Below are 142500 nucleotides of genomic sequence, written 5' to 3'. Positions count from 1 at the left end.
GGTACGGACACACTTGGTACGGGGGACGCTGCGGGTACGGACACACTGGGTACGGGGGACGCTGCGGGTACGGACACACTGGGTACGGGGGACGCTGCGGGTACGGACACACTGGGTACGGGGGACGCTGCGGGTACGGACACACTGGGTACGGGGGACGCTGCGGGTACGGACACACTGGGTACGGGGGACGCTGCGGGTACGGACACACTGGGTACGGGGGACGCTGCGGGTACGGACACTGGGTACGGGGGACGCTGCGGGTACGGACACACTGGGTACGGGGGACGCTGCGGGTACGGGCATACTGGGTACGGGGGGCGCTGCGGGTACGGGGGCGCTGCGGGTACGGGGACGCTGCGGGTACGGGGGGCGCTGGGTACGGGGGCACGGTGTGGGTGCAGCGTATCAATGCAGTATTGGTATCTGGTTCACTAATGTCCTTTAGGGATGGAAATCTGCCATCCTTACCCGGTCTGACCTATATGTGACTCCAGACCCACAGCAATGTGGTTGACTCTTAACTGTTCTCTGAAATGGCCGAGCAAGACACTCTGTTCTATCAAAACCGCTACGAAAGAACCTCACATTGCAGCCATTCAAGGGCAATTAGGGATGGGCAATAAATGCCAGCCTTGCCTGTGTGTGTTTCTCTGTGTCTTGCCATGTCCAGGATTGCGCTTTGGCACAGTTCCCTGACTGCAGCCCCTTTTTATTAATCTTTCCCTTTCCCCTCTCCTGTCCTCAAGGTGCTGACTCTTCACTGACACCTTCTTCTTAGGCAGTCCCTCGGAACCGAGGATGACTTGCTTCCACATTAAGAATGTGTTTTCAGGTGACTGATGAGTCCAATGCGGGACCTACAGTCTCTGTCACAGGTGGGGCAGACGGTGGTTGAAGGGGCGGGTGGGTGGGGTGCTTGGGTTGACGTGCGCTCCTTGCGCTGCCTGCGCTTGGCTTCCGCTTACTCCCGGTGAAGAGACTCGAGGTGTTCGGCACCTTCCCGGATGCTTCTCCTCCACTTTGTGCAGTCTTGGGCCAGGGATTCCCAGGTGTCGGTGGGGATGTTGCACTTTTTCCAAGGAGGCTTTGAGGGTGTCCTTGAAGCGTTTCCTCTGCCCAGCTGGAGCTCTCTTGCCGTGTCGGAGCTCCGAGTAGAGCGCTTGTTTTGGGAGTCTCGTGTCGGGCATGCGGATGATGTCGTCTGTCCATCGGAGCTGATCGAGCGTGGTCAAAGCTTCGATGCTGGGGATGTTGGCCTGAGCAAGAACACTGACGTTGGTGCGCCTATCCTGCCAAGGGATTTGCAGGATCTTGCGGAGGCAGCGTTGGTGGTACCTCTCCAGTGCTTTGAGGTGCCTGCTGTACATGGTCCATGTCTCTGAGGCATACAGGAGGGCGGGTATCACTGCTGCTCTGTAGACTGTTGCTGTGTGCAATGTGTATGTAAGACTACAACAACAACTTGCATTTATACAGCGCCTTTAACGTAGTAAAACATCCCAAGGCGATTCACAGGAGTGTAAATGGGGTGGGGTGCTTGGGTTGACGTGCGTGGTCAAAGCTTCAATGCTGGGGATGTCCACTGACTTGGACCTTTGCTGGATAGCCAGTGTAGGCGGGCTGTTCATCATATAGGGGCCATTGCAGCTGAGTTCGACCCTGACTGCCACACATTCAGGGGACACCAGCTAGTTATAAGGACCTGGCTGATTTTTAAAATTATTCCTTTTCACCTCCCCCCCCCCCCCCCCCCCCCCCCCCTCAGGAGTGCTGTGGCCAGTTGGAACTTTCTGCTACCTTAGATCAGCTAAGTCAGTACGAACCTGAGATCCAAACTACTCTGCTCCTGATCTGTATGACTTAGTGCTACAACAGGCAGTCAGATTAAAGTTGGGCCATTGTGCGCAACATGCAAGTCCAGGCTCTGCTACCATGGGTGAGCAAAAGGAACATCACAGCAGCTGCAGTTCCACAGAAGGAATGGAGGGGAAAGTGAACTCATGTTGGTGTCCTGAGTGACATTTTAGCTACCTTTCAGACAGACTAGATGCATGGCAACCATACCTGTATGGTGTACATATAAGTATCCGGTACAGTACACGAGGGGAGCGAGTATTTTCAAACCAGTAATTGCTCACTTTAACAAAGGTGGTTTTTGTTGCTCCCCAGTCTTTGCGTTGCAGTTTGTTGGTGAAAGTTATTCGGGTCGGGGGCTTCCCGCGGGTGCAAGCCTGCGACCTGCACTTACCTAGCACGCCGGCCGTTGAGCTGCGGGCCCATGTGGGATTCCGATCCTCGGCCTCCTCCAGCTGCCGGCGCGCAGTGCTTGTGTATCCCAGGGGCGCAGTTAGTTCGATGTGTCCCCTGGGATCATGTGGGCCATGGGGAGCCAATGGCAGCAGGGAATGCTTCATTCGTAAATTTGACAGGAAGATCTGTCAAACTTATAAATACTATAAGCCCCAAAACATCACTAAATCTTCAAATAAATTTTTAAAAACCATCACATTTTTAAAATAAACTATAAATTACATGAAATAACTATTTTAAACAATTTAAATTTTTGAAAAGATTAATTACATTTTCTATTGGGGCTAAAAATAAACTTACCTTTCTTTAAAGTATTTATAAAAATAATGAACCTGTGGAAAAAATGTTTTAATTTTAATTAATTCACCACTTACCTTGTAAAATGCAGGCCTTACGCCTGCTTTTTAAAAGTGTAACTCCTGGAGACTTACCCTCCCGGGAAAACCTGTATTAAAAAAAACCTTAAGTTCGATGCGCACGCGCTGCCTCTCCTGCGCGCGCGTTCGACCACTGAACCTCTTCTTTCAGTGAACGGAAGTGCCGGTTTCCCGCGCATGCGCAGTGCATGCACGAAACCGGCACTTCCATTGGGCTTACAAGTGAGTACCCAGCGCGTACTCATCCGTGGAGACCCGAAGTTCTGGGCCATTAGCTCCTTAACACTAACTTGCGTCTTGTCTGTGTTGTGCATCTGCTAATGTCAGAGTTACTGTGCAAGGCAGTTAAGCATTATTCATGTTGAGTATTGCTTACAGTATTGAATAATATATAAGCCGAATTGATTTTTATTTTTATCACTCACTGTCTCCAATCTCAGATGGGACTCGTTCCAAGAAGCTCAACTTCCTCTTTCATGCTTCACCTTCCCGACCAACTCTCGCCCAGCTGTTCGAAACTATAAAAGTCCCAAGTCTGTTCCATCAACCAGGGGGATGTTGTCTCACACCAGCTTCTGGAGACTGCAACAAAAATAAAACCTGTCTGGGTGGTTCTTTCATGTTCGAGCTTCTGACATTCCTTGCAGTTCTCTTATCTTCATTTTATTCATGGTACTATGGCCGTATTTTTCCTCCCTTTAGTTCCTCCTAAGCTGCAAATGCGCTGCTCTGTGCAATCTGCCTTCTGCCCGCATCATCAGTGTTCAAATAACGACACAAAACTAGGTGGGATTGTGAGTTGTGAGGAGGGTGCGAAGAGGCTTCAAGGCGATTTAGACAAGTTGAGTGAGTGGGCAAATACACGGCAGATGCAGTATAACGTGGATAAATGTGAAGTTATCCACTTCGGTAAGAAAAACAGAAAGGTGGAGTATTATTTAAATGGTGATAGATTGGGAAATGTTGATGTACAGAGGGACCTGGGTGTCCTTGTACACCAGTCACTGAAAACAAACATGCAGGTACAGCAGGCAGTTAGGAAGGCAAATGGTACATTGACCTTCATTGCAAGAGGATTTGAGTACAGGAGCAAGGATGTCTTACTACAGTTATAGAGGGCCTTGGTGAGACCACACCTGGAGTACTGTGTGCAGTTTTGGTCTTACCTAAGAAAGGATATACTTGCCATAGAGGGAGTGCAGCGAAGGTTCACCTGACTGGTTCCTGGGACGGCAGGACTGTCGTATGAGGAGAGATTGGGTCGACTAGGCCTGTATTCACTAGAGTTTAGAAGAATGAGAGGGGATCTGATTGAAACGTATAAAATTCTGACAGGGCTAGACAGACTGGATGCAGGGAGGATGTTTCCCCTGGCTGGGGGGGGTTCTAGAACGAGGGGTCACAGTCTCAGGATACGGGGTAGGACATTTAGGACTGAGATGAGGAGAAATGTCTTCACTCAGAGGGTGGTGAACCTGTGGAATTCTCTACCACAGAAGGCTGTGGAGGCCAAGTCACTGAATATATTTAAGAAGGAGATAGATTTCTAGACACAAGACATCAAGGGGTATGGGGAGAGAGCGGGAATATGGTATTGAGATAGAGGATCAGCCATGATCATATTGAATGGCGGAGCAGGCTCGAAGGGCCGAATGGCCGACTCCTGCTCCTGTATTTTTTTCTATGACCACTTGTCTAACTTGTTGTTTGCCAGGACCTCAGAATGGTGCAGCTCCCTGTCTCCTTCAATCTTCCCTTCCTTTCCACAAAGCACAGGCTTTTAAAACAACAACGACAACTTGTATTTACACAGCGCCTTTAATGTAGTAAAACGTCCCAAGGCTCTTCACCAGGAGTGTTATAAGACAAAAAATTTGACACCCAGCCATGTCCGGAGAAATTAGGGCAGGTGACCAAAAGCTTGGTCGAAGAGGTCGGTTTTAAGGAGTGTCTTAAAGGAGGAGAGAGAGGCGGAGAGGTTTAGGGAGGGAATTCCAGAGCTCGGGGCCCAGGGGCTGAAGGCACAGCCGCCAATGGTGGAGCGATTTACAATCGGGGGATGCTCAAGAGGCCAGAATTAGAGGAGAACTCCAGCGTGATTTATCTTTTCCCCGCTTGGAGGGCTCTTGGACCATGGGCCTTAATTGAAACTTAACCGTCAGCTGCTTGTTAAAATGTAGGCTGAGGTTAACTTTAAGTTTGAAAGCCAAGCCCAGTGCCTCTTCCAACCTGTTCATGTTTTGAGGAACACCGGAAACACTGTAAATCAGTAAGCTTCCCCATTTGTACAGGTTGAGGTATTCGTGTTGCCGTGTTGGGTTCCCCTGCAGTCACAGTTGTTGGGTGAAATCATCTAGAAATAATAAAGTTGGTATCAGTAAAAGCGACCATGAAGCTATCGGATCATTTTCAACTGGTTCACTCATGTCCTTAAGGGAAAGAAACCTGCCGTCTTTACCAGATCTGGCCTATATGTGACTACAGTCCCACCCCAGTGTGGTTGACTCTTAATTTGTTTGTTATTCATTCCTGGGACGTGGGTGTCGCTGGCAAGGCCAGCATTTATTGCCCATTCCTAATTGCCCTCGAGAAGGTGGTGGTGAGCCGCCTTCTTGAACCGCCGCAGTCCGTGTGGTGAAGATGCTCCCACAGTGCCTTCGGTCGCCTGAGGAAGAGAGTGTTTGAAGACCAGGACCTCAAACCCGGCACTAAGCTCATGGTCTACAGGGCAGCAGTGATACCGCCCTGCTGTATGCCTCAGAGACATGGACCATGTACAGCAGGCACCTCAAAGCACTGGAGAGGTACCACCAACGCTGCCTCCGCAAGATCCTGCAAATCCATTGGCAGGATAGGCGCACCGACATCAGTGTTCTTGCTCAGGCCAGCATCGAAGCTTTGACCACGCTCAATCAGCTCCGATGGACGGGTCACATCGTCCGCATGCCCGATACGAGACTCCCAAAACAAGCGCTCTACTCGGAGCTCCGGCACGGCAAGAGAACCCCAGGTGGGCAGAGGAAACGCTTCAAGGACACCCTCAAAGCCTCCTTGAAAATGTGTAACATCCCCACTGACACCTGGGAATCCCTGGCCCAAGACCGCACAAAGTGGAGGAGAAGCATCCGGGAAGGCGCCGAACACCTCGAGTCTCTTTGCCGGGAGCAAGGGGAAGCCAAGCGCAAGGAGCACACGTCAACCCAAGCACCCCACCCACCCGCCCCTTCAACCACCGTCTGCCCCACCAGTGACAGAGACTAGGTCCCGCATTGGGCTCATCAGTCACCTGCGAACTCATTTTTAGTGTGGAAGCAAGTCATCCTCGGTTCCGAGGGACTGCCTAAGAAGAGAAGACAGTGCTGTTAGGGAGGGAGTTTCAGGATTTTGACCCAGCGACGATGAAGGATCGGCCAATATATGTCCAAGTCAGGATGGTGTGTGACTTGGAGGGGAACTTGGAGGTGGTGGTGTTCCCATGTGCCCGCTGCCCTTGTCCTTCTAGGTGGAAGAGGTCGTGGGTTCGGGAGGTGCTGCCGAAGAAGCCTTGGCGAGTTGCTGCAGTGCATCTTGTAGATGGTCCACACTGCAGCCACGGTACGCCGGTGGTGGAGGGAGGGAGTGAATGTTTATGGTGGTGGACGGTGTGACGATCAAGCGGGTTGCTTTGTCCTGGATGGTGTCGAGCTTCTTGAGTGTTGTTGGAGCTGCATTCATCCAGGCAACTGCCCTCTGAAGTGGCCTAGCAAGCCTCTGTTGTATCAAATGGGCAATAAACATCGCCCTTGCCAGCGACGCCCACAACCCAAGAATTAATTTGATGAATCAGTTCTTTGTAGGATAAGCACACGTTCTGTCTAGCTCTAGTCTGCTCTCCGCATATCTAGTGCAGGACTGAAGAAATGCTTTATCTTTCCCATTAGTGAGTTAAGAATTTTTAAATGTAAATGTCTGTTTTTAACTTGAACCAAAGGGAATTAGTCTTCAAAAGGACTGTTTTAGAAACATAGAAACATAGAAGATAGGAGCAGGAGTAGGCCATTCGGCCCCTCGAGCCTGCTCCGCCATTCAATGAGATCATGGCTGATCATCCAAATTCAGTACCCTGTCCCTGCTTTCTCCCCATATCCCTTGATCCCCTTAGCCTTAAGAAATATATCCAACTCCTTCTTGAATATATTTAATGAATTGACCTCTATTGCCTTCTGTGGTAGAGAATTCCACAGGTTCACCACTCTCTGGGTGAAGAAATTCCTCCTCATTTCTGTCCTAAATGGCTTACCCCTTATCCTTAGACTGTGACCCCTGGTTCTGGACACCCCGACCATCGCGAACAGCCTTCCTGCATCTAGTCTGTCTAGTCCTGTTAGAATTTTATAAGTTTCAATGAGATCCCCTCTCATTCTTCTAAACTCCAGCGAGTATAAGCCCAATCGACTCAATCTCTCCTCATACGTCATTCCTGCCATCCCAGGTATCAGTCTGGTGAATCTTCACTGCACTCCTTCCATGGCAAGAACATCCTTCCTCAGATAAGGCAACCAAAACTATGGTGTAGGTGAAGATTAGACCTTGGTCCTCTCACCTGGGTTTCTCGCCGAGCTGGGCACCCCTGATAGAGAAGTCTAAAAGAGGAGAGGAAGTAAATCGAGAAGCAGTAATCAAGTGCTGTTGAGGCTGAGTTTTGTGATCGTCTACATGCAGGTGGAAAAGTGAAGGAGGTAAGGCGCATCGAGGTTGGGGGAAAGAATGAGTTGAAGGCGGAGACTATATTGATTGCAGATGAGGGAGCAGGGAGATGAAAGGTAATGCAGAGTACTCTCTGTCGACTGTTGCGCGACACTGAGGTGTCTTATTGTCGGCCTGCGGGCAATTTATTTTAAAGTGGGGAGTCCATTATTTTGTCAGTGAAACACTGGGCAGATCGCATGGTAGGCGAGAGGATGTGACGATATTCCGAGGACGGGCATTATATACTGCAATGCACAATACTGTACTCTGCTGTTGTGCAGCTCTGTGTAATTGTGTGTTCCATGAACTGCACAAGGTATAATTGTTATATCTTGAGGCCAGTTAGAAGCTAATTGCTCCGAGGTTGCCAAGTCAATTCGAGGTCAGACTGACTTTCTATATCTTTTCTCGGGTGTGTGATTCCTGAAGCCAATTAAATTAATTTTATTACTGAGGATGTTTCTCTGTACATTTCTTTGTCTTTTTTTAAAATTAGGGTCACAGAAACCTGTGTAACAGTCTAGCACCTGCAGCGTGACGGGCGCAGCCCTCAGAACTTGATATGTGGTGGTGGAGATTCAGCAACCTAAGCGAGGGCGGGGTGGGGTGAGTTTTCAGAATGGTACTTGGTGCTGTCGGTGTGTAAAGTACACCTTTTGGATCAGGGATTGGCACGAGCTTCAGTTCTTGAGGGACTGAGAGGTGAGCACCAGTGACGTGAGTTTTAAAAATTCATCCCTGAGAAATGGACTGGCAGCCAGGTAGTAACAGTGACGTGGAGATTTGTGCTGGGTTTATTTTATATTATTTCTGGTAGCTTTTTTCTAAAGTTGGGTTTATTGAACCTCCGATGACTTTGTGTTTTGACTGCCGCAGTGGGATCTGGAGATTCGAATACTTCCATTCTTGCACAGTGAACAGTAACAGCCCTGTTACAGAGAGGAATACTCTTTTGTTAAGGGAGCCACAGTGTAGTGAATGGCTTAAATGCTTAGCATTTTTTCCTCCCTCTAAATTTCTTCCGTTTCGCAAGGCCTTGCTGGACACTCGGATGTCTGACGTTGGATTTTATTTCTGAGCGATAGTCCTCAGCAATTCAATTTACAGGAAACTTTCGATTTACCGGCACCTAAATAACCGGAAATCTCGGTTAACCGGCAAAATTCAGGAGTAGGTTCAGGTAAGTTTTACTTCATATTGTACTTGCCTTCCTCGATCTGTTGCTGTGCAAGGGTGTGGCTGCAGCTGTTGCTAAGCTACAGAGACGTTTGGAACTTGTGGCCATTGTTCTGCACTTGTTGCTAAGCAACAGGGTTTGTTGCTTTATACGGAGCTCTCAGCTCTCCGTATCTTTTACTATAGCTTTCGGTTATCCGGAATTTTTGATGAACCAGCACCACGTCGGTCCCGTCGGTGCCGGATTAAAAAAAAGTTTCCTATAGATTAAATTCCTGAGTGTGACACAGATGGGGACTAGGCTTATGCTTCCACAGTTGCCGACTGTGGTAAAATGGCCATTTTTCGTGTGCGAGCTTGGGCGGTGGGGGGGTGCTTAGCAGGGCGGACATTGCAGCTCAGCCTGATCCAGATAGCCACACACACGCGCTTCCTAATGGGAGTTACTGGATAGCAGTCAGGCGCATGGATTCTGACAGAATTTTCTCCCCGCCCACCGCCTTGGCATAGCATACTGAAAGTAATGGTGCCCTTCTAACATTTTTCTTTTTAAATGTAGTTTATTGTGGAATTCATAGGAAGAGGAGGAGGCTATTCAGCCCCTCGAGCCTGTTCCGCCATTCAATTAGATCTCTCTCTCTCTCAGGCAGTCCCTTGGAACCGAGGATGACTTGCTTCCACACTAAAAATGAGTTCTCAGGTGACTGATGAGTCCAATGCGGGACCTACAGTCTCTGTCACAGGTGGGGCAGACGGTGGTTGAAGGGGCGGGTGGGTGGGGTGCTTGGGTTGACGTGCGCTCCTTCCGCTGCTTGCGCTTGGCTTCTGCTTGCTCCCGGCGAAGAGACTCGAGGTGTTCGGCGCCTTCCCGGATGCTTCTCCTCCACTTTGTGCGGTGTTGGGCCAGGGATTCCCAGGTGTCGGTGGGGATGTTGCACTTTTTCAAGGAGGCTTTGAGGGTGTCCTTGAAGCGTTTCCTCTGCCCACCTGGGGCTCTCTTGCCGTGCCGGAGCTCCAAGTAGAGCGCTTGTTTTGGGAGTCTCGTATCGGGCATGCGGACAATGTGACCCGTCCATCGGAGCTGATGGAGCGCGATCAAAGCTTCGATGCTGGGGATGTTGGCCTGAGCGAGAACACTGATGTTGGTGCGCCTATCCTGCCAATGGATTTGCAGGATCTTGCGGAGGCAGCGTTGGTGGTACCTCTCCAGTGCTTTGAGGTGCCCTGCTGTACAATTAGATTACGGCTGATCTGTATCTCAACCCCATCTACCAGCCATAAGACATGTCGGGATCAAGCTGGTTGTCTGCATGTCATTGATTCTTCTCCTAACCAGGTCACACTGCTACAATGCCGAGACGATCCGGCTGCCCTCCGGAGTTCATGTGAGCGATCTCCCCCACTTCATCTAGCTCTTGGGGGTTAGCCGTGGTTCAGTGGGTAGCCTCTCACCTCCTGAGGTCAGAAGCACATGGGGTTCCGGTCCCCACTCCAGAGACGTGAGCACAAAATATTGGCTGACACTCCAGTGCAATACTGAGGAAGCATTGCACTGTCAGAGGTGCCGTCTATCAGATAAGACGTTAAACCGCGGCTCTGTCTACTCTCTCAGGTGGACGTAAACGATCCCATGGACACTGTTTCAAAGAGCAGGACAGATGTCCCCAGTGTCCTGGCCAAAATTTACCTCTGAACCAACATCACCAAAACAGCTTTTTTTTATTCGCTTATGAGATCTGGGCGTCGCTGGCGAGGCCCAGCAGTTATTGCCCATCCCTAGTTACCCTTGAGAAGGTGGTGGTGAGCCGCCTTCTTGAACCGCTGCAGTCCGTGTGGTGACGGTGCTCCCACAGTGCTGTTAGGGAGGGAGTTCCAGGATTTTGACCCAGCGACAATGAAGAAACGGCCGATATATTTGTAAGTCAGGATGGTGTGTGACTTGGAGGGGAACTTGGAGGTGGTGGTGTTCCCATGCGCCTGCTGCCCTTGTCCTTCTAGGTGGAAGAGGTCGCGGGTTTGGGAGGTGCTGTCGAAGAAGCCTTGGCGAGTTGCTGCAGTGCATCTTGTAGATGGTCCACACTGCAACCACGGTGCGCCGGTGGTGGAGGGAGTGAATGTTTAAGGTGGTGGATGGGGTGCCGATCAAGTGGGCTGCTTTGTCCTGGATGGTGTCGAGCTTCTTGAGTGTTGTTGGGAGCTGCACTCATCCAGGCAAGTGGAGAGTATTCCATCACACTCCTGACTTGTGCCTTGTAGATGATGGAAAGGTCATTATCTCTTATCTGGTCGTTATCTCATTGCTGTTTGTGGGAGCTTGCTGTGTGCAAATTGGCTGCCACCTTTTCGACCTGACAACAGTGACTGCATTTCAGAAAGTACTTCATTGGCTGTAAAGCGCTTTGGGACGTCCTGCGGTTGTGAATGTCTTTCTTTCTTGTACTGTTGCCTCCTGATGTGTGGGTCTCGCGCAGGCGGTGGCGACAGCAAAATAAACTCGCTGAGTTGGTAAGGCTGGTGGCCATGGAGGCCCTTCGATCCACCTACCAGCCAGCTTCGGTGCCCCTGGCTCGGTTGGTGTTGCGGGCCGGCACCAGAGACACTGGTATCGGGGGTGGGAGGCTCTAGCACAGAGCGTGCAACAATGTAAAAACAGCTTCTGAACGGTTTTGCTGTGTCCCTCCTGTGTGGGGGAAAGGGGGTGGGGGTGGAATCTCCTTCCTCTGTTCCCAGTTCCTGCATTGTTTTTCACCAAAATGGGTTTTTAATTGGGGATTAGTGAGTGGGCAGAAATCAGTACAAGAAAATCTCATCAGTTCAGATAACATTGTCCGCATCGAAAGCAAATCAGGAGCCGCTCGTTATCTGAAGCTTGCACGTGAGATCATGTCTTTGTGATCACTCCTGCTCACTTCTTTACTGTCTGACTTTTTTTTCGTGCTCATCAGTGAGGGACTGGAATATTTTGCATTTCAGGCACCCAGTGTCAACATCAAACACTCGCAGGGCAGGTACAGAGTGAAGCCCTCTACACTGCCCCATCAAACACTCCCAGGGCAGGTACAGCACGGGTTAGATACAGAGTAAAGCTCCCTCTACACTGCCCCATCAAACACTCCCAGGGCAGGTACAGCACGGGTTAGATACAGAGTAAAGCTCCCTCTACACTGTCCCATCAAACACTCCCAGGGCAGGTACAGCACGGGTTAGATACAGAGTAAAGCTCCCTCTACACTGCCCCATCAAACACTCGCAGGGCAGGTACAGAGTGAAGCCCTCTACACTGCCGCATCAAACACTCGCAGGGCAGGTACAGAGTGAAGCCCTCTACACTGCCCCATCAAACACTCGCAGGGCAGGTACAGAGTGAAGCCCTCTACACTGCCCCATCAAACACTCGCAGGGCAGGTACAGAGTGAAGCCCTCTACACTGCCCCATCAAACACTCGCAGGGCAGGTACAGAGTGAAGCCCTCTACACTGCCCCATCAAACACTCGCAGGGCAGGTACAGAGTGAAGCCCTCTACACTGCCCCATCAAACACTCGCAGGGCAGGTACAGCACGGGTTAGATACAGAGTAAAGCTCCCTCTACACTGCCCCATCAAACACTCCCAGGGCAGGTACAGCACGGGTTAGATACAGAGTAAAGATCCCTCCACACTGTCTCATCAAACACTCCCAGGGCAGGTACAGCACGGGTTAGATACAGAGTAAAGCTCCCGCTACACTGTCCCATCAAACACTCCCAGGGCAGGTACAGCACGGGTTAGATACAGAGTAAAGCTCCCTCTACACTGTCCCATCAAACAATCCCAGGGCAGGTACAGCATGGGTTAGATACAGAGTAAAGCTCCCTCTACACTGTCCCATCAAACACTCCCAGGGCAGGTACAGCACGGGTTAGATACAGAGTAAAGCTCCCTCTACACTGTCCCCATCAAACACTCCCAGGGCAGGTACAGCACGGGTTAGATACAGAGTAAAGCTCCCTCTACACTGTCCCGTCAAGCACTCCCAGGGCAGGTACAGCACGGGTTAGATACAGAGTAAAGCTCCCTCTACACTGTCCCATCAAACACTCCCAGGGCAGGTACAGCACGGGTTAGATACAGACTAAAGCTCCCTCTACACTGTCCCATCAAACACTCCCAGGGCAGGTACAGCACGGGTTAGATACAGAGTAAAGCTCCCTCTACACTGTCCCATCAAACACTCCCAGGGCAGGTACAGCACGGGTTAGATACAGAGTAAAGCTCCCTCTACACTGTCCCATCAAACACTCCCAGGGCAGGTACAGCACGGGTTAGATACAGAGTAAAGCTCTCTCTACACTGTCCCCATCAAACACTCCCAGGGCAGGTACAGCACGGGTTAGATACAGAGTAAAGCTCCCTCTACACTGTCCCCATCAAACACTCCCAGGGCAGGGACAGCACGGGTTAGATACAGAGTAAAGCTCCCTCTACACTGCCCCATCAAACACTCCCAGGGCAGGTACAGCACGGGTTAGATACAGAGTAAAGCTCCCTCTACACTGTCCCATCAAACACTCCCAGGGCAGGTACAGCACGGGTTAGATACAGAGTAAAGCTCTCTCTACACTGTCCCATCAAACACTCCCAGGGCAGGTACAGCACGGGTTAGATACAGGGTAAAGCTCCCTCTACACTGTCCCATCAAACACTCCCAGGGCAGGTACAGCACGGGTTAGATACAGAGTAAAGCTCCCTCTACACTGTCCCATCAAACACTCCCAGGGCAGGTACAGCACGGGTTAGATACAGGGTAAAGCTCCCTCTACACTGTCCCATCAAACACTCCCAGGGCAGGTACAGCACGGGTTAGATAGAGTAAAGCTCCCTCTACACTGTCCCATCAAACACTCCCAGGGCAGGTACAGCATGGGTTCGATGGCCAATTAACTTCCCTCCATTTTGCACCAGTAATGTGAACCATACCTTTTTTTTGCAGATTCATTTGGAACTCGTGTGTTACAGCTATTGTATGGAATTCCTCTGTCTTCTGTTTTAATGACTTCATTAGGAGGGCGAGTTAAAATAATGGACAAAGGAATTTCATCCGAACATGTTAATGTATCTGTTACTAATATAACCGTGAGATTGCAATGCCGTTACACTTGTGTAACCACTGTATGATGACAGCATCTGCATTGGAGGACTGGGAAATGATGCTCGCAGTCCCGTGTTCAGCTGCTCGCTGATGCATTTCTACATGCATGTAATGAATTAGGTCAGAAGCCAAGTCGTGTTGCCACAAGAATTTCAGTAAAGTGCAATGGTGGATGTATGAAATTCGTACACTTGAACTGGAACCTTTCCCTTGTTCTCGCCCAACCAGCCATGCGGTTCTGGATTCTGTCCTTTCCACACTTGAATCGAGTCTGTGGAGAGTATTTCTGGAGTTGTGTCACTGGTGTTGGGAGCAGTCCAGTCTTGACTTAAGTGTATTGCACAAGATTTAAGATGTACCATTTGTGAATGTGCTTTTCCCCTGCAGTATATTGGTGCCGATATGTGAGAGCACCTGTTGTTGTCTTGTACTTGGTGGGTCTACGACGAGGTGTAAAACTCTCTCCTTTATTTAGCAGGTAGAAGAGGAGAGTGCTGTCCGTCATTGCCGATGACTGTGTGGCTGCGTGCTGGATTAAACTGAGCTCGGGAGGTGGCTTTGAGGGGCGTCAGGAAAACCTCACCCGAGACCTGCGTACGAGAGGAAGAGGAGGATTCCGGTCCTGGGTTAATGACTGTTTTCCAGCACTGGGATGGGACCAGGTTACACACCGTTAACATTGGCGCAGCCCACCAAAGGAACCACATCGCTTTCCTTTTCCTTTTACTGGGGTTGGGGGGGGTGGGAGGGGTAGAAAGCGGAGACCGATCTAGACTGCGAAGAAGAACAATTACCCGATTTTTTCCGAGCCAGTTTTAATTCCGCTTTTTTTATTTTAACCGAACGGCCCGTTCGCGACACGAGTTTGGCGTCCGCTCAACCGAAGAAGGAAAGCTTGAACTGGGAGACGGACATTTTGCACCTTCCCGATCTGCACATTGGACCTTCTTTTGTTCACAAGCTCAAGACTTCTGTCACCGCTGGGCCTCCTATCACACACTTTGCCCCCGCCCCCCCCCCCCCCCCCCCCCACCCCAGTCAGAAGTGAAGAGGAGCACAGAAACCAGAGGGATTCAACTTTTTAAGAAAAAATACATCTCTACTTCTGAGGGCGTTTGAGTGCCTTTCAGGCCTACATCAGCCATTTTGGGAGATTCCTGTGTGGACATCAGCACTGAAGTAATTGGGGCCTAATCAGACTGAAGGAAGGATGTTCCCGATGGTGGGGGAGTCCAGAACCAGGGGTCACAGTCTAAGGATAAGGGGTAAGCCATTTAGGACAGAGATGAGGAGGAATTTCTTCACCCAGAGTGTGGTGAACCTGTGGAATTCTCTACCACACAAGGCAGTGGAGGCCAATTCATTAAATATATTCAAGAAGGAGTTAAATATATTGCTTAAGGCTCAAGGGATATGGGGAGAAGGCAGGGACAGGGTACTGAATTTGGATGATCAGCCATGATCTCATTGAATGGCGGAGCAGGCTCGAGGGGCCGAATGGCCTACTCCTGCTCCTATCTTCTATGTTTCTTTGAAGTACATAGAACATAGAAAAATAGGAGCAGGAGTCGGCCATTCAGCCCTTCGAGCCTGCTCCGTCATTCAATATGATCATGGCTGATCCTCTATCTCAACACCATATTCCCGCTCTCTCCCCATACCCCTTGATGCCTTTTGTGTCTAGAAATATATCTATCTCCTTCTTAAATATATTCAGTGACTTGGCCTCCACAGCCTTCTGTGGTAGAGAATTCCACAGGTTCACCACCCTCTGAGTGAAGACATTTCTCCTCATCTCAGTCCTAAATGTCCTACCCCGTATCCCGAGACTGTGACCCCTCATTCCAGGCCGCTCCAGCCAGAGGAAACATCCTCCCTGCATCCAGTCTTGTCTAGCCCTGTCAGAATTTTACACATTTCAATTCGATAAATTTCACATTGCTGTTTGTGGGAGCTTGCTGTGCGCAAATTGGCTGCTGCGTTTCCTACATTGCAAAGGTTTAACCCTTCCGTTTCCCAAATGTTTTTATCCACTGTTCAGGGTTTGATGCTTATTTAGAATTCTAAAGATTCGCCATTTCCCTTTTATTTGCCTGAAAATCAAATCTAATAACAGCCACTCGTGGAGGTGATGTGGAAGCATCCAGGCGTGTGCTTTCGTGTTGGTGACTTTTGTTGTTAAGCATTTGTTGATTTAGGTTTCAGCAGTCTCGATCCCGTTCCCAGTCAGCATTGGCCCGCAGCACAAAACACTCGCCAAATCCATTGCGTCAGCAGTGGGCCCCCGCTGAGGCCACCGGACAGCTGATGTGTGGGCAGTCGGAAAATATCGCAAGAGGATTGCTGTTCCCAGTCGCGTTTTAGCCTCTAGGTCAAGCCAAGCTGTGCCTGGCGTGGTTGGGAGTGTTTGGCACTAAAACCAGGCGCCCAAGGTGGGGAAACTGTTGATTGTCCAGCACTGGACCCCTGTTAAAGGGAGTATTTGTCAACCAAACAGAGAACTTGGAAGGGGGGGGGGGGGTGGCGGTGGGGGTGGAATTATTCATGACTCTGGCAAAACTGCAGGTGAAAGCTGGCATTCTTGCGGTACCAGGCTTTGCGCTGATGGTACCTTCTCGAGGCTCAGTCTCGTGCTTAACATCCATGCTGGCCAAATAGCTTTGCTTTTGCAGGAGTTACAATTGCTCAAACTAAGAACGGAGTGTCTTCAAATGTCACTTCTGAAGTTGTTCTAAATGACCCATGAAAGCATTAAGGAGCGGGGGAGGGCGTGGGGAGGGGACCTCGGATGTGTGCATTTCCGCCCCCTTCCTCTCCCGGAGGCGCCTGGTCATGCCGGGTCACAGTCCCGCGGGTGTCGGTTAGCGGCCGGTACCTTTCCAAAGTGAATATTCTTCACATCCAGCCCTTAATGATGAGTGGAGAGCATTACAACCTGCGTTTTCTACAAGGCGTCGCTGCACAGTGATTGGGGCCATAAACCCGAGCTGATTTTTCTTTTCCCCTTGCTCTCTCAATTTAGCCTGTACCTGTTGCTTAACCAGAACTTAGGCTTCTGAATTCCCCCTCCTCCCAACCTCAGCAGTTGACAGATTTGAAGGTCCCCCAATAACTTTGTGTGTAACACTCCCTTCCATTGGAGATGTCTGGCTGTTATCTACTAGCTGACTGATTGATTTAATAAATAAATAGAGTTAAAGGTTAAACTTAATTAAATCTCCTTCCTTCCAATAGGTTATTCTGATCCAGGTCGGTGCCTGGTGCAGTCATGGCACTAGACCCGAGGATGGAAGGAGTTCAAGCTATGGATGCTGGGCTGAGTACAATGAGCCCAGAGCCCCTGCAGCCCGCTGTTCCGCCCTCTGTGACCCTGGGACTGACCGTCGTCTACACTGCACTTTACGGACTCCTCTTCCTGCTCATCTACATCCAGCTCTGGCTGGTGCTGCATTACAGGCACAAGAAGCTCAGCTACCAGACAGTCTTTCTCTTCTTGTGTCTGCTGTGGGCCGCCCTGAGGACTACACTCTTCTCGTTTTACTTCCGAGACACACTCAAAGCCAACACCCTGGGTCCCTTTGCTTTCTGGCTACTCTACTGCCTCCCGGTCTGCCTGCAGTTCTTCACCCTCAGCCTCATGAACATGTACTTTGCTCAGGTGAGTGCGATAAGGTCTTGAGACTTGCCATTGATTTTTTTTTAAATTCTTCTGACCAGGGCAGATAACTGGTTATAGTACTTGTAACACAGTCTCCCTCAGGCTGTGAACATTAGAATCATAGAAATTTACAGCACAGGAGGAGGCCATTCGGCCCATCGTGTCCGTGCCGGCCGACAAAGAGCTGTCCGGACTAATCCCACTTTCCAGCTCTTGGTCCGTAGCCCTGTAGGTTACGGCACTTCAAGTGCCTATCCAAGTACTTTTTAAATGTGATGAGGGTTTCTGCCTCTCCCACCCTTTCAGGCAGTGAGTTCCAGACCCCCACAACCCTCTGGGTGAAGACATTTCTCATCAACTCTCCTCTAAACCTCTGACCAATTACTTTAAATCTATGCCCCCTGGTTATTGACCCTCTTTGCTAAGGGAAATAGGCCCTTCCTATCCACTCTATCTAGGCCCCTCATAATTTTATACACCTCAATTAGGTCTCCCCTCGGCCTCTTCTGTTCCAAAGAATACAATCCCAGCCTATCCAATCTTTCCTCATAGTTAAAATTCCCCAGCCTAGGCAACATCCTCGTAAATCTCCTCTGCACCCCCTCTAGTGCAATCACATCCTTCCTGTAATGTGGTGACCAGAACTGTACGCAGTACTCTCGCTGAGGCCTAACTTAGTGTTTTATACAGTTCCAAGCATAACCTCCCTGCTTTCATAGTCTATGCCTCGGCTAATAAAGGCAAGTATCCCGTATGTCTTCTTAACCACCTTATCTACCTGTCCTGCTACCTTCAGGGATCTGTGGACATGCACTCCAAGGCCCCTCTGATCTTCTGCACTGCTCAGTGTCCTACCATTTATAGTGTATTCCCTTGTCTTAGCCCTCCCCAAATGCATTACCTCACACTTCTGGATTGGATTGCATTTGCCACTGTTCCGCCCACCTGACCAGTCCATTGATATCTTCCTGCAGTCTGCAGCTTTCTTCTTCACTATCAACCACACGGCCAATTTTTGTATCATCTGCAAACTTCTTAATCATACTTCCTACATTCAAGCCCAAATCATTGATATATATATACCACAAAAAGCAAAGGACCCAGTACTGAGCCCTGCGAAACCCCACTGGAAACAGCCTTCCAGTCACAAAAACACCCTCCGACCATTACCCTTTGTTTCCTGCCTCTGAGCCAATTTTGGATCCAATATTGGCAGATGCATTTTTAAGGCTAATGGTGTGTTTTTTTTTGTTTGAGCAGGGGTGCAAGGCTGGAATCTTGATTTTACTGAGTCTCAAATCATCACTTGTTACCTTGGCTCAGTTGGTAGCACTCTTGCCTCGAGTCCGAAGGTTGTCCCACTCCCTAATCGCCTCACCCTAGTGCTGAGGCAGTGCCGCACGATCGAAGGTGCCCATCTTTCAGATAGATGTTAAATCAAGGCTCTGTTGGAGTGGATGTTAAAGATCCCGTGAGACATTTTGAAGAACAGCAGGGCAGCATTTCAAAACAAAAATCTTACCATTCATTCCATTTATTTCTTGTGGCGTCTTGCTGCGTGCAAATTAGTTTGCTCAGAATAGTGATGGCACTTCAGAAATCATTTGTGCGAAGCACTTTGATGTTTCTCAGAGATGTGATCTGGGCACGACATAAATGTAAGGATTTCCTTTTAAAAATATTTGCATATTAAAGCAAAGCGTCAGTGGACGACCAGGGACATTTAGCCTCCGTGTTCAGATGATCCACAAACTGCTCGAGTTTGGCTCTTGTGGTTTATCCCCTCTTAATCCTCAGCCGTATCACTGCTTCATAATCCACTCCCTTTTCCTTAATCTACAGAAAGAAAGACTTGCATTTATGTGACGCTTTTCACGACATCAGGACGTCCCAAAGTGCTTTACAGTCAGTGAAGGACTTCTTGAAGTGTAGGAAACGTGGCAGCCAATTTGCGCACAGCAAGCTCCCACAAACAGCGATGAGATATGTGACCGGATAATCCGTTCTATTGATGTTGGTTTAGGGATAAATATTGGCCAGGACCCCAGGGAGAACTCCCCTGCTCTGCATTTGCCTATATTATTGCATGTCTTCTAATCCCCACCCCTCCCCTCCCATTAATGAAACAGTCTTTGCATACGGCTCCAATCCTTAATCTCTCTCATGCTCAGTGATGAGGTATCCTGGTTCACTCTCTCTCTCCTCTTCCATACCCTAAGTGAGCTAAGCTAATGAAGAGCTCTGGCTTAGTATTTTGTTTTCCCTTGGTATTGAAGTAAGATGACTCACTGGCTCCTTGCCCTTTTTTTTTCCTGCTCTCTGCATGTTACGAGGGTTTTGTCACGTGACTGGTTGGGGGTTGATGGCAGAGTGTCAGGACAAAGGGTGTTCAGCATGCAGCACTGAGATGAGCTGCAGCTGACTGGAGGAAAATTTGCTTACTGCTTGTTTTGGGTAAATAGCTCGTTCCGATTCAGATCAGCAGGTCCTCTGGCTTTATTCCCAGTCTGTGCAGTCAGGCTTCCTGCTTCTGATCCCTGTGCACTGACTGCTGCACAGTGCACCCATACGTGGGCATTGGGGCCGGGTCTCTGTTGTGACGCCCTCTGTAGTTGAATAGCTGCTGACGTTCAATGTCTTGGTGTCAGTCAGTGGCTCAGTGGGTAGCACTCTCTCTCGCCTCTGAGCCTGAAGGTTGTGGGTTCAAGTCCCACTCCAGAGACTTGAGCATAAAAATCCAGGCTGACACTCCCAGTGCAGTACTGAGGGAGCGCCGCACTGTCGGAGGGGCAGTACCGAGGGAGCGCCGCACTGTCGGAGGGGCGGTACTGAGGGAGCGCCGCACTGTCGGAGGGGCAGTACTGAGGGAGCGCCGCACTGTCGGAGGGGCAGTAACTGAGGGAGCGCCGCACTGTTGGAGGGGCAGTACTGAGGGAGCGCCGCACTGTCGGAGGGGCAGTACTGAGGGAGTGCCGCACTGTCGGAGGGGCGGTACTGAGGGAGCGCCGCACTGTCGGAGGGGCAGTACCGAGGGAGCGCCGCTTTGTCGGAGGGGCGGTACTGAGGGAGCGCCGCACTGTCGGAGGGGCAGTACTGAGGGAGCGCCGCACTGTCGGCGGGGCAGTAACTGAGGGAGTGCGACACTGTCGGAGGGGCAGTACTGAGGGAGCGCCGCACTGTCGGAGGGGCAGTACTGAGGGAGCGCCGCACTGTCGGAGGGGCAGTACTGAGGGAGCGCCGCACTGTCGGAGGGGCAGTACTGAGGGAGCGCCGCACTGTCGGAGGGGCAGTACTGAGGGAGCGTCGCACTGTCGGAGGGGCGGTACTGAGGGAGCGCCGCACTGTCGGAGGGGCAGTACTGAGGGAGCGTCGCACTGTCGGAGGGGCGGTACTGAGGGAGCGCCGCACTGTCGGAGGTGCCGTCTTTCGGCTGAGACATTAAACCAAGGCCCCGTCTGCGCGCTCAGGTGGATGTAAAAGATCCCATGGCACCATTTCGAAGAAGAGCAGGGAGAGTTATCCCCAGTGTCCTGGCCAATATTTATCCCTCAATCAACATCACTAAAACAGATGATCTGGTCATTATCACATTGCTGTTTGTGGGAGCTTGCTGTGCACAAATTGACTGCCGCGTTTCCCACATTACAACAGTGACTCCATGTCGAAAGTGCTTCAATGGCTGTAAAGCGCTTTGGGACGTCCAGCGGTCATGAAAAGCACCGTATTAAGAAGAGCCTTTGGGCGTAGTACTTGGAGGGTAACCAGCACATGTGGAACTGTATCCCAGAAAGGAATGGCCACCTTCAGGAGAAGAGCGAGGTGGAAAAAGACCAGCTGTTTATAAATGCTAATAAAATGCAGAGCCAAGCTATACAGCTGCTGTCTGGCAGGTTTAGCGCCGCGCCCACCCTTGTAGTGTTTGCTGCTAAAGTTGTTAATGAAGCGAACGTTGGTGGAGATGAATCAGAGATTGCGTCGTCTTCTTTCTTGTGTTGGTATGTCAGTGTTTGGAAGCTCCTCTGATTGTTACCAAGTGTTGGGTTGTTGCAGTGTTTAGAGGTGTGAGCTGCGATTGGTGTGAATCACACGTCTCGTAAATACTTCACAACAGTGTCTGCAGAGAATGGGCGGCGGGGGGGTAAACAAATTCTTTCATTGAAAGTGGTTTATTTTTCTTTTCCACTTGTTCTTTCCCCTGGGGTTTTTTTTTTGCCCCTGGGGTACAGTTCCACAGACGCTGGCTGTCCTCGGATACCTTACCCCAGTTGAGGGTGTTCTTCCTATGACCCTGGACACTGACTGTCGACAGGCCACCCAGGAGCTCGATGATCTGGCCTGCAAGTGTGCGCGGGTTCCTGGATAGCGATCGGGAGCGGGATGCCTGTTCCCCCTTCTTGCTTTCACTCCCTAACCCAGAAGTGCTGAGACCAGTGTAGTGGCCCCACCGTCCTGTCCGCTGAATCCAGCTCACTTGGCGTAAAATTCTCATCCTTGTTTTCAAATCCCCTCCATGGCCTCGCCCCTTCCTATCTCTGTAACCTCCTCCAGCCCCACAACCCCCCAAGATATCTGCGCTCCTCTAATTCTGCCCTCTTGAGCATCCCTGATTATATTCGCTCAACCTTTGGCGGCCGTGCCTTCTGTTGTCTGGGCCCTAAGCTCTGGAATTCCCTGCCTAAACCTGTCCGCCTCTCTCCCTCTCTTTCCTCCTTTAAGACGCTCCTTAAAACCTACCTCTTTGACCAAGCTTTTGGTCACCTGCCCTAATTTATCCTTATGTGGATCGGTGTCAAATTTGTTGTCTTAAAATACTCCTGTGCAGCACCTTGGGACGTTTTACTACATTAAAGGTGCTGCAGTTATACAGGGTATTGGTGAGGCCACACCTGGAATACTGCGTGCAGTTTTGGTTTCCATATTTAAGAAAAGATATACTTGCTCTCGAGGCGGTTCAGAGAAGGTTCACTCAGTTGATTCCAGAGATGAGGGGGTTGACGTATGAGGAAAGGTTGAGTAGGTTGGGACTCCACTCATTGGAGTTCAGAAGAATGAGAGGCGATCTTATCGAAACATATAAGATTGTGAGGGGGCTTGATCGGGTGGATGCGGGGAGGATGTTTCCACTGATGGGTGAGACTAGAACTAGGGGGCATAATCTTAGAATAAGGGGCTGCCCTTTCAAAACTGAGATGAGGAGAAACTTCTTCACTCAGAGGGTAGTAAATCTATGGAATTTGCTGCCCCAGAGAGCTGTGGAAGCTGCAACATTAAATAAATTTAAAATGGAGATAGACATTGTCCTAGCAGATAAGGGAATTAGGGGTTACGGGGAGAGGGCAGGGAAGTGGACGTGAGTCTAGATTCGGATCAGCCATGATCCTATTGAATGGCGGAGCAGGCCCGAGGGGCCGTATGGCCTACTCCTGCTTCTTATGTTCTTATGTATAAATACTTGTTGTTGTTGTAAAATGGGGAATGCAGTCTTCCTGATTTTTTTACCTATGGCATAAACTTTTATTTTTAAAAAGCATTAAAAAGTTCTTGATAATACCAGAGCAGCGCTATGCTGTTGTCACGACACCCATGTAGCGTCTATAATATAGCTCGTGCTGAATTTCTCCGAGCCTCTCGCGCTGCACTGTGTGATACGCGTGAGCTCCACCTGTTTATATTGTTGTGCTGAAGACTACAGCACTGAAGTCACCAGGTAACACAACCAAATAGGGACAATTTTTGCTCGTTTGCAGTGGTTTGAAGTCACAGCTTTCATTCCTGGCCAGGAATGGTCCATGTCAGCAAGCACTGCGAAAAACACGGGGAAGTAAATCTAATTCCGTGCTCCCTATGTAATCGGGATCTGTCTTTCCCTGCTTTTTGTTTTAATTGGGAGGGTAGGCATTCTCAAAAGCAGTGCCTTTCCAGAGTCTTGCTTTCTAGTGTGGGAGAAGGTTGCCCCCCCCCCCCCCCCGGGTTGCTCATGTTTGAGGCGTAAACACTGCGTTGCGTGCGTGGACGCTGCCATATTAACACGCCACGAATAACCGAACGCCTTTTATATTCCAGGTGGTTTTCAAGACGAAAGCAAAGTATTTCCCCGAGATGGCCAAAAAGTTGTAAGTGACACTCCTCCTGTAATAACCTCTAGAATGAAGAGCACGCGGGCGATTTCAGAATTTGAGAATTTATAAAGAACCCTGTTGGTGCTGGGGAATGGCACCATTCCCATTTCAGCACCTCCTGGCTCAGGTTCAGCCGGGTTCCCATTTGAATCTGTGCCAATAGAGTGGAACTGGGGCGTGAGCCCAACACCACCAGAGCAGATACCACGACAAGAGGACGACGCCATTAATGCAAAACAGTCCAACTATAAGTGCGTGTGTAATGTATTAGATAACAATTTGGTTCTCGTCGTCGACGAGGCACCCAGTGTCCTGCAGAACCTACCAGTTGCAGTTGGTTAGATGCAGAGTAAAGCAACTCCTACCTTTATGATCTCCTGAGCGCGATTGACCATTTTGTGCTGAATCTGGGGCACTTTTTGTGTTGTGGCCCTTGTATAAGATTCTGAGGGAGATTGACAGGGTAGATGCTGGGAGATTGTTTCCCCCTGGCTGGAGAATCTAGAACTAGGGGGCCACAGTCTCCGGATAAGGGGTCGGCCATTTAAGACTGAGATGAGGAGGAATTTCTTCACTCGGAGGGTGGTGAATCTTTGGAATTCTCTGCCCCAGAGGGCTGTGGATGCTGAGTCGTTGAGTATATTCAAGGCTGAGAGATCTTTGGACTCTAGGGGAATCAAGGAACATGGGGATTGGGCGGGAAAGTGGAGTTGAGGTCGATGATCAGCCATGATCTTATTGAATGGCGGAGCAGGCTCGAGGGGCCGAATGGCCGACTCCTGCTCCTAATTCTTATGTCCTTGTGTACTGAAGTTACTGAGTTAATGTTTTGTAATTCTGAAGAAGGGGACGAGGCTTTGACACATTGAACACATTGGCATGCACCCCGTCTTGTCCGTGGCAAAACCTCTTGTGTTAAAAGGTCACCTGGTGCCCAGATAATTTGCTGGGGGAATGGATTCTTTTCTGTTTCAGGTACCCAGTGACTGCAGCGAGCAGTCCCAGGGGAAATAAGGGGAAAAACTGCAAATGAGTCGGTGCTTAGACCAGAGGGGCAGATGCAGAGTGCCCAGCAGAAAGAGGAGATTCTAATCCTGAAGCTTGGTCGAGCTTTGTTGGAACAGTGTTGGTGATCAAAGACCGAGGTCAAAGTGGGAATCGGAGGGTGTTTAAGGTGGAGAAACACAGGGCGATTGGGGTCACCTTGGATGGTCGTGACATAGTTAGCTAATCTGCGTTTTGGCCTCCCCAGGGTAGAGGAGACGGCACCATTCGCAGTAAATACAGTGCACCAGATTGGAACAAGAACAGGTTGATATCTCTCTGTCACGGAAGGAGTGTATTGGGGCGTTGGATAATGGTCCGAAGGAGGTAAATGGGCTGGTGTTGCCTCTCCTGTGGACTGCTGGAAGAAGAGTGAACTCGGGTATTGTGAAGAGGCCGGTCGCTCCAGAAAGAGCATCAGGGAGTGGGAAATGTGCTTGGTGTTGGATCCTGTTGTAGGTGGAAGATGATCTGACGACTATGGAAGCTGCTGTGGTCGGAAGACGAGGGCGAGGGGGGGTGTCAAGAGCAGGAGCCCGTGAAATGGGGTGGGCTCGGTCACGATTCCTGGCGACCATTGTAGATGGGACCACTCATTCCATGTAGGACCCTTGGGGAGAGTTTCAAACCATCATTCTGGGTTACATTCGAACGTGAGGAGCCAGAGTCTGACCCGCTGCACCATTCCGGCCCCCAGAAATATATTTCCGGCTCTGATGAAATCTCTGAGCTTCACTGGTTCTGTTCGGGTTGACTGGCTCAAATGACACCACTTCTTCAGAGCTGTGGTTTTTTTGCCTTGCCTTTCCCCTGCAGGCTTTAGTTTGACTTTCTCTTTCCACCCCCCCCCGCCCAGCTCAGTTCGAATCTGATTTTTGCAGCTGCAGTTTTATAGAAGGTGGCTTGTTTACCGTGAAACGGCGAGTCAGCTCCAACAGCTTACAGGAAGACTGGAGGAAGTGTGTCACCACAGAGCAGTTGTTTCCACCACCTCAGCCAAGCCAGTATTATGTAGCAGAACTTGGCGCTTCCAAACTTGGGCTGTTGAAGACACTGAGAGGCTTTGTGCCTCTTTGTATGACCAATCTGTGTGCCAGTTGCCTGGATGGACTTCACATTGTTTGCAATGTTCGCACTCTGAGTATCAGTCTTGTCTAAGAATCTCCTCCCCATCCTCTCTGGCTTAATGGAGGGATATAAGGCTATACAGATAAGGAAGGCGGCAGAACTGATCCTCGTATCTCTTCTGACTTTACGGTACAGTTTTCCTCCGAGCCCTAGGTTATGGGGGGGTGGGAGGGATATCGGCCAGGGTTCCTGCTCCGAATCAATATCCAGTGGAGTCAGGATGTCAGTTGAGATAATCCGGCCTGGCTGTGATGCCTCCACAGTCGCACAGCTTGATATATTCATTGTCTAGGGCGACATGAAGAATGGCCACTTGGGTGAGTGGAAGATGTCCAGCATATCTTCAGATAGGCCTGGGAGGGGGGGGGGGGTGGGGTTGGTTGGTGAGAAAACTGAGGCAAAAGAAGAATCTGATCTCCACTTGTATTCTCCTTCTGTCACAACAGTGAGTTCCTGCACTGATAGCTGCTGTCTTCGGGTGCTACCTGTCGTCGCTATCTGCTGAGGGCCACAACCACTTTACAGAAAATATAATCGGTTGCATGATTAGACACAGAGTAAAACAACTGCTACCTTTTTGGTCTCTTGAGGGAGATTGACCATTTTGTGCTGAATTAGGGCATATTTTGTGTTGGGGGCCTGAAGTTACTGAGTTAATGTGTTGTACAGGAAACTCTCGATTTACCGGCGTCTAAAATAACCGGAAATCTCTGTTAACCGACAAAATTCAGGAGCAGATTCGGGCAAGTTTTACTTCATATTAGTGGCCGTTCCTGGATCTGTGGCCGTGTAACCAGGCTTCCTGCATCTGTTGCTATGCAACAGGGACGCCTGGATCTGTGGCCGGGGTTCCTGCACCTGTTGCCATGCAACAGGGACGCCTGGATCTGAGGCCGTGTGCGGGGCTCTCGTGTACCTTTTACTATACCTCTCTGTAATCCGGACTTCTTGATAAACCGGCGCCACGCCGGTCCCGGATAAAAAGAGTTTCCTGTAATTCTGAAGGCGATGAGGCAATGATGCAGCACTGTTTACATTAAGCACTAAAAGCCCTGGGGCGGGGAGGTAAGGGTTTGGGGGGAATATGATCTTTGTGACCAGTTACGGTGTTGGGAACACTGGGTTTGTATAGTAATGTCATTGAGACTGGCCCAGAAGATGTCTGAGTTTGTGTGTCAGTGTTGCATCCAGGTTGATGGTTTTTGGCTTTTTAAAGCAGAACACGTGCCACAGTACATAGTGTGTGTGTGTGCGCACGCCAATCTCGACCTCTTAAAACGTTCTCTTCAGGGACCAGCGTGACATTTCCATTTCCCGCACAAGCTGTCGGAGTAAGATTGCCAATGCCGTACTGAATTGTGGCAATTCAACTCTGGCGTGTCTCGCCAAGATCCGGATTGAGATTTGGCTGGCACTCGTTTCACCTGGGACCTGTCGAGTGGGCAGAGAGAGAGAGAGAGAGGAGATTTTCATCCCATTGATCAGGCTGCATTTAAGCACAGGTATCGGAGGTGCAAGGATAAAACTGGACCTACTCCGTCTCCCAGCAGCCAAGCTTTTTTGTTTGAGCCAATACAAAGCTGGCATTTAATCTCCTTTACTGAATGCGCAAATCAGGGGCAGTAATATTGCAGGAAACCCCACGAGTTTTCCACCCCTTCCCCGTACCACCTTACCAGCGCTGATTTAAAAATAATTAATAAGCAGAGTGGCTTTTTAATCACTCCTGAAAATGCACCTTTTTTTTCCTACCCCCCCCCCCCCCCCCTTCTACTTTCTGTACTTCCTCAAATATTTTGACCCTTGTGTCTTTACAGCTTCTTGCTTGCTCCATCTGCCATCCTGTAAACATTCCTCCTTCGCCGTTCCCAGTTGGCGGCATTCCTGCAGCGAAGGCGATTTCTGCCGGAATTGTCGAGCGGGGAAATTATATTATCTGGCGACGGGCTCTCTTAAACTGGGAACAATAAAAGCCCCCGTGTTGGGGAAAATGGCTTTGAATCGAGTAGTGGTGGGCGGGTGGGGTTATTTGCATTGTAATCTCGGCCAGGGGTTTGGACGAGTCTTATATCTATATATATAAAGCGGCTCTTCTGTCTGTCTGTCCCGATGTCTGTCTGTCCGTCCGTCCGTGTTCTATACGTTTGAAAGTTACAGAGCTTACCGACGCGCGCGTCGCCTCAAAAGAAAGCTTGCGATTCCGGACCGGTCATAGGCGTATTTACGTTTCGGCCGGACAAAAATCCCGCCCGTGGTATCCGAAAAACGTTCAGCGTTCCGCTCATTAGCATCTCATTAGCGACCGTGTGACGTCGAGGTCGACCAATCGGACGGCGGGTTCCTGGCGCGTGCCGTCCTACAGTTGAGTGTCGAGTGACTCGACGATTGACCAATCCTACGCTTCGGTGACCTGACCGGTCGACCAATCGGTGCGTGTGTGGGCGGGCCTTATCCTTCTGAACTGAGGTGAGTGGCCGCCATCTTGATTTTTCACGATTTTTTCCCCCACACTTTCTGTGTGTTAGGGAACTAAGGTAAATATTTTAATGATGTGTTAGGGAATTAAATAACAATTTATTTGTGTTTTAAATTGTGTTTAGCAAATGCGCACGCGGTGGGCGGGGCAGTTGGCTCCTCGTTCGAGACCAGGCCTGCGCCCGACCCGAGGGGCCACTTAGTTAACCGGCAGCCGAGCCCTGCCTCCTATTCACATCAACCGTCCTTCTTGCATGGGCCTACCAAACGACTCCTACTCCCTCCTCCTCTTTTGCTGCTCTCTATTTATTTAATCGGCGAAAGATGAGTTTAAAAAAAAAGGAGGCCGCCAGTTGCGCGGCCGCCTTGACGACGGCACGCATTCGCACGGCCCCCGTTACCCCGGCAATGGGGCACGCCGGCGGTCTTGAAATCACGCATGCGCACGGCCCGCCACCCCATGACATGAGTTTAAAAAAATGAAGAGGCCGCCAGTTGCGCAGCCGCCTTGACGCCGGCACGCATGCGCACGGCCCCCGTGACGCCAGCACACAGCCTCGGGAGATCGCGGGGGGGAGCGAGCCTCGGGAAATCGCGGGGGGGGGGAGAGCCTCGGGAAATCGCGGGGGGGGGGGGGAGAGCCTCGGGAAATCGCGGGGGGTGGGGAGAGCCTCGGGAAATCGCGGGGTGGGGAGAGCCTCGGGAAATCGCGGGGTGGGGAGAGCCTCGGGAAATCGCGGGGTGGGGAGAGCCTCGGGAAATCGCGGGGTGGGGAGAGCCTCGGGAAATCGCGGGGTGGGGAGAGCCTCGGGAAATCGCGGGGTGGGGAGAGCCTCGGGAAATCGCGGGGTGGGGAGAGCCTCGGGAAATCGCGGGGTGGGGAGAGCCTCGGGAAATCGCGGGGTGGGGACAGCCTCGGGAAATCGCGGGGTGGGGACAGCCTCGGGAAATCGCGGGGTGGGGACAGCCTCGGGAAATCGCGGGGTGGGGACAGCCTCGGGAAATCGCGGGGTGGGGACAGCCTCGGGAAATCGCGGGGTGGGGAGAGCCTCGGGAAATCGCGGGGGGGAGAGCCTCGGGAAATCGCGGGGGGGGGGGGGGGGGGAGAGCCTCGGGAAATCTCGGGGGGGGGTGGGGGGGGAGAGCCTCGGGAAATCGCGGGGGGGGGGGGGGAGAGCTTCTCTGTTTCTCCCCCCCCCCCCCCCCAGTCTCTCTCTGTCGGGAAATCGCCGGAGGGGGAGAGCCTCGGGAAATCGCGGGGGGGGGGGGGAGAGCTTCTCTGTTTCCCCCCCCCCCCCCCAGTCTCTCTCTGTTTCCCCCCCCCCCCCCCCCCCAGTCTCTCTCTGTTCCCCCCCCCCCAGTCTCTCTCTGTTTCCCCCCCCCGGCTCTCTCTGTTCCCCCCTCCCCCCAGTCTCTCTCTGTTCCCCCCCCCCAGTCTCTCTCTGTTCCCCCCCCCCAGTCTCTCTCTGTTCCCCCCCCCCAGTCTCTCTCTGTTCCCCCCCCCAGTCTCTCTCTGTTCCCCCCCCCCAGTCTCTCTCTGTTCCCCCCCCCAGTCTCTCTCTGTTCCCCCCCCCAGTCTCTCTCTGTTCCCCCCCCCAGTCTCTCTCTGTTCCCCCCCCCAGTCTCTCTCTGTTCCCCCCCCCAGTCTCTCTCTGTTCCCCCCCCCAGTCTCTCTCTGTTCCCCCCCCCAGTCTCTCTCTGTTCCCCCCCCCAGTCTCTCTCTGTTCCCCCCCCCAGTCTCTCTCTGTTCCCCCCCCCAGTCTCTCTCTGTTCCCCCCCCCAGTCTCTCTCTGTTCCCCCCCCCAGTCTCTCTCTGTTCCCCCCCCCAGTCTCTCTCTGTTCCCCCCCCAGTCTCTCTCTGTTCCCCCCCCCAGTCTCTCTCTGTTCCCCCCCCAGTCTCTCTCTGTTCCCCCCCCCCCAGTCTCTCTCTGTTCCCCCCCCCAGTCTCTCTCTGTTCCCCCCCCCAGTCTCTCTCTGTTCCCCCCCCCCAGTCTCTCTCTGTTCCCCCCCCCAGTCTCTCTCTGTTCCCCCCCCCAGTCTCTCTCTGTTCCCCCCCCCAGTCTCTCTCTGTTCCCCCCCCCCAGTCTCTCTCTGTTCCCCCCCCCAGTCTCTCTCTGTTCCCCCCCCAGTCTCTCTCTGTTCCCCCCCCAGTCTCTCTCTGTTCCCCCCCCAGTCTCTCTCTGTTCCCCCCCCAGTCTCTCTCTGTTCCCCCCCCAGTCTCTCTCTGTTCCCCCCCCAGTCTCTCTCTGTTCCCCCCCCCAGTCTCTCTCTGTTCCCCCCCCAGTCTCTCTCTGTTCCCCCCCCCAGTCTCTCTCTGTTCCCCCCCCCCAGTCTCTCTCTGTTCCCCCCCCCAGTCTCTCTCTCTTCCCCCCCCAGTCTCTCTCTGTTCCCCCCCCAGTCTCTCTCTGTTCCCCCCCCAGTCTCTCTCTGTTCCCCCCCCCAGTCTCTCTCTGTTCCCCCCCCCCAGTCTCTCTCTGTTCCCCCCCCCCCAGTCTCTCTCTGTTCCCCCCCCAGTCTCTCTCTGTTCCCCCCCCCCCCAGTCTCTCTCTGTTCCCCCCCCCCAGTCTCTCTCTGTTCCCCCCCAGTCTCTCTCTGTTCCCCCCCAGTCTCTCTCTGTTCCCCCCCAGTCTCTCTCTGTTCCCCCCCCAGTCTCTCTGTGCCGCCCCCCCACCCACCCCAGTCGCTCTCTCTCTCTCTTCCAACAACAACATGCCCTCGAAAAAGCCTCGGCAACGCCGGGCTCACCCCAGCTAGTAAAAGAATAAAGCACAACTGCGGTTCGTGGTCTTCTGAACCCTGCGATGATTCAATCATTTCCACCCACACTCTCCTAATAACCATTTCCTATTGATATTGGTTTGATTAAAAATTAAATCCAAGCTGTTGGTGCCATCTGTGGAAGGTGTGTGTGTTATTTTTCCTCTTTGCCCTCTATTCCTCCCTCTCCGCCCGGGATACTAGCACAGTAATCGCGCTCAATAGTGTCTTTGCTGAAGGACTCTTTTTTTCTTTCCCACCCCCCTCCCCCCTTCATTTTTTATCTGCTTCCCTTCTCTCAAAGTGTCTAGTCTGTTCCTCCTGGGATATGCCTTTTTTTAAAAAAGAAAATCAGTGTTGGAGAGGTTTAGTGCCCCAAATAATATGTGAGCTTCGATACGGAGGGCTGGATTTTGCCAACTGAGATGAGTTGGGGGGCGGGACTGCTGCCTTCTGGGTTCTAGTCCCGCCCCCAGCGACGTCTGACCAACCCACGCTATGTTCCCTTGATTGGCCTTGTTAAGCCCGCCCTTACCGGCCAATTAAGGGAAAGCCGGTGACAAATGACGTAAGTGTATGATGCTTCATCTGTCTCAATTTTTTTTGGCATGAATTGTCAGCGTTTGACAGCTCAAGCACTGACAATCTCTGTTCGAAGGTGAGCCCTTGCACAAAGGCTCACCAAGACCTCTCTCCTCAGCAGAAAGCAGATGGCTGCTGCATCTGAGAATGCAGCAGTCATTCTATCATCCCTGCCGTTGAGTTGAGGCCTCTGTTGAAGCCTGCAGAAAGAAGCAAAGGTAAAGAAACTTTTTTGAACATTTTACACTCATCTCTCATACTTACCTGTCCACGCTTGCACCCACTACTCACCTCTACAGCTGACATTTCGACCCCTCTCACCCCCGCAGACCCACTGCTCGCCTCGCTGACCCTGGCGAGGTTCGCAGCCGTAAAATGGGGAAAAGCCTGTTAACTACCTGTTAACAGTGGCTCTAATCCCCTTCCTGCCTCAAGGAGACGGGTCCTTGTGCGACTCGGGGACCCGCCTCCCGGGAAGATGGCACAGAGGAGGTGAGTTGGGAGCGGGGTCAGTACCCGCTCCCAGTTTCTGCCATTTTCCCGGCAGTCCTGCCTCCTCAGGGCTGGGAAAATTCCCCCGAGTGTCAGTAAGCTGAGGGGTGGGCGGGCGTTGCCGCTGAACCCGATCACAAAACATCTACACGCACGGACTTTCTAGTGCAGGTTACTGGATAGTGAGGAGGAGCAGGAACCCTGGCTGGATTCTATTCTTTCCCTCCTCCTCCTGTCCCTACCATTAACCCCCAGCTGCCTCAGCGCAAAGGAAGAGCTTACATTACGGGAACGGTAGCATCGCAGTTATGTTCCTGGATTAATGATCCGGAGACGCGAGTTCAAATCCCACCACGGCAGCTGTGGAATTTGAATTCAATTAATTAAATAAATCTGGAATAAAAATCGAGTATCGGTAATGGTGACCATGGAACTACCGGATTCTCGTAAAAAGCCATCTGGTTCACTAGTGTCCATTAGGGAAGGAAATCTGCCGTCCTTACCCGGTCTGGCCTCTTTGTGACTCCAGCCCCACAGCAATGTGGTGGACTCTGAAATGGCCGAGCGAGACACTCGGTTGTATTCAAGAAGGCGGCTCACCACCACCTTCTGAAGGGCAATTAAGGATGGGCAGTAAGTGCTGGTTGAGTGGCACCCACATCCTGTGAATGAATCATTTTTTTTAATATATATTTTTTGGTGAAAAGGGATCGAAATTGGGATCATCCTGATCTCCCTGGCTAAGTACCACAAAGGCTGTGTTTACCATTGCAAGGTTTACTCGAGTTTAATCTGTGGCAGGTTGCTAGGTAAAAACGCTGCTCTTTATATACGACCTGTATAAGATTGAAGAGTGTAGAAGAATTTTTTTTTTTCCTTCTCTTCTGGCTTGCTTTTTTTTGTTAAGACGACGTTTGTATTTGGGTGAACTTATTGAAACATATAAGATACTGAGGGGGCTCGACAAGGTAGATGCAGAGAGGATGTTTCCCCTCGTGGGGAAATCTAGAACTCGGGGGCACAGTTTCAGAATAAAGGGTCGCCCTTTTAGAACTGAGATGAGGAGGAATTTCTTCTCTCAGAGGGTCGTAAATCTGTGGAATTCTCTGCCCCAGAGAACCGTGGAGGCTGGGTCATTAAGGTGGAGATAGGCAGATTTTTTACAAGATAAGGGAGTGAAGGGTTATGGGGAGCGGGCAGGGAAGTGGCTTTGAGGCCCCAAGATCAGCCATGATCTTATTGAATGGCGGAGCAGGCTCGAGGGGCCGAGTGGCCGATTCCTGCTCCTATTTCTTATGTTCTTATTTCAGGCTCCCCATACGATTGGCTTTCCTGGTTGCGAGCCTAGTGTTCCTGACGGTGAACTTGACCTGTGCCTTGCTGGTGAAGATTCAGCACGCGGAGACCAAAACCATCGTCTTGGTGCGGGTGATCATCAACGACTCGCTCTTTGTCGTCTGTGCCATCTCGCTGGCGGCCTGCCTCTACATCATTGCCAAAACCTCGCCTTCCACCAACATCTACTTGGAATCCAAGGTAACGCAGTCAGTAAATTAGCAGCGGCGTCGCCGCGCCGGAAAAATAAAAGCAGCGGTTCAAATTTTTCAATCGTCTTTTTTGCATTTGGTGGAGAAAATGGTGGCATCGCGGAGATGAAGGGAGCCTGCACTCTCGGCCGCATCACTTTATCCATTGACATATACTCGCTGGAGTTTAGAAGAATGAGGGGGGATCTCATTGAAACTTATAAAATTCTAACAGGACTAGACAGACTAGATGCAGGAAGGATGTTCCCGATGGTCGGGGAGTCCAGAACCAGGGGTCACAGTCTAAGGATAAGGGGTAAGCCATTTAGGACAGAGATGAGGAGGAATTTCTTCACCCAGAGAGTGGTGAACCTGTGGAATTCTCTACCACAGAAGGCAGTGGAGGCCAATTCATTAAATATATTCAAGAAGGAGTTAAGATATATTTCTTAAGGCTAAAGCGATCAAGGGATATGGGGAGAAGGCAGGGACCGTGTACTGAATTTGGATGATCAGCCATGATCTCATTGAATGGCGGAGCAGGCTCGAGGGGCCGAATGGCCTACTCCTGCTCCTATCTTCTATGTTTCTATGACATGGACAAGCTGGTGTGAAGAAAATGGCCAAGCCTGGGTTTGACACCAATCGTGACCACCTTTGCCCCTCCCCCCACCCCACCCCCCCTCAGTGCAGTAACTTGAAGCCAATGTATTCAATATTTAATTTTTAAAAAAATAAAGTAACGTATATAGTTAGGATTGTAAAGTTCATTCTTTGTCATTTTAAAAACCATTGCGTCTCAGCGTCTCTTGACTGGGGAGTGGAAGCAGTCGAGGCTCCTGCTCCTGATAATTATGCTGGACAGTGTGTGGGTGTTGGATGGGGCTGTGTTACCTTCACAGTCAAATACTCCGCTCACATTCATTGCTCAGGCCCTCGCATGTCAAAAGAAGACTTCCATTTATACAGCGCCTTTCACCACCTCCGGATATCCCAAAGCATTTTACAGCCAATGAGGTAATTTTTAAAGTGCAGTCGCTGTTGTAATGTAGGAAACGTGGCAGCCAATTTGCGCACAGCAAGCTCCCACAAACAGCAATGTGATAATGACCAGATCGTCTGTTTTTAGTGATGTTGGGTGAGGGATAAATGTTGGCCCCAGGACACCGGCTCTTCTTCCAATAGTGGCCGTGCGATCTTTTCCGTCCGCTCGGGAGGGCAGACGGGGCCTCGGTTTAACGTCTCATCCAAATCGCGGCACCTCTGACAGTGCGGCGCTCCCTCAGTACTGGCACTGGGAGTGTCGGCCTGGATTATGCGCTCGAGTCTCTGGAGTGGGATTTGAAACCACAATCTTCTGACTCGGGCGAGAGTGCTACCCACTGAGAGCCACGGCTGACACTATTGAGGCGAGATACCAAAGAGTCTCCATGGAGTTGTACCCCGTCGAGAGTCTGCAGCTTCAGGTGGGCGGCGGGGGGGGGGGCGAGTAGAGAGGACGCAAGGGAAGGTGGATTCAAGCTCATTCCTTGAAGCAGTAGACTGCTGTGAAAACTCCATGAACAAATGGGCCGACGGGTTCAAAACCGACTAATAGTTCATACCGACCCTGGATAGTGGATTCAAACTGTGGGGATAACTCTTTAGTTGCTGACAGTAGAGCATGATTGCTTCACTTCAGGGTTTTACAAGAGGAGACCCTTCCAATATTCACCTCCAGAACCAGCTGTAAGCTGCCTCCTTTAACTGCAGCAGGGTGTCATGTGATGGTCTGTGAAAACAGGAACTATACTAAGCCCATACTGCAACTATCTTACATCAGACATACGGCACAGAAACCGGCCATTCCGCCCGACCAGTCCATGCTAGTGTTTATGCTCCACTCGAGCCTCCTCCCGTCTTTCCTCATCTAACTCTATCAGCATAACCCTTTATTCCCTTCTCCCTCATATGCTTGTCCAGCCTCCCCTTAAATGCATCGATACTATTCGCCTCAACCACTCCCTGTGGTAGCGAGTTCCACATTCTCACCACCCGCTGGGTAAAGAAGTTTCTTCTGCATTCTCTATATTTATTTGATCTTCTGGAGATAATTCTGTAAGAAAAGGTTAAAGGGGATGGAAAATTTGATGGAGCCATTTCACTCTTGGAATATGTTGCACGGAAGGGTTCGCGCCGATAGGACGTGATTTTTGGAGAGAGGACGGGTGTGGCAAGCGGGTGGATAAGTGAGGCTGATCTGTCAAAAGGGGCGGGCTTTTCCTGTTCCTAAATGTTCAGCGTTGTCGTTTGTGGAACTGAAATTCGTCTTATAAGTTTTAATAATTTTACTGACTGTGGTGCTGTTTTGTTTAGGGCACGTCGGTCTATCAGACCACAGCTGTGGGAGTATTGGTAATCCTGCTGTACGCAAGCAGAGCCTGTTACAACCTGGTTGCCGTGATGCGTTCTCCAGGCTCTCGCGTGGACACTTTTGACTACGGCTGGTACAATGTCTCTGACCAGGTAATTGGCGGGGTCAGAACGTTTTAGCTTCTGAATCCTTTCCGTTCCCGAATGTGATTTGCTGCTTGCTAAACCTGGATTTGCTCCCCTTCATGACCCAGCTGGTTATGGCAGTGAGTGGCTGGCTTCCCCCGGGTTAAGGCGGGGGAAGAAAATCAAGCGGTTTGATTCCACGATTTTCCTCACATAAGAAACATAAGAAATAGGAGCAGGAATGGGCCACTTGGCCCCTCGAGCCTGCTCCGCCATTCAGTAAGATCATGGCTGATCGTGGGCTCAAAGCCACTTCCCTGCCTGCTCCCCATAACCCTTCACTCCCTTATCTTGCAAAAATCTGTCTAACTCCACCTTAAATGTATTTAATGACCCAGCCTCCACGGCTCTCTGGGGCAGAGAATTCCACAGATTTACGACCCTCTGAGAGAAGAAATTCCTCCTCATCTCAGTTCTAAAAGGGCGACCCTTTATTCTGAAACTGTGCCCCCGAGTTCTAGATTTCCCCACGAGGGGAAACATCCTCTCTGCATCTACCTTGTCGAGCCCCCTCAGTACCTTATATGTTTCAATAAGATCACCTCTCATTCTTCTAAATTCCAATGAGTATAGGCTCAAGCTTTCTTCATAAGTCAACCCCTTCATCTCTGGAATGAACCTAGTGAATCATCTCTAAACTGCCTCCAATGCAAGTATATCCTTCCTTAAATAAGGAGACCAAAACTGTACGCAAGTACTCAAGGTGTGGTCTCACCGATACCCTGTACAGTTGTAGCAGGACTTCCCTGCTTTTATACTCCAACCCCCTTGCAATAAAGGCCAACATTCCATTTGCCTTTATGATTACTTGCTGTACCTGCGTGCTAACTTTTTGTGTTTCATGCACAAGGACCACCTGTTGTGGGTAGATGTTGGCTGGAATCTGCTCCAGTTACTACTTCCCACGTACTGCAGTGGAACGGCAGCCTAGATAAAACATGCTCCAGTCGCCAGTGAGGCTTTGAAACCGCAACCTCCCGACCCCGGGAGAGAGTGCTACCAACAGAGCCAAGCTGACGAGTTTGTGTCTTCAGGAGATGGGAGAAAAATCATCATAAATTGTTCCCGTATGGCTGAAAAGTCAAGACAGGCTGGTGAATGGAATGCGATTGCGTGCTAAAATGCTGGAGTTCCACATTCCTGCCCAGATCCACACACCTGGGCGCATTGCCAATTTGTCTTGATGTGTGTGAGGGAGGGTATTTTACAAAAAGATAACACTTTTGTTTTGCTTTGTTTTTTTTTGTCTGCGCAGGCCGATCTGATGTCAAATCTCGGAGACAAAGGTTACCTTGTGTTCGGCTGCATCCTGTTCTTCTGGGAGCTGTTGCCGACAGCCCTTCTGGTGCTGTTTTTCCGTGTTCGGAGACCAGCTCAGGACCTGGTGAGTCAAGTGGTTCAGCGGCATTCTCTGCATAGCTGCCATTAGGTGCTCTGGTCACAAGGATCGATACAGATGAGTGATGTAAAAAGACTACGGAGCGCTTGGTTTGAATATAAAACAAGGCTTTAATCAACGGTTTCACAACCATGAGATTTCTAGTTACATCACTCGTTCCTGGTTACAGAAACATCCTGAGCAAGCTGGGCCCACGCCCGAGTATTTATACTCCTTGGACGGTGCCACCAGCTGGCCGCCCAGTGTTACTTCATGAGTCATGATAAGATTCATGACAATGAGTTTAACCCATCTCGGTTCACCTATGCCGAAAGAGCCTGCAGTTACCTAGGGCTGGATTTTCTCAATGGGAAGCTTTTGGAGGCGGGACTGCTGCTTGCCGGCTTTCAATCCCGCCTCCATCAGCTTCTGGCCAACCAGCAGGATTTTCCCCTGATTGACCTTGTTAAGCCCGCCCAGCGGGCTCAGCAGGCCAATTAGGGGGAAGTTAGTGACAGAGCATGTCAACGTATGACGTGCCATCTGTCAAGAACCTTTGAAAGAAGCAATGTCATCGTTTGACAGCTCTGTGAAGCTGTCAAATACTGACATTCTGTGTAGTTTGATGAGTCCTTGTGTTCACGACTCATCAAACCTTTCAACTTTGCAGAAATCACCTGGGCTTTTGGGTCGGAGGATCCAACAACCAGTCTGTGAAATCTACAATGGAGATGTCGGGACTCCGGCTCCACAGCGGTTGAAGGCTGTAGACAGAAACAACGGTAAGTGAACATTTTCTGACACTTTACACTCACCTTACATGCTTACCATTCCACACTTGCACCCATCACTCACCTCTACATCGCACTTTCAGACCCCCGCAGACCCCCTACTCGTTTACAAAAGGTAAATCGTGCTTGACTAATCTACTGGAATTTTTTGAGAATGTAACTGGTAGAATAGATAAGGGAGAACCAGTGGATGTGGTGTATTTGGACTTTCAGAAGGCTTTCGATAAGGTCCCGCATAAGAGACTAGCGTGCAAAGTTAAAGATTGGGGGTAAGGTACTGACTTGGATAGAGAACTGGTTGGCAGACAGGAAGCAAAGAGTTGGAATAAACGGGTGTTTTTCCAAGTGGCAGGCAGTGACTAGTGGGGTACTGCAGGGATCGGTGCTAGGACCCCAGCTATTCACAATATATATTAATGATCTAGACGAGGGAACTAGATGTAATATCTCCAAGTTTGCAGACGACTCAAAGCTGGGTGGGCGTGTGTGCTGTGAGGAGGATGCCGAGAAACTCCAGTACGATTTGGACAGGTTGGGTGATTGGGTAGATGCACGGCAGATGCAGTATAATGTGGATAACTGCGAGGTTATCCACTTTGGTAGCCAAAACAGGAAGGCAGATTATTATCTGAACGGCAATAGATTGGGAAAAGGGGAAGTGCAACGAGACCTGGGTGTCCTTGTGCACCAGTCGCTGAAGGTAAGCATGCAGGTGCAGCAGGCGGTTAAGAAGGCAAATGGTATGTTGGCCTTCGTAGCGAGAGGATTCGAGTACAGGAACAAGGATGTCTTGCTGCAGTTGTACAGGGCCTTGGTGAGACCACACCTTGAGTATTGTGTGCAGTTTTGGTCGCCTTATCTGAGGAAGGATGTTCTTGCCATGGAGGGAGTTCAGCGAAGATTCACCAGACTGATACCTGGGATGGCAGGAATGACGTATGAAGAGAGATTGGGTCCATTAGGCTTATATTCGCTAGAGTTTAGAAGAATGAGAGGGGATTTCATTGAAACTTATAAAATTCTAACAGGACAAGACAGATTAGATGTAGGAAGGATGTTCCCGATGGCGGGGGAGTCCAGAACCAGGGGTCACAGTCTAAGGATAAGGGGTAAGCCATTTAGGACTGAGATGAGGATGAATTTCTTCACCCAGAGGAATGGTGAACCTGTGGAATTCTCTACCACAGAAGACAGTTGAGGCCAATTCATTAAATATATTCAAGAAGGAGTTAGATATATTTCTTAAGGCTAAGGGAATCAAGGGATATGGGGAGAAGACAGGGACAGGGTACTGAATTTGGACGATCAGCCATGATCTCATTAAATGGTGGAACAGGCTCGAGGGGCCGAATGGCCTACTCCTGCTCCTATCTTCTATGTTTCTATGTTTCCTATACTCTGGAAGGTTCCCTGCGGTTGGGAAACCTGCACTTCGGAAGGAATAATGGGGATAATCCTATTTTATGCCTGTTAGCTACCTGTTAATAGGCTTTAATCCCTTTCCCGCCTCGAGGAGACGGGACCCGGGGCAGGACGGCTTCCCTCCTCCTGGCAAGAGGGCACGGAGGCAGGTTGAGGGCAGGTTTGCCACCCGCCCCCAAATTCTGCAACTTTACCAATAGTCCCGCCTCCATACCCGCCTCCTCGGGGCTGAGAAAATCCAGCCCATAGTATTTACAGAAACAGGCCATTCGGCCCAACCAGTCCATGCCGGCGTTTATGCTCCACTCGAGCCTCCTCCCGTCTTTCCTCATCTAAATCTATCGGCATAACCCTCTATTCCCTTCTCCCTCATGCGCTTGTCTAGCCTCCCCTTAAATCCATCGATACTATTCGCTTCAACCACTCCCTGTGGTAGCGAGTTCCACATTCTCGCCACTCTCTGGGTAAAGAAGTTTCTCCTGAATTCCCTATTGGATTTCTTGGTGACTATCTTATATTGATGGCCTCTAGTTAAGCTCTTCCCCACAAGTGGAAACACTCTCTCTGTATCCACTCTATCAAAATGTTTCATCGTTTTAAAGACCTCTATTAGGTCACCCCTCAGCCTTTTTTCAAGAGAAAAGAGACCCAGCCTGTTCATCCTTTCCTAATAGCTATACCCTCGCATTTCTGGTATCAGGTATCACCCTTGTAAATCTCCTCTGCACCCTCTCCAGTGCCTCTATATCCTTTTTATAATATGGTGACCAGAACTGTACGCAGTGCTCCAAGTGTGGTCTGACCAAGGTTCGATACAGGTTTAGCATAGTGTGGTAAACCACTGTTTGTATTCCACTGTGTACATGCCTGGACATGCCTCGGCTGACTCCTCCCACAAGTCCTAGTATAAAGGTGACTGCTCCCCAGCCCTTTGTATTTCTGGACCGGTCGACCACTCGAGGCAGACCTTCATTCTTTTGTTAATAAAAGCCTTTAGTTACTCTCTTAACTCTCAGTCTTTTATGAGTAATTGATAGCGCATCACATAGCTTCCCTACTTTTCAATTCTATCCCTCTAGAAATAAACCCTAGTGCTTGGTTTGCATTTTTATGGCCTTATTAACCTGTGTCGCAACTTTTAGTGATTTGTGTTTGGAGCTTTTTTTTTAATTTAAATTTTTTTTCACTTTTGCTTTTCTTTCTGTCTCTCTCATCAACGAATCATAGAAACTTACAGCACAGAAGGAGGCCATTTCCCTCCCCCATTGCGGTTTCTTAAATGATTCAGGATTTCTGCGTCCCCGACCCTACTCGGGAGACTGTTCCGCCTGTTGATCACTCTTTGCTCCTCATCGTGTCTTCAAACGCTTCATAGTGCCGCCGCTGTTCTGAGTAGTCAAACATGTCAGCAGCCAATTTCCGCACGGCAATATCTCAACAGAAAATCGTTGAGTGACCTGGCAATCTGTTTCTGGTGATTTGAGGGATTACTGTAGGCCAGGAGAATGCGTTTCTTGGAATAGTGCCATGAGATTGTTAACAGCCTAAGTTATGAGCTTGCAAATCCTGGAGTGGAATTTGTACTCGGTCTTCAGACTTGCAGGTGAGAGTGTTGCTCCCCCCATGCATATTTTTTTGAACGTGTGTGTGACATGATTATCAGAACTGAAGACAGAGTACACAGAAACATAGAAGATAGGAGCAGGAGTAGGCCATTCGGCCTCTCGAGCCTGCTCCGCCATTTAATGAGATCATGGCTGATCATTCAAATTCAGTACCCTGTGACATGTATCAGTCATTCATGAAAGAAAGATTTATGAAATAATACTGAGCGGCCTGCGGGTGGCGCTGTCCAGGGAGAGTATAAATACTCGGGCACGGGCCCAGCTTGCGCAGGACATTCTTAACAGGAACTAGTGAAGGACACAACTAGACCTCCATGTTGTAAAACAGTTGATTAAAGCTTTGTTTAACGCTTAGACCAAGTGCCTCGTAGTTTTCTTACGTCACCCTGTCCCTGCCTTCTCCCCATATCCCTTGACCCCTTTAGCCTTAAGAAATATATCGAACTCCTTCTTGAATATATTTAATGAATTGGCCTCCACTGCCTTCTGCGGTAGAGAATTCCACAGGTTCACCACTCTCTGGGTGAAGAAATTCCTCCTCATCTCTGTCCTAAATGGCTTACCCCTTATCCTTAGACTGTGACCCCTGGTTCTGGACTCCCCGACCATCGGGAACATCCTTCCTGCATCTAGTTTGTCTAGTCCGGTTAGAATTTTATAAGTTTGTACAAGTACAAGTCTGTAGAAGTTATGCTGAGCCTTTGATACGCACCAGTAAGATCACGTTGGACAGCTACTAGTCGACTCTTGGAGGGTACCTTTTGCAAGCCCTCAGAAAATGACAGGCACGCTGGGGAGAATTCACTGCTCTTACTGGAGCAGCCTCCTAGAACCTTTAACGTCCACTTGAACAGGCGGACAAGTCCTCTGCTCATTTCGATGGGCAGAAAATAGCTGGGGCTGTAATCTGCACCGGTGCTGTGCTTCTCACGAGGGCGTGAGCTTGGGAAGTTCAGGTCCGTGTGACCAAAAGCAAACATGCTGATCCGCCTCTTGCCTGTCTCCCAAGCTGAGCGGCATCCTTGAAGCGCGCTCCACGCAGCCTTTCTTTTCCCAGCGGTGTGAGCAGTGGCAGCGAGGTGTGGGCCGCAGCTGCAATGGCATGGTGTGATTTGAGCTAAAGTGGTGGGTGTACTTGGCGCAGAGAAGTTGCCCGAAATGTTCAGGATAAAGGGTTGCCTGCGATCGTCGGGCATTAAAATGATTGTTCAATTGACTTTGAATTGAAACTGTGTGGTGATGTTCCTGGGTGTGATGGTTGTGGGCTCTGACGTGTTTTTTTGTTGTTGTTCCTGCAGGCTGGGACCGGTATAATTAACGGCCAAAGCTTTGCTTCCCGCTCGTATTTCTTTGACAACCCTCATCAGTTTGAAGGGGACGACTCTCCTTGGGCAGCGGGGACTCAGAGCGAACAGGGAAGGTACACAAATCCCCCTTTGCTTTTGTTTCTGCCTTTTTCTTCCCCCCCCCCTTCCATTTTGAATGAACATTTAATCAGATTGGCCTCCTGATTACTTGACCCGGTCTAAGTTATCCTTCAGCTCGAATACCTGACCTTGCGCGCCTGAACTAAGCTCTCGGAAAGAACTTGCCTGTTAACAGACGCACGTACCCGTCGGAAGATCTGCGAGCAATGTGAGAATGACCAGTTCAGAGTGCAGCTGTCACGCCAGGAATCTCCAGCCACCTCCTGCTGGGGGCCGAGTGTTTGCCGAAGTAGTTTTGTTCCCCTGGAGCATCTCCCACGGTAACCAACCTCTCTCAATCCCCAGCCATTTTCGTTCCCCCCCCCCCACTGTCCCGAAGGCGGTGTCTCGCTGCGGTGCGGTTACATTGGGCGGCTGGTCCTAGGTGCCCCTCAGTGCCGCGTCCAAGTGGCCATTCTTCACATTTGAAACTGGACAATGGATCCATTCAACTGCAAGGGGCATCACTCCTGTGACTGATGGTGTCCTGTCCCCTGTGTCCTCTTCAGCAGGACTTGACTGAAAAACGGTAAGCGTGGTGAACCCCAGCAGACTACTTGCTGCTCTTCAGCTAAGATTGGCTAATTGGGCCGAGGTTTGGGACCCAGCCTGGGACCTTCCTCACCTGAGCTAACATCATACCCAGCAATGCCTTTATCCCATCGGGAAAGCCCTACAGAGTCTTTGGCCATAACCTGCAGACTCTGGATTGTCCAGTGGATGGACTTACTCCTGTACCGCCAGTCCAGCCTTCCTTCACGTTTAGTATTGCTCTGCCTTGTATAGCTATGTCTGTCTGTACGACATTGATCTAAGGGGCCAAATGTTCAAAAATGTAAATCCGTGTCACCAAATGTTTGACCTCTTCCTCTTCCATTGGGCCCATCCTGCGTAGTCTGTACAGTTGCAACCAGAGGAAGCAGTGTGACACCAAGGACCTTGTGGGGGGAGAAAGAAAGATTGTTGGGATTCACCAAATCACACCTGGGTCTGTCCCTCTACTCCTCCGGCACTTTCTCCTCCTTTGAGCATCTCGCCTTGTTCCACCCCTCTCACCTCTCATTTAAAATTCTCGTTCTCTACCGCCCACCCAAGTACGATAAAAATGTTATCACCGAGATAGCCTCACTGCTTTCCTCTCTCAGTCTTTGCACCGAGCGACTTCTCATCCTTGGTGATTTCAACCTCCATCTCAATTCATCGTGCTCTCTCTCTTCTGAGTTCACTACCTTCCTATCCTCCCGTATTCTCTCCCTCCATGTGAACGCCCCAACCCATATTAACGGCCACCCCCTTGACCTTGCCATCTCTCATGGCCTCGCTACTCCCACCATGACAGTCGAAGATAAGACCATCTCTGACCACTTCCTTGTATCGCTCCCAACCCAACTTCCTTCTGTGTCTGCCCCTAGAAAAAAAACTCTCCCAATTCTCTTACAACTGCACTTACAAAATCCCAACTGTCCAGCCTTTGGCCCTCCATTCACCACAACATTTCTGCAGCTACCGATCTGTTCAACCACACCCTCATCACCACCTTTGATGCCCTAGTCCCTATTAAAACAATTACACTCTCTCACCCTGGCCGTTCCCCTTGGTACGGCCCAAGGGATGCAGACTTGAACGGATATGGCGGACAACTGGTTTAGCCATTCACCGCCAGATCTGGCTGGACCACATAAAGCATTATCGGGTCCTACTCTTGTCTGGCAAAACTGCTCACTATTCCAGGATCATTCTGGAATGCAAAGATAACCCCCAGCTACTATTTTCTACTGTTAACTGTCTTCTTAAACCCCTGTCTCCTCCACACTCCCCTCCAACAAGTGCGAGGAGCTCATGGATTTAGCTCTTTGTTGGCCGGCGCGGACACGATGGGCCGAAATGACCTCCTTCCGTGCTGTAACTTTCTGTGCTTCTGTGACTTCTTCTATGACCATCCTATCAGCTGCCTCTGCCACTTCCCTTCCTTCCCCTAGCCCACCGGGCCAAACTTCCTCTAAGGTTCCCTCCTGCCCTAGCCCTGAACTCGCATCTTTCTCCAGTTTCTCTCCGATCTCCCCATTTGACCTCTCCACACTCATCTTGTCCATGAGACCCACTTTCTGCTCCCGCGACCCTATTCCCACTAAACTGCTGACCACCCAACTTCCTTTACTGCCTCCCATGTTAGCTGACATTGTTAACGGTTCGCTCTCCTCAGGTACTGTCCCCCTCTCCCTCAAATCTGCCGTCATCACCCCACTCCTCAAAATACCAACCCTTGACCCCTCCATCCTTGCAAACTACCGCCCCAACTCCAACCTCCCTTTCCTGTCCAAAGTCCTTGAACGTGTTGTCGCCTCCCAAATCCGTGCCCATCTTTCCCGCAACTCCATGTTTGAATCCCTCCAATCCGGTTTCCGCCCCGGCCACAGTACCGAAATGGCTCTCCTCAAAGTCACAAATGACATCCTCTGTGACTGTGACAAAGGTAAACTATCCCTCCTCGTCCTTCTCGACCTGTCTGCAGCCTTTGACACGGTTGACCACTCCATCCTCCTCCAACGCCTCTCCACCATCATCCAGCTGGGTGGGACTGCACTCGCCTGGTTCCATTCTTATTAATTCGTAGCCAGAGAATCACCTGCAACGGCTTCTCTTCCCGCTCCTGCATCGTTACCTCTGGTGTCCCCCAAGGATCTATCCTTGGCCCCCTCCTATTTCTTATCTATATGCTGCCCCTTGTAGACATCATCCGAAAACACCACATCAGTTTCCACATGACACCCAGCTCTACCTCACTACATCTTCTCTCAACCGCTCCACAGTCTCTAAATTGTCAGACTGCTTGTCCAACATCCAGTACTGGATGAGCAGAAAGTTCCTCCAATTAAATATTGGGAAGACCGAAGCCATTGTCTTCGGGCCCCGCCAGAAACTCCATTCCCTAGCCACCGACTCCATCCCTCTCCCTGGCATCTGCCTGAGGCTGAACCAGACTGCTCGCAACCTTGGAGTCATATTTGACCCTGAAAAGAGCTTCCGTGGCATAACTAAGACCGCCTATTTCCACCTCCGTATCATCGCCCGTCTCCGCCCCGTGCCTCAGCTCATCTGCTGCTGAAACCCTCATCCCTGCCTTTGTTACCTCTAGACTTGACTATTCCAACGCACTCCTGGCCGGCCTCCCACATTCCACCCTCCGTAAACGTGAGGTCATCCCAAACTCGGCTGCCCCGTGTCTGAACTCGCACCAAGTCCCGTTCGCCCATCACCCCCTGTGCTCGCTGATCTACATTGGCTCCCGGTTAAGCAGCGCCTCGATTTCAAAATTCTCATCTTTGTTTTCAAATCCCCTCCGTGGCCCTCGGCCCCTCCCTATCTCTGTAATCTCCTTCAGCCCTACCCCCCGCGATATCTGCACTCCTCTAATTCTGCCTTCTTGAGCATCCCTGATTATAATCGCTCCACCTTTGGCGGCCGTGCCTTCTGCCGCCTGGGCCCCAAGCTCTGGAATTCCCTCCCTAAACCTCTCCGCCTCTCTCTCTCCTCCTTTAAAACGCTCCTTAAAACCGACCTCTTTGACCAAGCTTTTGGTCGCCTGCCCTAATTTCTCCTCGTGTGGCTCGGTGTCAGTTTTTTGTCTGATTTAGGCTCCTGTGAAGAGCCTTGGGACGTTTTACTACGTTTTAAAGGCGCTATATAAATACAAGTTGTTGCTGTAATCTTGCTCCCAAAAGTGCCCCAACGCGGTCAGTGTTGACGGAGCGGCACAGACACGCGTACTGGGGGTGTCTAGACTGTGTTGCCGGAAGTACGATGGTGAAGATTGTGCTTCCAATCAGAAAGGATAAAAACCTTTTTTTAAATCTATCTGTCCTGTGTCCGTTGTGCAGCTATCTTTTTGGAGGGAGAGCAAAGGAATGGAAGCAGAATTGAAATCCTGGATGTGTTCTGCAGACTTTTAGCTGCCTATTGTGCCTGCCTCATGCTCGCTCGCTCTTTTTTTTGTTCCAGTTTAACCGGCAGCCTGCAGCAGAATGGCTGGTACGGCACCGACCGGAGCAACGTTGAACCAGCCTGGTATGAGGGTGTATCCCAAGGCGGCACCACCGCCCCGTTACTCTTCGCCAGAGATCACATGCAAGACGCCAACTACTACCACACCTTCTACTCCACTCCGCAGACGTAGAGCTTCATCGCCATTCCATTGGGACACTCCGTAATCGATGAGCAGCTTGTTTTTTTTTTATTTATTACTGTTCCAAACTAATCATCTTGTTAGAGGAGGCGGGCAGCGGGGACTGCTGTTGGAATCTACCTGAGTTAGCCAAACAAATGCGTTTGTTTCCCGCCGGGCTTTTTAGCTGACCGCTTGAAAGAGCGGGGGGGGGGGGGGACCATGCCGAGCGCACCCAGTAACTCCTGGATGTTCCTTTTTTGAAAACATCTTCATTGCTACTGACTAGAGGCTAAAGTGTAGGAACCGTATTCGGCATCGGGCAGGCTGTTGCTGCAGTGGGCCCCACCCTCTTGTACCCGTTTCTAGCTGTCGGACGTCTTGGGTTGCGTCCCGTTCTTGAAGGCACGGGCCCGTGCTGGGCTGTGGTTCCACATGCTTCCTAACCAAGTGGCCATTCTGTGCACGCGAGCTTGCCATGAAATTAGGCACGGGCGAACAAAAAGCGATTCTGCCTGTTGCGTGTCCCCCCGCCCCCCCCCCCCCCCCCCGTGCCCAGTTTGTGATTGTCCCTTGCGGGGCGCTGCAGCCCAACCTGAAATTGATCATGAATCCACAGGTTGTCAGCGGAGCGATGGGAGGCCGCGGTTCACTTAGGGCAATAGGTCACTTTACATCGATTGAACCACTTGCCTACAAGTTTCGTAGAACAGTTGACCTCGAAGGCTTAAAAATGCTCGGGACCAAAATATAGTCAACTTGCTGGATGGACCATGTGACGGTTGAGTTACAGGGAAATTAAATCTAGACTGGGGAGGGGAACCAGGTGATGTGGTGCGTTTGCCTGTACCGGTTAGATTTGTGCCACAGCTATTTACCTTCTTGCAAGGTGTGACACTTTAAGGGGCACGTGTTGGAATTAACTAGCCAGAGAAACGCCGGTTAGGTTTGCAGGCACACAGGAGCAGTGAACTTTGGGCTTGGTGTGAGATTGGCGTTGATGCTGTTTGATTGTGGAGGGGATCGCAGCCCGGGCCTGATCCCATCCTTGCCTGCTTCACCGCTCCAGCCCCACGCGCACGCATCTTCTTTGCAGCTGGTGTCCCTGGATAGCTGAAGGTGCCAGAGACCTTGGCGGACATTTGTCTTTCCCTCTCGTAGCCCAGGGGCACCGAGAGCAATTGCAACGCTCCACCCCCTCACTACTGGTCCAGCTACAGACCAGGGACCCGATCCTGGGACGGGCCTGGTCTGTGTGGCTCACGACCACACTGGGTGGTGTATGTACACACTATAAGCCATCAGGGGGCACAGTGGGGCCAGATATAAAGGCAGGTGAAGAAGAGGGTGGAGCCTGATCAGCAGACTTGATACTGCAGCCACGAGGTGCTTTTACAGCTCGGACCAATGTTTCCCGCTAAGCCGCGCAATAGTGGGAAAGGTCCTGCACAGGCCGCTCACCTGGCATCTCCGTTGTAAATACCACGCACGCGCAGAAATTTAAAGGGGCTGCACACTATAAAAAAAAAAAACAGGCCGCACGGAAAAAAGTGCAGCTTACAGGAAACATTGGCTCTGACGTACTAAACGTTGTGTGGAAAATCTTCCTCCATAGAACCAAACGATAAGGATTTAACGGATACAGCAAGCTATCCTGAGAAGTGCTGACACTGTCGACGAGTCTCCTAAATAGATATATTTTCTAAAATAACTCTGTTCTCATTTATTTCCATCTCCTGAGGGTCGGCACTCGTGGCCCGTGTTGAAGACTGATCAAATCTACTTGAACTTGAACTTTGCACTGTTTTCCTCCCTCCGTACGGTAGCAGTTGCACTCGCTTCTACTCCTCCAGGCTTTGACTGCGAAGGATTGTGTTCAAATCGAGGAGACCCCCCACCTCTCCTGTCCCTATTTTCTGCTGTACTTTTCGTTCCTGCCCCTCCGCTTTCCTCACTGTCGAACCAGGCAGTTTAATTTCTCCAGAATTATTGTTGATTTTAATGTTATTACTTACCCCCCCCACAAAAACCTAATTTTCTGCTCTTGTCTCGCTGAAAGTGTAGACTATCGCTGGGGGTATAGTTCCACAGTGGGGGAGGGGGGGTTGCGGTCCGGTGACATTCTGGTACCTTACCCAAGTGCTTCACGTGTGAACTTGGGCGAGAGTGGCTGGATAGCCGTCAGGAACAGGATGCTGGCCGCTTCATGCCCCCCAGCTGATATCCGCTAACTCGGCACAGGCGGAGGATTTGACTGTGGTGCATTTCCCACCTCTGCACGGTGGTGCCTTCACTGGCTCTGGTGCCAGACACCCACCTTGAGCTTCCATTACAACCAGGTGCACAGGAGGAATGAACACGGATTCATTTACTGACTCGTTTTTATATTTTGATTTTTTTTTTTTACGTCTCATTTCCCCCCGTAGTCTTTATACCTGTAGCCCGTTAATGGCATGGCTGAGATGAGGAACACTCTGTCTGGGTGGAGGCAGATGACATTATGGGCTCGCACTTGTGACCGACTCCCCCCTGTGGCACAGCGAGTTGGAGTAAAGCACTGATTGCTCTGCCTTCCTTTATTTTATATCTGAGTGCCTGTAATATATAACTTGATAAAAGCGTGTTAAGTGACCTGTTCAAGCAGAATTTTTGAATTTGTACTGGTTACTGTACTATAACTCCTGGAAGGTATTTTAATAAAGATTTCTTCTACCAACAGCCCGCGAGGACAGATCATTGCATAAACGAGTCCAAATCCCTGGAAACGTGTTCTGGTCTCCATTTAATTACGCTAACTTGTCTCTTGGTTCTTTGGTTCGAGCACAATTATTTAGAAACATAGAAAAATCGGAGCAGGAGTCGGCCATTTGGCCCTTCGAGCCTGCTCCACCATTCAATATGATTATGGCTGATCCTCTATCTCAATGCCATATTCCCGCTCTCTCCCCATACCCCTTGATGCCTTTTATGTCTAGAAATCTATCTACTTCTTAAATATATTCAGTGACTTGGCCTCCACAGCCTTCTGTGGTAGAGAATTCCACAGTTTCACCACTCTGAGTGAAGAAATTTCTCCTCATCTCAGTCCTAAATGTCCTACCCCGTATCCTGAGACTGTGACACCCTCATTCTAGACCCCCCCAGCCAGGGGAAACATCCTCCCTGCATCCAGTCTGTCCAGCCCTGTCAGAATTTTATACGTTTCAATGAGATCCCCTCTCATTCTTCTAAACTCTAGTGAATACAGGCCTAGTCGACCCAATCTCTCCTTATATGACAGTCCTGCCATCCCAGGAATCAGTCTGGTGAACCTTCGCTGCACTCCCTCTATGGCAAGTACAGGAAACTTTGTGCTATCCGGGACCGAGCTGTTGCCGTCCCATCAAAACTGCCGGACAAACCAGCGCTAATGTTGAAACATACGGAGATTTTGAGCTCCGTATCTGGCAACAAACCCTGTTGCTTAGCAACAGCTTCTAAACAGTCGGCAGTACCTTGCAAGCGTCTCTGTAGCTTAGCAACAGCTTCAGCAAGACCTTGCAGAGCCTGACTGGTGAAAAAAAAGCAACTAAAAAAAAAAACTAACAAAACGGCTCCTGATTTTTGCCGGTGGCTCGAGCATTCCGGACAGTTAACCTCCGGATAATACAAAGTTTCCTGTATATCCTTTCTTAGGTAAGGAGACCAAAACTGCACACACTACTCCAGCTGTGGTCTCACCAATGTCCTGTACAACTAGTAAGACATCCTTGCTCCTGTACTCAAATCCTCTTGCAATGAAGGCCAACATACCATTTGCCTTCCTAATTGCTTGCTTAGACATTATGCCTCTTTCTGTTACGAATTTCTGGTTAATAATCAAAAGTGCAAAATCAGTCCTCAACATATCTCTGCATTGTCAGACATTGAAGATGGTTCCTCACACTATAGACAATACGACCGAGATATAACAGTTTCAAGTGTGATATCTTTAGAAGGCATGACATGACCGACACATGACTTTTAATGATATATAAATGGGTCATTTTTCCAGGATAATTTTAGCTCGCATTAGAAAACCACCAACAACTTTCAATCTGAAGAGTCGAGTGACTCACATCCACCGATGGCTCTGACCCTCCTTTTAACTTTTTTGTTCGTAAGTAGTAATTTCTAGTTTAAATGGGCGGGGTAAGGGGGAAAACGTTCATGAGGAGAGAGTGGCTGAAAGAAACCCCACCATCAGTCAATGGACCGAGATGTTCAAGCCCAACCCACTGACCTTGTACTGACCATGGGGAAGATTTAAGGCTCCTTGCACTTGTACACGCCTTGTTTTAGACACCGTACTCCTTGATTCTATTCCCAGCAAGGGTGGATTGCCTTTAACAGTCAATTCAATTTCTTAACAGCAAAGGTCATTGGTATGAAAGGACAAACCGAATGAGGTCATGCTGTTAAACTCTGGCCAGTTTAGTGCAATCTTTAATTTAGTTAGTTGTGTTGTCTGTGTGGAGAGACGGGGAGGAAGATCGTGCTGGCGCACTCTCCTTCCTCAGTTTAAATAAAAAACCCGCAAAGTTCCTTGTCTCTCTAATTGTGGCAAATTCTGAGGGTCTGCCTGCATTGTCCTGGATGGGAAGATTGAACTACTGTCAGTTTGAGGAACTTAGAAGAGAGGTCATCCCGTGCAAGGCTGTGATAAACCGAGTAGAGGTTGGATGAAGAATTAAACACAACGCCACCAGCAGAAGCAGAAAAAACCCTCCTGCAGGGGGTAAGTAAATGTGTATAACACCAATCAGGTAAGTTTCTATAGTCTCTGCAGCAGAGCTCCTTGTAAAGAGAATGTCTCGTCGCCCTAAACCTTTTCGTAAAGAGCACCTCCCCAAACAGTGATTTGCATTACGCATTACAACAATGGCTTGTATTTATATAGCGCCTTCAACGTAGTAAAACATCTCGAGGCGTTTCGCGGGAGTGTTTTAAAACAAAATTTGACAGAGCCACATGAGAAGTTAGGGCGGATGACCAAAAGCTTAATCAAAGATGCAGGTTTTAAGGAGCATCTTAAAGGAGGAAAGAGAGGTAGCGAGGCGGAGAGGTTTAGGGAGGGAATTCCAGAGCTCAGGGCCCAGGCAGCTGAAGGCACGGCCGCCAATGGTGGGGCGATTCAAATCAGGAATGCTCAAGAGGCCAGAATTAGAGGAGCGCAGACATCTCTGTGGGGTGGGGGGGAGGTGTTGTGCAGCTGGAGGAGATTACAGAGATGGGGAGGGGGGCAAGTCCATGGAGGGGATTTGAAAACAAGGATGAGAACTCTAAAATCAAGGCGTTGCTTAACCGGGAGCCAATGTAGGTTAGTGAGCACAGGGGGTGATGGGCGAACGGGACTGGGTGCGAGTTAGGACATGGGGCAGCCGAGTTTTGGATGACCTCAAGTTTACGTAGGGTAGAACGTGGGAGGCCGGCCAGGAGTGCGTTGGAATAGTCAAGTCAGCTCATTTATTGGCATTTTTTTTAATAAAGTAATTTTGGGTTGAATGATAAGTGATCAGGGAATGACAAAACCCAATGGGGCATGGGAACAACTGTTGCAAAGCCAGAGTGCTACAGTGACGCTGTGTATGTTAATCCGCTCACTCGAACTATCGGGAGCAGTAATGCCCTGGGCAACAGGGCTCCCATTGCTGCCGTCCACATGCTAATGCTGATCACTCTTCCTGTCAGCTCATTGATATTCTTTATACAAGGGACCCTGATGGTGGAATGAGAATTAATTTTTTTTTAAATTCGTTCATGGGATGTGGGTGTCACTGGCCAGGCCCAGCGTTTATTGCCCATCACTAATTGCCCCTTGAGAAGGTGGTGGTGAGCCGCTGCAGTCCGTGTGGTGAAGGTGCTCCCACAGTGCTGTTAGGGAGGGAGTTCCAGGATTGGCGGTGGCGTAGTGATTATGTCACTAGACTAGTAAGCCAGAGGCTTAGTCAAATGCTCTGAGGATATGGGTTCAAATCCCACCACGGCAGCTGGTGGAATTTAAATTCAATTCAATTTAATTCTGGAATTAAATGTTAGTCTTAGTAATGGCGACCATGATACCATTGTCGATTGTTGCAAAAACCCATCTGGTTCACTAATGTCCTTTAGGGAAGGAAATCTGCCGTCCTTACCTGGTCTGGCCTACATGTGACTCCAGACCCACAGCAATGTGGTTGACTCTTAATGCCCTCTGAAATGGCCTAGCAAGCCACTCAGTTGTAAACAACCGCTACGAATAAGAATAAAACCGGACGGACCACCCGGCATCGACCTCGGCACCGGAAACGACAACGGCAAACCCAGCCCTGTCGACCCTGCAAAGTCCTCCTTACCAACATCTGGGGGCTTGTGCCAAAATTGGGAGAGCTGTCCCACAGACTAGTCAAGCAGCAGCCTGACATAGTCATAATTACCGAATCATACCTTACAACCAATGTCCCAGACACCACCATCACCATCCCTGGGTATGTCCTGTCCCACCGGCAGGACAGACCCACCAGATGTGGTGGCACTGTGGTATACAGTCGGGAGGGAGTAGCCCTGGGAGTCCTCAACATTGACTCAGGACCCCATGAGGTCTCATGGCATCAAGTCAAACATGGGCAAGGAAACCTCCTGCTAATTACCACCTACCGCCCTCCCTCAGCTGATGAATCAGTACTCCTTCATGTTGAACACCAATTGGAAGAAGCACTGAGAGTAGCAAGGGCACAAAATGTCCTCTGGGTGGGGGACTTCAATGTCCATCACCAAGAGTAGCTCGGTAGCACCACAACTGACCGAGCTGGCCGAGTCCTAAAGGGCATAGCTGCCAGACTGGGTCTGCGACAGGTGGTGAGGGAACCAACAAGAGGGAAAAACCTACTTGATCTCGTCCTCACCAAGCTACCTGTTGCAGATGCATCTGTCCATGACAGCATTGGTGGAAGTGACCACCGCACAGTCCTTGTGGAGACGAAGTCCCGTCTTCATGTTGAGGATACCCTCCACCGTGTTGTGTGACACTACCACCGTGCCAAATGGGACAGATTTCGAACAGATCTGGCAACTCAAAACTGGGCATCCATGAGGCGCTGTGGGCTATCAGCAGCAGCAGAATTTTGTATTCAACCACAATCTGTAACCTCATGGCCCGGCATATCCCTCACTCTACCATTACCATCAAGCCGGGCGATCAACCCTGGTTTAACGAAGAGTGCAGGAGAGCATGCCGGGAACAGCACCAGGCATACCGAAAAATGAGGTGTCAACCTGGTGAGGCTACAACACAGGACTACTTGCATGCCAAACAACGGAAGCAACATGCGATAGAGCTAAGCGATCTCACAACCATCGGATCAAATCAAAGCTCTGCAGTCCTGCCACATTCAGTCGTGAGTGGTGGTGGACAATTAAACAGTTAACAGGAGGAGGAGGCGGCTCCAAAAATATCCCCATCCTCAATGATGGTGGAGCCCAGCACGTGAGTGCAAAAGACAAGGCTGAGGCATTTGCAACTATCTTCAGCCAGAAGGGCCGAGTGGATGATCCATCTCGGCCTCCTCCTGAGGTCCCCAGCATCACAGATGCCAGTCTTCAGCCCATTCAATTCACTCCACGTGATGTCAAGAAACGGCTGAAGACACTGGATACTGCAAAGGCTATGGGCCCTGACAACATTCCGGCAATAGTACTGAAGACTTGTGCTCCAGAACTAGCTGCGCCCCTAGCCAAGCTGTTCCAGTACAGCTACAACACTGGCATCTACCCGGCAATGTGGAAAATTGCCCAAGTATGTCCTGTCTACAAAAAGCAGGACAAATCCGACCCGGCCAATTACCGTCCCATCAGTCTACTCTCAATCATCAGCAAAGTGATGGAAGGTGTCGTCGACAGTGCTATCAAGCGGCACTTACTCAGCAATAACCTGCTAACTGACGCCCAGTTTGGGTTCCGCCAGGGCCACTCAGCTCCTGACCTCATTACAGCCTTGTTCCAAACATGGACAAAAGAGCTGAACTCAAGAGGTGAGGTGAGAGTGACTGCCCTTGACATCAAGGCAGCATTTGATCGAGTGTGGCATCAAGGAGCCCTAGCAAAACTGAAGTCAATGGGAATCAAGGGGAAAACTCTCCATTGGTTGGAATCATACCTAGCACAAAGGAAGTTGGCTGTGGTTGTTGGAGGTCATTCATCTCAATCACATGACATCACTGCAGGAGTTCCTCAGGGCAGTGTCCTAGGCCCAACCATCTTCAGCTGTTTCATCAATGACCTTCCCTCCATCATAAGGTCAGAAGTGGGGATGTTCGCTGATGATTGCACACTGTTCAGCACCATTCGAGACTCGTCAGATACTGACGCAGTCCGTGTCCATATGCAGCAAGACCTGGACAACATTCAGACTTGGGCTGACAAGTGGCAAGTAACATTCGCACCACACAAGTGCCAGGCAATGACCATCTCCAACAAGCGAGACTCTAACCATCTCCCCTTGACATTCAATGGCATTACCATCGCTAATCCCCCACTATCAACATCCTGGGGGTTACCATTGATCAGAAACTGAACTGGACCAGCCATATAAATACTGTGGCTACAAGAGCAGGCCAGAGGCTGGGAATTCTGCGGCGAGTGTCTCACCTCCTGACTCCCCAAAGCCTTTCCACCATCTACAAGGCACAAGTCAGGAGTGTGATGGAATACTTTCCACTTGCCTGGATGAGTGCAGCTCCAACAACACTCAAGAAGCTCGACACCATTCAGGATAAAGCAGCCCACTTGATTGGCACTCCATCCACCACCTTCAACATTCACTCCCTCCACCACCAGTGCACTGTGGCTGCAGTGTATACCATCTACAAGATGCACTGCAGCAACTCGCCAAAACTCCTTCAACAGCACCTTCCAAACCCGCGACCTCTACCACTTAGAAGGACAAGGGCAGCAGACGCATGGGAACATCACCACCTACAAGTTCCCCTCCAAGCCACACACCATCCTGACTTGGACCTGTATCGCCGTTCCTTCACTGTCGCTGGGCCAAAATCCTGGAACTCCCTTCCTAACAGCATTGTGGGTGTACCTACACCATATGGACTGCAGCGGTTCAAGAAGGCAGCTCACCACCATCTTCTCAAGGGCAATTAGGGATGGGCACTAAATGCAGGCCTAGCCAGCGACGCCCACATCCCATCAATGAATTTTTAAAAAAATGTTTTTTTAATTTTGGCCCAGCGACGATGAAGGAACGGCCGATATACTTCCTAGTCAGAATGTTTGAATAATAAAACGCGTGACCAAAAAAAAAACACAAGGCTTTTGAGGGAACTTTTCGGTTTTGGCTAATGCTGTTAAAAGGAATCTTGGATGATTTCTTTCCCCCCCCACCCCCAACCCATAAACTGTGATTTTGAAGGAACTTTGAAGTTGTGTTAACAAGTTTAAAGGTTTATTTAACTGGGAGAGGGACTGAAGTACTATCAGATTGTATAGACAGACTGACAAACGTATGAGGAAGATAGGGGGAGACTGAGGCTTTTAAAGATGTGTGAGATAAACAACAACAACAACTTGTATTTACACAGCACCTTTAACATAGTAAAACGTCCCAAGGCTCTTCACAGGAGTGTTATAAGACAAAAATTTGTCACTGAGCCAGGAGAAATTAGGGCAGGTGACCAAAAGCTTGGTCAAAGAGGTAGGTTTTAAGGAGCGTCTTAAAGGAGGAGAGAGAGGCGGAGAGGTCTAGGCAGGGAATTCCAGAGCTTAGGGCCCAGGCAACAGAAGGCACGGCCGCCAATGGTGGAGCGATTATAATCATGCTCAAGAGGGCAGAATTAGAGCAGCGCAGATATCTCGGAGGGTTATGGGGCTGGAGGAGATTACAGAGCTAGGGAGGGGGCGAGGCCCTGGAGGGATTTGAAAACAAGGGTGAGAATTGAAATTGAGGCGCTGCTTAACCGGGAGCCAATGTAGGTCAGCGAGCACAGGGGGTGATGGGTGTCATCCGCCCCAAGCAGATCACATCATGGTATAGAGCTGAGGAAAGTATCCAGCAAGTGTACTGCTTTAATGACGGGGCATTTTAACTGACCCGATATAGAATGGACTGTGTGCCACGCGAGTACAGAAAAAGACTTGGAAATGTCTCGATGTGGTCAAGGGCCATTACATGACTCAGCATTTAAGGGTGGGGACGAGCTTGTTTTCAACCCAATGCTGACCAGCACTGGGCCAATTATAGTGTAGCAGCTGGGGAGCAGTGATTTTAGGGCTCTAAAGTCCAGGTTAAGGAAAAGAAGTGCGACCATTGCACTTCGGGAGGGCAATTTTTAAGACAATGTACACACAGGCAAGGGGAATGGGTTGGGCTTGGTAGCGAAATGGAACAGGTTTTAAAGGTGATTGTGAGTGCAGTGACACTAGAGAAAGGAACACCTTTCCGATAAAGTCGTGTGGAACAGAGGGTGATAGCGATCGGTACAAGGCAAACACTCCATGTAAAAGCACTGTTAAAGAAAGCATATGAAAGAATTGCTTTCTCGAGAACTCCGCCTTCTCTTTTGAAGAGAAAAGAGCCCCAGCCTGTTCAGATAGTTGTAACCTCGCAGTTCTGGTATCATCCTTGTAAATCTTCTCCGCACCCTCGCCAGTGCCTCTGTGTCCTTCTTATAATATGGCGACCAGAACTGCGCACAGTACTCCAGGTGTGGAATAACCAAGGTTCCATACAAGTTTAGCATAAACACCATCAATAGAGATATTTTGTGATTCGCTAGGAAGACTTGAATAGCAGACGTGGTGCCTTTTTATTTTAAAGGGAACATCCACTTTGCTTCTGTCCGTTGCGGAGGGAATTACAGTTGAGCCTCTTCTCGAGTGACATACACTTTCCATCGGCGGGGGGGTCACTGGACAACGAGATGGTGCAACAACCCCTAGCTCATTTTTATCCTCCCTAACCCAGGGCGACTGAAGCGAATTGTGCTCCCCCTCAACAGGCATGGGCCTGTCTACTCCATATAGACCAGGGATTGAACTAGGGGCCCTCGCGACTATATGCTTTAGTACCCCAATGGGTGGTGCTTTTACCCATTGAGTTATGGGTCAGAAGCTTGTTTTTTGTTATAATAATGCTAGTCTTAACACAATGCAGGTCAGAGGCTAGGTATTCTATGGCGAGTGTCTCACCGCCTGACTCCCCAAAGCCTTTCCACCATCTACAATGCACAAGTTTCCACTTGCCTGGATGAGTGCAGCTCCAACAACACTCAAGAAGCTCGACACCATCCAGGACAAAGCAACCCGCTTGTTTGGCACCCCATCCACCACCTTAAACATTCACTCCCTCCACCACCGGCGCACCGTGGCTGCAGTGTGGACCATCTACAAGATGCACTGCAGCAACTCGCCAAGGCTTCGGCAGCACCTCCCAAACCCGCGACCTCTTCCACCTAGAAGGACAAGGGCAGCAGGCGCATGGGAACACCACCACCTCCAAGTTCCCCTCCAAGTCACACACCATCCTGACTTGGAAGTATATCGGCTGTTCCTTCGTCGTCGCTGGGTCAAAATCCTGGAACTCTCTCCCTAACAGCACTGTGGGAGCACCTTCACCACACGGACTGCAGCGGTTCAAGAAGGGGGCTCACCACCACCTTCTCGAGGGCAATTAGGGATGGGCAGTAAATGCTGGGCCTCGCCACCGACGCCCAGATCCCGTGAACAAATTTTTTTAAAGGGATAGTAGATAATCTTTTTATGATGAGAGATGCACGGCTTTAGTTCAAACTACAGCACGTACAGGGGACTGAATCTGACACCATGACGATCTCTGCCTCGCCTCGCCTACGAAGAATAGCCTTGCAAGAGTAAGCGAGATGTTGGATTGTTCCTGTCCCCTCTGGAACTGAGCCCCAGCAAGGAGTCAACGCCTTCAGGAGAGGAGAAACCTGGGCTGAAAAAAAGACTTCAAACTGGGATATACTGGCCAAACCAGTTTAGGTTATTTTTAAATATTCTACGAGTCCTTTTTCTAACACGCCCATGTTTTGACAGTATCTCCCATATTTGGATGCTCCCTTTCCCACAGAACACGTCTGCTCCCTACCTGCTCGTATTTCTGATGATTCCTTGACGAGTGACATGGAAAACCAGGCAAGTAATTCTGGAGAAATGGAATTGTTACTCGCTCGTCATTGGGGATCAGGCAATTGATTGGGCGGAAGAGTCCCATGATAATGTAGATTGTACACTCTGGAGGTTATACTCTGCGTTTCTCTCCGAGGTATGTGTGGGGGTGTTGGGCTGGGCGGCCTTGTCTCAATGTGTACTTACCTGCGTTCATCCGTTGCAGAACCTGTTTATCTGCTTTCACCTCCTTTTAACTGATGCTTAAAAACAGGCGGCCTGTTAATAGATATGATAAATAACAAGCTTGTGGGTAGTGTCGGGATCAGAACACGGCCCTTTCCCAGCTGCAAGCACGGCCCTGAAGGCAGGCTATATTGATGATCTGAAACTTAACCCTCTGTGGTGCTTTTAGTTTTCAGCACTTTTAGTTTCGGGTTGACGGGTGTCGTGCTTGTAACTGCAACCACTCCCCATGTTTACACTTTCACCTTGTGTCATTCTCCATCAGGTGCTGGGCTGAAGCGGAGCCAGGCACGGCCCATAAAAATCCCGTGAGCAGGTTTTACTCTACCCGAGAAAGAAAAACAACAAAATAACATCCCCTGGATGTTCTCAAACAATTTGCAGGTGGCAATTTGCTTTCGAAGTGTGACTAAAGTGTAGTTGAGCGTCAGTTGTGGCTCAGTGGGTATCTCTCTCTCTTTCGCCTCTGAGTCAGAAGGTTGTGGGTTCAAGTCCCACTCCAGAGACTTGAGCACAAAAATCTAGGCTGACACTCCCAGTGCAGTACTGAGGGAGCGCCGCACTGTCGGAGGGGCAGTACTGAGGGAGCTCCGCACTGTCGGAGGGGCGGTACTGAGGGAGCACCGCACTGTCGGAGGGGCAGTGCTGAGGGAGCGCCGCACTGTCGGAGGGGTGGTACTGAGGGAGCGCCGCGCTGTCGGAGGGGCAGTACTGAGGGCATGCCGCACTGTCGGAGGGGCAGTGCTGAGGGAGCGCCGCGCTGTCGGAGGGGCAGTGCTGAGGGAGCGCCGCGCCGTCAGAGGGGCAGTGCTGAGGGGGAGCCGCGCTGTCGGAGGGGCAGTACTGAGGGAGCGCCGCACTGTCGGAGGGGCGGTACTGAGGGAGCGCCGCACTGTCGGAGGGGGAGTGCTGAGGGAGCGCCGCACTGTCGGAGGGGTGGTACTGAGGGAGCGCCGCACTGTCGGAGGGGCAGTACTGAGGGCGTGCCGCACTGTCGGAGGGGCAGTGCTGAGGGAGCGCCACGCTGTCGGAGGGGCAGTGCTGAGGGAGCGCCGCGCTGTCGGAGGGGCAGTGCTGAGGGAGTGCCGCGCTGTCGGAGGGGCAGTGCTGAGGGGGAGTCGCGCTGTCGGAGGGGCAGTACTGAGGGAGAGCCGCACTGTCGGAGGGGCAGTGCTGAGGGAGCGCCGCGCTGTCGGAGGGGCAGTGCTGAGGGAGCGCCGCGCTGTCGGAGGGGCAGTGCTGAGGGAGCGCCTCACTGTCGGAGGGGCAGTGCTGAGGGAGCGCCGCGCTGTCGGAGGGGCAGTGCTGAGGGAGCGCCGCGCTGTCGGAGGGGCAGTGCTGAGGGGGAGTCGCGCTGTCGGAGGGGCAGTACTGAGGGAGTGCCGCGCTGTCGGAGGGGCAGTGCTGAAGGGGCGCCGCACTGCCTAAGTTGCCGTCTTTCAGAGGAGACGTTAAAACCGAGGCCTCGACTACTCTCTCGGGTGGACATAATAGATCCCATGGCACTATTTCGCACAAGAGCAAAGGAGTTATCCCCGGCGTCCTGACCCAATATTTATTCCCCAATCAACATCACCATAAAAACAGATGATCTGATCATTATCACGTTGCTGTTTGTGGGAGCTTACTGTGTGCAAATTGGCTGCCGTGTTTCCTACATGAAAACAGTGACTACACTTCAAAAAGCATTTCATTGGCTGTAAAGCGCTTTGGGGCGTCCTGTGGTCATGCAAGGCGCGATATAAATGGAAGTTTTTTTTTCAAACATGGAATCTTTTACCCACAATTGGTTGTTGAAGCAGGGACTATAAATCATTTGAAAGGGAATTGGCTATCATAAGAAAAGGAAGTATGTAAATGACATGGGGAATGGACAAGGAAGTGGGATTAGGGTAAATAACTCCAGTTGATTGAGGGCCAACACAGGCAAGATGGGCTGAATGATCTCCCTCTGCGCTCTATTGCTATGATTATATAAGAATTTACGAATCGTAAATGTGTTCTAGTTTGTTTTTCTGCTTCCAATTCTGATTTCCTTCCGAACATGAGTATCTTTAGGAATAGGAACAGGAAAAAGCTGTTAAGCCTCAATAAACTCACCTCCTTTTTGTTGCTTATCGCCATATTTCTCAATTCCTTCTTTCTCCAGAAATACATCCAATTGTTTCAACCTTGGTGACATATTTGACCCTGAAATGAGCTCCCGACCACATATCCGCAGCTTAACAGAGACCGCCTACTTCCGCCTCCGTAACCTCGCCCGTCTCCGCCATTGCCTCAGCTCTGAAACCTTTGCTGCTGAAACCCTCGTCCCTACCTTTGTTACCTCTAGACTTGACTATTCCAACGCACTCCTGGCTGGCCTCCCACATTCCACCCGACGTAAACTTGTCCGAACTCGCACCAAGTCCCGTACACCCATCACCCCCTGTGCTCGCTGACCTACATTGGCTCCCGGTTAAGCAGCGCCTCGATTTCAAAATTTTAGGGTCATAGTCATAGAGTTACTGGGGGCAAGGGGGCAAGGTACTGACTTGGATAGAGAACTGGTTGGCAGACAGGAAGCAAAGAGTTGGAATAAACGGGTCTTTTTCCGAGTGGGGTACCGCAGGGATCGGTCCTAGGACCCCAGCTGTTCACAATATATATTAATGATCTGGACGAGGGAACTAGATGTAATATCTCCAAGTTTGCAGACGACACAAAGCTGGGTGGGCGTGTGATTGGGAGAAGGGGAAGTGCAACGAGACCTGGGTGTCCTTGTGCACCAGTCACTGAAGGTAAGCATGCAGGTGCAGCAGGCGGTTAAGAAGGCAAATGGTATGTTGGCCTTCGTAGCGAGAGGGTTCGAGTACAGGAACAAGGATGTCTTGCTGCAGTTGTACAGGGCCTTGGTGAGACCACACCTTGAGTATTGTGTGTAGTTTTGGTCGCCTTATCTGAGGAAGGATGTTCTTGCCATGGAGGGAGTGCAGCGAAGATTCACCAGACTGATACCTGGGATGGCAGGAATGACGTATGAGGAGAGATTGGGTCGATTGGGCTTATACTCACTGGAGTTTAGAAGAATGAGAGGGGATCTCATTGAAACTTATAAAATTCTAACAGGACTAGACAGACTAGATGCAGGAAGGATGTTCCCGATGGCGGGGGAGTCCAGAACCAGGGGTCACAGTCTAAGGATAAGGGGTAAGCCATTTAGGACTGAGATGAGGAGGAATTTCTTCACCCAGAGAGTGGTGAACCTGTGGAATTCTCTACCACAGAAGGCAGTAGAGGCCAATTCATTAAATATATTCAAGAAGGGGTTAGATATATTTCTTAAGGCTAAAGGGATCAAGGGATATGGGGAGAAGGCAGGGACAGGGTACTGAGTTTGGCTGATCAGCCATGATCTCATTGAATGGCGGAGTAGGCTCGAGGGGCCGAATGGCTTACTCCTGCTCCTAGCTTCTATGTTTCTATGTATACAGCACGGAAAGAGGCCCTTCAGCCCATCGTGTCTGCGCCGGCCATCAAACCCTATCTATTCTAATCCCATTTTCCAGCACTTGGTCCGTAGCCTTGTATGCTATGGCGTTTCAAGTGTTTTCAAATCCCTCCATGGCCTCGCCCCTCCCTATCTCTGTAATCTCCTTCACCCCCCCCCCCCCCCCGAGTTTTCTGCGCTCCTCTAATTCTACCCTCTTGAGGATCCCTGATTATAATCGCTCAACCTTTGGCAGCCGTGCCTTCTGTTGCCTGGGCCCTAAGCTCTGGATTACAACAGTGACCACACTTCAAAGAAGGTATTTCATTGGCTGCAAAGCGCTTTGCAACATCCCGAGGTCGTGAAAGGCGCTGTAGAAATGCACGTCTTTCGTTATTCTGTGTGTAGAATATATCCAGGGTGTGCATGCAATGCATATGATGTTGCGCTGAGATGGGAGTTCCAGGCCCGTTGATTCCCTTCTCTGAGTTTGCGATCTCAGCCTTGGCGTTTGAGGGGCAGCGACGAGCTGAGGCCACGTCCTGAGCCACGATGGAAAATTCAAGGAAAGCCGTAAGATAAACAACCCGTGGGAGAGATAGCCCTTTAACATCTTGTCCTGTGTCTGGTTTTGGGACGTTGCATGAAGTGGCAACCCTGCTGCAGATTGTGGTGGGAGGATTTCACGAGTGGTTAAATTGAATCTGAAATGCCAGTTAATCAAATAATGTGAGGCTGTGAGGTTTTGTTTTTGCAAAATATGCAAAACGGATGCAATCGTGCATGCGGGGTGTTGAAATGGATCGTTTGTGCTCACGCACAGCCTTTTTAAAAAATCCAGTATTGAACAACTAGACCATTTACCGTCCAAAGCAAAAAAAACATTCAGCAGGAGCAGGCCAGTCAGCATCTGCGGAGAGAACAGACAGATGTGTTCGGTATGGACCCTTCCTCAGAGCGGGGAAGTATCACAGCATTCACAAAGGCACAAGGGCAGTGGAAACGCAACCTCACACACAGGAAAATAACTCGAATGCCCCGTAAAGTGCTCAAATGGAGAACAGGAGATGGCAGCTTTGATATTAGCATCAGATAATAACAGCAACAACAACAAGTATTTATATAGCGCCTTTAACGTAGTAAAACGTCCCAAGGTGCTGCACAGGAGTATTTTAAGACAAAAAAAATTGACTCCCAGCCACATAAGGATAAATTAGGGCAGGTGACCACAAGCTTGGTCACAGAGGTAGGTTTTAAGGAGCATCTTAAAGGAGGAAAGAGAGGTAACAAGGCGGACAGGTTTAGGCAGGGAATTCCAGAGTTAAGGGCCCAGGCAGCTGAAGGCACGGCCACCAAAGGTTGAGTGATTATAATCAGGGATGCTCAAGAGGGCAGAATTAGAGGAGCGCAGATATCTCGGGGCACGGTGGGGGGGCTTGTGGGCTGAAGGAGATTACAGAGATAGGGAGGGGGTGAGGGCCACGGAGGGATTTGAAAACAAGGATGAGAATTTTGAAATCGAGGTGCTGCTTAACCGGGAGCCAATGTAGGTCAGCGAGCACAGGGGGGGTGATGGGCGAACGGGACTTGGTGCGAGTTCAGACACGGGGCAGCCGAGTTTTGGATGAGCTCGAGTTTTGGATGAGCTCAAGTTTATGTAGGGTGGAGCGTGGGAGGCCAGCCAGGAGTGCATTGGAACAGTCAAGTCTAGAGGTAACAAAGGCATTGTGATAGGAGGCATTGCGAGAAATGAAAGAATTAACAGACAGATACAAGACACAGCGAGCGTGTGAAGAAGTAAAGGTGTCAAGACAACGTGTGAATCGCTAAAGGGCAGCTGGAATAGGAAAGATGGAACAAGTGGCAAAGTGCAGCAGTGTCCAAGGCTCAAAGCCGAGTAGGAAGGGGGTGGCGAAGCATTTGCGGTTTTCACTGCTTAAAATCATAATCTCTAATCCGGACTGTCCGGTTCCAGACATGAACCAGGTTTAAAAGAAAGTAAGGAGCAAACACTATGATGTCCATGTTTCCAAATGTCCCAAAGCACTTTACAGCCAATGAAATACTTTCTGAAGTGTAGTCGCTGTTGTAATGTAGGAAACGTGGCAGCCAATTTGCACACAGCAAGCGCCCTCAAACAGCAATGTGACAATGACGAGATCATCTGTTTTAGTGATGTCAATGGAGGGATAAATATTGGCCCAGGACACCGGGGAGAACTCCCCCTGCTCTTCTTCCAATAGTGACCGCGGGATCTTTTACATCCACCTGAGAGGGCAGACGGGGCCCTCGGTTTAACGTCTCATCCGAAAGACGGCACCTCCGACAGTGCGGCGCACCCTCAGCACTGCCACTCCAACAGGGCGGTGCTCCCTCAGTACTGCCCCTCCGACAGTGCGGCGCTCCCTCGGTACTGCCCCTCCGACAGCGCAGCACTCCCTTGGTACCGCCCTCTTCGACAGTGCGGCGCTCCCTCGGTACCACCCTCTCCGACAGTGCGGCACTCCCTCGGTACTGCCCCTCCGACAGTGCGGCGCTCCCTCGGTACAGCCCCTCCGACGGAGCGGCGCTCCCTCGGTACCGCCCCTCCGACGGTGCGGCGCTCCCTCGGTACCGCCCCTCCGACGGTGCGGCGCTCCCTCGGTACCGCCCCTCTGACAGTGCGGCGCTCCCTCAGTACTGCCCCTCCGACAGTGCGGTGCTCCCTCAGTACTGCCCCTCCGACAGTGCGGCTCTCCCTCAGTACTGTCCCTCGCCCTCAAGAAGGTGGTGGTGAGCCGCATTCTTGAACCGCTGCAGTCCGTGTGGTGAAGGTGCTTCCACAGTGCTGTCGGGGAGGGAGTTCCAGGATTTTGACCCAGCGATGATGAAGGAACGGCTGGTGTACGCCCAAGTCGGGATGGTGGTGTGTGACTTGGAGGGGAACTTGGAGGTGGTGGTATTCCCATGCGCCTGCTGCCCTTGTCCTTCTAAGTGGAAGAGGTCGCGGGTTTGGGAGGTGCTGCCGAAGAAGCCTTGGCGAGCTGCTGCAGTGCATCTTGTAGGTGGTACACACTGCAGCCACGGTGCGCCGGTGGTGGAGGGAGTGAATGTTTAAGGTGGTGGATGGGGTGCCGATCAAGCAGGCTGCTTTGTCCTGGATGGTGTCGAGCTTCGAGTGTTGTTGGGAGCTGCACTCATCCAGGCAAGTGGAGAGTATTCCATCACACTCCTGACTTGTGCCTTGTAGATGGTGGAAAGGCTTTGGAGCAGGAGTCAGAGAATGGCCTCCTCCTGTGGTGTCACCAGACTCTCTTGCGATGTGAACCCTGGACCCTTCCACCTTTGGGGCCGTTGCCATGGGCACCAGGCTCAGATGATGGAGTGGGGGGCGGGGCATAGGGTCGGGGGCGGGGCTTGTGACATCACCCGCCCAGAGCGCGCTGGCGGCGGGGGCGCGAGCTGCGAGTGAGGGAAGGAGAGAACGAGGGAAAAAAGGGAAAAAGGAATTAAAAAAAATAAACCCTCTTCAATCATCAATCCTGAGGAAAACCCGCCTTTTTTTTTCCTCTTCGGTAAGCCTCTGAATTTCATTCCGGTTATCGTTTTATAAAAAAAAACAAACCACGCGTTTCTTTATATTTCGCGCTTCGGTTGGTTTTCATTTTATATTTGGTTATTTTTTTTAAATGAGTTAAATTTAAAACATTTTAAACCGTTTTTTTGGGGGAATTTTTTTAATGTATTATTTTCCCCCCACGCTTCACGCTGATTGGTCCCGGTCGCCCGGCGGAGGCGCCTCCCTCCCCATTGGCCCCGGCGGAGACGCCTCCTCTCCCCATTGGCCCATTGGCGGAGAAGCCTCCCTCCCCATTAGCGGAGGTGCCTTCCTCCCCATTGGCGGAGGCGCCTCCCTCCCCATTGGCCCCGGCGGAGGGTGTGCACCGCCCCATTGGCCCATTGGTGGAGGCGCCTCCCCCCCCCCCTCATTGGTCCCGGCGGTGGCCACATGTCAATCAAGCGAGCTCACGGCCCACGTGCCCCCCCATGGGATGGAGCTGGTGCCAAGTGACCCTAAAACACACCATCAGCTCGCCCTCCTCTTTTGATATGCAATTGAGATTTAACAAATTTCAACCTAGGAATCTGGTGAGACCACACCTTGAGTATTGTGTGCAGTTTTGGTCGCCTTACCTGAGGGAGGATGTTCTTGCCATGGAGAGATTGCAGCGAAGATTCACCAGACTGATACCTGGGATGGCAGGAATGACGTATGAGGAGAGATTGGGTCGATTAGGCTTATACTCGCTGGAGTTTAGAAGAATGAGAGGGGATCTCATTGAAACTTATAAAATTCTAACAGGACTGGACAGACTAGATGCAGGAAGGATGTTCCCGATGGCGGGGGAGTCCAGAACCAGGGGTCACAGTCTAAGGATAAGGGGTAAGCCATTTAGGACAGAGATGAGGAGGAATTTCTTCACCCAGAGAGTGGTGAACCTGTGGAATTCTCTACCACAGAAGGCAGTGGAGGCCAATTCATTAAATATATTCAAGAAGGAGTTGGATATATTTCTTAAGGCTAAAGGGATCAAGGGATATGGGGAGAAGGCAGGGACAGGGTACTGAGTTTGGATGATCAGCCATGATCTCATTGAATGGCGGAGCAGGCTCGAGGGGCCAAATGGCCTACTCCTGCTCCTATCATCTATGTTTCTATGAAACCAGCCTCCCCCTCCTTACCTCTCAGCTCCCCAGAAAATTCTGGTAAATGCACAACACCTGTAAAATAAAATGTGGGAAACGCGGCAGCCAATTTGCGCACAGCAGGCGCCCGCAAACAGCAATGCGATAAATGACCGGATCATCTGTTTCTAGTGATGCTGGCTGAGGGATACAGAGGAAGACAGGAACTGGAGGAGGCCGTTCAGCCCCTTGAGCCTGTTCTGCCGTTTAATGAGGTCATGGCTGATCTGCCACCTTACTCCGTCCACCTGCCTTCGGCCCCACATCCCTTAATACCTTTGGTCAACAAAATCTATCAAGCTCAAATTTTAAAATTAACAATTGATCGAGCATCAATTGCTGTTTACGGAAAGAGAGTTCCAAACTTCTCCCACCCATTGTGTGTAGAAGTGTTTCCTAATTTCACTCCTGAAAGGTCTGGCTCTAATTTTTAGACTCTGCCCCCTAGTCCTAGACTCCCCAACCAGCGGAAATAGTTTCTATCTACCCTATCTGCTCCCCTTAATATCTTGAAAACTTTGATCAGGTCACCCCTTCTTAACCTTCTAAATTCTAGGGAATACAACACTAATTTGTATAATCTCTCCTCGTAACTTAAATATTGGTCAGGACGCCGGGGAGAACTCTCGCCTCTGAGTCAGAAAGCAGTGAGTTCAAGTCCCACTCCAGTGACCTGAGCAGAAAATTCCAGGCTGACACTCCAATGCCAGTACTGAGGGAGTGCTGCACTGTCGGAGGGGCAGTACTGAGGGAGCGCCGCACTGTCAGTACTGAGGGAGAGCCGCACTGTCGGAGGGGCAGTACTGAATGAGTGCCGCACTGTCGGAGGGGCTGTACTGAGGGAGTGCCTCACTGTCAGAGGGGCAGTACTGGGGGAGAGCTGCACTGTTAGAGGTGCCGTCTTTTGGATGAGATGTTAAACCGAGGCCCCGTCTGCACTCTGAGGTGGATGTTAAAGATCCCACCACCACTGTTGGAAGAAGAGCAGGGGAAGTTATCCCCGGTGTCCTGGTCACTATTTATCCCTCAACCAACATCACTAAAAAACAGATGATCTAGTCATTACCACATTGCTGATTGTGGGAGCTTGCTGTGCACAAATTGGCTGCCGCATTTCCTACATTACAACAGTGACCACACTTCAAAAAGTACTTCATTGGCTGTAAAGCGCTTTGAGACGTCCGGTGGTCCTGAAAGGCGCTGGAGAAATGCGAGTCTTTCTTTCAGACACTGGCGCTGCTCTTTCAGATCTCAGTTCCCATTGCCACTTGAAGGTCGCAAAGAGAGTGCTATTTTTTTCCCCTCCCCGTTTTTATCGTAGTTTTTAAAGATCAGAAAGATTTTATTTTTAAAGACATGAAATGTTTAGTTGAACAGATTTGCACCAAATTGAGTCGGCCTGATATCTCCGGTACCTGTCTGATATTTTTGGCACAAACTGCAAACGGTGCGGGACAGGACAAAAACAGAGCCTGCACGAAAAGTCCGATCACAACTGTAGAAAAGTCCGCACTAGTGGCTCAAAATGCGGCCGTGTTTCACCTGTGTGCACGGCCCTTTTTTCCTTCAACCACCCATTGTTGCCGAGCAAGATTTTTTTTCTTGTCTAGCTTCCAAATATCACAATTCCCGACTATCCTGTTCAAAACCAGCTGCGTGGCCGTCCTAGATTAGGAACATCTGGATTGGTTCTATTTTGAAGTCACGGGGGGTGGTGGGGGGGCGGTTTGTGAATTGCGACTGGCCTTAAAGCAGTTCGGGCCTTGGAAATATGCTACTGGCTGAGTGCTCTGCAGGTTCAGGTCGTGGCGCAGTTTGGGGAAAGTGCCCCTGGATGAGGGGGGAAGGTGGTGGTGGTGGGGGGGGGGGGGAAGGTAGAGGGAAGAAAGCAGCTGCTCTTCGTAGAATTGTACAGCACAAAAAGAGGCCATTTGGCCCAACAGGCCTCTGCCGGTGCCGATAGCTGTTGGAAAGTGTGCGTGCTGGGTTCGGACAGGATTGAGCCCCACTGTGAAGCCGCTTGTGGTCTGATGTCCTGCGGGAGATGGTGAGACTCAGAGCGCAAAGAGCGGCCACAATGAGCCGGGCTGCCGGCATTTATTTATGGCTTTTCCCAGGATCGGTCTTGGGAGAGGAGGTGAAAGCGGATGGGAAAAATAAACAAAATGGACGGCAATAGATTGGGAGAAGGGGAAGTGCAATGAGACCTGGGTGTCCTTGTGCACCAGTCGCTGAAGGTAAGCATGCAGGTGCAGCAGGCGGTTAAGAAGGCAAATGGTATGTTGGCCTTCGTAGCGAGAGGATTCGAGTACAGGAACAAGGATGTCTTGCTGCAGTCGTACAGGGCCTTGGTGAGACCACACCTTGAGTATTGTGTGCAGTTTTGGTCGCCTTATCTGAGGAAGGATATTCTTGTCATGGAGGGAGTGCAGTGAAGATTCACCAGACTGACACCTGGGATGGCAGGAATGATGTATGAGGAGAGATTGGGTCGATTGGGCTTATACTCGCTGGAGTTTAGAAGAATGAGAGAGGATCTCATTGAAACTTATAAAATTCTAACAGGACTAGACAGACTAGATGCAGGAAGGATGTTCCCGATGGTGGGGGAGTCCAGAACCAGGGGTGACAGTCTAAGGATAAGGGGTAAGCCATTTAAGACAGAGATGAGGAGGAATTTCTTCACCCAGAGAGTGGTGAACCTGTGGAATTCTCTACCACAGAAGGCAGTTGAGGCCAATTCATTAAATATATTCAAGAAGGAGTTAGATATATTTCTTAAGGCTAAAGGGATCAAGGGATATGGGGAGAAGGCAGGGACAGGGTACTGAATTTGGATGATCAGCCATGATCTCATTGAATGGCGGAGCAGGCTCGAGGGGCCGAATGGCCTACTCCTGCTCCTATCTATGTTTTCTATGTGGAGGAATGGCAGAGTAGCACTTGGTACGTGAATGTCATCCCCTTCTGTGCCACTCGCGTTTTCCGTCTTTGTGATCGCCGCTTTGCTGTCTTCTAGGCCTGATTGACGACTGATGTTGAGTCCCAGTTATCATGAGTTGGGCATTGGAGGAATGGAAATCCGAGCTGTCCAGCAGGGCCCTCCAGAAAATATCCGAGTACGAGAGCCAGCTGGAGAAACTGAAGAAGGAGCGACAACAGAAGCAGCTGCAACTCGATAGTTTGGAAGTGGCATTCCAGAAACAAAATCAAAAGGTGAGTTCCCTCTCGCTCCTCCCCTCCCGCTCCTAACTTTCTGAGCTCCTTTCCTGAAGGCGCTGACTCTTGTTGGGTACGTGGGCTAGCAAGAATCGCTAGGCCAAAAAAAGACCCACGGTCCAGCTCGTTTTCCTTCTACCATCCTGGTAGTCGCATGATACAAGGATAATGGAGCTGTTAACCAATCACAGCGATCAATCTCTATCAATGCGTCTACTACAGGCCCAGACACGAGGCGAGGAAAACCCCCAGTGATGGAGAGCTTTGGGAGCCATAGGTCTAAAGTCCCCCTGTTCCTCCTGAGCTCGTCACACTCGCCACAGATCCCTGAAGGTAGCAGGCCAAGTAGATAAGGTGGTTCAGAAGGCATACGGAATGCTTGCCTTTATTAGCCGTGGCATAGAATACAAGAGCGGGGGGGGTTATGCTTCAACTGTATAAAACACTAGTTAGGCCTCAGCTAGAGTTCTGCGTGCAGTTCTGGTCACCACATTACAGGAAAGCTGTGATTGCACTAGAGAGGGTACAGAGGAGATTTACAAGGATGTTGCTGGGAGTAGAGAATCTTAGCTATGAGGAAAGACTGGATAGGCTGGGACTGTTTTCCTTGCAACAGAGGAGGCCGAGGGGAAACCTTATTGAGGTGAATAAAATTATGAGGGGCCGAGATAAAGTGGATAGAAAGGACCTATTTCCCTTAGCAGAGGGGTCAAAAACCAGGGGGCACAGATTGAAAGTAATTGGTGGAAGGTTTAGAGGGGATTTGAGGGGAAATTTCTTCACCCAGAGGGTGGTGGGGGTCTGGAACTCACTGCCTGAAAGGGTGGTCGAGGCAGAAACCCTCACCACATTTAAAAAGTACTTGGATGTGCCCTTGGATGCTCTAACCTGCAGGGCTACGGACCAAGAGCTGGGAAGTGGGATTAGGCTGGATAGCTCTTTGTTGGCCGGTGCGGACACGCTGGGCCGAAATGGCCTCCTTCCGCGCTGTAACTTTCTACGATTCACGTCACGTCTCAAGCTAGTGCATCCCAAAATGTTATTTTCTGAAAGAAATCGAAACTGCATTCGAATGAATCAAGACTAACCGCTTCCACCGTCTCTCTCGGGTGCCTCTGCCGTCGGTTTTTCACTTCGGACTTTTTCCACTAGTGATGCCAAGGGAAGGTTGGAGTTGCAGCTGTACGTTGGCATCCTCCGGTGGGGACAGTCCACGTGAAAAGTGGAGAGAGAAATTTCGCCGGCCGGTCGCACTTAAAGCTGCTTGTCGAGAGGTTTTCTTGAGTGATTGGCTTTGGAAATGGGCCACCGACGGGCTTTACACGTGACAGTGTATAACAATCCTGAAGTGATTGAGGTGCGTGACGGTGGTGATTGTGGTTCTCCCACTTCTGGGAAGGACAGTGGGGTGGGGGGGGGGGAGAGAGGGGAATTTGGGTCTAGAAGGGAAAGCACATGGGAGGTCGCGGGAGAACGAGATGCTGTTACAGTTGCGACTTCTGTCACTGTTCTATGTACCTCACTGAGTTTGGAGCTTTGTTTCAAAGACGCTGAAGACCCCGTTAAACGGTGCTTACACGGGTCTCCGTGGCAGATACGACAGCAGCTTGTGTTTATACAGTGCCTTTAAATTAGATATATTTCTTAAGGCTAAAAGGGATCAAGGGATATGGGGAGAAGGCAGGGACAGGGTACTGAATTTGGATGATCAGCCATGATCTCATTGAATGGCGGAGCAGGCTCGAGGGGCCGAATGGCCTTCTCCTGCTCCTGTCTTCTATGTTAACACAGTAAAACATCTCGAGGCGCTTCACAGGAGCGTAAATCAGAGAAAAAACCGACACAGAGCCAAAGGAGGAGATATTCGGAGGGGTGACTAAAAGCTTGTTCAAAGAGGTTGGTTTTAAGGAGCGTCTTAAAGGTGGAGAGAGAGAGAGAGGCGGAGAGGTTTAGGGAGGGAATCGTTGTTGCTGCGTGTGCACCTTGAGTGATGAGCACCTGCTCCTCCAGGTACACCCACCCTGCTCCCTCCTGCTGATTCTGTGTAACGCTTGGTGTTATGTTTAAGCTTGAAGGCGAGCGGACCGAAAATGCAACCTTGAAGAGAGAGACGCAGAGCCTGACGGAGGCATGCAACAGCCTGGAGAAGGCCCGCCAGAGGCTGGGCTACGAGATTCAGGTGAAGGAGGCCCTGGCGTGCAGTCTGGAGGGGCAGCTGTTGGCGCAAAGAAACAGACGGACAACCTGGAGCAAGAATTAAAAAGGTACCGCCTGGACAGGTGCCAACGCATTCTTATATACCGTTTATTAGGGGGTGCAGCCGGTGTCGGTGGAGCTATAGCTGGATGAGATGGGGCAAAATAGTGGGGGGTGGATGGGGATGTACGAAAGGCTGATATTTAAAGATACTGGCCCAGAAATTCGGGTCGGGGGCTTCCCGCGGGTGCAAGACCCCGACGCTGCACTTACCTAGCGCGTCGGCCATTGTGCTGTGGGCCCGCGTGGGATTCCGATCCTGGGCCTCCTCCAACTGCCGGCGCGCAGTGCTTGCGTATCCCAGGGGCGCAGTTAGTTCGAAGCGTCCCCTGGGATCACGTGGGCCATGGAGAGCCAATGGTAGCAGGGAATGCTTCATTCATAAGTCTGACAGGAAGAGCTGTCAAAACTATAAATACTATAAGCCCCAAAACATCACTAAATCTTCAAATAAATTTTAAAAAACCATCACATTTTTAAATAAACTATAAATGACATGAAATAACTATTTTAAACAATAATTTAAATTTTTGAAAAAATTAATTACATTTTCTAACGGGGCTAAAAATAAACTTACCTTTCTTTAAAGCATTTAAAAATAATAAACCTGTGGAAAAAATTTTTAATTTTAATTAATTCACCACTTACCTTGTAAAATGCAGGCATTACGCCTGCTTTTTAAAAGTGTAACTGCTGGAGACTTACCCTCCCGGGAAAAACCTGTAAAAAAAAAATACGTAAGTTCGATGCGCACGCGCTGCCTCTCTCCTGCGCACGCGTTTCGACCCACTGAACCCCTGCTTTCAGGGGACCGGAAGTGCCGGTTTCCCGCGCATGCGCAGTGCATGCAGGAAACCGGCACTTCCATTGAGCTTACCAGTGAGTACCCCACGCGTACTCACCCGTGGAGACCCGAATTTCTGGGCCATTTAGTAGACGAGAATCATATACAGGAAACTCTTTGGTATCGCGGGACCTGGCGTGTTGCCGGTTGATCAAAAATTCCGGATGACGGAGAGGGTTATCTACCGAGGCTATTTTTAAACAAAGAAAAATTTTAAAAATCAAGAAATGTGCAGTATACAGTAATTGGGTACTCACCTACAGAATGTTGTGTAAAATGGATGGTGGAAGATGCTTGATTAAGTACAGTACTGCCAGTTGAGGGTAATGCAATGCAATGACTACCAGCAGCGTGGGCGACACACAGTACCACCTGTAAAATGGCAGATCAGAAGAGACTACCCGGCAGCGCGGGAGAGTCAGACTCCTGTTACAGGGGTATTGAGGTGTTCCGACTTCCGACAGCGCCAAGAAGCCGAGTAGTGGAGTTTGGAGAACTACCCCCTCCGCCTCCCCCCCCTCCTCCCCCCACCCCCCCCCCCACCCACTGACTAACTCGGCAACCGCGGGAGACTCAGACTCGGCAACATTGCCGGTTATTGAGGTGCTGTTTTCAGAGTGAGCATTTTGCCGGTTAACAGAGAATTCTGGATATTTAACTGCTGTTTAAACGAGAGTTTCCTGTATGTATAAACTTCAATTGTAGCCATTGACCAAATAATATTATCCATAATTACTCCTGGGTAACTAAAAAGCTAAGAGTTGTTCAAAATGTAGCTGCAGACAGTCAAAAGCAGTTTTGATAACAAACAGCCCCAGACTGCGAGTGAAGGTTAAATCATTAAATAACATATTATAATGCTGTATAGAACTTAGAATTCGCTTACCAAAACTAATTGCAATGATATTTGAAAAATAATTAGCATAAGGACAGAAAATGAGAGAAATCATGGAGATAAGGTATTTATCTGGTCGATTAAAGTGAGATAGTTTGGATACCTCAAGACTAGCTGATATGGGCCCTTGGTATAAAGGCCTTTGTACCAGGGAAGCTAGAAATGATGAGAGATAAAGTAAATTCCAATGGGGTGAAAAACTATAAACAAGATAACGCTAAACATGGTAAAGCTGGTGGGGAAAAATACTGGAAAGGGACAATGTTTGAATTCAGGCGATGTTAATGTTGCGCGGCCTTTAAATGCCCTGCGATCATCTGTAGCATTTGCACCGAGTCAAAGGTCCAGGTGAGTGGATGCGGTGTGCGTGTGATGTGCCGAGTGTTTTTGAACTTTGTTATCTGGGGCTCAGCTGTTGTGCAGGGTGTTTGTAAATATCCTGATGGAAAACTTGGTTACGTAAGAATACTTTGTGCCACGATGAGAAATCAAGTCCTCTCTCTCGCTCTCTCATCTCGGCCCTCAATATCTCTCTCTCTCCGTCACAATCTTTCTTGCCTTCCCTGGTGCTGCTGTGGTCGGCGCGACTCTGCCTTTATTTTATTTTTTTGCTTCAGCTGCAAACTCGCCGGCTCGTTGCGTTGTCTTGTACTCTTAACTCATTCTTTGCCAGGGCCGCAAAAAAAAAACCGTCGGGACTCCTCGCCTCCCCTCGGCCATTCCTTCCTGCTGCAATCTACAGGCTTTCAAACCCCGAGCTCAGTGTCAGCTTTCCTGATTCCCCGCCACTTCTCTTCTACTCTCTTCCTCTCCCTCCCCCCGCCCCCCCCCCCCCCCCCCCGGGCCTTGAAGGTGGTGCCCTGGCACCCATGGGCTTTGCTCCTTTACCTCGGTCTCTCGATAATAGTAATTTAAAATCTTTTTAGAAGCTTTTGACGCAAAGTAAAACCGTGGGAGCGAAGTCAAAGGGCCTCGGCACCAGCAGAATGCCAGCTCCACCCTACTACTCCAACTAAGAGCTATCCTGGGTGTCCCACGCCCAGCAGGGCCAACGAGGGTAAGTTTCATAGCTGAAGACTAGCAAACTTGGTAGGAATATTTATTTTGAAAGTTCTATTTTGCTTTTGAAGAATAAAGTTCACTAGATTGATCCCTGGGCTGAGAGGATTGTCCTCTGAGGAGAGATTGAGTAGATTGGGCCGATACTCTCTGGAGTTTAGAAGAATGAGAGGCGATCTCATTGAAACATAAGGCGTAGGAGCAGGAGTCAGCCATTCGGCCCCTCGAGCCTGCTCCGCCATTCATTAAGATCATGGCTGATCTGATCTTGGCCTCAACTCCACTTCCCTGCCCGCTCCCCATAACCCTCGACTCCCTTATCGTTCAAAAATCTGTCTATCTCCACCTTAAATATATTCAATGACTCAGCCTCCACAGCTCTCTGGGGCAGAGAATTCCACAGATTCACGACCCTCTGAGAGAAGAAATTCCTCCTCATTTCTGTTTTAAATTGAAACATACAAGATTCTGAGGGGGATTGACAGGGTAGATGCTGAGAGGGTGTTTCCCCCTGGCTGGGGAGTCTAGAACCAGGGGTCACAGTCTCAGGATAAGGGGTCGGCCATTTAAGACTGAGATGAGGAGGAATTTCTTCACTCAGAGGATTGTGAATCTTTGGAATTCTTTACCCCAGAGGGCTGTGAATACTGAATCGTTGAGTATATTAAAAGCTGAGATCGATAGATTTTTGGACTCTAGGGAAATCAAGGGATATGGAGATCGGGCGGGAAAGTGGAGTTGAGGTCGATGATCAGCCCTGATCTTATTGAATGGCTCGAGGGGCCGAATGTCCAACTCCTGCTCCTATTTCTTTATGTTCTTATGTCTTATGTTCTATTTTGCTTTTGAGAAATAAAGTTACGTGACATAGGTAAGAGACGGAGCATCTTTCCGTTCTGGACACACGGTGTTGGCGTCGAGCACTCCCCAGGTGATGCAGAGAAAAGCTCTCTCTACACCGTCCCGCCATTGTCACTCCAACCTCCGAACGGTGTGACATCATTCAGTCACCCAAACCCCTCATCGTGTGGCTTCTTGGATTGAAATTGCCAATTTAAAGGCAGTGTGCCCACTCGGAACAAGGCAGACACTGCCCTCCCCCCAAATCCATTTCTTGTAGGACCCTTCCTGACAAGACAGTCATCCCATCTGGATTCAAACTCTGGTTACAGAGCTGAAATGACAATGGGCTAATCCTTTGGAAGCCCCCAGTTGGCTGGAAACTTTGTTAAATTTGTTGTAGAAGTTTTAAACCCCTCATTATAATTCCCCCCCCCCCCCCCCACCCCCCACCCAGCTTTCTGTCTTTAATCAGTCCCCATATGCACCAGGTTAGGAGCACCACACGCTCCTTGACAGCTTGGCCGAGATCAGGAACTCTCTTGTTATAAATCGAGGCGATTAAAGTCCCCGTCTGTTAACGGGCTGAGCGACTGCACAGTCCTTGTCCTATCTTGCTCACCATCAACATCCTGGGGGGTCACCATTGACCAGAAACTTAACTGGACCAGCCACATAAATACTGTGGCAACAAGAGCAGGTCAGAGGCTGGGTATTCTGCGGCGAGTGTCTCACCTCCTGACTCCCCAAAGCCTTTCCACCATCTACAAGGCACAAGTAAGGAGTGTGATGGAATACGCTCCATTTGCCTGGATGAGTGCAGCTCCAACAACACTCTAGAAACTCGACACCATCCAGGACAAAGCAGCCCCGCTTGATCGTCACCCCATCCACCACCTTAAACATTCACTCCCTCCACCACTGGCGCACCGTGGCTGCAGTGTGTACCATCTACAAGATGCACTGCAGCAACTCACCAAGGCTTCTTCGGCAGCACCTCCCAAACCCGCGACCTCTTCCACCTAGAAGGACAAGGGCAGCAGGCGCATGGGAACACCACCACCTCCAAGTTCCCCTCCAAGTCACACACACCATCCTGACTTAGAAATATATTGACTGATCCTTCATCGTCGTTGGGTCAAAATCCTGGAACTCCCTCCCTAACAGCACTGTGGGAGCACCTTCACCACACGGACTGCAGCGGTTCAAGAAGGCGGCTCACCACCACCTTCTCGAGGGCAATTAGGGATGGGCAATAAATGCTGGGCCTTGCCAGCGACGCCCACATCCTATGAACGAATTAAAAAAAAACCTCCCATACTGTTTTTGATCCCCCTCAGTTTTCTCCGCTCCGCTGACTCGTACTGGGGTTATGGTTTCACAGCTGCTGGCAAACCTCCCAATACTCCACCCAGGTGGCCATGTTGCATGTGTGAGGCAGACCGTACGTACCAGCAGGCTCTTTGACCATGGGGAGAATCGCAGCTGAATGTGGTCCTGCTTCCACTGGATATACATGCACGCTTTCAAACGGGACGGGAGGGGGGGGAGGGGGTCACTGGTTTGCGATCAAGAGCGGGATTTTTCTGACTGTTTCATCCTCTCTCCAACCCAGTGTTTGCTAGGACCATTTGTAGCCCTTCCCGGCCAAGAGATAACTCTTTGTATAGCACGGATCGAGTCTGGCATTTTCCCGATCGGTGTGGTGTGGTTCAGTTCTGCACTCGCAAGCGCATTTAACAATGGAGCCACGAGTGCATACAATTTTTTTTGATGGAGGTGGGGGGAATGTGTTTTAAGTCAGTGTAAGGGAATGAGCACTTTTTTTGCTTTTTATGCCAGTGTCAGCAACAAGCATTCCTGGGTCAGGTATGCCCTAGGTTAGACACATAGCAAAGATCCTTATCTTATCGCTTCATCTAGCTACAAAAACCTTACACAACAAGCATTTAACCTAGTAAAACGTCCCAAGGCGCTTCACAAGATCGTAAATCAAAACAAAATTTGACACCGAGCCACATATGAGATATTAGGACAGGAAGCTCGGTCACAGAGATCAGTTTTAAGGAGCGGCTTAAAGGAGGGAGTGGGAAGGCAGAGAGGTTTAGGGAGGGAATTCCAGAGCTCAGGGCCCAGGCAGCTGAAGGCACGGCCGCCAATGGTGGAGCGATGGAAATCGGGGGATGCGCAAGAGGCCAGAATTGGAGGGGCGCAGAGATCTTGGGGGGGTTGTAGGGCCGGAGGAGGTTACAGAGATAGGGAGGGTTGTAGGGCTGGAGGAGGTTACAGAGATAGGGAGGGGTGTAGGGGCTGGAGGAGGTTACAGGGATAGGGAGGGTTGTAGGGGCTGGAAGAGGTTACAGAAATAGGGAGGGGTGTAGGGGCTGGAGGAGGTTACAGAGAAAGGGAGGGTTGTAGGGCTGGAGGAGGTTACAGGGATAGGGAGGGTTGTAGGGGCTGGAGGAGGTTACAGAGATAGGGAGGGTTGTAGGGCTGGAGGAGGTTCCAGAGATAGGATGGGGTGTAGGGGCTGGAGGAGCTTACAGGGATAGGGAGGGTTGTCGGGGCTGGAGGAGGTTACAGGGATAGGGAGGGTTGTAGGGGCTGGAAGAGGTTACAGAGATACATAGATACATAGAAGATAGGAGCAGGAGTAGGCCATTCGGCCCTTCGTGCCTGCTCCGCCATTCGATGAGATCATGGCTGATCTTTTAATTCAGTATCCCGTCCCCGCCTTCTCTCCGTAACCCTTAACCCCTTTTGCCCGTAGAAATATATCTAATTCCCTCTTAAATATATTTAATGAGCTGGCGTACACTGCCCTCTGTGGCAATGAGTTCCACAGGTTCACCACTCTCTGAGTGAAGAAATTCCCCCTCATCTCTGTCCTAAATGGTTTAGCCCTTATCCTTAAATTATGTCCTCTAGTTCTGTTCTCACCCGCCAAGGGAAACATTCCTTCTGCATCCAGTCTGTCTAGACCTGTCAGAATTTTATACACTTCTATGAGGTCCCCTCTCAATCTTCTAAACTCCAGTGTGTACATCCCTAAACTACATAGTCTCTCCTCATAGGTCATTCCCGCCATTCCTGGTATCAGCCTGGTGAATCGCCGCTGCACCCCCTCCATGGCAAGAACATCCTTCCTCAGATGAGGCGACCAAAACTGTACACAGTACTCGAGGTGTGGTCTCACCAGTGCCCTGTACAGCTGCAGCAAGGTATCCCTGTTCCTGTATTCTAACCCTTTTGCTATGAAGGCCAGCATACCGTTTGCCTTCTTGACCGCCTGTTGCACCTGCATGCTCGCCTTCAGTGACTGGTGTACAAGAACACCCAGGTCTCTCTGTACTTCCCCCTCTCCCAATCTATTGCCATTTAAATAATAATTTGCCCTCCCGTTCCTGCACCCAAGGTGGATAACTTCGCACTTGTCCACATTATAGTGCATCTGCCATTTATCCGCCCAATCGCCCAGTCTGTCCAAATCGCTCTGGAGCTTCCTGGTCTCTTCCTCTGAGCCCACCCCCCCTCCTAGTTTAGTGTCGTCTGCAAATTTGGAAATGCTGCATCCGACTCCCTGATCCAGGTCATTAATGTAAATTGTGAACAGCTGGGGGCCCAGGACAGATCCCTGTGGTACCCCACTTGTTACTGCCTGCCATTCAGAAAATGAGCCGTTTATTCCAACTCTCTGTTTTCTATCTGACAGCCAGTTCCCTATCCACGCCAAAACTTTCCCCTTTATCCCATGAGCCTCAATTTTCCATGCTAATCTTTTATGTGGGACCTTATCGAAGGCCTTTTGGAAGTCCAGGTACACCACATCTACTGGCTCTCCCCCATCTATTCTACCAGTTACTCCCTCAAAAAATTCCAATAGATTAGTCAAGCACGATTTACCCTTTGTAAATCCATGTTGACTCTGTCCTATCCTGTCCCCATTTGCTAAGTGCTCCGCTATTTCATCCTTAATGATGGACTCCAGCATTTTGCCCACAACTGATGTAAGGCTTACAGGTCTGTAATTACCTGCTTTTTCCCTACCCCCCTTTTTGAATAGTGGGGTAACGTTAGCTACCCTCCAATCCATCGGCACTGTTCCCGAGTCTAATGAATTCTGAAAAATCATCCTTAGTGCATCCGCTATCTCTAGGGCCACCTCCTTCAGTACCCTAGGATGCATGTTATCAGGCCCTGGGGATTTGTCCACCTTCAATCCCTTTAGCTTCCTTAACACCATATCCTTAGAGATATTGATTTGCGTCAGTTCCTCCTTTGCCAATGTCCCTATTTTTCCCGATATCCCAGGGAGGTTTTTTGTGTCTTCCTTCGTAAAGACTGACCCAAAGTATGCATTTAGTTGATCTGCCATTTCCTTATTTCCCATTATATATTCCCCCGTATCTGACTGCAATGGACCAACTTTGGTTTTCACCAGTCTTTTCCTTTTGATATACTTATAAAAGCTTTTGGAGTTAGTTTTTATATTTTCCGCCAGCTTGTTTTCGTAAGCTATTTTGCCCCTCTTGATTATGCCCTTTGCCCTCCTTTGCTCTATCTTAAACTGTTCCCAATCTTCCGCTCTGGCGCTTTTTTTGGCTATTTTATACGCCCTATCTTTGGATTTTATGCTGTCTCTAATTTCCCCTGTTATCCACGGTTGAGTCACCTTTTTAGATTTCCTTTTATGCCAGATTGGTATAAACAATTTTTGCAATTTTGTCATTCTATCTTTAAATGTTTGCCATTGTTTATCTACCTCCAGTCCTCCCAGGAACGTTGTCCAATCAGACCTACTCAGTTCCCGTCTCATGGCATCATAATTCCCCTTGTTTAAATTCAGGACCTTAGTCTCTGAGTCAATTTCTTCGCTCTCCATTTCGAGTGAGAAATCGATCATGTTATGATCGCTCTGACCCAAGGGTCCCCGTACAACAAGATTACTGATTAGTCCCTTCTCATGTTTTGAGACAACTAAACTCGTCGAATTTAAAACCTTTACGGTCGGCAGAAGGGAGGAGACTTTAATCCAATGAACCTTGAGATATATTGAAGCTCGGCTCCCAGGAGTGAAGAGACTTGTTCTAACTGACTCCATCACCACCCAGTCCAGCTTTCTATCTCCATATTTTGATTTATTTTAATTTATTAGTTCACAGGATGAGGGCGTCGCTGGCAAAGCCCAGCATTTATTGCCCATCCCTAGTTGCCCTTGAGAAGGTGGTGGTGAGCCGCCTTGAACCGCTGCAGTCCGTGTGGTGAAGGTGCTCCCACAGTGCTGTTAGGGAGGGAGTTCCAGGATTTTGACCCAGTGACGATGAAGGAACGGCCGATACATTTCCAAGGCAGGACGGCGTGTGTGACTCAGAGGGGAACTTGGAGGTGGTGGTGTTCCCATGCACCTGCTGCCCTTGTCCTTCTAGGTGGTAGAGGTCGCGGGTTTGGCGAGGGTTTACGTTGTAATTCCTAACACAAATTGTAACGTTTTACTATTTTATTTTGACTTTTAGGTACGAAATGGGACGAACTGCAAGAGAAATACAACCGGGAGGTAGAGGAGAGGAAGCGGCTGGTCTCGGAAGTGAAAGCTCTGAAGATGCAGGTCGGTATTAAGCGGAGGTCGGGTGGCTCCGTAATCTGGTGCAGCATTTGGTTCTTGTGTAATTTTCGAGGTTCTCACCGGGCATCAGCTAGCCAGCCTGACCGTCACGAGCACAGTGAGACGTCACAGAGTGTGTTTATTAACCCCGTTTTGTCAGGTTTTACGTTTCCTCCCTGTACCGAGGCAGCAGGTCGGAGGTTGAAGAGATGGGGCGAGGGCCAAGGGTTTGGAATTTGGTTGTTGGCACTGGGGAGGCAACGGCTGTTGGCGAAGTACGCAAGAGGACCTCCTCCCCCACTCCCCCCCCCTCCCTGCCGAGGATCGACAAGCAGAACTTGAATACGTTAGCAGTCTTCCTCCAGTGGGGTCCTTATGGCAGTCTCCAGAGCTTTAAACTCCTGGTCCTACCTTCTGGAACTCACCTCCCTAAACATCACCGCCTTGCCAGTCAGTCTCTGCCTTTAGAAACTTCCTCAAAACCATCGGCTGTGATTTCGGTCAAACATAGGAGCAGGAGTAGGCCATTCGGCCCCTCGAGCCTGCTCCGCCATTCAATGAGATCATGGCTGATCATCCAAATTCAGTACCCTGTCCCTGCCTTCTCCCCATATCCCTTGACCCCTTTAGCCTTAAGAAATATATCCAACTCCTTTCTTGAATATATATTTAATGAATTGGCCTCCACTGCCTTCTGTGGTAGAGAATTCCACAGGTTCACCACTCTCTGGGTGAAGAAATTCCTCCTCATCTCAGTCCTAAATGGCTTACCCCTTATCATTAGACAGTGACCCCTGGTTCTGGACTCCCCCCCCCCCAACCATCGGGAACATCCTTCCAGCATCTAGTCTGTCTAGTTCTGTTAGAATTTTAAAAGTTTCAATGAGATCCCCTCTCATTCTTCTAAACTCTAGCGAATATAAGCCTAATCGACCCAATCTCTCCTCATACGTCATTCCTGCCATCCCAGGTATCAGTCTGGTGAATCTTCGCTGCACTCCCTCCGTGGCAAGAACATCTTTCCTCGGATAAGGCGACCAAAACTGCACACAATACTCAAGTTGCTAATTCTCCGGTACCTTACCCGTGTAATCATTTTTCATGTGCGAGTGTCTTCAGGCTGTGGAGGGTTCAACAGCCGCGTCTGATTCTCGCCCATAGTTCACGCATTCTTGGATAGAAATTGGAAGTGGGAAAACCTAAGCTTGCTTTGTCCCGGCGATGCAGTCCGCAGTGGAATAGCCGGCGTGAAGAATGGGCACTTGGGCAAAGTACTGCAGGGCTCCTGGTGCCACTGTACCCCGTATCCCTTGAGTCCACACCTTGAGGCTGGGAGGGAAAGAAAGACCACAAGATGCTCGCAGCAGCCTGAGCCTCCTGCTGCAGCCCAAGACGCGTAGGTTCACTGCCTGTCCTTTGTCCCAAGGTTCAACAGTTGCAGTTCAGCAGCAACAAGAGTCACCGGGAGAGCGCTCCGCAGCAGATTAGGGCCTCGACCTTTTCGTGGCAGCAAGAGAAAGCGCCCGCTCGTGTGCCCGACAGTCCCGTTGGACGAGGATCGCCTTCCTCCGTGTTTCCGTGGGAGCAGCCGAGGACACCGCCGTCCCACAATCCCAGAAGCCCGCAGCAGAATGACAACAAAACAAGCAACCTTGGAGCGGAATCCAAGAGCGACCATCTCGGTCAGCTTGAGGAGTCCGGGAGCGCACAAGTGCGGGAATTGAGGAAAGAAAACCAAGGTACTGCGATATTCTCGGGTTTTGTACTTTCTTGCGGTTGGGGTGGGGTGGGGGGGGGGGGCGGGTTTCCATTCTCCTCTTTGGAGAGCAAGGTGCCGTCTTTCGGATGAGACGTTAAACCGAGGCCCCCGTCTGCCCTCTCAGGCGGATGTAAAAGATCCCACGGCCACTATTTCAAAGAAGAGCAGGGGGAGTTCTCCCCGGTGTCCTGGGGCCAATATTTATCCCTCGATCAACATTACCAAAACAGATGATCTGGTCATTATCACATTGCTGTTTGTGGGAGCTTGCTGTGCGCAAATTGGCTGCTGCATTTCCCACATTACAACAGCGACTCCACTTCAAAATTAAAGTACTTCATTGGCTGTAAAGCGCTTTGGGACGTCCTGAGGTGGTGAAAGGCGCTGGAGAAATGCAAGTCTTTTTTTCTTCGGGAGGGCCAGCCTGACGACCCACGTACTTGAGAGGCACAGAAAGCGGGAGGTGCAGATTTCTCATCTCCGAGGTTGAGCCTTGTAGGAACCCGGCCTCGAGCAGAAGCTCCGATTCAAACATCAGTCCAGTTGGAAAAACAGAAAATGCTGTAAATGCTCAGCAGGTCAGGTAGCATCTGTGGAGAGAGAAACAAGAATTAACGCTTCAGGTCGATGACCCTTCGTCAGAACTGGAAGACGTGAGAGAGATATTACAGTTTTATAAGCCAGTACAGAACCGAGGGGGAGGAAAGTATAAAAGGGGAAGGTCTGTGACCGGGTGGAAGGCAGGAGAGATTTAAGTGACATGAGGGGTTGATGGTGCGAGGCAAAAGGAGATGGTAATGGGACAAGTAAAGAAACAAAAGATGGGTCTAGAGGAGGTGTAAACGGCAACAGCAGAACTAACCAGCACCCGCTATCTGAGCAAACAGGAGCAGTGGTTCTAGTCTGAAATTGTTCAACTCGACGTTGAGTCCAGAAGGCTGTCAAGTGCCTAATCGAAAGATGAGTTGCTGTTCCTCGAGCTTCCGTTGAGTTTCATTTCAAACAGTGTAGGAGGCCGGGGACAAAGAGGTCAGAGTGTGGGAGTGGGGCGGCGAATTAAAATGCCTCGCGACCAGAAGCTCAGGGGTCAGGCTTGCAGACTTAACGGAGGCGTTCTCGCAAAGCGATCACCCAGTCTGCGTTTGGTCTCCCCAATATAAGAGGAGACCGCATCGTGAGCAGGGAATACAGTATACTAAATTGCAAGGACGCTGTTTCACCTGAAAGGAGTGCTTGGGGACCTGGACGGTGGTAAAGGGAGGAGGTGAAAGGGCAGGTGTTGCATCTCCTGCGCTTACATGGGAAGGTGTCGTGGGAAGGGGTGCAGGTGCTGGGGGTGATGGAAGAGTGGTCACTGGGCTCACCCCTGTGTTCTCCCCTTCCCTCAGCACAACTGATTTTTTTTTGATTGTGTATGGGTAAGAAAAGAAAGACTAGCATTTCTCCAGCGCCTTTCAGAACCTCAGGACGTCGCACAGCGCTTTACAGCCAATGAAGTACTTTTTCTGAAGTGTGGTCGCAGTTGTAATGTAGGAAACATGGCAGCCAATTTGCGCACAGCAAGCTCCCACAAACAGCAATGTGATAATGACCGGATCATCTGTTTTAGCGATGTTGGTTGAGGGATAAATATTGGGCCCAGGACACCCTGCTCTTCTTCACAATAGTGGGATCTTTTACGTCCACCTGAGGGGGCAGACGGGGGCCTCGGTTTAACGCCTCATCCGAAAGACGGCCGCTCCGACAGTGCGGCGCTCCCTCAGCACTGGCACTGGGAGTGTCAGTCCGGGTTTTGTGCTCGAGTCTCTGGAGTGGGACTCGGACCCTCAACCTTCTGACACGGAGGCGAGAGAGAGAGAGCTACCCAATGAACAACTGGCTGACACTGAGGCTCTCATTAGGTTGGAAGGTGGAGATTTCATTCTGATGGTGTTTTGCAGGGATATAAAATGAAGTAAAATAGGTAAACTGGGTAAATATAAGTGCGTGTTGAGTTTTCTTACGGTTGGATGTGGTGAGCAGGCTGTTGTGATGAAAATGAAGAAGTAATCGTGATACAGGGACAAGAATACTTGAAGTTTAAATGAATCATTATTTGGAATATGTGACAGAAAGCAGGTTTCAGATGATGCAGAATCTTTAGTTCTTGTCCCTTGCTGTTGTGTGGTACGAGAGATCCCAGAATGTGAATTGCTTCCTGTTTTCTCTCTCTCTCTCTCTCTCGTTTGTCGCAGTGCTGCAGTGTACGATGTCCGAGCTGGAAGTCTGGGTCCAGTCCCAGGAGAAAGAGATCAAAAATCACCTGAACAAGTTGCAGGAGGTGCAGTCGCACCTGGAGAAATCCAAAGGAGAGCTGGCGATGAAAGAGCAAACTCTGAGCAAGAGCAAGGATGACCTGACGAGAGCGAGCGTGCAGCAGGAACAGACCACGAACAAGGTCTCTCGGGGAGTTGAGCCATACTTAACCTGATGCAGTAGCGGCATGCAGCATGGGCTTGTGAGCGCAGCACAATAAGTCTGAAGGGCAGGGGGAGAATGGGTGGTATACAGGATTAGATACGGGGGGGGGGGGCTTTCACCTCCTGGGACCTCGATTCAAAACCAGTTTAGACTCGGAGGGATGAAAGTCTACTCCATCCGTTGCTGCAGGAGTTCATTGTTAGTTGTGTTTTGGTGCAGCCACAAGGCAATTTCGCGCGAGGGTGGAGCCACAGCATTGAAGTGTCCTTAAGTTGGCACCAGCAGTGAGAGAAGCCACAGGGGAGTCATTGCAACATGTCGTGCTGCTGCGTTAGGGAGCACTCTTCTGAGGCACTTTATTTGGGCAAAGTTGAGGGAGCTTTTACTCTGTATCTAATCCGTGCTGTACCTGCCCTGGGAGTGTTTGATGGGACAGTGTAGAGGGAGCTTTACTCTGTATCTAACCCGTGCTGTACCTGCCCTGGGAGTGTTTAATGGGACAGTGTAGAGGGAGCTTTACGCTGTATCTAATCCGTGCTGTACCTGCCCTGGGAGTGTTTGATGGGGACAGTGTAGAGGGAGCTTTACTCTGTATCTAATCCGTGCTGTACCTGCCCTGGGAGTGTTTGATGGGACAGTGTAGAGGGAGCTTTACTCTGTATCTAACCCGTGCTGTACCTGCCCTGGGAATGTTTGATGGGACAATGTAGAGGGAGCTTTACTCTGTATCTAACCCGTGCTGTACCTGCCCTGGGAGTGTTTGATGGGACAGTGTAGAGGGAGCTTTTACTCTGTATCTAACCCGATCTGTACCTGCCCTGGGAGTGTTTGATGGGAGAGTGTAGAGGGAGCTTTACTCTGTATCTAACCCGTGCTGTACCTGTCCTGGGAGTGTTTGATGGGAGAGTGTAGAGGGAGTTTTACTCTGTATCTAACCCGTGCTGTACCTGCCCTGGAGTGTTTGATGGGAGAGTGTAGAGGGAGCTTTACTCTGTATCTAACCCGTGCTGTACCTGCCCTGGGAGTGTTTGATGGGACAGTGTAGAGGGAGCTTTACTCTGTATCTAACCCGTGCTGTACCTGCCCTGGGAGTGTTTGATGGGAGAGTGTAGAGGGAGCTTTACTCTGCATCTAATCCGTGCTGTACCTGCCCTGGGAGTGTTTGATGGGACAATGAAGAGGGAGCTTTACTCTGTATCTAACCCGTGCTGTACCTGCCCTGGGAGTGTTTGATGAGACAGTGTAGAGGGAGCTTTACTCTGTATCTAACCCGTGCTGTACCTGCCCTGGGAGTGTTTGATGGGAGAGTGTAGAGGGAGCTTTACTCTGTATCTAACCCGTGCTGTACCTGCCCTGGGAGTGTTTGATGGGACAGTGTAGAGGGAGCTTTACTCTGTATCTAACCCGTGCAGTACCTGCCCTGGGAGTGTTTGATGGGACAGTGTAGAGGGAGTTTTACTCTGTATCTAACCCGTGCTGTACCTGCCCTGGAGTGTTTGATGGGAGAGTGTAGAGGGAGCTTTACTCTGCATCTAATCTGTGCTGTACCTGCCCTGGGAGTGTTTGATGGGACAGTGTAGAGGGAGTTTTACTCTGTATCTAACCCGTGCTGTACCTGCCCTGGAGTGTTTGATGGGACAGTGTAGAGGGAGCTTTACTCTGTATCTAACCCGTGCTGTACCTGCCCTGGGAGTGTTTGATGGGACAGTGTGGAGGGAGCTTTACTCTGTATCTAACCCGTGCTGTACCTGCCCTGGGAGTGTTTGATGGGACAGTGTGGAGGGAGCTTTACTCTGTATCTAACCCGTGCTGTACCTGCCCTGGGAGTGTTTGATGGGACAGTGTAGGGGGAGCTTTATTGTTACTGTGTTCGTGTGTGAAATGGAAGGATGTTCCTTTACATTATAAATATTCTTCTCACATTGATGAATACAAAAGAATTGAAAAACAAATCTTAAACGTGGTGATGTGGCGTCGCTATCAAGGTGGTGATTTATTTTCCCTTTACCCTGTTAGTGTGCACTTCTGGAGCAGAAGCTGAAGCAGATTTCCGAGGAGCTGAACTGTCAGAGGCAGAATGCAGAAAGCGTTCGACGGCTGATGGAGCAAAAATCTAAGGACAAGGAGAAAGAACATCAGCAGGTTAGAATAAGCAGAGTGGCGTAGACTAGAGCATCATCCACACATGCGTTCTCTAATGCTTCTATCGCTCACTGCTTCACCCCCTTGTCGTGTAATGCAGTTTTCTCCACTTTAAGAACATCTGGTTCCTGTATATGTCTATAATCCAGTTATAGAGAGCCAGGGGGCGATTTTGTCAGTGGGTAGCTTTTGGAAGGCGGGGCTCCCACTTGTCGGGTTTCAGTCCCGCCTCCATCGACTTCTGGCCAACCCACGCTATTTTCCCTTGATTGACCTTGTTAAACCCGCCCAGCGGGCTCAGCAGGCCAATTAAGGGGAAGCCGGTTACAGAGAACGTCAGCGTATGACGGTTCAGCTGAGATGAATTGTCATCGTTTGACAGCTCTGTGAAGCTGTCAATCACTGACATTCTCTGTAGTTTGATGAGGTCTTGAATTCAAGACCTCATCAAACATCTTCAGAAATGAGATGGTTGTTGCATTGGAGAATGCAACGGCCATCTGTCATCTCTACCGCGGAGACCCGAGACTCTCCGCATACCCACCGACTGAAGCCTGCAGGAAGAAACAAAGGTAAGTACACTTTTACTAACACTTTGCACTTACCTCAGATACTCACCTCTCCACTCTTGCACCCATCACTCACCTCCACAGCACACTTTTGTACACCCCCCCCCGACCCCCGCAGACCCACTACTCGCCTCGGTGACCCTGGCGGGTTTTGGAGCCTTTGGGAAGCCCGCACTTGTGAGGGCAAAAAGGGGATAATCCTATTTTCTGTCTGTTAACTAGCTGTTAACAGGCAGTTAATTGGCTTTAATCCCTTCCTGCCTCCAAGGAGACGGGACCCAGCGCGGGTCAGCTACTCGCCTCCTGGCAAGATGGCACGGGTGCGGGTTGGGCACCCGCCCCCAAATTCTGCCATTTTCCTGGCAGTCCCGCCTCCCCAGGGCTGGCAAGATTGCGCCCCCAGTGTCTGGACAATGGCCCCAAATCTGCTTTATGTTCAGGACAATATGGGGTAAACTGGTGACGAGCTCCCTTGGGATGGGAGGAGAGGGGTCGGAGAGTCGGCTCCATGGCGACACTCTGGGTGATCAACGTTCCCGCTAAGCCGCACGGCCGCGCAGTCACCTGCAAGATCCCGCGCAGGCCGCACACCGGCTTTTACATTGTAGGTACCGCGCGCGTGCAAAAAATTTGAATGGGGGCCGCGCATTATGTGGGGGGCAGGAGCCAGTGCGGTTTACGGGGGACATTGCTGGTGATGGAAGCCTGGAACACGCACGGCAATCTGATCCCAAGCCAGAGTGGCCTGCAGCACGTCAGTGAGCTGTTGATGTGTGATCAGCCAGCTCGACCTGTCAAGGAACCCGGAGGGGTAGACCTGACACTGAGGACTTGGGTTCTTCCCACTTGCTCCAGATAACCCTGCAAGCCATTGCCTTAGTGGTTAGGGTGGTCCCATCCGAACAAGCAGTGGGGAGGTCCGCACTGAGAAGCTGCCTGGTTTTGGATGGGACATCTCCACGTTCCTAAGCCTTGACTCTGCCAACCTGCACCTCAACTCTCTGGGCTGTAGTTAAGTGAGGAGTGTCCCTGCGGGGAGAGTGTGTGCGCTCCGCATCGAGTAACCAGACAGAATCTGGGTACGGTTGTGTAACGGTTGTATTACTGGACCAGTGATCCAGAGAACGCGAGTTCAGATTCCCACCACGGGCGGTCTGAAAATTTGAATTCCAATTCAAAGCTGGTGTCGGTAAAAAAAGTGACCGTGAAGTTGTCGTTAAAAACCCAACTGGTTCACTGATGTCCCTTCAGGGGAAGGAAACCTGCCGTCCTTACCCGGTCTGGGCCTGTATGTGGCTCCGGTCCCCACACCCACGTGATTTGACTCTTAACCACCCTTTGAAGTGGCCCTAGCCAGACACTCGGGACGGGCAGTAAATGCCGAGAACGAATTAAAAAAAAAAAAAAAAGTGGTTTGGATTTCTCTCTCGCCTGGTTTGTTGACAGGTTTCCACACATGTCAAACACCAGGCTGACCAAGAAATAGGATACCTGCGGAGTTAATGGGCTCATGCTGGACTCTGGTCTCACTGGCACCAGCAGTCCGCCATTATCTCACCATCTTGTGCGGGAACCGAGTCTGAGAGTAGCAGAGGGCTATTTAACCGTCAGGGCGTAACAGCCCGAACCTGATGCTGTTGTTCACCCGACGTTCGCAGATTTGTACTTTTCAGCGCCGGATGGTGATCGGGAGCAGGCGTTCCCGGCTGATTTCCCTGCTCCCCACTTCCCCCTTCCTAATCTTTTTTTAAAATATTCGTTCTCGGGATGTGGGCGTCGCTGGCAAGGCCAGCCTTTATTGCCCATCCCCTAACTGCCCTTGAATACAACTGAGTGTCTCGCTCGGCCATTTCAGAGGGCAGTTAAGAGTCAACCAAATCACTGTGGGTCTGGAGTCACATACCGGCCAGACCGGGTAAGGGCGGCAGATTTCCTTCCCTGAAGGACATTAGTGAACCAGATGGGTTTTTACAACTTGGTTACCATTACAGTGTGGTAAACCACTGTTATCGTTTTCATTGTTGTTCACTACTGTTACCGTTATTGCACATTGTTACCTCTTGCTACTCACTGTGTACATTCAATGCATGCCTCAGCTGGCTCCACCCATGGCTCTGCCTACATGACCTGGTATAAAGGTGGCTGCTCGGCAACCCACTTCCTTCTTGGAACCAGTCGTCCACGAGAGGCATGCTCTGTTCTTTAGTTAATAAAAACGTTTTCATTACTATCCTAATTCATCGCTTTTTATGGATTAATTGATAAGCGTATCAATTTTATTAACTAAAGTTAAAATGTCGGCACCTGAGCAGCAACAACAGCAGGCGTTGCTGCGAGCCCTCAGACCAGCATGCCTGGACCTCGACCCTCAAGCGGCGGGTTCATCTACCAATTTCGAACACTGGCTGAGCTGCTTTGAATCCTTCCTAGAAGCCTCCGCCGTGATATCGGAGGAGAACAAATTAAAAGTTCTGACCGCCCAGGTGAGCCCTCAAGTATATACACTCATCCGGGACGTTACTACGTACACAGCGGCTCTCGACCTGCTAAAAGGGCAATACACGCGCCCAGTGAATACGATTTACGCCAGACACCTCCTGGGATCCCGCAGGCAGCAACCGGGGGAATCGGTAGAGGCATTTTTACGGGCGTTACAGACACTCTGCAGGGACTGCGACTGTAAGGCGGTATCGGCTGCGGCGCACGCGGAGGGACTTATCTGTGATGCCTTCGTTAAGGGCCTCCAGTCCGACTACTCTCGGCAGAGACTGCTCAAAAGCAGGGAGCTCGACCTGAAGACGGCCGTAGCCATGGCGCTCTCATTAGATGCGGCCCACCGAAACCTCGAAGCATACTCACATAACGGTGCCGCGCCATGGTCATCGCGACCTTGGGGCATGGGACCGCCGCCCCCGGTACCAACTACTGCAGCGATGTCCCATAACCAGGCCCAAAAATGCAATTTCTGTGGCCAGTTAAAACACCCTAGAGCGCGCTGCCCGGCGAAGACCGCTACCTGCTCTGGCTGTGGGAAGAAAGGCCATTACGCCAACGCCGGCAGAGGGAAACCCGCGAACGCCAGCAGCGCCGCGTGTGAACCGTGGGGGCAGCCATCTTATCCGCCATTTTGTGCACCTCCGGCCACGTGGGGATCGGAATCATGGCCGCCGCCATTTTGTCCGCCGCACTCAACCGCCATTTTGTCTCTGGACTCGACCACCGTCTCGTCTGACGACCACATCGGCTCACTCAGCCATACACTGGCCTCCGTTACGCTGGATCAAGCTCTCCCTCATCATCTGTCCAGGTCCATGATGGACATTACGGTAAACGGCCGCGCCACTACTTGCCTGTTTGACAGCGGGAGCACGGAGAGTTTTATTCACCCTGACATGGTGCGTAGCCACTCCCTCACGGTCCTGCCAACGCGCCATCGGATTTCTATGGCGTCCAAGTCCCATTCAACGGACGTCGGCGGCTACTGTGTGGTGACCCTTTCGGTTAGGGGCACAGAATATAAAAATTTTAAACTTCTTGTCCTGCCCCGTCTTTGCGCTGCCATTCTGCTAGGGTTGGATTTTCAGTGCCACCTTAAAAGTGTCACATTGGCATACGGTGGACCCCTCCCCCCACTCACAGTCTGCAACCAACAGCTTTTAAATCGCCCGCCGCGCACCATTTGCAGTCTTTCCACACTCAAAGTCTCCCCCCCTCCCTTGTTCGCTAACCTCACCCGCGACTGTAAACCCATCGCTACCAAGAGCAGGCGGTACAGCGCCGGGGACAGAGCTTTTATTAGCTCTGAGGTGGAGCGGCTCCTGAAGGAGGGCATTATCGAAGGGAGCACCAGCCCCTGGCGAGCCCAGGTTGTAGTCGTTAAGACCGGCAATAAACACCGCCTGGTCATTGACTACAGCCAAACCATAAACCGGTACACTCAGCTGGACGCGTACCCCCTTCCCCGCATATCTGATATGGTCAATCAGATTGCGCAATACAGGGTATTCTCCACCATTGACCTTAAGTCAGCATACCACCAACTCCCTATCCACCCTGAGGACCGCCAGTATACTGCCTTCGAGGCAAACGGCCGCCTCTACCACTTCCTTAGGGTCCCCTTCGGCGTCACCAACGGGGTTTCGGTCTTCCAAAGGGAGATGGACCGGATGGTTGACCAGAACGCGCTGCAGGCCACCTTTCCCTATCTGGATAATGTCACCATCTGCGGCCACGACCAGCAGGACCATGACGTTAATCTAGAGAAATTCCTCCGTACGGCCCAGCGGCTGAATCTAACATACAATAAGGAGAAATGTATGTTTCGCACCACGCACCTTGCCATTCTCGGCTGCGTAGTGGAGAACGGAGTCATCGGCCCCGACCCCGACAGAATGCGCCCCCTTATGGAGCTCCCCCTCCCCCACTGCCAAAAAGCACTGAAGAGGTGCCTGGGGTTTTTCTCTTACTATGCTCAGTGGGTGCCCAACTATGCGGACAAAGCCAGACCCCTCATCAAGTCCACCTCCTTCCCCCTGACATCAGAGGCGTGTGCAGCCTTCACTCTTATTAAGAGTGATATTGCGAAGGCCACAATGCACGCAGTGGATGAGTCCATCCCTTTCCAAGTGGAGAGCGATGCATCCGACTTCGCCCTAGCTGCAACCCTTAACCAGGCGGGGAGACCCGTGGCCTTTTTCTCAAGGACCCTCCAGGGCCCCGAGATTCGACACTCCTCTGTCGAAAAGGAGGCCCAGGCTATTGTGGAAGCGGTGCGACACTGGAGGCATTACCTGGCCGGAAAACGATTTACCCTTCTCACTGACCAGCGTTCAGTTGCTTTTATGTTCAATAATAAGCAGAGGGGCAAAATCAAGAACGACAAGATCTTGAGGTGGAGAATTGAACTTTCCACCTACAATTACGATATCTTGTACCGGCCCGGGAAACTCAATGAGCCCCCAGATGCTCTATCACGAGGTACATGCGCCAACGCGCAAGTTGATAGACTGCGGACCCTCCACAATGACCTCTGCCACCCCGGGGTCACCAGATTCTGCCACTTCATTAAGGCCCGCAACCTGCCCTACTCCATCGAGGAGGTCAGGACTATGACCAGGAACTGCCAAATCTGTGCCGAATGCAAACCGCACTTTTATAGGCCAGACAGAGCACGCCTGATCAAGGCCACTCGCCCCTTCGAGCGCTTGAGCATCGACTTTAAGGGGCCTCTCCCTTCCTCTGACCGCAACGTGTACTTCCTCAACATAGTTGATGAGTACTCCCGTTTCCCTTTTGCCATCCCTTGCCCAGACATGACCAGTACCACGGTCATTAAATGTCTGAATGACCTCTTCGCCTTGTTCGGGTTCCCTAGCTATATACATAGCGACCGGGGCTCATCTTTCATGAGCGACGAACTTCGTCAGTACCTGCTCGCGAGAGGTATTGCTACGAGCAGGACCACCAGCTACAACCCCCGGGGGAACGGCCAGGTGGAAAGAGAGAACGCGACGGTTTGGAAGGCCGTCCTCTTAGCCTTAAAATCTAAGGGCCTTCCGACCTCTCGCTGGCAGGAGGTCCTCCCTGCGGCGCTCCACTCCATCCGGTCACTGCTTTGTACTGCCACTAATGCCACCCCTCATGAGCAAATGTTCGTTTTCCCCAGGAAGTCCACATCGGGAACCTCGCTACCGACATGGCTGACTTCTCCTGGGCCCGTCCTACTGCGGAGGCACGTGAGGACCCATAAAATGGACCCCCTGGTCGAGAGGGTGAACCTCCTACACGCCAACCCCCAGTATGCCTACGTGGCATACCCAGACGGGCGGGAGGACACGGTCTCCATACGAGACCTCGCACCCTCGGGCGCCCCTGAATCACCACCGTTATTCTCCACCACTTCTCCCAACCCAACCCCTGTAGACGGCATGCCGGAGCCCCAGGACCCTTCGTTGACCACTCAGACACCAGATCCGACGTTGGATACTGCACCACCGCCGCCGCTGCTACGACAATCAGGACGGCATACAAGGCCTCCTGATAGACTTACCTACACGAACCTTTAGCACACTTCACCCCGCCGGACTCAATTTTAAACAAGGGGTGAATGTGGTAAACCACTGTTATCGTTTTCATTGTTGTTCACTACTGTTATCGTTATTGCACATTGTTACCTCTTGCTACTCACTGTGTACCAATGCATGCCTCAGCTGGCTCCACCCATGGCTCCGCCTACATGACCTGGTATAAAGGTGGCTGCTCGGCAACCCACTTCCTTCTTGGAACCAGTCGTCCACGAGAGGCATGCTCTGTTCTTTAGTTAATAAAAACCTTTTCATTACTATCCTAATTCATCGCTTTTTATGGATTAATTGATAAGCGTATCATACTGATACTAGCTTTTTTAATTCCAGATTTATTTACTTAACTAAATTTAAATTCCCCAGCGGCCGTGGTGGGATTTGAACTCGTGTCTCCGGATCATTCGTCCAGGCCGCTGGATTACTAGCCCAGTAACATAACCACTGTGTTACTGTTCCCTGCAGAGGTGTCGAGTGCAATTCCAGCGCCCCAGTCGATGCGCGGGCTGAGATTGGGTTTCTCACCGCAGAGTGGACTCGCTGTGGTACATTTACCCACTCGGCCTGTCCCTTTATCACCCGTCCTTAGTGTTGTGCTTTGAAGCGTAAGTACGTGTCTTATTGAGATTGGCAGCTTGTCCTTCTAAGGGTGATGAGTGCCCAGGAGGCTGGGGTTTGGTCCTCGTGGCAGAGTGCGCCTGTACGTCACGCGACGTTAAAGTTGCAGAAACGTTGGCCGATGACAGGCTATATGTAAAGGTGTTTTTCCTCTCTCTGATTGATTGCAGGAGCTGTCTGACCAGCAGCGTGCGTATCACAGCCTGGAACACCAGTGCAAGCAAGAGAAAAACCAACTTAACCAGGAGATCCAGCAGCTCAAGACCGAACACCTGGCTTTACAGTCCAGAATCGATAAAGTAAGCAATGCCGACACACGTCATTTACTCTCAAGTGGCTTTAAAGAAGGAGTTTCACCATCTTAGGGCCACTCTTGGGGCGGGATCTGCCTTTTAAAGGGGAATTTTGCAATCCGCTCAACAGAAGGCGCTTTCATTAAGAAGCTTGTTTTTTTTGTGTGTCTTTTTTGCTGAGTTTGGGAGGCAGGTGGGGGAGGAAATTCTGTTGTGTTCATCACAAAGTTCTTCACCCAGAGAGTGGCGAGAATGTGGAACTCGCTACCACAGGGAGTGGTTGAGGCGAATAGCACAGATGTATTTAAGAGGTAGCTGGATAAACACACGAGGGAGAAAGGAATAGAAGGATATGCTGAGAGAATAGAAGGATATGCTGAGAGGGTTGGGAGGAGGCTCGTGTGGAGCATAAATGCCGGCACGGACCGGTTGGGCCTGTTTCTGTGCTGAACGTCTTATGTAATTATCCATTCCGGTGAATCCTTCGATGGCACTGTTGATAAAGGACACAGCTTAGTACGGACCTGTGGATCAGCCGCCATCCAGGCCTCTGCTGCGTTAGATGATGTTAGCCGGCCAGCATTAGGGCCGTCACAGTTGACCTCAGCTGGGTTTACAACCTGTTACCCCAGCTTGCGGGAAAGTATGTGCGTGGCTGCCCAGTGGGGACAGAACGGGCCTCGGCTGTGATCAAGCACCTTTTTGTGGTCAAGCAGCCCGCTGACGTCCCTAGGCTCGCACATGAAGAATGACCAGGTGTACAAGGTACTGGAGAGCCATCTGCCGTCAGTAAACCTTCATCCCAGCAGGTATCAGCACCTCCAGGAAAGTATTACAACGTATTCGCAGCACAGAAACAGGTAATTCGGCTCAACGGCGCCGTGCCGGTGTTTCTGCTCCACACGAGCCTCCTCCTACCCCTCTTCAGCTTCTATTCCTTTCTCCCTCATGCTTATCTAGCTTCCCTTAAACACATCTATGCCATTCGCCTCAACCACTCCCTGTGGTGACGAGTTCCACATTCTCACCACTCTCTGGGTAAAGAAGTTTCTCCTGAATTCCCGATTGGATTTATTACAGGAAACTTTGGTTTATCCGGAGGTTAACTGTCCGGAATGCTCAAGCCACCGGCAAAAATCAGGACCATTTCGTTAGGTTTTTTTTCTTTTCGTTGCTTTTTTTTCACCAGTCAGGCTCTGCAAGGTCTCGCTGAAGCTGTTGCTAAGCTACAGAGACGCTTGCAAGGTACGGCTGACTGTTTAGAAACTGTTGCTAAGCAACGGGTTTTGTTGCCAGATACGGAGCTCAAAATCTCCGTATGTTTCAACATTAGCGCTGGTTTGTCCGGCAGTTTTGATGGGACGGCAACAGCTCGGTGCTGGATAGCACAAAGATTCCTGTAGTGACTATCTTATATTGATGGCCCCTAGTTCTGGTCTCCCCCACAAGTGGAAACATCTTCTCTACGTCCACCCTATCGAACCCCTTCATAATCTTAAACACCTCTATCAGGTCACCCCTCAGCCTTCTCTTTTCTCGAGAAAAGAGCCCTAGCCTGTTCAATTTTTCCTGATGGTTATAACCTCTCAGTTCTGGTATCATCCTTGTAAATCTTTTTTGTGCATAGAAACATAGAAGATAGGAGCAGGAGGAGGCCATTCGGCCCCTCGAGCCTGCTCCGCCATTCAATGCGATCATGGCTGATCATCCAATTTCAGTACCCTGTCCCTGCTTTCTCCCCATATCCCTTGACCCCCTTAGCCTTAAGAAATATATCTAACTCCTTGAATATATTTAATGAATTGGCCTCAACTGCCTTCTGTGGTAGAGAATTCCACAGGTTCACCACTCTCTGGGTGAAGAAATTTCTCCTCATCTCAGTCCTAAATGGCTTACCCCTTATCTTTAGACTGTGACCCCTGGTTCTGGACTCCCCTGCCATCGGGAACATCCTTCCTGCATCTAGTCTGTCTAGGCCTCTTAGAATTTTATAAGTTTCAATGAGATCCCATCTCATTCTTCTAAACTCTAGCAAATATAAGCCTAATCAACCCAATCTCTCTTCATACGTCATTCCTGCCATCCCAGGTATCAGTCTGGTGAATCTTCGCTGCACTCCCTCCGTGGCAAGAACATCCTTCCTCAGATAAGGCGACCAAAACTGCACACAATACTGAAGGTGTGGTCTCACCTAGGCCCTGTACAACTGCAGCAAGACATCCTTGTTCCTGTACTCGAATCCTCTCGCTACGAAGGCCAACATACCATTTGCCTTCTTAACCGCCTGCTGCACCTGCATGCTTATCTTCAGCGACTGGTGCACAAGGACACTCTGGTCTCGTTGCACTTCCCCTTCTCCCAATCTATTGCCGTTCAGATAATAATCTACCTTCCTGTTTTTGCCACCAAAGTGGATAACCTCGCATTTATCCACATTATACTGCATCTGCCATGCATCTGCCCAATCACCCAACCTGTCCAAATCATACTGGAGTTTCTCGGCATCCTCCTCACAGCACACATGCCCACCCAGCAATGTGTCGTCTGCAAACTTGGAAATATTACATCTAGTTCCCTCGTCTAGATCATTAATATATATTGTGAATAACTGGGGTCCTAGCACCGATCCCTGCAGTACCCCACTAGTCACTGCCTTCCATTTGGAAAAAGACCCGTTTATTCCAACTCTTTGCTTCCTGTCTGCCAACCAGTTTTCTATCCAAGTCAGTACCTTACCCCCAATCTTTAACTTTGCACGCTAGTCTCTTATGCGGGACCTTATCGAAAGCCTTCTGAAAGTCCAAATACACCACATCCACTGGTTCTCCCTTAACTATTCTACCAGTTACATCCTCAAAAAATTCCAGTAGATTAGTCGAGCACGATTTACCTTTTGTAAGTCCATGTTGACTTTGTCCGATCCTGTCACTGTTTTCCAAGTGCTCTGCTATTACATCTTTTATAATGGACTCTAGCATTTTTCCCACTACCGATGTCAGGCTTACCGGTCTGTAATTCCCTGTTTTCTCTCTACCACCTTTTTTGAATAGTGGGGTAACATTAGCTACTCTCCAAACCATGGGAACTGTTCCAGAGTCTATAGAATTTTGGAACCTTCTCCAGGAGGGAGGGAGGGAGTTTTTTTTTTTTTTTTTTTTTTTTTTTTAAATCACCTGTCCACTATTTAATAGTCAGATAGCAAATCGCAATCAGTCCAATACAGAGGGGAGCAAACCCTTGGTGTAAGGTGTATGTTTTAGTTAAACGCCTGCTGGTTTAATTCAGATTTTGTTGATCGATGAGCTGGATGAAATTTCCCCGTGATTTTGAAATCCTGCCGCTTGCAGCTGTCCCAACTTCAGTAAAACGTTTCTCGGCCGTGTCGTTCTGCATTTGCTGGGGTGGCACTTTCAGCTGACGCAGCTTCTTTCTGACAGATGGCAGCACGGAAAGAGCTGGTGGACAGAGAGCTGGAGGAGGTCAAAGCGAAGTTTCACTGGGCAGAAAAGGAACTTGCAACTCAGCAGAGGAAGGGGGACGATCTGCAGATAAATCTCCAGGTGATGTTTCAACTCTAGACCTTACTATTCCGACGCACTCCCGGCCGCCCTCCCATCTTCCATAAGCTCATCCAAAACCCTGCTGCCCGTGTCCTAACTCGCACCAAGTCCCGTTCACCCATCAGCCCCCTGTTGCTCGCTGACCTGCATCGGTTCCCGGTTAAGCAACACCTTGAATTTTAAAATTCTCATCCACGTTTTCAAATCCCTCCGTGGCCTCCTCGCCCCCCTCCCGATCTCCGTAACCTCCTCCAGCCCTACGACCCTCCGAGATCCCGGCGCTCCTCCAATTCTGGCCTCTTGACCATCCCCGATTCTAATCGCTCCACCATTGGCGGCTGTGCCTTCAGCTGTCGAGGTCCTAAGCACTGGAATTCCCTCCTTAAACCTCTCTGCCTCTCTTTCCTCCTTTTAAGATGCTCCTTAAAACCTACCTCTCATCTCCTTATGTGGCTCAGATTTTTATCTGATAACGCTCCTGTGAATCGCCTCTGGACGGTTCACTACGTTAAAGACACTATATTTGACGCATGTCGTTATTAATGTAGGTGTTGCTGTATTGAAACAAACCTGCCTTTTAATGTTAATTGCCAGTCTGCCATTTATGCGTTCCCTGCTGTTAGGAACATAGGAACAGGAGGAGGCCGTTCAGCTCCTCGAGCCTATTCCGCCATTCAATGAGATCATGGCTTGTCTGCGATCTAACTCCATCTACCCGCCTTTGGCCCACATCCCTTCATACCTTTGGTTAACATAAATCTCAGATTTAAAATTAACAATTGATCGAGCATCAATTGCCTTTTGCGGAAGAGAGTTCCAAACTTCTACCACCCTTTGTGTGTAGAAGTGTTTCCTAATTTCACTCCTGAAAGGTCTGGCTCTAATTTTTAGACTGTGCCCCCTAGTCCTAGAATCCCCAACCAGCCGAAATCCTTCCTCTATCTACCCTATCTGTTCCCCTTAATATCTTGAAAAGCTTCCATCAGATCACCCCATAACCTTCTAAATTCCAGGGAATACAACTCTAATTTGTGTAATCTCTCCTCATAATTTAACCCCAGTGTTCGGGTATCATTCTGGTAAACCTACGCACCACTCACTCCAAGGCCAATATAGCCTTCATAAGGTGTGTTCCGGTAGCATTAATGATCTGGACTGCGGGGAAACTTGCCACCGGCTGGATATGCGACATGCGGAGTCAGGGTTGGATTTCTATATATCGGTCCCCTTGCTTTCAATGGAGCCACTCTGGGACCCATGAGGTGTATCCCCCATCGCTGATACCATCGCAACTATCGGGGCAGCAAGAAAGGAAAGGAAAAAGACTTGCATTTCTATAGCGCCTTTCCTGACCACTGGACGTCCCAAAGCGCTTTACCGCCAATTAAGTACTTTTTTTTGGAGTGTAGTCACTGTTGTAATGTAGGAAACGCAGCAGCTAATTGCGCACAGCAAGCTCCCACAAACAGCAATGTGATAATGACCGGATCATCTGTTTTTAGTGATGTTGACTGAGGTAAATATTCCAGGACACCAGGGAGAACTCCCCTGCTCTTCTTCAAAATAGTGGCCGTGGGATCTTTTACGTCCACCTGTGAGAGAGCAGATGGGGCCTCAGTTTAACGTCTCATCCGAAAGACTGCACCTCCGACAGTATGGCACTCCCTCAGTACTGCCCCTCCGACAGTGCGGCGCTCCCTCAGTACTGCCCCTTCAACAGTACAGCTCTCCCTCAGTACCGCCCCTCTGACAGTGCGGCGCTCCCTCAGTACCGCCCCTCCGACAGTGCGACACTCCCTCAGTACTGCCCCTTCGACAGTACAGCTCTCCCTCAGTACCGCCCCTTCAACAGTACAGCTCTCCCTCAGTACCGCCCCTCTGACAGTGCGGCGCTCCCTCAGTACTGCCCCTCCGACAGTGCGGCGCTCCCTCAGTACTGCCCCTCCGACAGTGCGGCGCTCCCTCAGTACTGCCCCTCCGACAGTGCGGCGCTCCCTCAGTACTGCCCCTCCGACAGTGCGGCGCTCCCTCAGTACTGCCCCTCCGACAGTGCGGCGCTCCCTCAGTACTGCCCCTCCGACAGTGCGGCTCTCCCTCAGTACTGCCCCTCCGTCAGTGCGGCGCTCCCTCAGTACTGCCCCTCCGACAGTGCGGCTCTCCCTCAGTACTGCCCCTCCGACAGTGCGGCACTCCCTCAGTACTGCCCCTCCGACAGTGCGGCGCTCCCTCAGTACTGCCCCTCCGACAGTGCGGCGCTCCCTCAGTACTGCCCCTCCGACAGTGCTGCTCTCCCTCAGTACTGTCCCTCCGACAGTGCGGCACTCCCTCAGTACTGCCCCTCCGACAGTGCGGAGCTCCCTCAGTACTGCCCCTCCGACAGTGCGGCACTCTCTCAGTACTGCCCTGGGAGGTCAGCCTGGATTTTTGTGCTCAGGTCTCTGGAGTGGGACTTGAACCCACAACCCTCTGGCTCTGAGGCGAGGGTGCTACCCACTGAGCCGCGGCTGGTGCCCCTGTTCCAGTCTTGCTGTGGTACCTCGGATGTTGGTGTTTGCCTATAGATTATTAAAGGTGCACGGACAGCAGTTTGCCAGAGTAACCTGGTAAATCTTGTTCTATTTCCGCTTGTAACGTGTTTTTTTTGGTCCTTTCAGGATGCGCTGAAGGAGAAAGACCGCGTGAGTACCTGGCAAGACCAAAGCACTCAGAGAATCGTTCACCTAGAAGCACAGCTGAAAAGGCTGGAGAAGCAGCTAACGCTGAGCCAGAAATCAAGAGAAGAAATCAAAAGTGAGGCCTTTACTTAATAACCCCATTGCCGTAGTTCTCTCCTGATGTCTGGTCCCCGGTGAAATTGTTGAGTAAGATTAACGATGGGCTTCGAGTGTTAAATCCTTTCAACTCGAGGTAGATAAAGGGCTCTCTTCCCTAACAGCTGTTAAAATAACGGCCAGTTCGCTTAAGAGGTATAGCACTAGAGTGTTGCGCCTTCTCAGTCGGAGCTTAACCTCAGTCTCTCACTGGTGCTCACACTCGCGGTCTCCCGGGGCCAGGGTTCGGAGGTTACTTCCAGCTGCGTTGGGACAGGACGGGTTGGATTTTGTGAATGGGTACGAGTTGGGCTGTGTGCTGTCCGCACCCACCTGGCCATTAATGCGTGGACTTTGCGGAGCCAGCTGATCTGGGCGAGCCTGCGCCCTGTGAATTGGGGCTGGCATTCGGGCTTTGTTGGAAATCGCGCCTGAACGGCCTTTTAATTACAGTAGGCTGAATCGTGAGATGTCCATTGCAATTGACAGTGCACACACACACACACGAGATTGCTATCTTCTGAGACGCTGGTCGATTATAGTGATCTGTAAGAGTCATGAAAGTTTAAGAAAGAAAATACTTTAAAATATTGGTTAAATAGTATAATACAGTTAATTTACCTGACTGACTTACTGTATTGAGAAACCCCCTATTTTCTTGCTCCAGTAGTATCGTCCGAGATACCCCCTTTATTCTTGCTACAATGGTACAGTCCTTAAGATTGTCACATGGTATCCAGCCATTTTACAGTCTAAGCCACGAGGCTGGAGAGAAGGTAAAAGGCTTTTGAGGGCTGGAGCAATACAGTTTTTGACCGTGTTCGTTTATACGTGTTTTGCTTTGTAATTCTGTTTGTAAGGTGTTATAGTAAACAGTTTAAAAGACAAAGCTACGTTTGGGAACGTTTTATTTCGACACGCGTCTACTCGTTGTTAAAAGCCTCAAAGCCTGGTGGCTGCATGTTTGGAAACTAAGAAGCGCCACTACATGATCGTTTGGGCTTTTGGCCAAATCGATCACTGTGACGGGATTCCACCATACAATGTCATGGCGGTAAGGGCAGGTGATGAAGGAACATTTTTGCTGTTCTGGAACTGGGAAATAGAGGGAAGTTACGTCACCATAGACCACTTCAGTGACGTTTTTATTTTAAATTTCAGCTGAAAACCTGGCTCTCGAGTCCAAACTTCAAGATCTTCAAAGGAAACTGGATCGCGAGGTCCAACCGAACTCTGGGAGCGCGGATCTGGCGGCGGTGGTGTGTGAGTTGAATAAGAATGGTGCAAACGAGGTCAACGAGTGTGAACTAATTGAAGAGCAAGCAAGCCATCGGTCTGAAGATGGGCAGTTTGATAACGCAGAGACGGCAGCGGGCTTGCCGGTGAAAGCCAAAGAGAAGACGTTGGACTCGATGACGGAAGGAAGTCAACAGGAAGAATTGGAACTGACGGCCTACACGGAAGACGATCACAGTTTAAACACTGAAGCAAAATTGGAAACTGAGCCAAGGGGGACGTCGATAGAATCCCGAACCTCGGCAGAAGCAGGGCATGCATTCCCAAACGCTGAGGAGAAATTGGGGACCCAGCTCCGGGAGTTCGACGTTGAAGTGAAGGAAGGATTCGAAGCAGAGCGGGCGGAAGCGGCTGTCGAGGAGGGCGCGGTGACGATTGGCCGGCTCGGCAAACCGACTGCAGCCTCCGCACGGCTCGGAGAAGGTGAGGCGGAATCGGAGGAAGTGAAATCGAAACATCAGACGCTGCAGCGCGAGCTGGAAAAGGTGAAGCAAGCGCTCGATGCTAAGGCGATCGAAGGCCAGAAAGACCAGCAGACCCTAGCTGAGCTGAGGAGGAAGCTAAAGCAGGCAGTGCAAAGATGCGCCGCCGAGGCGGAGCGCTCCAGTGCACTGGTCCCTCTGCAGACAGGGCAGCTCAGCGCACTGGAAAAAGACCTGGAGCACGAGAGGGTCAAGGTGGCAAAGCTGCAAGAGACCAACAAGATGTTGGAGATTGAGTGCGGCAAAGTCCCGCAACCAACAAGATGCAAAGATGGCCACGTGGGATCAAATGAAGATGAAATTCAGATTCTACAAAACGCTGCTTCTCAGAAGATACAGCAGCTGGAGCAACAGATTGTGGATCTCAACAGTGAAAAGAGTTGTATAGAGGAGATCATAAAGGCAAATGACGGACCAGTTGACGACGGTGATGATGAGAGCAGAGACCTCCTCCTGGAATATCTGAAGCACAAAGACGTTCAGAACCTCGAGCTTAACGAGATCGCGTTAAATCGCCCGAATCATCTGTGTTGCGGCCTGAGGGAAACTCTGGAGCACAAGCTCAGCGAGGAGAAAGCTCGCTTTGTGGAAATCCTGAAGCGGGGCGATGGGAGTGCCAGCGAGAAGGACCGCCGCGAGCTCTTCCTGGAATACCTGAAGCATAAAGTTGTCGAGCAGTTTGAGTTTAACGAGCAGCTGCTGGAGCACCAGAAACACCTGGGCGAACTTCAGAAAAAGTGCGAAGAGCTGACCAGAGAGAAGGAGCAGGAAGGAAAAGCCAAAAGACAAGCTCAAGATAAGTTTGATAGTCTACAGTCCAAAATTCACAGGGAGACACAGCAGTTAACAGTGGCCCTGGAAGCTCAGAGTAAGAACATTGAGGGCCTTCTGTTGAGCCTGGAAGAGAAGGACCACGTCATTCAGGTTTTAAATGGACGCCTGCAAAGTACTTTAAAGGTCCTGTCGTGCCTTCGTAAGGAGAATTGCAAGCTGAAAGCCAGCTTGAAGATTGTTTTGGAGAGGTCCAAACAAAAGTGTGTCGGCAGCGCCGGCCCCTCGGGGGGTACCGTGCTGGAGCAGACCGATTGTGGGCCATTCCCTCAGGCCCACAACCAAAACGAGCACGGCCATGATGGCGTGCCGCCCGTGGAAAGGGTGGGGTCGAGTGGGCAAGCTCCCCCGCCGCGTGGCGATGACACCGTACGAAAGCCAGAGCCTGGCCACGAGGAAAGTGTGTTTGGTGATTCGCTGCTCTTCCCCAAGGAGCAGGCGGTCAACCTGATCCCGTCCCAGGAGGATCGATACAAAGAACCAAAGGTGACCTCGCTGATCGGTTACGCCGCACCAGAACTGAAGGGAAGCCCTGAAAAGCAGGCGCAGCAATTAAGAAAAGTCGAAGCCAGCTCTAGCGAAAGGGCGTTCAATAATACGCTAGCTGTACCAAAAGAGCAGAGGGCAAGTTCTGTCCCAGCTGCAGGGGTTCCCTTGGGCAAACTAGAGGCAATCTCAGCAATTAATTCTGCATGGCAGAATTTAATGCAGCTGAAACAGGACATTGAAAGCCTACGGCAACATAGGGAACTAGATGGTGAGAGGAGCAACAGCGGTGACACAACGCAGCCTTGGCAGAGCGTCAGATATTCTGACGGTTTGCAGATGAAGATCGGTGAATTGGAGAAGGAGTTGACGGTCCTTCGTGCCGCGATGCCCCACGCCGAAGCTGAAACACGTGCCAAGGAGAGAACGGCGGAGGTCGCTGGCTCGAAGTTAGACGCTCTTGCTTTCGGAGAAAAGAAGTTCGTTGAAGAGCTGAGAGCCAAGGAAGAGCTGATTGAAGAAGTGGAAAGGGTGAATGGCAGGTTGAACGAAGCCTTGAAGGTTTCAGAAGAGGAGCACGCGGAGTCCAAAGAATTGAACCAGAAAGCGGTTCGCGCTTTGAATGCAGAATTAAACCGTTTAACTGAAAAATGCGCAATTCTGGAACGAGAGAAGGAAGAGCTTTGTCTGGAAGCTCGGAAAGCCCAGGAGGCAGTCAGTGGCGTGCAGTCTGAAAAAGAAGAGGTGATGAAGGCAGTACAATCCAGCGCGGCTCTGCTCGGAGGGAGCACTGAAGAGCGAAACCACCTTCAGCAAGAGTTGGAGGTACTGCAAGAGTGGCAGCAGAAGGTTTTAGAAGACGCTGCTGCCTTGGAAGCTGGGAAAGGAAGTGGCCAGGTGGGACGGCGAGCCTCTGTGCTGGAGATGCGAAACCGAATGGAGGCGCTGGAGGGAGAATGCAAGGCATTGCAGAGCGCAGTCGAAAGTTCAAGGCAGCTTCAGGGAGAGTTGGAGCAATCCCAGTCTGAGAAGTCTGCACTGCAGAATCAGGTGCTGTACTATTTTTTTTTTTTCCTCCCCTTATTTTCCAGATTTCCCCTCTCTCTTTCTCAAAGAGTTATACAGCACAGAAAGAGGCCCATCGTGTCTGCGCCAGCCATCAAGCCCTGCCTATTCTAATCCCATTTTCCAGCACTTGGTCCGTAGCCTTGTATGCTGTGGCGTTTCAAGTGCTCATTTAAATGCATCTTGAATGTTGTGAGGGTTCCTGCCTCTACCACCCTTTCAGGCAGTGAGTTCCAGATTCCAACCACCCTCTGGGTGAAAAAGTTTTTCCTCAAATCTCCTGTAAACCTCCTGCCCCTTACCTTGAAACTATGCCCCCTGGTTATTGACCCCTCTACGAAGGGGAAAAGTTCCTTTCTATCTATCCTATCTATGCCCCTCATAATTTTGTACACCTCAATCAGGTCCCCCCTCAGCCTTCTCTGCTCTAAGGAAAACAACCCCAGCCTGTCCAGTCTCTCTTCATAGCTGAAGCGCTCCAGCCCAGGTAACATCCTGGTGAATCTCCTCTGCACCCTCTCCAATGCAATCACATCCCTCCTATAGTGTGGCGACCAGAACTGCTCACAGTCCTCCAGCTGTTCTGAGGGTGCCAAATCTTGCAGGGGTAATGGCTCCACGCAGGGATATATACCCAGGATTGAAGAAAGGCCATCTCAGCCTCACGTAATGTTTCCTAAAGGAAAGAAGGACTTGCATTCATAAACATTCGCCTTTCACCACCTCGGGATGTCCCAAAACACTTGACAGCCAATGAAGTACTATTTGAAGTGTGGTCACTGTGGCTCAGTGAGTAGCACACTCGCCTCTGAGTCAGAAGGTTGTGGGTTTGAGTCCCACTCCAGGGACTTGAGCACATAAAGCTAGGCTGACACTCCAGTGCAGTGCTGAGGGAGCGCTGCCCTGTCGGAAGTGGTGTCTTTTGGATGAGAGGTTAAACCGAGGCCCCGTCTACCCTCTCAGGTGGAAGTAAAGGATCCCACGGCACTATTTTCGAAGAAGAGCAGGGGGGTTAAGTGGCTATAATCCTCTTCGCACCGCTAGGAGTCGGGTCCCTGCGCAAATTGGGGATCCGCCTCCCGGGAAGATTGTTTGGAGGCGGGTTGCCGACCCGCTCCCATTCTTTTCGATTTTCCCAGCAGTCCCGCCTCCTCAGGGCTGGTAAAATGTCACATTGAAGGGGTTTGTGGAATCATAAAGCATGACTACATTCAGACTTTTTAGTGCAGTACTGACGGAGTGCTGCACTGTCGGAGGTGTCGTCTTTCGAATGAGATGCTAAACTGAGGCCCCTGTCTGCCCTCTCGGGTAAAAGATCCCACGGCCACTATTTCAAAGAAGAGCAGGGGGGAGTTCTCCCCGGTGTCCTGGGGCCAATATTTATCCCTCAACCAACATCACTAAAAACAGATGATCTGGCCATTATCACATTGCTGTTTGTGGGAGCTTGCTGTGCGCAAATTGGCTGCCACGTTTCCCACATTACAACAGCGACTACACTTCAAAAAAAGTACTTCATTGGCTGTAAAGTGTTACCGTGAAAGGCGCTATAGGAATGCAAATCTTTTCTTTTTAATAGCACAGCGAGCACTTTCAATTTGTTGAATTGCAGTTCATACTGTGAGCAAAACAAGATCGGTGTCACACAGGCTCCGGAAATAGGTGCCCGTTTCTCACTTGCTGAAATGCTGATTGCAGGTCGACCATCTACAGAAAACAGCGGCTGAGCTGAATGAAGAAAAACTGGAACTGCGCGGCAGGCTGAAGCAGTGGGAGAGTCGCCCTACGGATAAGGAGGAGATTCCCAGAGACCGCCCGCGGGAGAATGGCCCCTGTGAGGTCCCCCTGGCCCCGAGCAGCCAGCAGCAAGGTAGCGTGTGCGTTACCTTTTGGAAGGTGTTACTGATCGCAGACGCGGAGGTGCAGGAAGGCTTTAAATGAAGCAAGGTTAGGCAGGATTTCAGGGTGTTTTTGTTAAACGGGCTCCCTCAGTGGATTCACGTGTAAAGCCGGTCGGTGTGTGGCGCTCATCTGCACAGGCAAGCAGATCCTACGTTCAGTCCTCGGCCCGTTAGCTGATCTTCGCAATGCAGCCGTTAGGGCACCACAATTGCCCCCGGTCGGTGTTCCCAGGCAGCAGAGGAGAAAAGTCGGCCAGTGGGCTTGTTCCTGACCGCTAACTTGTAAACCCCGGCTGGAAAATACGGATGCCGCGTCTTGGCTGTGGGGTCCACCTGGCAAAAAGAAAGCCTCCTGACACTCGCACGCCGGACTCGCGCATGAAGAATAGTCACTTAAGTGAGGCCAAAGGTTCTTGACGGAAACTCTGGGATCTCCCATTGGCTGGAAAACCCTTCTGTAAAGTTATTTGCAGGGTGCTCAGTTTATTCAGAAGGTAGATGGTGGCAGAGTCTTCGGCCCCCGGTTTAAAAAAGAAAGGCTTACATTTATATTGCACCTTTCACGACCACCGGACGTCCCAAAGCGCTTCACAGCCAATGAAGGACTTTTTGAAGTGTGGTCACTGTTGTAATGGAGAAAATGCGGCAGCCAATTTGCACACAGCAAGCTCCCACAAACAGCAATGTGATAATGACCAGATCATCTGTTTTAGTGATGTTGGTTGAGGGATAAATATTGGCCCCAGGACACCGGGGAGAACTCCCCTGCTCTTCTTCAAAATAGTACCTTGGGATCTTTTACATCCACCTGAGAGAGCAGACGGGGCCTTGGTTTAAAGTCTCATCCGAAAGACAGCGCCTCCGACAGTGCGGCACTCCCTCAGTACTGCCCCTCCGACAGTGCGGCGCTCCCTCAGTACCGCCCCTCCGACAGTGCAGCGCTCCCTCAGTACCGCCCCTCCGACAGTGCGGCGCTCCCTCAGTACCGCCCCTCCGACAGTGCGGCGCTCCCTCAGTACCGCCCCTCCGACAGTGCGGCGCTCCCTCAGTACCGCCCCTCCGACAGTGCGGCGCTCCCTCAGTACCGCCCCTCCCGACAGTGCTGCGCTCCCTCAGTACCGCCCCTCCGACAGTGCGGCGCTCCCTCAGTACCGCCCCTCCGACAGTGCGGCGCTCCCTCAGTACCGCCCCTCCGACAGTGCGGCGCTCCCTCAGTACCGACCCTCCGACAGTGCGGCCCTCCCTCAGTACTGCCCCTCCGACAGTGCGGCGCTCCCTCAGTACTGCCCCTCCGACAGTGCGGCGCTCCCTCAGTACTGCCCTGGAGCCCCGCCCCCCTCCTCCCGAGCCCCCCCCCCCACCCCTTCCCCTTCCTCTTCCTCCCCCTTCCCCCCAGTCGCTCTCTCTCTTCCCCCCAGTCGCTCTCTCTCTTCCCCCCAGTCGCTCGCTCTCTTCCCCCCAGTCGCTCACTCTCTTCCCAGTCACTCTGTCTCTCTCTTCCAACAACAACATGCCCTCAAAAAAGCACCCCCAGCTAGTTCTATATATAAACCCCTCAAACCCGAACCCCTCGATTAGATTCCAGCCTGTAACTCACTCCCGGGTATATGTTATTCTATATATAAACCCCCCCCCCCCCCCGAACCCCTCGATTAGATTCCAGCCTGTAACTCACTCCCGGGTATCTGTTATTCTATATATAAACCCCCTGAACCTCTCGATTAGATTCCAGGCTGTAACTCACTCCCTCCCGGGTATCTGTTATTCTATATGTAAACTCCCCGAACCCCTCGATTAGATTCCAGCCTGTAACTCACTCCCGGGTATGGCGGAGCAGGCTCGAGGGGCCGAATGGCCTACTCCTGCTCCTATTTCTTATGTTCTTATGCTCTTATGGGACAGTGGCAGCGTGGATATACAATTGGCTAAGGGACAGAAAGCAGAGAGTAGTGGTGAACGGTTGTTTTTTCAGACTGGAGGGAAGTGTGCAGTGAAGTCTCCCAGGGGTCAGTATTAGGACCACTGCTCTTTTTGATATATAATGGCACAGAAATTCGGGTCTCCACGGGTGAGTACGCACGGGGTACGCACCCGTAAGCCCAATGGAAGTGCCGGCTTCGTGCATGCACTGCGCAAACGCGGGAAACCGGCAATTCCATTCCCCTGAAAGAAGGGGTTCAGAAGTCGCATGTGTGCGCCGGAGAGGCAGCGCGTGCGCATCGAACTTATGTTTTTCTTGCAGGTTTTCCCGGGAGGGTAAGCCTCCAGAAGTTACACATGTAAAAAGCAGTCGCAGAAGTTGATGGAGGCGGGACTGAAACCCGACAAATGGGAGTTCCGCCTCCAAAAGCTCCCCATTGGCAAAATCCAGCCCGAGGTCCCAGCCAGTCAATTACTTCCTGAAGTGCAGTGACTGTTGTAGTGTAGGCAAGCGCCGCAGCCAATTTGCGCACAGCAAGATCCCTCCCAAACAACATCCCTGTCCTCTGGTGATGTTGGCCGAAGGAGAAAAGTTGGCCAGCCACTGGGAGTGCTACCTGCTCTTGTCTGAAGAGTGCAAAGGAACCTTTTACGTCCACCCGAACAGACACAGAGCCTCGGCTTAGCATCTGAAGGCACCTCTGACAATGAAGCACTCCCTCAATACTGCGCTGAAGTGTCAGCCTAGTGCTCAATCCTGGAAGAGGGGCTGGGGGTGGAAACTTCTGGCCGGCGGTTAAGAAGGCAAATGGTATGTTGGCCTTCGTAGCAAGAGGGTTCGAGTACAGGAACAAGGATGTCTTGCTACAGTTGTACAGGGCCTTGGTGAGACCGCACCTTGAGTATTGTGTGCAGTTTTGGTCGCCTTATCTGAGGAAGGATGTTCTTGCCATGGAAGGAGTGCAGCGAAGATTCACCAGACTGATACCTGGGATGGCAGGAATGACGTATGAGGAGAGATTGTGTCGATTGGGCTTATACTCACTGGAGTTTAGAAGATTGAGAGGGGATCTCATCGAAACCTATAAAATTCTGTCAGGCCTGGACAGACTAGATGCAGGAAGGATGTTCCCGATGGCGGGGGAGTCCAGAACCAGGGGTCACAGTCTAAGGATAAGGGGTAGGACATTTAGGACTGAAATGAGGAGGAATTTCTTCACCCAGAGAGTGGTGAACCTGTGGAATTCTCTGCCACAGAGGGTGGTGGAGGCCAGTTCATTAAATATATTCAAGAAGGAGTTGGATATATTTCTTAAAGCTAAAGGGATCAAGGGATATGGGGAGAAAGCAGGGACAGGGTACTGAATTTGGATGATCAGCCATGATCTCATTGAATGGCGGAGCAGGCTCGAATGGCCTACTCCTGCTCCTATCTTCTATGTTTCTATGTAACCCACGCTATTTTCCCTTGATTGACCTTGTTAAACCCGCCCAGCGGGTTCTCGTGAGAATTTATCCCCAAGAAAATACCTGATTTAACTCAGTCAGAAGCACCTTTTTAACGTAATGTCCTCAATGTTTCTTTAATCTACAGCGCACATCACAGCAAGCAAGCTGGGCGCTGACCTGGAGGCTTTGAAACAAGCCCTGCAAGAGAAGAGCGAAGAGGCTGATCGGAATCTCCGCATCTATTCCGATTTACTGAACAAGCACCAGGAGCTCGAGGCGGCCAACAAGACCGGGCCCGCAACCGCCGAGCCACTTACCGACCGCAAGGCCGAACCTGTGAAGAGTGACCAAGGGACGGCGGCTGGTCGGGAGCCACGGGCCTGGACCGAAGACAGGAAGCCAGTCACCGGGTGGCAGACGGCTGAAGAGTCTGCCGGGGCGGGTGAACGGGGCCGGATTCAGAGCAGCCAGAGGTCGGAGCGGCAGACGGACCCTGCGGAATTCTCGGCGAGGTTAAATCCCGCAGAGCTCGCGATGAAAATCAGCCCCGCGGAACTCGCCACGAGAATACAGAGGAATCGGTTGTTCAGGGATCGCCTGTCTGTGGCCTTTGATGAAACGGAATATGAGCCATATGGACTACCTGACGTGGTGCAGAAGGGTGGGTCGCTGGGCACATTTCTTCACTCTTCGGCAGCAACCTGTTCAGATAAATATGCAGTTATCTCATTCTGAGGACCCGTGTCCATGGTCCCCATCAAACACTCCCAGGGCAGGTACAGCACGGGTTAGATACAGAGTAAAGCTCCCTCTACACTGTCCCATCAAACACTCCCAGGGCAGGTACAGCACGGGTTAGATACAGAGTAAAGCTCCCTCTACACTGTCCCATCAAACACTCCCAGGGCAGGGACAGCACGGGTTAGATACAGAGTAAAGCTCCCTCTACACTGTCCCATCAAACACTCCCAGGGCAGGTACAGCACGGGTTAGATACAGAATAAAGCTCCCTCTACACTGTCCCTTCAAACACTCCCAGGGCAGGTACAGCACGGGTTAGATACAGAGTAAAGCTTCCTCTACACTGTCCCGTCAAACACTCCCAGGGCAGGTACAGCACTGGTTAGATACAGAGTAAAGCTCCCTCTACACTGTCCCATCAAACACTCCCAGGGCAGGTACAGCACGGGTTAGATACAGAGTAAAGCTCCCTCTACACTGTCCCATCAAACACTCCCAGGGCAGGTACAGCACGGGTTAGATACAGAGTAAAGCTCCCTCTACACTGTCCTATCAAACACTCCCAGGGCAGGTACAGCACGAGTTAGATACAGAGTAAAGCTCCCTCTACACTGTCCCATCAAACACTCCCAGGGCAGGTACAGCACGGGTTAGATACAGAGTAAAGCTCCCTCTACACTGTCCCATCAAACACTCCCAGGGCAGGGACAGCACGGGTTAGATACAGAGTAAAGCTCCGCTACACAACCCAACAAATGCCCAAACCCAACTCTTCAAAGAGCAGCCCTGATTGCACCAGTGCGATGTTTCTATGACCCACACACCCAGTCCTTTGTAACCTCTTTAGGGGAGATTTCTGGAAAAGTAAATCAGAGGATTAGGAGAAAATCAGGAGCAGAAACAGACAATAAGCGCAGGCGATAGGGGCGCAAAAACAATGCAGAGCAATGGGGGTCACTTGCTATATGATGGGATCACGTTGCAGATCTGGCGAGACACTGGTTATTTCTTCCATATTACAGCTAAGCCATTTCTCTGGAATAATCCAAACAACCCGGTGGCATAGTGGTTAGCACTGTTGCCTCACAGCGCAAGGGACCCGGGTTCGAATCCGGCCTCGGGCGACTGTCTGTGTGGAGTTTGCACATTCTCCCCGTGTTTGCGTGGGTTTCCTCCGGGTGCTCCGGTTTCCTCCCACAGTCCAAAGATGTGCGGGTTAGGTTGATTGGCTATGATAAATTGACCCTTAGTGTCAGGGGGATTAAATACGTGGGGTTACAGGGATAGGGTGGGAATATGTGTCGGTGCAGGCTCGATGGGCCGAAATGGCCTCTATCTGCACTGTGGGGTTTCTGTGATTCTGTGAACCCCTCCGATCATAGAATAGAATCACAGAATAGTACTGCACAGAAAGAGGCCATTCGACCCATCGAGTCTCTGCTGGCTCTTTCGAAGAACAATCCAGTCAGTCCCACTCCCCTCACCACCCCCCCCCCCCCCCCCCCCCCCGCTCTTTCCCAATATCCCTGCAATTTTTTCTCCTTCCAGTATTTATCCAATTCCCTTTTGAAGGCTACTATTGAATCTGCGTCCACCGCCCGATCAGGCAGCGCATTCAAAATCCTAACCACTCGCTGTGTTAAAAAGTTTTTTCCACCTGTTGCCCCTGGTTGTTCTGCCAATCACCTTAAATCCGTGCCTCCCTCCTATGGTGGAAGATCAAGGTTTCCGCAGCTAATGGGACTTGGGGCCTTTCATCACCTACTCCACAGTTAAGAAGGCAAATGGTATGTTGGCCTTTGTAGCGAGAGGATTCGAGTACAGGAGCACAGATGTCTTGCTGCAGTTGTACAGGGCCTTGGTGAGACCACACCTTGAGTATTGTGTGCAGTTTTGGTCGTCTTATGTCTTATCTGAGGAAGGACGTTCTTGCCATGGAAGGAGTGCAGCGAAGATTCACCAGGGATGGCAGGAATGACGTATGAGGAGAGATTGGGTCGATTGGGCTTATACTCACTGGAGTTTAGAAGAATGAGAGGGGATCTCATTGAAACTTATAAAATTCTAACAGGACTAGACAGACTCGATGCAGGAAGGATGTTCCCGATGGCAGGGGAGTCCAGAACCAGGGGTCACAGTCTAAGGATAAGGGGTAAGCCATTTAGGACAGAAATGAGGAGGAATTTCTTCACCCAGAGAGTGGTGAACCTGTGGAATTCTCTACCACACAAGACAGTAGAGGCCAATTCATTAAATATATTCAAGAAGGAGTTAGATATATTTCTTAAGGCTAAAGGGATATGGGGAGAAAGGAGGGACCGGGTACTAAATTTGGATGATCAGCCATGATCTCATTGAATGGCGGAGCGGGCTCGAGGGGCCGAATGGCCTACTCCTGCTCCTATCTTCTATGTCCCAAGATGTGACCCACCAGTCGACACCAGCCCGCCTTGCTGCCATTACATGGCCTCGGAGCCCAGGGCTGGTCAGTTTGTATTTGCGCACTTGCGTGCAAAAGTTTCCTCGCTGTTGGTTCAAGCATTTTGAACTTTGAATGGGCCCGGCGGATTAGACAAGAGGTGCTCCCTCTTAGGCCAAGAGAGCGGACCGATCTCGGGCGCTGCCTTTAGCGACTCTCGTGGGTCCAGGGAAGTTCGTAACGCAGAAACCAGCAGAAGAAAGAGAGAGCGCAGGTGGTTGTGGAGGTGGCAGAGGCACTGGCATTGAGTGGTGCAAACCAGGCCAAGGCGAGGGGAAGCACCAGCCAGAACATTTTAATATGTGGAGGTCTGACATTTACTTTACGGGTGTCCAGATTTTTTAATTACTCTCAAACCCTGTGCAGTTTGAAATGGTTCAGTGTTTGCCAGTAAATATGGAAATCTTTATTGGAATAGGGTTTTGTTCGAGTAAATAAGGAGAAACTGCTTCCAGTGGCAGAAGGGTTTAAGGTGATTGGCAAAAGAACCGGAAGCGACATGAGGGAACATTTTGTTTTAACGCAGCGAGTTGTTGTGATCTGGACTGCGCTGCCTGAAAGGGCAGTGGGAGCAGATTCAATAGTAACTTTCAAAAGGGGAATTGGATAAATACTGTACTTGAAAAGGAAAAAAAATTTGCAGGGCTACGGGGAGAGAGCAGGGGGGAGTGGGACTATTTGGAGAGCTCGCCGGCACAGGCATAATGGGCCAAATGGGCTGCTCCTGTGCTGTATCATTCTATGATTATGTTGGACATGGTTTTTACTCCTGGTTCTGCCGGACCCAAAAGCAATTTAATTAGACACGGCCCTCTTTCTAGTTTGGCTGCTCCAAAAAATCGGACACCTCTGCACTAAGTGATCTAAGGGTTTATTAGCAGAAACCTACAGCCTATACTTCGGGAAAAAAAACAAATCGTGGGGCTGAACCAAGTGAGAGAAACAGTACGTGAAAGCTTCCTTTGTTTCTTCTTGCGAGTCAGAGCAGACGTTTTACTCTGCACACAATGGAGCGTTCCCCCCCGCCCCCAATGATCCCTTTTAAGCGAGCGCGCGGCAGCTATGGAGCTGCAGAGAAACAGCGCGTGAATCATGCACCAGCTTAAAAAGATCGCAGCAAACTCGAGTGGAAGTGGTTTTGGGCGTAACTCGCGTTTAAAATTTCCCGATCTTTTGTGCTGTTTCGGTCGATTCCGCCCGGGTTGCGCTGACAGAACAAGCGGAAACTTGACCCCCAAGCCTGTGACTTTTCCTAGTACCTATTTTTTTTAATGCCTTTTGACTGCAGTGTTTTTTTAAAACTAGTTTAGATTCCCACTCCCACCTGTACATTGCCCACGGAGTTCTGATGCTGCAGTTTTTCTGTCCTCCAGGCTTTGCGGACATTCCGACTGGACCTTCCTGCCCACACATCCTGCGCCGAGCGACTCTCCATTCCGCACTCTGTCCCCAGCAGCCGGGAGAAGGGCCGTCTCTGCTTAGCTTCTGCAAGGCACTCGGTGGTGGCAGCATGCAGTAGGTATCGAGCCACGCGCCGGATCCGGCAGCGGCAGAGCGAATCCCGATGACGCATGCTTCGCAGTACCCCTCGTCAAATGGGAATCTGTTTGCAGTTCTGTGCTGGGATAATAAATTTTATATATGTGTGTGTGTATATATATAATATATAAACCGCGAGTGCAGATGACTAATGAGGGGGATTGAACAGGACAAGTTCACGAGTCGCTCTCTCTGTCGAAGGGAGCTGGATCAGAATTGAAGTTGCCCAGTCGTTGACGCTGCCTGCCTTCATGGTGGCGGTGTTGTTGATGCGTCGGTTCCTTTGCGCAATCTTAATTTAATTTATTCGAGTCGTTATTGTGTTGTTTTTTTTTAAAGAGGGATCTGTGGGTGCAGCACGATGCTTTGAAGTGCCGGTGCCCCTTGTTACAAGAGGGGGGCGGTGGGGGTTAATGTACAGTTCTGCGCCGCGCTCGTTTCAATCCTCGTGCTGTTGTGTGAGGCGTCAAGATGAGGATGGCGTCGGTCGCGGTTGGAAAGGGAGGGAATGTCTCCTCTACATCGGGGAGACTAAACACAGATTGGGTGACCGCTTTGCGGAACACCTCCGTTCAGTCCGTAAGGGTGACCCCGAGCTTCCGGTCGCCCGTCATTTCAATTCACCGTTCCATTCCCACTCTGACCTCACCGTCTGCGGCCTCTTGCATTGTTCCACGGAAGCTCACCGTAAACTCGAGGAACAGCACCTCATCTTCCGGTAAGGCACGTTACAGCCTTCCGGACTCGATATTGAGTTCAACAACTTCAGATCATAACCTCGGCCCCGATTATATTTTTTATCCACACTTTTGGTTTGTGCCTTTTCCTTTTCCTCTCTCTCCCACATGGCAGCTGTCTCTCACTCTGCCAGCGCATTTCACACTTCATCTAGAGCCAGTCTGTCTCTTTACCTGTCCTATTACCATCTCGTCTCACCTTGAATATCTCTTAATGTCTCTTCTTTCATCCCCTCCCCCATTTCCCAGTCCCCAAACTGCCTTTTGTTTCATTTCCTGCCTTTTCTCTCAGTTCTGACGAAGGGTTTCGACCCGAAGCGTTGACTCTGTTTCTCTCTCCACGGATATTGCCCTGGCCCGCTGAGTTTTTCCAGCATTTTCTGTTGTTATTTTGGAAAGGGAGGTTAATCCCCAGGATGCCCGTTCATCGTCTGACAGAGTGGCGTTAGCAAAGACCCGGCTGCAGGTCTCTCTTTTCCCCCCCCCCCCCCCCTCTGCTAGGGAAGGTGATGGGGAGACTTATACTGGCAGGGCAGAAGAAACCAAGCATAGGGCTTCTTTGAAAAGGAGACAGTGTTGTTTGTTGCCTTGAATTTTCCTCCCACCTGTTTTTGTACAGCTTTGACTGTAACTTTGAAGATTATTGGCCATTTAACTAGTACACAGCGATGTTAGCGAGTCTTGTCAGTTCACCTTGGTTACAAATGTTTGAAACCAGTTCCGTTCTATTGATCGTGTGAATAATAAGGATTACTTTTCACCGTGAGATATAGCCACAAAAAGGAATATTGAATATCCACTTTCTCCAAGGAGATGAGACTTAATGAAGCTTCATTCATATGTTGGGTTTCCAATTTTTTGCATTGTGTATCTTGTTTGTACAGTAGGTGTTAGGTTCTTGTTTAACGGTTTTATTTATTGATTACATTTTTAATTGGGATTTTGGGGGGCACTTTTTATATTCCTGGTTTTCATGAGCATTGTATCCAGACTTGAATGCAGTCATTTTCAAAATATTAGTACGGATGGAGTATTGTATTCCAGGGCCATTTTGTTCTCACATTAATTGCTTTCATTTTAGTTCATTGCTCTATGCTGACAATGCACTAAAGGACATGTTGCTCTTGTCACTTTAGTTCTGCACAGAACAAGACAGCAGATGTTATGTTACAGCCATAAAATGCACAAACGAATCGTGGTTGCAAATGCCATACACTTCATACTTGAGAATGAAAATCCCGCTTTTGTTTTTTTTTGATTCGTGTTCCAATTTATTATCAGTAACAGTGTAAGGAGAGGTTATTCACTGTCTTGTCTTGTGTCCACTGTCATAGCTGACCCGGTGTTGAGTGATTCCAGGTCAGCGCTGTGTTATGTCCCCCTTGTTCCTGCCAATTGCCAGAATTGCGACAGACATTCGTATCCAGACTGGCAGAGTCTGCAGAACCTTCAGCAGCCTCCATCGAGCAATTCCTGTCTGAGCTCAACAACCAACAGGCTTACCATAACCGCAAGAAATAGATTGTCCACTGAAAGACGGGGAATCAACTTAAAGAGATGTCTCAAACTCAGCGGCGTGCTTTTCGAAAGAAATCTTGTTTACAATGACAGAACATCACTGACACTGTCACCAACGGTTTGGGATGGCAATCCCTCGTGTTCGCTTACACTAAACAGCTCCCTGTGAAATGGCTGATGGTTTTTGACGGTGATTCGAAGAATCACAGGCAACAGGAAACTCTGTTCTCCACGTCAGGTTGTGAGGCAGACTTGAAACTGACAGCATACTTTATATATTTAAAAAAAGTTCCCTTCAGATGAACTGGAATGATTTTTTTTTAAAGTTGAAAGAGGTTTATAGCTTGAAGATACAAGTCTTCATTCATTTGTGAGATGTCCACTGCTGGTTATGTGTTAAAGTAGATTGTAATTATTATTCCACATGTGAATGACTGGGGATATCCACATTTTTAACACGATAGAATTTCACTTTTTCCTGTGTTCAGGGAATTCTACCATAGCCAAGATCTTGATGTAGAATTTACAGCACAGAAACAGGCCATTCAGCCCATGTGTCGAGGCCGGCGTTTATGCTCCACATGAGCCGCTTCCCACCACTGCTCCCTTTAAATATTACCGTGGGTTCCGCAGCCCGTTTGTTTAAAATGCACAGCGCCTTGAAATTTCGGCCGCGCGCCCACATTTATCTTCAACGGGACAGCTTCTGAGCGGCCTGCACAGGTTGCTACGCAGCTAGCTTACAGGGAAATATTGCTTCCCACCAACGTTCATGATGAGCTGTGTGGGCAGCTGTCTTGAGTTCCCGCGCAGGCCGCTTGCCGGCTTTACAGTAGGGAAAAACCGGGCATGCGCGCGGAAATGTGAACAGGCCACGCTGCCTGTTAAAGGGGCCGCGCACCCCAAAACAAAAACCTATGGGAAACATTGCTTCCCAACCCCCCTCTTTATCTAACCCCTATCTTAATCAAAGGGTGATTATATTATAATGAGACCATCCATCTCAGTTCCACATCCGGGGTGCAGGGAATGGATATTCCTGGAGATGGTCTAGTCCTTTGGGAGGCACTCCTCCTCACTTCCCAGCATGATATCCATTTAGCAGCTGGATAAGACTCGAGCTCACTTATACTTGGCCCTGTGCTGAAACTATTAGTCGTGGGATACTCCAACCAGCAACTCTGATTGTTATCCCCCCAACAGTTAATCATTGGACTGCACAGGAACACCCGTGAATTGGGATACCAGTATTTCTCACACTATAAAGTTTCACTCTCTCCTCTGTTGAAGTGACCCTTGAGTTCAGCCAGTGTTTTTTTTAAAAAGGTTAAAAGATCCCCAATTTCACCCTCTGCGCTGTTAGTTCTGGCAGTCTCGTGCGCGAAGGAGTGGCTGGATTTCTGCGATGGTTTTGATGTCCTGTTTGTTCCGTGGCCCTTCCAAGTTCTTGGTAGAGCCTTAAGCACAGTCTCTGTCCCTTATACCTTCCTTCACAGCAGAAGTGATCCAGCATTTGTGCCACATTGTGGAGGTACCGAAGCCTTCCTGTTTTGCCATTGCTGGTCTATATGGACCAACACCAGGGATGCTCAGCAGGAGACCTGACGAGTCGCAACTGCAGTTTTTGTACTAAGTGCCTAGGTGCAAGAGTTCCGAATGCGAACCTTGTGTTTTTGAGATTTTTGACCAGCTGTGTGTATACAAACCCGACTCGTGTCCAGTTGTTCACAGTGCTTGAATCTGATCCTCGGTATCAAGGTCTCCTCACGCGGGAGTGATTCTGTATGAGATACGTCGGACGGAATCCTTGAATAGTCCTCTTTGCTGTCCGCTGCTCAGATTATTTCCTGTATTTAAATTATCACCTTGTGTTTTCATTCGTGGACTGTTGACCCTCCAGTGGGCGATAAAATTTCTGATGTTGAAAGAAATAAAATCACATGGTGGTACAGTGCAAGGTGTGAAATCGAGTGTGATGTTTTTCCTGTTGAAACCACAATAAATATACAATGGAGGGTTTCTGCTTTGATGGAATGGGTAGCCTTTCAGTGGCCTCGTCGTTCCTGCAGGATATATCCGTCGATTCTGATGATTTCTGTTGTGGAGTATTTTAAACCAACACTCGGCACACACGGTTTTTAGATCGATCGTCAAGTTGTCTTTATTGCACCGGTGGGGAGACAGTCTGCTCTGTCTTAGCCAGACTTTTCCAAATTGCCACAGCAAACACTACACTCTTATACATTACAACACACATGGCCATCTCATGCACAATTCATTCCTGCCACCCGATTGGATCCTGGCCCACATGCATCTTGACTGATTGGTTGCCTATGCCGCGTTACATTAAAGTACCGCCTTTATTATCGGCCGTTATCCCTCAAGCTGTTGTTGCACCTATGACCTTTGTTTATGCCAAATGGGGTCTCGTCAACATTGTACTTCTGGTTCATTGTCCTCCTTTCCTGCCTCTCTAGGCCTCTTTCATTGTTTTACTTTCCTGCCAGAACAGAACTTACATCCTCTTAGGCCTCTTATGGTTCCATGTCCAGCTATGTTATCTCCACTGCCAATTCAGCAACTTAGAAAAAGATGGTCTTTATTACACCAGTACTGCAGAGTACTGCCAGCGATGTCAGTTTAACTCTTTCCCTACTGCAATTTCCGCCCCCCCCCCGACGAACAGCCCTCAGTTTTACCTGGAGGGAGGTGGTGAGGTGCCCAGTGAAGGCTAGTTGCACTCATATGGCCATTTGGTGGCTCTTTCTTTTTGACAGCTAGCTTACAGTGACAGCCGTGGCTCAGTGGGTAGCATTCTCGCCTCTCAGTCAGAAGGTTGTGGGTTCAAGCCCTGCTCCAGAGACTCGAGCACATAAAGCCGGGCTGACACTCCCCGTGCAGTACTGAGGGAGCGCCGCACTGTCGGAGGGGCAGTACTGAGGGAGCGCCGCACTGTTGGAGGGGCAGTACTGAGGGAGCGCCGCACTGTCGGTGGGGCAGTACTGAGGGAGCGCTGCACTGTCGGAGGGGCAGTACTGAGGGAGCGCCGCACTGTCGGAGGGGCAGTACTGAGGGAGCGCCACACTGTCAGAGGTGCCGTCTTTTGGATGAGATGTTAAACCGAGGCCCCGTCTGCTTTCTCAGGTGGACGTAAAAGATCCCATGGCCACTATTTTGAAGAAGGGCAGGGGAGTTGTGTCCTGAGGCCAATATTTATCCCTCACTCAACATCACTAAAAACAGATGATCTGGTCATTATCACAATGCTGTTTGTGGGAGGTGGCTGTGTGCAGATTGGCTGCCGCGTTTCCTACATTACAACAGTGACTACACTTCAAAAAGTACTTCATTGGCTGTAAAACGCTTTGGAACGTCCTGAGGTCGTGAAAGGCGCTACATAAATGCAAGTCTTTTCTTTAACCCTATCAGCATATCCTTCTATTCCTTTCTCCCTCATGTGTTTATCGAGTTTCCTCTTGAATGCATCTATACTATTCGCCTCAACCACTCCCTGTGGTAGCGAGTTCCACATTCTCGCCACTCTCTGGGTAAAGAAGTTTCTCCTGAATTCCCTATTGGATTTATTTTTAATTATTACAATTATTAATTTATTACAATGTAAATGGGTCTGTTCCACAGTCCTAGGGTGGGGGCAGCTCCAGAGTATTGAAGTATAGCTGGAAAAGTTTCCATATTGGGGTCTAAAATTGCAGCTACATATCAGTTTGTCTAATCTGACTGGTGCAAGTATGAGAGGGATGCTGTCTTGACCTTGGGATAGTTAAAATTAAAATCATAATCTTTATTTTTAACTGCTGTACTGTTGAATTTTTCTTGCTCATATTGTCCTGTTGCTTTCTTTATACTAGCAGAAGGAACAGGGAGAGGCAATATACACTTAATGGCACAGTTTTAAAGAGTGCAGGGACAGAGTGACCTGGGAGTTAATGTGCATAGGTCCCTGAAGGTGGCAGGACATATTGAGAGAGTGGTTAACAAAGCTTATGGGATCTTGGGCTTCATAAATAGAGGTATTGAGTACAAAAGTAGAGATGTTATGCTGAACCTTTATAAAGCGCTGGTTAGGCCACAACTGGAGTATTGCATCCAGTTCTGATCACCACACTTTAAGAAGGATGTGAAGGCCCTTGAGAGGGTGCAGAGATTTACCAGAATGGTTCCACGGATGGGGGATCTTAGCTACAAGGACAGGTTGGAGAAGCTGGATTTGTTTTCATTAGAGCAAAGGAGGTTGAGGGGTGATTTGATAGAGGTGTACAAGATTATGACGGGTTTGGATAGGCTAGACGGGGAAAGGCTGTTCCCACTAGTTGATGGTACAAGGACGAAGGGGACACAGACTTAAGGCTTTGGGCAAGAGATACAGGGGGGAATGTGAGGAAAAACTTTTACGCAGCGAGTGGTGAGGACCTGGAACTCGCTGCCGATGGAAGTGGTGGAAGCGGAGACAAGAAATGTTTTCAAGGGGAGACTGGATAGGCACTGGAGGGAAATAAACCTGCAGGGCTACGGGGATAGAGCGGGGGAATGGGACTGACTGGATTGCTCTACAGAGAGCCGGCAGGGACTCGATGAGACGAATGGACTCCTTCTGTGCCATTATGACTCTGAATGAAGTTTCACCTCGTATAGGATCGTGCCACACAGAAGGGGGGTCTTTCGGCCCATCGTGCCTGTGCTGGCTCTCTGTAAGAGCCACCAAGTAGTCCCACTCAGTGTACCCTTTAAGCCGCGCTCGCGTAGCCAGTGAGCGGCTTTTAAATTGGAAAAACTGCGCGTGCACGGAATTTTGAATTTGCCGCGCAGCCCCAGAAAAAAAATCAGCGGGAACATTGGTCCCACTCTCCTGCTCTTTCGCCATAGCCCTGCAAAGTTTTCCTTTTTCAGTATATTCCTTGTAGAAAGTTACCGTTCAATCTGCTTCCGCCAGCCTTGCGGGCAATGCATTCCAGATCATCATAACTCGATGAGTAAAAATAAATTTCTCCTCCTCCCCCTTCTGGGCAGAAGTTATAATGGGTAACGCCCGTGTTATTCCTCACAATTACTGGGCAGTCATCCTAGCGGCTTGGGTGGTGCTGTGGGTTGGATACCAGCCTTTCTGGGTTCAGTTCAGTTCAGTGAAACTCGTGCCTCCATTTTGGTACACGTCAGACTTGGCTCAGTTGGTAGCACTCTCGCCCCTGAGTAGGAAGCTTGTGGGTTCAAAGCCCCACTCCAGAGATTTGACTATAATCTAGGCTGACTCTCCAGCGCAGTACTGAGGGAGTGTTGCACTGTCGGAGGTGCCGTCTTTCAGATGCGATGTTAAACCGAAGCCCCTTCTGCCCTCTCGGGTGTGTGTACAAGATTCCATGGTACTATTCAAAGAAAAGTAGTTCTGGTCCTCTGGCCAATGTTTATCCCTCAAGCAACATCACTAAAATAGAAAAACTGATCATTTATCATGTTGTTGGTTGTGGGACCTCGCCGTGTGCAAATCGGCTGCTGCATTTGCCTACATTAAAAAAACTTCAGAACGACTACAGAGCTTGTGAGGGTTGTCTTCTTAGGCGGAACCAAGGATGACTTGCTTCCACATTAAAAATGAGTTCTCAGGTGACTGATGAGTCCAATGCGGGACCTACAGTCCCTGTCATAGGTGGGGCAGACGATGGTTGAAGGGGCGGGCGGGTGGGTGGGGTGCTTGGGTTGACGTGCGCTCCTTCAGCTGTTTGCGCTTGGCTTCCGCTTGCTCCCAGCGAAGAGACTTGAGGTGTTTGGCGCCTTCCCGGATGCTTCTCCCCCACTTTGTGCGGTCTTGGGCCAGGGATTTCCAGGTGTTGGTGAGGATATTGCACTTTTTCCAAGGAGGCTTCGAGGATGTCCTTGAAGCGTTACCTCTGCCCACCTGGGGCTCTCTTGCCGTGTCAGAGCTCCAAGTAGAGCGTTTGTTTTGGGAGTCTCGTATCGGGCATGCGGACGATGTGACCCGTCCATCAGAGCTGATCGAGCGCGGTCAGAGCTTCGATGCTGACCTGAGTGAGAACACGGACGTTGGTGCGCCTATCCTGCCAATGGATTTGCAGGATCTTGCGGAGGCAGCGTTGGTGGTACCTCTCCAGTGCTTTGAGGTGCCTGCTGTACATGGTCCATATCTCTGAGGCATACAGCAGGGTGGGTATCACTGCTGCTACACTAAAATTCTCTCTACCTAGAGGACGTGAGCTTTGGACAGTCTCAACTCAGTTGCTTGTTTGTTGTGATAAAAATTAGAAAATAAATGAACTTCTGAAATTGAGGAACGAATAGCATGCACACCCACCCACCAAAGAACAACTTGACAAATGGGACAAAAATCCTATCAGGCTAAGGCAGGCCAGTCATTGTGGTCACTAGCTAAGAATCAGGACGAACAATTTTGTCAGTCTTGGATCAGTGGTAGCACTCTTACCTGAGTCAGAAGGTTTGTAGTTCAAGCCCTTGAGCGCATAATCTCGGCTAACACTTTAGTGCAGTACTGAGGGAGTGCTGCACGGTCAGAGGTACTGCCTTTTGGATGAGACGTTAAACCGAGGCCCTGTAAAAGATCCCACGGCACTATTTGAAGAGAAGGGGAGTTCTCTCTCTATCCTGGCCAACCTTTAATCCAACAGCTAAAACATGATCTGGTCGTTTATTTCATTGCTGTGTGTGGGAGCTTGCTGTGTGCAAATTGGATGCTGCATTTCCCCACATTACTACAGTGACTACACTTCATTAAGTACTTAATTGGCTGTGAAGTACTTTGGGACGTCCAGAGGGGTTGTGTAAGGCGCGAATCTTGGCTGACACTCCAGTGCAGTGTTGTGGGAGCGTCGCACTGTCGGAGGTGTTGTCTTTCGGATCAGACGTTAAACCAAGGCCCCGTCTGCCCTCTCGGGTGGACGTAAAAGATCCCACGGCCACTATTTCGAAGAAGAGCCAGGGGAGGTTCTCCCCGGTGTCCTGGGGCCAATATTTATCCCTCAACCAAAAAAACAGATGATCCGGTCATTATCACATTGCTGTTTGTGGGAGCTTGCTGTGCGCATATTGGCTGCCGCGTTTCCTACATTACAACAGTGACCACACTTCAAAAAAAAGTACTTCAGTGGCTGGAAAGCAATTTGGGATGTCCTGAGGTGGAGAAAATCGCTATATAAATGGCTGGGGGTCTGGAACAAGGGGTCGCAGTCTCAGGATACGGGGTAGGACATTTAGGACTGAGATGAGGAGAAATGTCTTCACTCAGAGGGTGGTGAACCTGTGGAATTCTATACCACACAAGGCTGTGGAGGCCAAGTCACTGAATATATTTAAGGAGATAGATAGATTTCTAGACACAAAAGGCATCAAGGGGTATGGGGAGAGAGCAGGAATATGGTATTGAGATAGAGGATCAGCCATGATCATATTGAATGGCGGAGCAGGCTCGAAGTGCCAAATGGCCGACTCCTGCTCCTATTTTTCTGTTTCTATAAATGCAAGTCTTTCTATAGAAATGCAAGTCTCTGTATAAATGCAAGTCTTTCTATAGTTATGCAAGTCGCCATATAAATGCAAGTCTTTCTATAGTAATGCAAGTCGCAATCTAAATGCAAGTCTTTCTATAGTAATGCAAGTCTTTCTATAGTAATGCAAGTCGCTATATAAATCCAAGTCTCTATAGAAATTCCTGAACCTGTGCAGGGAGTAGAAAGGAGGCGGGGACGGGATATCCCCATTAATGGACAGAAGAACCGGCCAATCAGGTGCCGTCGCTGGGGACGAGCTGCCAACGAGCCAGGCGAAGCTTGGGGGTGGGGGGGGGGTGTGAGTGACGGGCCGGCGGACCAATCCGGAGCGAAGGAGGCGTAGTGGGGACGTGACGGGGCCAATCAGAGGGCGGCGGAGGGGGGGCGGGATCTTCGAATCCTTCCAAGTACGCAGCGGCCGCCATCTTGTGAGCTGCCGTTGGGCGCGCGCTGACGGCGGGTCGTTTTTATGTTTTAAAAAATCATTTTCATTCAAAACAGTAAAATGGTAAAAATCTTTATCGGGAATCTGCCGCGCACAGTGACCAAGGAAGAGATTAAGGAGCTGTTTGAGAAGTACGGCAAACTGACCGAGTGCGACATTATCAAGGTGAGCACTCCTGAGACGGGCAAATCCAATAAATCGGTGCAGATAAAATACTGGGGGTGTATAAAAAATGTCAGGCTTTGGGCCGCAACCGCAGAGACCTTTTCCTTTTGTGTGTTTGAAAGTGAGGGCGATGGGCGGAAGAGAATTGGGGCCGGCCCGATCTGCTTGTGATGGTGTTGCAGTGAAATCCTTCCCCTCAACAACACTGGCGGGGGAGGGATATCATCTCAACCCCTGGGGGTGGGGAGAGACGTGCACTGCTGCAGAAAGGAAGATCATAAGAAATAGGAGCAGGAGTCGGCCATTCGAGCCTGCTCTGCCATTCAATGAGATCAGGGCTGATCTTCTGCCTCAACTCCATTCACCGGCCCTACCGCCATATCCCTTGATGCCCTTACTAGTCAGAAACCTTTCGACTTCTGTTTTAAATATACCCAACGACTGAGCCTCCACAGCCCTCTGGGGTAGAGAATTCCAAAGATTCACCGCCCTCTGAAGAAGTTTCTTCTCATCTCAGTCCTGAATGGCCTACCCTTTATCCTGAGGCTGTGGCCCCTGGTTCTAGATTCCCCAGCCAAGGGAAACATTCTCCTTGCATCCATCCTATTAAGTCCTGTAATAATTTTGTATGCTTCAATGCGATCCCCTCTCATTCTTCTGAATTCAAGAGAATACAGGCCTAGTTTACTCAATCTCTTCTCGTACGACAGTCCCGCCATCCCAGGAATCAATCTCGTGAACCTTCATTGCACTCCCTCTATGGCAAGTATATCCTTCCTTGGGTAAGGAGACCAAAATTGTACACGGTACTCCAGGTGTGGTCTCACCAAGGCCCTATATAATTGGAGTAAGACTTCTTTACTCCTGTACTCAAATCCTTGTAATGAAGGCCAGCATACCATTTGCCTTCCTAATGGTTTGCTGCATCTGCACATTCACTTTCAGTGACTCATGTACAAGGACACCCAGGTCCCTTTGAGCATCTACATTCCCCAATCTTTCACCATTTAGGAAATACTCTGCCTTTCTGTTTTTTCTACCAAAGTGGATAACTTCACATTTATCCACATTATATTCCATCTGCCATGTTCTCGCCCACTCACTGAGCCTGTCGAGACCCCCTTGAAGTCTCTTCACATCCTCTTCACAACTGACACTGCCACCTAGATTTGTATCATCAGCAAATTTGGAAATGTTACATTTAGTCCCCTCATCCAAATCATTGATATAGATTGTGAATCACAGAAATCACAGAAACCCCACAGTGCAGATAGAGGCCATTTCGGCCCATCGAGCCTGCACCGACACATATCCCAGCTGGGACCCAAGCACCAATCCTTGCAGTATCCCACTAGTCACAGCCTGCCATCCTGAAAAAGACCTGTTTATCCCTACTCTTTTTGTTTTCTGTCTGTTAACCAATTCTCAACCCATGCTAGTATATTACCCCCAATTCCAGGTGCCCTAATTTTGTTCACCAACCTCTTGTGTGGGACCTTATCGAAGGCCTTCTGAAAATCCAAATACACCACATCTACCGGTTCCCCTTTGTCTACTCCACTAGTTACATCCTCAAAGAACTCCAATAGGTTTGTCAAACAGGATTTCCCTTTCATAAATCCATGTTGACTCTGCCCAATCTTACTATTAGTTTCTAAGTGCCCAATTATTACATCCCTTATTTATACAGGTAGACTACCCTTTATCCGGACTTCCGAAAACCGAAACCCTCTAAAAACCGAAGGTTTTTTCGGTCAGCGTAAGTCCAGCGTAAGTCGTGCGCACGACCCCCCCGCCGACCCCGACCCCCACCGTAAGTCGGCGGGGGTCGGGGTCGGCGCGGGGGGGGGTCGTGCGCACGACCCCCCGCCCCCTGCGGACACACCTTCCGAAATTCTCCGAAAACCGAAACATGGCTGGTCCCGAGGTTTTCGGATAAAGGATAGTCTACCTGTAATAGATTCCAGCATTTTCCCAACTACTGATGTGTGGCTAACAGGTCTGTAGTTCCCCGTTTTCTCTCTTCCCTCCTTTCTTAAATAGCGGGGTTACGTTTGCTATTCTCCAATCTGCAGGAAGAGTTCCAGAATCTATAGAATTTTGGAAGATGATAACCAATGCGTCCACTATTCCAATGGCCAATCTTTCAAAACCCTAGGATGAAGGTCATCCGGTCCTTGGGATTTGCCCGGCTGCAGAAAGCGAGACCTGCCTGGCTGCAGAAAGCCTTGCATTTATATCGCACCTTTCACCATCTCGGGAAGTCCCAAAGCGCTTTACAGCCAATTAAGTACTTTTTGAAGTGTACTCACTGTGTTGTAATTTATGAAAAGCCAATTTGCGCACAGCAAGCTCCCACAGCAGCAATAATGACCTGATTATCTGTTTTAGTGATGTTGGTTTGAAAAGAAAGACTTGCATTTCTATAGCGCCTTTCACGACCACAGGATGTCTCAAAGCTCTTTACAGCCAATGAAGTACTATTGGAGTGTAGTCACTGTTGTAATGCAGGAAACGCGGCAGCCAATTTGCGCGCAGCAAGCTCCCACAAACAGCAATGTGATAATGACCAGATAAACTTTTTTATGTTGATTGAGAAATAAATATTGGCCCGGACACCAGGGATAACTCCCTACTCTTCAAAATAGTGCCATGGGATCTCTCTGGTCCATCGGAGAGGGAAGACGGGGCCTCGGTTTAGCTTCTCATCCGAAAGACGGCACCTCCAGACAGTGCAACGCTCCCTCAGTATTGCACTGGAGTGTCGGCCTGGATTTAGATGCTAAAGTCCCTGGAGTGGGACTTGAACCCACAACCTTCGGACTCAGAGGGAAAGAGAGAGCTACCAACTGAGCCACAGCTGATACAGCACCGCCCCTCCGACAGTGCGGCGCTCCCTCAGTACCGCCCCTCCGACGGTGCGGCGCTCCCTCAGTACCGCCCCTCCGACGGTGCGGCGCTCCCTCAGTACCGCCCCTCCGACGGTGCGGCGCTCCCTCAGTACCGCCCCTCCGACGGTGCGGCGCTCCCTCAGTACCGCCCCTCCGACGGTGCGGCGCTCCCTCAGTACCGCCCCTCCGACGGTGCGGCGCTCCCTCAGTACCGCCCCTCCGACGGTGCGGCGCTCCCTCAGTACCGCCCCTCCGACGGTGCGGCGCTCCCTCAGTACCGCCCCTCCGACGGTGCGGCGCTCCCTCAGTACCGCCCCTCCGACGGTGCGGCGCTCCCTCAGTACCGCCCCTCCGACGGTGCGGCGCTCCCTCAGTACCGCCCCTCCGACGGTGCGGCGCTCCCTCAGTACCGCCCCTCCGACGGTGCGGCGCTCCCTCAGTACCGCCCCTCCGACGGTGCGGCGCTCCCTCAGTACCGCCCCTCCGACGGTGCGGCGCTCCCTCAGTACCGCCCCTCCGACGGTGCGGCGCTCCCTCAGTACCGCCCCTCCGACGGTGCGGCGCTCCCTCAGTACCGCCCCTCCGACGGTGCGGCGCTCCCTCAGTACCGCCCCTCCGACGGTGCGGCGCTCCCTCAGTACCGCCCCTCCGACGGTGCGGCGCTCCCTCAGTACCGCCCCTCCGACGGTGCGGCGCTCCCTCAGTACCGCCCCTCCGACGGTGCGGCGCTCCCTCAGTACCGCCCCTCCGACGGTGCGGCGCTCCCTCAGTACCGCCCCTCCGACGGTGCGGCGCTCCCTCAGTACCGCCCCTCCGACGGTGCGGCGCTCCCTCAGTACCGCCCCTCCGACGGTGCGGCGCTCCCTCAGTACCGCCCCTCCGACGGTGCGGCGCTCCCTCAGTACCGCCCCTCCGACGGTGCGGCGCTCCCTCAGTACCGCCCCTCCGACGGTGCGGCGCTCCCTCAGTACCGCCCCTCCGACGCTCCCTCAGTACCGCCCCTCCGACGCTCCCTCAGTACCGCCCCTCCGACGCTCCCTCAGTACCGCCCCTCCGACGCTCCCTCAGTACCGCCCCTCCGACGCTCCCTCAGTACCGCCCCTCCGACGCTCCCTCAGTACCGCCCCTCCGACGCTCCCTCAGTACCGCCCCTCCGACGCTCCCTCAGTACCGCCCCTCCGACGCTCCCTCAGTACCGCCCCTCCGACGCTCCCTCAGTACCGCCCCTCCGACGCTCCCTCAGTACCGCCCCTCCGACGCTCCCTCAGTACCGCCCCTCCGACGCTCCCTCAGTACCGCCCCTCCGACGCTCCCTCAGTACCGCCCCTCCGACGCTCCCTCAGTACCGCCCCTCCGACGCTCCCTCAGTACCGCCCCTCCGACGCTCCCTCAGTACCGCCCCTCCGACGCTCCCTCAGTACCGCCCCTCCGACGCTCCCTCAGTACCGCCCCTCCGACGCTCCCTCAGTACCGCCCCTCCGACGGTGCGGCGCTCCCTCAGTACCGCCCCTCCGACGGTGCGGCGCTCCCTCAGTACCGCCCCTCCGACGGTGCGGCGCTCCCTCAGTACCGCCCCTCCGACGGTGCGGCGCTCCCTCAGTACCGCCCCTCCGACGGTGCGGCGCTCCCTCAGTACCGCCCCTCCGACGGTGCGGCGCTCCCTCAGTACCGCCCCTCCGACGGTGCGGCGCTCCCTCAGTACCGCCCCTCCGACGGTGCGGCGCTCCCTCAGTACCGCCCCTCCGACGGTGCGGCGCTCCCTCAGTACCGCCCCTCCGACGGTGCGGCGCTCCCTCAGTACCGCCCCTCCGACGGTGCGGCGCTCCCTCAGTACCGCCCCTCCGACGGTGCGGCGCTCCCTCAGTACCGCCCCTCCGACGGTGCGGCGCTCCCTCAGTACCGCCCCTCCGACGGTGCGGCGCTCCCTCAGTACCGCCCCTCCGACGGTGCGGCGCTCCCTCAGTACCGCCCCTCCGACGGTGCGGCGCTCCCTCAGTACCGCCCCTCCGACGGTGCGGCGCTCCCTCAGTACCGCCCCTCCGACGGTGCGGCGCTCCCTCAGTACCGCCCCTCCGACGGTGCGGCGCTCCCTCAGTACCGCCCCTCCGACGGTGCGGCGCTCCCTCAGTACCGCCCCTCCGACGGTGCGGCGCTCCCTCAGTACCGCCCCTCCGACGGTGCGGCGCTCCCTCAGTACCGCCCCTCCGACGGTGCGGCGCTCCCTCAGTAGCGCCCCTCCGACGGTGCGGCGCTCCCTCAGTAGCGCCCCTCCGACGGTGCGGCGCTCCCTCAGTAGCGCCCCTCCGACGGTGCGGCGCTCCCTCAGTAGCGCCCCTCCGACGGTGCGGCGCTCCCTCAGTAGCGCCCCTCCGACGGTGCGGCGCTCCCTCAGTAGCGCCCCTCCGACGGTGCGGCGCTCCCTCAGTAGCGCCCCTCCGACGGTGCGGCGCTCCCTCAGTAGCGCCCCTCCGACGGTGCGGCGCTCCCTCAGTAGCGCCCCTCCGACGGTGCGGCGCTCCCTCCGGACCGCACTGGAGTGTCTGCCTAGATTTTTGTGCTCAAGTCTCGAGTGGGACTTGAACCTTCTGACTCAAAGGCGAAAGTGCTACCGACTGAGCCACGGCTGACACTCTTCTCCAAGGAGTTCCCCTCTCAGAAAAAGATGTAGAATCTTGCTTCATCATTTCCTGGAATTTGAATTAAGGATAGAAAGGGAGATAATGGAAAAGAGAATCCCATGAACAGTGTCGCAAACAACATAAAGCACATTGGCGTAAAAGAGAAGTATAATCTTTTTGTATGGAAGAATATAATAGTCTCGCCATTAGTTTCTTACATCCTTTGTCATTTTTACCAACCTGGAGACCCTTGAGTTGAGTTTCCCATCACATTAGAAACTTGAAAGTGTTTCTGATGTGGGTAGCCTCTGAGTCAGTAGATTGTGCATTTAAGTCCCACTCCAGATATTTGCGCACAAAGTCTGGGCTGACACTCCAGTGCAGTACTGAGGGAGTGCTGCACTGTCGGAGGGACAGTATTGAGGGAGCTCTGGCAGTACTGAGGGAGCGCCGCACTGTCGGAGGGGCGGTACTGAGGGAGTGCCGCACTGAGGGAGCGCCGCACTGAGGGAGCGCAGTACTGAGGGAGCGCAGTACTGAGGGAGCGCAGTACTGAGGGAGCGCAGTACTGAGGGAGCGCAGTACTGAGGGAGCGCAGTACTGAGGGAGCGCAGTACTGAGGGAGTGCCGCACTGAGGGAGTGCCGCACTATTGGAGGGGCAGTACTGAGCGAGCACCGCACTGTTGGAGGGGCAGTATTGAGGGAGTGCTGCACTGTCGGAGGGACAGTATTGAGGGAGCGCCGTACTGTCGGAGGGGCAGTGCTGAGGGAGCGCGGCACTGTCGGAGGGGCAGTACTGAGGGAGCGCCGCACCGTCGGAGTGGCAGTACTGAGGGAGTGTGCACTGTCGGAGATGCCGTCTTTCAGATGAGAAATTAAACTGAGGCCCCGTCTGCCCCCTCAGGTGGACATAAAGGATCCCACACCTACTATTCGAAGAAGAGCAGGGGGAGTCCTGGCCAATATTTACAGTCAATACCTAAGGTAGATTAGGATCTGGTCATTCTCTCATTGATGATTGTGGGAGCTTGCTGTGCTCAAATTGGCTGCCATGTTTTCTACATTACAGCAGTGAGTACACTTTCTGAAACTGCAAGAGAATTGCAGATTGCCGGGGAGTGAGGGCTGAGGGTCTTAGCCCTGATGCTGGGATGTAGGGCTGGGGTAATTGTGAGTGTTGGGGCCCAGTGAAGCCCTGGAGGGATTTGTAAAGAAGGAGGTGGATTTTGTAATTGATGTATTTGGGAGAGGATGCCAGTGGAAAGGTTGTACGATAGTGGCAGTTGCTCTAGAACAAGGATGGGGCTGAAGCTCTGGATGGACTCAGACTAGAGTGTGACATTTTTGGTGGGGGGGGTTGAATAAGATGACTTTGACCTTGTCATGTTGGGATGGAGAACGTTAAATTATGACTTGCTGTTGGTAGTTCACGGTGGTACCCTCCCATGTTCCACCCTGCGTAAACTTGAGGTCATCCAAAACTCGGCTGCCCGTGTCCTAACTTGCACCAAGTCCCATTCACCCATCAGCAATGCTCGCTGACCTCCATTGGCTCCTGGTTAAGCAGCGTCTCGATTTTAAAATTCTCATCCTTGTTCTCAAATCCCTCCATGGTCTCCTCGCCCCCCCCCCCCCCTATCTCTGTAATCTCCTCCGGCCCCACAACTCCCCGAGATATCTGCGATCCTCCAATTCTGGCCTCTTGAGCATCCCCGATTTTAATCGCTCCACCATTGGTGGCCGTGCCTTCAGCCGCCTGGGCCCTGAGCTCAGGAATTCCCTCCCTAAACCTCTCCGCCTCTCTCTCCTTTTAAGACGCTCCTTAAAACCGACCTCTGTCCTAATATCTCCTTACTTGGCTCGGTGTCATATTATGTTTGATAATGCTCCTGTGAAGCGCCTTAGGACGTCTTCCTGCATTAAAGGCGCTATATAAATACAAGTTGTTGTTGGTAGTGGAAATGTAAAGCCAGGTGTCCTTGGCACACACATGGGAGCTGGCCCTGTATTTATGGACATGGTTAGAGAGGCAGCATGTAGACGGGGAATGGGAGTGGGCCAACGAGGCACACCAGATTGGTTGCAACCTAGATAGTGGAGAAGCCATTGTCAGAGATGTGTTAGCTATTTTGAGAGTGGATTGCTGCCACAGCAGTGGACTGTGCAGGAAATGGTGGTCGACTGCAATAAAGACCTTGGAGAGCCTCCAGGAGGAATATTCTGTTGGAGAATGGGATATTGGTTTCAGCGCTGTGGCAGCCAGGCTGAAGATGTTCAAACAGGGGGTGGTATTATGGATGGGTTTGGAAGTTGGCAATTGTGAACGGGAACTGGGGAATATGGATAAGCAGCTGGATGCTGCACTTGACTCAGCCAGAGGGATAACTGTAAATGTGCTGGGGTCTGTAAATGGCTTGATTTCTTACTTGCAAGTTGGTCATTTTTTTGAAATATATGGGCTCAAAAAGGGATGTTGTTAAGGCTGCGACTTCCTATATCCGAACTCCAATGTACATATAGAAATACATAGAATGTACAACACGGAAATAGTCTGCGTGGGTGTTTACACTCCACGCGAGCAAGTAGTTGGAACCACATTTACCCGACCTGCTCCCATATCCCTTCAACACCTTTTTGCTTCATCCGCTTACCTAATCTCGGATGCTGACAGAATCTGTCTCGGCCACTTGACCCCGGAAATGAGTTCCACGTCCTCGCAGCTCTGTGTGTGAAGAAGTTTATCCTCCTCTGTGTTCTAAATCTCTTGTATCGATGGCCCCTCGACCCCTCAACTACCGGAAGCAGTCCGGTTCTATCTACCCTGTCCCATCCTTTCATAATTCTAAACCTTTCTGTCATATTGCCCTGTAATCTGCCTCATTCCAATGAAAAAGACCCAGTTGTTGAAGTTTTTTTTATTGCATTTCCTCATACCAGGCAACTTCCCAGTGAATCAGCATTGCACATAGAAACATCGAAGATAGGAGCAGGAGTAGGCCATTCGGCCCCTCGAGCCTGCTCCGCCATTCAATGAGATCATGGCTGATCATCCAAACTCAGTACCCTGTCCCTGCTTTCTCCCCATACCCCTTGATCCCTTTAGCCTTAAGAAATATATCCAACTCCTTCTTAAATATATTTAATGAATTGGCCTCAACTGCCTTCTGTGGTAGAGAATTCCACAGGTTCACCACTCTCTGGGTGAAGAAATTCCTCCTCATCTCTGTCCTAAATGGCTTACCCCTTATCCTTAGACTGTGACCCCTGGTTCTGGACTCCCCGACCATCGGGAACATCCTTCCTGCATCTAGTCTGTCTAGTCCTGTTAGAATTTTATAAGTTTCAATGCGATCCCCTCTCATTCTCCTAAACTCCAGCCAGTACAAGCCCAATCGACCCAATCTCTCCTCATACGCCATTCCTGCCATCCCAGGTATCAGTCTGGTGAATCTTCGCTGCACTCCCTCCATGGCAAGAACATCCTTCCTCAGATAAGGTACCCCTCTGCAGCCTCCATGCCCTTCCTGTAGTATGGAGCCCTGTACAGCACACAGTATGTTGGTATCAGTAGCTTGTTGTTCTATGCAGGTCAATGGGATCGTTGTTTGTTTTATGTCTACTCTGGGGATTTGTAACATCCACGTAAACAAAACCTGAGCGGTCAATAACCAGGGGACATAGATTTAAAGTAATTGGTAGAAGGATTAGAGGGGAGTTGAGGAGAATTCTTTTCACCCAGAGGGTGGTGGGGGTCTGGAACTCGCTGCCTGAAAGGGTGGTAGAGGCAAAGACCCTCATCGCATTTAAAAAGTACTTGGATCTGCACTTGAAGTGCCGGAACCTACAGGGCTACGGACCGAGAGCTGGAAAGTGGGATTAGGCTGGAGAGCTCTTTTTCAGCCGGCACAGATACGATGGGCCGAATGGCCTCCTGTGCTGTAAATTCCTCTGATTCTAAAAGAGGATGTGTCTGTAGATTGTGGGAGCAGTGGAGGTAAAGAGCTCTCCCGATTTGAGAAAGTCAGTAAACCTGGAATGGAGCTTGAGGTATGGTTCAGAGGGCCGTGGCAGGGAGTTGGGTGGCTGCGTGGCTATCCTCGTTCATGGTTGGTGGGGCTGGAGAAGAGAAACAAAATGTTTTTGTTTTATTTGACAGAATTATGGCTTTGTGCACATGGAGGATAAAGAGGCAGCAGATGAGGCGATCAAGAACCTGCACCATCACAAGCTCCACGGGCTCCCCATCAACGTCGAGGCCAGCAAGAGCAAGGTGAAAACCTCGACCAAGCTGCACGTCAGTAACGTCGGCGCCGAGTGCACCAACCAGGAGCTGCGGGCCAGGTTCGAGGAGTACGGGCCTGTCATCGAGTGCGACATTGTCAAGGACTATGCCTTTGTGCACATGGAGAGGGAGGAGGATGCCATGGAAGCTATCCGCGGGTTTGATGGCACAGAGTTTAAAGGTGAAGTAGCCGGGGAGGAGGGTTACTTACCACACTCTGCAAGGGCACCACCGCAGTACTGACTGATGTTGTTTGTGGTTTAGAATTCCAATATATTCAAGAAGGAGTTAGATATATTTCTTAAGGCTAGGGGGATCAAGGGATATGGGGCGAAAGCAGGGACAGAGTACTGAATTTGGATGATCAGCCATGATCTCATTAAATGGCGGAGCAGGCTCGAGGGGCTGAATGGCCGACTCCTGCTCCTATCTTCTATGCTTCTGTGTTTCTCCCTGTGAGTTGTGGATGGAAGTGAAGGGAGCAAGAGGAAAAAATTAACACTTTACAATCCTTCAGCCACCACCCCCCCCCCCCCCCCCCCCTTTGTTAAAAAGGAAAATTCTGCTGGTTTTTTTTTTAAAGAGAAGGTACTTGATGAACTTCTGATATCCTGCCGTTTCCAAGTCCTAATTCTGGTACCAGTTGTCCTCTTCGCTACATCTGCATCTAGTTTTCCCAAGTGTCCAGTTGCTGTTGACTGTTCCGTGTGTCCCTGATGGATCACTGGGGAAAAAAGGTCACCAGCCAGTGCAGCAGAGAGCTGTGCATCCTAAAAGTCCTGGTTCAAACTCCCGGCCCGTGCCGAATTGGCAGATAGCCAGGGGAGCAGTTAGCCCAGTGTAATTAGCCTGCGGTGTTCCTGGGCTGGGGGAGAGGGGTAAATCTGAGAGAGCTGTCCAGTGGGCCCCCCCCCCCCCCCATAAGATTGGAAATGGCACATGTTGACGTGCGTTGAGGGCAGGGTTGGGTTTGGCTTTCATGTCATTCTCCCACAGTTGAATAGGTTGTTAATACTTGTGTTGTCTAAGCTCACAAGTGAAGACTGGGCATGGTGCTGGCAGACCTGGAATTGGTTCCCAGCCTTCAGGAGATGAGGGGAGATTATATGAATTACTCTGTGGAACTTGAGGGTCTGATAGATTTTCTTCCAGACCTGATTTGGATCAACGAGTAGCGATGGGTTCATTCATTTCTTGCATGTCGATCGACTTGATTCTATGTTTTCACAGTCGGAGGGTGCTCACCTTAAAATTGGTTCCTTTCCTTCGAAAGGCTGTGTCATGAATCTTAACATGACTCATGAAGTAACACTGGGCGGCCAGCTGGTGGCGCCGTCCAAGGAGTAGAAATACTCGGGCGTGGGCCCAGCTTGCTCAGGATGTTTCTGTAACCAGGAACTAGTGATGTAACTAGAAATCTCATGGTTTTGAAACAGTTGATTAAAGCCTTGTTTTATACTCAAACCAGGCTGCAAGGCGTTTCTGACTGCGGGTCATTCCAGCAACGGCCGACTGCGCATAAACTGCTGCCGTAGACCGCGCACAGGCGGCACGGAAAGTACAGCGCGCAGGGCGCGATGTTTAGAACCATGAGCACCCGTGTTAATCTGAAGGGGGAAACTATCCATACCAGAAGGGGTCTGGCTCGATTCCCGGCCCACCCCAAGTTACCCGGCATCAGCTGAGGTAGCTGTGTGGTCTTGGCTGAGGAGGGCAGGGGGGTAGAGAAAGTTACCGAGGATTCCCAGTCCTGATCTCTGGTGATTCCTGCCTGAAGGAACAAGCATGCAGTCAGGACAGGACTGGGCTCTGCTGTGTCGCCTTATGTTGTCGAATAGTCTGTTGACGTCCATCATCTAGACTTGCAAGTGAAGACAGCCATTTGAGAGAGATGCTGTACTCCAGTAGGTGATGGCACATTCAGGAGAAAGCTGTTTGAGAGAGGGTAGTTTAAACCAGAAAACAGGCAAATAACTTGTGTGAATTAAAGCCTAGTTGCATTAGCCAGAAACCTGAGAAATCCAGGTATCTGTGGATGAAGGATAATTGGGCTGGAGGGAGGCTTTGTCTCAGATGGAAGCTCGGCAGTTTTCAGTATCAAGTGCTCGTGTCAACCACCGAAACTATTGTGCATCAGTCAGATTGAGATTGTAAGTGCTGAGTTTGCATTGATGTTGGTTTTACCCAGAGGTTTGTGGACACGCTGGCGCGTGTGTTTTTATTTGGCATTTGGTCCTCGGTCTGTCCTTGACTGCTCCCACGAGAGCTGGCCAAGGATGTTCCGTCAGCAGCGGGTTATCGGAGTTTACCAGTGCTGTTTTTGTGCAATGATGTAACGTCTGTAGATTTAAAGGGGTAATTCCACGATACTGCGCTCCCAGTGGGGGGCCACACACCGGGGAGAGAGCGCAGGTAGGAGCTAGAGGATAAGGTGTTATAGGCTGGGGAAATCACAGATACATTTCTTATTGAGTGCAGTTTCACACTGAGAATGCAGGGTCGCGCAATTACCCCACGAGGCTCCGTTTACAGGCCAGAGGGTCTCGGTCGCAGGTCTGAATCGGTACTGCCGCCGAACTCCTGATGGCACAGTAAGTGCAGAATGTAACTTGTTCTTTCAAAAGACTCTCTACCCAACTTTGAAATAACTCGAGTGCTGCTCCCCTGATGGCTCGGCAAGGTTATCCAGGGATCAGCTCAGCCACACAGGCTAGTTAGGTCTTTACAATTGGCTTAGCGAAGGGGGAACGCGGTCCAGGGTTCTTGCACCCGACTGCTATCCAGTGACGCCCGCCGGCCAGTGCGTGGATGGCGGGCGAGGAGGATCTGCCTCCGCTGCGATGCCTCCCTGCAGCCAAATAGCCTGCTGTCACTCGATTGCCTAGGCTCGCCCATGAACGGTGGCGCCTGGATTCGGGGTAGTGCAGGGTGACCAGTGTCTGTGGAACTGTCTCCAGCACGGAGGGGAAAATTGGTGAGAAGGGCGGGGGAGGAAAGTAATAACTCCAGCCACCTCGCGAAAGGGGAATCGCACCCAGCACCCACACACATTTATTGTTTCCTGAATGGTGACCCTGTAAAATTTAAGAGCGAGGCTGTGAATTGATTCTGTTGGTGACAGAATTGGTGTTTTCAGTCACGGTGATTCTGCTGCCATTTTAATGTTTTCGGTGCTTATTATTGGGAGACTAACTTGCCGTGTTGTTTGTGACTGATGAAGCTGCAGCTCCCCGTCGTTGTACCTCCTGGGATTTTTCGGGTGCACGGCGTTTGCCACCGGGAAAACTGTCAGGACCGCCGTTTTTTTGGGAAGGAGCAAACAAAACACTTTGCCAAACGCAGCAGCTAAGTGTTTAAAAGTATAATGTGAGAGAGAGTGGACCTGCTCCTCGTCCTCAGCACCTCCTCCGCTGTGGAACTTCCTTCAGCTGTCTGTACGTGACCTAGGCGGTGCGCGGCGTGTCGGGGAGGAGATCGAGGTACTGGAGGGTGACCCTCACACTGCCTGAAAACATGCAAACGTCTTTCCAGACCTGTGGCGTGCAGACTAACGATGTTTCGGGTAGCTTGTAAGATCGAACCTCTTTTTGTGTATCTTGCCTGCCTGTGTGACTGGTGATTTTTTTAAAAAATTGCTTTGTAGTTGCATCCCTATAGCTGACTTGCACGCCGTCCATTGACTCTTTACAAAAACCCGGTGACGGCTCGTGTTCTTGGTAGCTGCACTCTGTCCCGATGTGCCTGGTGCCGGTTCTCCTCTCCGTCAGGCCACCTTGAATGTCGGCCTTTGTTTATTTAATTCCCGGTCACCGCCCAGGGAAGTATCTTGTGGGGGTTCCACCGCTTTAACTGTTCTTTTGGAGGGGGTAAACCGAACAGTAGACACACTCTGACTGATCTGCAGCCTCCTTGAAGGGAAACTCCCCTTTTTGCCCCTTTTTTTTGAAAATTTGCTCCCTGTGTTTTCTTGGTGGAAAACCGATCGTCAGTGTGGACCACGCTGAATGACTTGGAATGAATTGCTGGGCAGGAAGTAGTGTGAGGGAGCTGAATGTCTCATCAGTTAAAGCAATGATTCATTGCTACTGACATTTGGTTTCCTCACACACTCCAGCTTAGCACCTGTTCTTAAAGTGATTTTTCTTCCCTCTCCGGGTCAGTTGAGAAATGCAAAGATGAAAGAGTATTAAACCTCATTAGTCTTAAAGAGGAAGCAACATCTAGGGAAGTACCTCTTTGCTTCTGATCTTTCTGGAGACCTGTCAGCTTGGGTCCCCTTCTCTGCCAGGCCAGTACATGATGCTAGCCATGGAGAGGTGAGCCATGATTCTCAGAACAGCTCCGCTGAAAACTGGGAGGGAGGGAGACAGGACTTTGAATGCTGTGGTACCACACCCTAGGAAACCGGCTGGGTGCTCTTTATCCCTCGCCAAGGCTATGGACTCGATCAGACCTGAGCCGCTCGGAAAAGTGACGCCTTCCAAAACCGTATTCTTGAAAGGCTATTTTCATTCATTCCTTTATGGAATGGGGGGAATACTTTAAACAAAAAGGTACTTCCCTCCCTTCCTCTAAGTCTTAATTTTACCGTGGCATTTGACTGCTTGTCGCAGTACAAACCATTCAGAACTATGTGAAAAGTCTCTGTTAGCTTCATCAACTAAACAGAATTTTACAGAATTAGTGTCTCTCTTTTCTCTCTTCCCCCCCCCCCCCCCCCCCCCCCATCCCTCAATAACCAACTGGTAATTATTTGACTCCCCTGCAACATGGTGACTGCCCTCACCTCCTTGGTAGCAGTCGTAATGAGTTCCCCTCTTTACCCCCACCCCCCCCCACCTTTTGCAGTGTTTAAACAGAACCACAGCAAGTGTCCACGTATTTTTTTTTAATGTAATTGAGCAACCTCTCTTGCGTCTTGTTTTCAAAGGCAAACGGATCCATGTGCAGCTGTCGAGGAGCCGGCTCCGGACACAACCCGGGATGGGCGAGAAAAACGGCTGTTTTCGGTGCGGTAAAGAGGGCCACTGGTCTAAAGAATGCCCCAAAGATCGCGGCGGTTTCGACGGTGGATTCCCTTGCGACTACCCCCAACCTTACCCAATGCGGCCCATGTCTGCGTACGGAGAGCGTCCGTTGTACAACGAGCGGTACGGGATGGCCGAGCACTACGAGGGCTACGTGGCCCAGCCATATGCGGCAGCGGGAGATCCCTACTTTGACCGGCGGCCGGCCCAGCTTGCACCGATAGGCACCGGGATGAGCGATTGCGTCCCTGGCGGGTTAGATCCCTACGGGAGGCACCCTGTGCCGCCCCCGCCCCCTCCCTATTTCGACCGGGATAGGAGCCCTCTGCGACGGACGCCCGTGGCCGCCTCGAGCACCGGATACGGGTTTGATTACACGCAAGTCACTGCGGCGGCAATGCCCACTAGACCTCCGTATGACGTGTCGAGCGCAGCGGGGAATACCTACGTGGACCGTGCGCGATACTCTATGTTCTGATCCAAAGGTGAGGCACTATCCTCTTTCAAACTGCAGGTGTGTGTCTGACGTTGCAGACTTTGCTTCAGATGGAACCTACTCAGTGACTAATACACAAGGTGCAGTGAGGCTCCCCTCCCTCCTGCTCCCCCCCCCCCCCCCTTCACCATA

At 50.8% G+C, this 142500-nt stretch overlaps 3 protein-coding genes across 3 annotated transcripts in view; all 3 read left to right on the top strand.

The window, feature by feature from the left end:
- The window catches only part of LOC147092940 (integral membrane protein GPR137-like), a 50926-nt gene extending 1322 nt beyond the window's left edge, over nucleotides 1–49604 (top strand). Inside the window, exons 2-9 of the mRNA XM_085976264.1 lie at nucleotides 14202–14902; nucleotides 16958–17381; nucleotides 23445–23494; nucleotides 33289–33514; nucleotides 35860–36009; nucleotides 37298–37426; nucleotides 42557–42678; nucleotides 46724–49604. Coding sequence (XP_085832390.1) covers nucleotides 16992–17381; nucleotides 23445–23494; nucleotides 33289–33514; nucleotides 35860–36009; nucleotides 37298–37426; nucleotides 42557–42678; nucleotides 46724–46898 — 1242 coding nt within the window. The 5' untranslated portion in view covers nucleotides 14202–14902; nucleotides 16958–16991 and the 3' untranslated portion in view covers nucleotides 46899–49604. The remainder of the gene's footprint in view (nucleotides 1–14201; nucleotides 14903–16957; nucleotides 17382–23444; nucleotides 23495–33288; nucleotides 33515–35859; nucleotides 36010–37297; nucleotides 37427–42556; nucleotides 42679–46723) is intronic.
- A 16534-nt stretch (nucleotides 49605–66138) lies between these two features.
- LOC147092939 (uncharacterized) lies at nucleotides 66139–120865 on the top strand. Its single transcript, XM_085976263.1, is given in 16 exon segments — nucleotides 66139–66287; nucleotides 70478–70674; nucleotides 72746–72896; nucleotides 72899–72946; nucleotides 75616–75729; nucleotides 82085–82176; nucleotides 83600–83912; nucleotides 86167–86369; nucleotides 88409–88534; nucleotides 95972–96100; nucleotides 99532–99654; nucleotides 102309–102444; nucleotides 103626–106609; nucleotides 108323–108494; nucleotides 112040–112555; nucleotides 116488–120865. Coding segments are annotated over 15 exon segments (5415 nt in total). The 5' UTR covers nucleotides 66139–66287; nucleotides 70478–70512; the 3' UTR covers nucleotides 116634–120865.
- A 5977-nt stretch (nucleotides 120866–126842) lies between these two features.
- The window catches only part of LOC147092938 (RNA-binding protein 4B-like), an 18214-nt gene continuing 2556 nt past the window's right edge, over nucleotides 126843–142500 (top strand). Inside the window, exons 1-3 of the mRNA XM_085976262.1 lie at nucleotides 126843–127053; nucleotides 136720–137026; nucleotides 141776–142357. Coding sequence (XP_085832388.1) covers nucleotides 126949–127053; nucleotides 136720–137026; nucleotides 141776–142350 — 987 coding nt within the window. The 5' untranslated portion in view covers nucleotides 126843–126948 and the 3' untranslated portion in view covers nucleotides 142351–142357. The remainder of the gene's footprint in view (nucleotides 127054–136719; nucleotides 137027–141775; nucleotides 142358–142500) is intronic.

Source organism: Somniosus microcephalus, unplaced genomic scaffold (assembly GCF_052327205.1).
Source record: "Somniosus microcephalus isolate GS21.2 unplaced genomic scaffold, FLI_Smic_1.0 unresolved_chr2, whole genome shotgun sequence".
Lineage (NCBI taxonomy): Eukaryota > Metazoa > Chordata > Chondrichthyes > Squaliformes > Somniosidae > Somniosus > Somniosus microcephalus.
Note: the sequence above shows the minus strand (reverse complement) of the source record. Positions and strands in the feature narration are given on the sequence as shown.